The 144,179-nt window shown below is 40.1% G+C and overlaps 6 protein-coding genes across 11 annotated transcripts in view; 5 read left to right on the top strand and 1 right to left on the bottom strand.

The window, feature by feature from the left end:
• Positions 1 to 18,836, top strand: part of plekhg5b (pleckstrin homology domain containing, family G (with RhoGef domain) member 5b) — a gene marked incomplete at its 3' end in the record, with an annotated part of 81,168 nt that extends 62,332 nt beyond the window's left edge. For 3 of the 4 annotated variants that reach the window (XM_082519074.1, XM_082519075.1, XM_082519076.1), the window contains 13 exons: positions 10,344 to 10,535; positions 11,768 to 11,938; positions 13,027 to 13,122; positions 13,379 to 13,579; positions 14,031 to 14,141; positions 14,258 to 14,407; positions 14,536 to 14,673; positions 14,760 to 14,879; positions 15,055 to 15,187; positions 15,352 to 15,467; positions 15,631 to 15,785; positions 15,969 to 17,018; positions 17,246 to 18,836. In XM_082519074.1, the coding sequence (XP_082375200.1) occupies positions 10,344 to 10,535; positions 11,768 to 11,938; positions 13,027 to 13,122; positions 13,379 to 13,579; positions 14,031 to 14,141; positions 14,258 to 14,407; positions 14,536 to 14,673; positions 14,760 to 14,879; positions 15,055 to 15,187; positions 15,352 to 15,467; positions 15,631 to 15,785; positions 15,969 to 17,018; positions 17,246 to 17,255 (2,643 nt within the window). Of the gene's footprint in view, positions 1 to 10,343; positions 10,536 to 11,767; positions 11,939 to 13,026; positions 13,123 to 13,378; positions 13,580 to 14,030; positions 14,142 to 14,257; positions 14,408 to 14,535; positions 14,674 to 14,759; positions 14,880 to 15,054; positions 15,188 to 15,351; positions 15,468 to 15,630; positions 15,786 to 15,968; positions 17,023 to 17,245 lie in introns of those variants that run through there. The other variant, XM_082519077.1, reaches the window with a different exon arrangement.
• A 12,326-nt stretch (positions 18,837 to 31,162) lies between these two features.
• LOC309698024 (uncharacterized protein) lies at positions 31,163 to 55,579 on the top strand. The gene is made up of 14 exons (XM_082520297.1): positions 31,163 to 31,545; positions 35,305 to 35,366; positions 37,919 to 38,143; positions 38,808 to 38,930; positions 44,398 to 44,454; positions 44,799 to 44,900; positions 46,444 to 46,455; positions 46,623 to 46,741; positions 47,678 to 47,702; positions 49,649 to 49,735; positions 50,370 to 50,405; positions 50,988 to 51,060; positions 51,307 to 51,402; positions 53,546 to 55,579. The coding sequence occupies exons 1-14, from the start codon at positions 31,413 to 31,415 to the stop codon at positions 53,716 to 53,718; spliced, it is 1,323 nt and encodes a 440-aa protein (XP_082376423.1). The 5' UTR covers positions 31,163 to 31,412; the 3' UTR covers positions 53,719 to 55,579.
• A 5,200-nt stretch (positions 55,580 to 60,779) lies between these two features.
• irx7 (iroquois homeobox 7) lies at positions 60,780 to 62,586 on the top strand. Its single transcript, XM_082519851.1, has 2 exons — positions 60,780 to 61,075; positions 61,261 to 62,586. Exons 1-2 carry the CDS (start codon positions 60,854 to 60,856, stop codon positions 62,008 to 62,010), a joined length of 972 nt encoding a protein of 323 aa, XP_082375977.1. The 5' UTR covers positions 60,780 to 60,853; the 3' UTR covers positions 62,011 to 62,586.
• A 955-nt stretch (positions 62,587 to 63,541) lies between these two features.
• Positions 63,542 to 70,388, bottom strand: cd40 (CD40 molecule, TNF receptor superfamily member 5). Of its 2 annotated transcripts, none has more exons than XM_082519079.1 (9): positions 70,015 to 70,388; positions 69,413 to 69,494; positions 68,191 to 68,310; positions 67,921 to 68,067; positions 67,729 to 67,822; positions 66,334 to 66,392; positions 65,812 to 65,898; positions 65,692 to 65,717; positions 63,542 to 64,686 (listed from the first exon to the last, which is right to left on the bottom strand). In XM_082519079.1, exons 1-9 carry the CDS (start codon positions 70,060 to 70,062, stop codon positions 64,426 to 64,428), a joined length of 924 nt encoding a protein of 307 aa, XP_082375205.1. In that variant the 5' UTR covers positions 70,063 to 70,388; the 3' UTR covers positions 63,542 to 64,425. The 2 variants fall into 2 exon arrangements, with proteins under 2 accessions (XP_082375205.1, XP_082375206.1); XM_082519080.1 differs by having other exon boundaries at positions 65,692 to 65,714; positions 70,015 to 70,387.
• A 3,373-nt stretch (positions 70,389 to 73,761) lies between these two features.
• Positions 73,762 to 126,223, top strand: LOC309697282 (uncharacterized protein). Its single transcript, XM_082519078.1, has 17 exons — positions 73,762 to 75,273; positions 75,935 to 76,051; positions 77,186 to 77,257; positions 77,877 to 78,050; positions 78,262 to 78,419; positions 79,646 to 79,819; positions 80,201 to 80,783; positions 81,080 to 81,242; positions 88,419 to 88,530; positions 91,173 to 91,263; positions 98,443 to 98,529; positions 104,584 to 104,736; positions 108,817 to 108,946; positions 109,066 to 109,098; positions 109,498 to 109,595; positions 113,105 to 113,188; positions 123,347 to 126,223. The coding sequence occupies exons 1-17, from the start codon at positions 75,202 to 75,204 to the stop codon at positions 123,446 to 123,448; spliced, it is 2,403 nt and encodes an 800-aa protein (XP_082375204.1). The 5' UTR covers positions 73,762 to 75,201; the 3' UTR covers positions 123,449 to 126,223.
• Positions 126,224 to 136,181: 9,958 nt separating this feature from the next.
• Positions 136,182 to 141,894, top strand: cbln4 (cerebellin 4 precursor). Of its 2 annotated transcripts, XM_082520255.1 has the most exons (4): positions 136,182 to 136,258; positions 136,834 to 137,229; positions 138,508 to 138,624; positions 141,653 to 141,894. In XM_082520255.1, the coding sequence occupies exons 2-4, from the start codon at positions 136,963 to 136,965 to the stop codon at positions 141,848 to 141,850; spliced, it is 582 nt and encodes a 193-aa protein (XP_082376381.1). In that variant the 5' UTR covers positions 136,182 to 136,258; positions 136,834 to 136,962; the 3' UTR covers positions 141,851 to 141,894. The 2 variants fall into 2 exon arrangements, with proteins under 2 accessions (XP_082376381.1, XP_082376380.1); XM_082520254.1 differs by lacking the exon at positions 136,182 to 136,258 and having other exon boundaries at positions 136,290 to 137,229.
• Positions 141,895 to 144,179: the final 2,285 nt, after the last annotated feature.

Genomic DNA, 144,179 nt, shown 5'->3' with positions numbered 1-144,179 from the left:
TTTGCTTTGTCAGATGTCATTTAAGTTGCGTCAAACATTGGTTGCTAATCATCCCAGAGGCAAGTCGGCACGTCGAGTTTGATTGTGTGTGTTCGTATACGCGCTGTGAGCAGATGTCATTGTTGCCTTGGGCAGCAGAACGGGTAGAGGCTTGGTTAAAGCGTTTTATGGGTAATCTGTGAAGGTAAGTCATGAAGACGAGTCATCAAGCTGTGAAATAAACACTGGAGGTTGCTCAGGAACCCAGTTTTAGTCATACAGTCTGACCTGTTGCACAGTGGAATATTTTGCGTTCTTTACAGGACTCTTACTACTGAGCTTCAGTACCCACAGTGCTGGCTCATGCTCGTCGGCCTTATTTACGCTGAATTTGAAAGAGTAATGAGAGTGACAACCCCAGTGCAGTCCTCATGGTGGCAGTAAAGTGCATAGCTCTACCAGAAGACACAGTAGTTTATCTCAAAATGTTAAGACACTCCTCTTGAGTAGTGGAAAAAGTGTTTAGAAACTTTAGAAAAAGTTTGTTTTTTTTAATCGGCATGACTATATGGGAATTTCTTTATTTATATTTTATAATAGGTACCAAAAGGAAAACCTTTCACATGAGGGACAAAAATGAAAACTGACCCTGAATGACTCTGACCTTCAGCCCCTTGGGCAGAACTTTCAAATTAAAAACAGACCTGAGTCTGTAATGGAAATCCCTGAATGGCGTCAGAAGCACATCTGAAAAGCATTGTCAGTGAACACAAATTCTTGGTGTACCTAGAGTTCACAGTTCAGACTTCACTATGCAGAGAAAAAAAGTGTATAAACAAGATCATCTTATCTGGGTCCAAGCTGGTGTAAAATAGACCGAGGTTTTTAGAAATCACGGGCGCCACGACCTGTGGGCTAAAGAGCAAAGGTGGTGAAGGTGGATGGCCATCTAGTTGTGTTGATATGGGGGTTTATCACTGTATCACCTGCACACGTGTAACAGTAACACTGATGCTGAAAATTGTAATATATACAGTTCTGAGAAAAATGTTGTTCAGACATTTTTAGACCTGGCAAAACCACAATGATGCCATTCGATGCATTATCAAAGGAACAATATGGCGAAGCTGACGCCAGCCTGCTGAGAAACTGAAATCTTATATTTAGCAGGAATGCTGAGAAATCAGTTTCAGATTTGCATGAACTGGTTTCCTCATTTCCCAAATGCTAAAACACAATGATGCAACAGAGTGGTCAGCATTTCCTCATCTTTCCTAACAGTTCTGACACGGCATCACGGGTTCTATTTTCTGGAAATGGGAAGCCAGTTTAATGATTTAGAAGAAAGGGAAGAAACCCTGTGATTCACTTTGGTTAGTGGCCCGTATTTTATGTCAGCTGTAGCTTGGAACTTTGTTTGAGCACTGAGGAGCGTCTTTGTGTCTCTGTGATAGCAGTTTTGGCACTAACTGTTCAACGCACGCATATCTGAGTGTGGAACGACATCAGCTTGTGGCCAAACCCTGTCCCTTCTCGACAGAATTAACCCTTTTGTCTAAATGAGGCGTTTCATGTTTATTATCACATGGTTCCTATATTATGGTTCCTGGCACTTTTATGATAGGCTAGAAATAGCTTTCGTGATCGAGAATGATTGTTTTATGATGCTGATTATGAAAGATGCAATCCAGCCCTGCTGATAGTTTCCATATAGCCCTGTATGCAACCTCTGCGATGCACTTAATTGCACCATTTGCCAGTTATTTCTCCCTTTGTACCTTTTGCACCACATCCCCTTTGATTAAGGGTGCCTTCTGACCTGCAGAAGACCTGAGGTCCAGCTAATTCATTTGTGTTTATAAGGGTTGTTTGTTTGTTTATTTGTTGATCAACTGTAGTTACATAATTTTATTAAGTTCAAATCTCTGGAAGCTGAGACCCTTCCCCATTTATTTGGTAAGGTGACCTTATTAATCCCAAGGGTTAGTGCCCAGATTGATATCAAAATTGAGCAAAAAGAAAACTTAAAAGATGTTTAAATGTTTCTCTCACTGTTAAACAGAAGCTTCGAGATGCAAAGTCAGAGTCACAAGCTTGTTTTCCCTTTTCCCTACAACAGAACCTGAGATCTTTCACTTTTACAGCTCTCATAAAGATAAGGCAGCCATGTTCCAGGACCTTGTCACTGTCAGAAAAACATGATTGATGATGATAACTCTGATTAGTGTTCTCACCGTTGTAATATAAAGTCCATTTGTTGCCATAGAACTGTAAATACAACACAGAAGCGGCTGACCTCTGGTAGTTTGCCTTGCTCCTCTGACTGGGTGTGATTCAGGCTGAATAAAAGAATTCAAAAATCTTTCAACTTTAAACACTATTCTTTTATCAAGAGGTCGCAAATCCAGTGTCGGGGTTCGGTTTACAGTTTGCAGTTGGATTGTGTTAGCTTTCAAAGGGAGCTGGTGTTGGGTAATGGATCCTCCATATGTGTTTTAGGGCTCTGGCCTCCCATAATGCACTCTGCCCTCACGTTAGGAAAAACATTTGGTAATCCTTTTGTGACACAGAAGAAAAAGCTGGAGAAAAAGCTGGCACTGAGCTTCTGGTGAAATTTATGTACCAGTCCCACATCCGAGCACTTTTCATTTAAGATTTGACACGTTTAGCTTCTCTTTGTAAATATTTTTGGTGAAACTTGATGTTTTGAAACCTGTTATGCTCATGACCAGCTATGTGTTTTTGTTACCAGCTTCTATTAGAGTAGTTTTACACGATTCACAGATCAAAATAATCCTGATTTATTGTGTAGTGCGCTTTGGTGCAGCTCAGTTTATTCACTGTCTTAAGTCGATTTATCTCCTCTCCCTTTAAGGCAATGCGTCCTTTAACTCGCTCCTGAGTGGCTGAGCTCCATAAACATAATATTTGAACAGCTGATGTGTCGGGCTTCTGTGCTTGCAGCCACAGCTGCAATTATCATAGTCTGCAAGGCTGACACTATTGGAAAAAAACTGTGTAAAGCAACGTTTTTAGAGCTTTATAATTCTTTGTATAATTCTTTAACACATCACAGCCTGATGACTAATTATTAAGAAAAGAAAATGATTGATGCAGCGATCCAAAATATAAACCAGCATCCTAGTTTGGATTTCAAAGATATCCTTTGTGCATCCATTATGGCATACAAAAATTGCATTTCTACCATAGTTTTGCAGAAAAAAAATGTAATTAACACATTGAAATACTTTATTTTATTAATATTAATACTAATACTTGTATGTGCTGGACACACGTTGTCTCATACTACATTTCTGTTCTCAGTTTTTAATCATCAGAGGCTTTGAGTTTCGAGAAAGCAGCTCTCTTATTCACAAGGGCTCGCCCTTGTGAATAAGAGAGTAGTTTAAAAGAGTAGTTTAACTTGTCAGATTCTTGGTTTGTAGGGATTTGCGTCTCCTCCTGGGATCAAACCAGGGGCTTGTTAGGCGAATGTGTAAACCACTACACTGCCTCATGTTGCGTTTGCTGACTTTAGATATTGTGACAGTTTTATATTGAGTGTGTGGAGACTCTGTAGGCAAACTGGTGTGGATCCAGGCTGCGGGGCAGGGCTGCTGTGATGTGTCTGCGGACCAGCTTCTCAAAGCATTTCATTACCACTGGGGTGAGTGCCACCGGTCTGTAGTCATTCAGGCCGGTGATGTGGGGCTTCTTAGGCAAGGGGACTATGGTGGAGGACTTCAGGCAGAGTGGGACAGTCGCCTGTGCGAGGGATTTGTTGAAAATCCTGGTGAAGATCCCAGCCAGCTGTCCTGCACAATCCCTCAATATTCGACCTGGCACACCATCAGGACCCCGCCGCCTTCCTCGGGTTAACAGCCTGCAGCATGCGCCTCACCTCGTGCTCTTCCAGGGTGAGGGTGGTGCTGCTATGGGTGGCGTGTTGCTGCTGTGGCTCCAATACCTCCGGTACCCTGGTCTCAAAGCGGGCAAAGAAGATATTCAGCTCCTCTGCCAGCTCCAGGTCACCGTCCGCAGCTCCGAGATTGATCTTATAGTTGGTTAGGTGCTGGATGCCTTGCCACACCTGCCGGCTGGTATTACTCTTCAAATGGTCCTCGATCCTCCTCCTATAGTCCCCCTTTGCCTCTCTGATGCCTCTCTTCAGGTTGGATCGGGCTGTGGTGTAGTAATCCCTGTTGCCAGACCTGAACGCAATGTTCCTCTCCTTCAGCAGCTGCCTGACCTCCCGGGCTTTTGGTTGGGATAAGCCCGGATCCGTTTGACTGCTGTAACAGTGTCTATGCAGTGTTTTATATAGCAGAGGACACAGTCTGTGAACATTTCCAAGTCCTGATGTTCAAAGATATCCCAGTTAGTCCTGTCAAAACAGTCCTGCAGCTGCTGAGAGGCACCCTCTGGCCATATGGTAATATTCTTTGTGATGGTAAGAGCAGTTTTCTTGAGGGGGGCATATGCAGGGATTAGAAACAGTGACAAGTGGTCAGACTGACCCAGATGTGGCAAAGGTCTGGCCCTGTAGCCCATTTTGATGTTGGAATAAACTTTGTCCAGAATCTTGTCACCCCTAGTGGCACACTTGACGTGCTGGTGGAATTTGGGGATTGTAAGAGTAACAGTCTGGTATTCGCCATGCCGCCACAGTTGATAATGTTGTTTCATAACAGACGGGTTGCTGGGAAAATACTCTGGAATTGCTGTAGCTAACAAAAGGCCAAAAAAAGCCTTCAGGACTTGAGAAACTTGATAATGTAGACAGACTAATTGTCAGCTGATGACACAGAGTTGGGAGTAATGTTATGTCTCCTTTTATTTTTACGCATTTTAGTCACCTTTAGAGTGTTTTTTGTTACTGTATTCGTGTTGCAGGAATCGACTCATACAGTGCCCTCAGTGTGCTTTCGTTTGTTTTGAAATGCAAGAGAAACTGACAGGAGCAATTGTCTTTATTTCCTTTTAAATCAGGTTATACAGTGTGTTTCAGTCCCCGTGTTACACAGCTGTGGATGTTAATGTGGTGCTCTTGTGTTTCAGACTATCACATCAAGGACTCGTCTTTCACTGTCTGACCTGTAAGATAGTTTGCAAACTGGGCAGCTTTGATCTAACAAAGAAATCATTCTGAATGACAATGCTTCAGTCAGCAGCGGTCACGCAGGGTCATTACTGCTGGATTGATCTTAAGAACTGAACAGAAACATGAGTGCTTTGTTTGAAAAAATAGGGTGAGAAGTGCCTCTGATTGACCTGATAAGTATGAATGTTAGACTTTGATCTCTTGCGTGCACACGGTGCCATTTCATTCGTGACATCAGCTCTAGCTAATAGATCACTAATCACTATATATCCTTTATATCTTATTAAAAAACAGACATCTTACTGTAGATTTGAGTTGTAATTCCTCTCTGGATAATGAATTATTTGATTAATTCTAGTAAAATTATTTTTCCTGGCAGATCAGCCAAATATATTAAAATTTAAGTTCCTTTAATCTGAGGATTTTTCAATGGCTTTGCCTTTTGACCTATTAGTGCGCAATAAGGACGCTGATATTTTGTTAAGTGAATAATCAAGGAAGCGATTGATAGATTCACTGATAAAAAAAATAATCGTTGGTTATTTTAGCTATCAGTACGTTTCAGACTAATCGTTAGCATTTGTGGCTTCTTAAGATTATTTGTAAAAAGTCCCAGTAATGGTGTATCTGGACCTATTAGATCTATTAGCTGCTGAAACTAGCTCATTTTTCTGTGTGAATACTTTAGATGATTCATGTCTACAGTAATTATGTTAGCTGTTAAGAGTCCATTATGAATTCCCCATATAGTGTGGGAGGTGCCAAAACCTGAGAAGGGTGAGGAGGCGTGTTCGTGTGCTGGAAAGACAAAGGACTTCCCCTAATGCCTGGAGGAGGAGATTTCTGCAGAGCAGACACACACACACACACACACCTTTATGATTGTGATTGTGTGACCTTTGGTCTTCAGTACACAGTACCTGAAGGCTTAGGCAGACAGAGTGAAACTTATGCAAGAGAAGAAAGTGTGATGCTTCTCTCCGCTTGCACTGTTGTCAGGACTGTGCTTTCCTGGAAGTGCCTCTGCTTTTCTGATTACTCTGGACCCTTTTTTCCCCCAAATCGGGGGTCTTATTTATTTAATTAAATTTTTTTTCCTGTGGAAAATGGTTCGTTTTGTCCGTCTTACATCCTGGCGCAGCTGGGACCTACTGAATGTGGACACGGAGATTCCTGAACCACCGACACCAACATTAACTGAGAGTCAGGTGAGAGGCCTGTTGATTGGTCAAAGTGCAGTGGAAGATATGAGTATTTTTACTGCTTTTCTTTGTCTAAAAAAATTATGTTTTTGTTTTTTAGCTGCAGTGAACAAATAATCGAGTCATTTTTTTAATCAAATGATTGCTTTTTTAAAAAATGGCAAATATTTGGCACATGTGTGTTGACTAACGTGGAGTTTCTCTCAGCTTTAATTTCCTGGTTAAGCACACGTTATGTGTGTTTTACTGCTTAAGCTGGTGTGTATTCAAGCTTTGAGGAAGGTCAGTGTGCACACTTTTTCCCATCGTTAATCAACTTTCCTGATCAAGGGAAGTTGTTATCAGTTGCATAAAGGTAGTTGCAGGGGCACAGTGAGTAATGGGGGGGGGGGGCACTACTTTTCTCTTTGTCACCACTTACTTCAATACAATCCCTTCCCATTTTATGATTGTTCTTCTTTACAGGCCAAGGTTGATGCTACAAACTACAGTGATAAGATAAGGCTGTGTGGGCAAGCTCGGTGCTTGATATCATTAACCTGACTGGCCCCAACTAGACCTGCTGAACAAGTCTGTTCCCAAATTGTGTTGCTTTATAACAGAGACCGCTCAGGTCAGGTTTACACAGTAGGCCCGAGGAAAAGCTTGTAAACATAATTAGTTGGGCAGAAATGAGTTGAGCGGCTTAATGTTTGCCACCAGATCCTCATTATGCCACCAAAACATAGGATCATAGAATATGTCTGTGTTGTCTGGTACCAGGATGGTGCTATTGGATCCTTTGAGTCCTATTAGTAGCAGGTTATGGCTGGGGTCTGTAGAGTTTGGGAACCAAACCAGCACCAGGTTTTGCAGTATGGCAGGGTGTGTAGCTGTGCTTGTTGGGGAGTGTCATCAAACCATTGTGTGTGCCAGGATTCAAAGTAATCCAGAAAAAACATTGTGTTGCAGGCGTTGTAACAAGAAGACCTATGTTAGTTGGTTTTATTATTGTGACTCATCTATATTTGGTCTGACTGAAGAACTAATGGGCAGTGTAATTACTAAGATAAATATAATTTCTTTGACTGTAATGTTTAGAGTTGTTACCAACTGTTGTATAGTTCTTGTAGTCAAGATCTATTGTTATGCTAATTATAATAATCTGATTAGATTTATTCAGTATGCCAAAGTGCCAATTACAACTTTTGTTTGATCTTCAGCCCAAAACCCAAATATCCTGAGATACTGACAAAAAAATAGCTAATGTAAACTCACACAACCCCAACAATCTCTGGACTTAATTCTCTCGTAATCTACTTTATCTAGAAAGTTCTGAGCCTTTTCTTTTTGAGAAGCTGTGCGCCCGCTCGAGCTTATCTGCTTGGCATAAGCAGCATTTTGAATGTGCTAAAACAAGCAAGTAAACAAAGGGGATTTCCCTTTTTGTCATTATTGGGGAATTTCTTTCCTTGTTTTGACTCCGTTGCCTGGCATTGTTTAAGGATCTCTAAAGCAAAACAGCGATTAAAGATGGCAAAGAATAATGGCTTTGCGTCCAAATAAGAGTAAAAAAAGAAGTATCCAAACTGCAATCTGCTTGCACTACAAGCAGGGCTAATCGGGGGGTGAATCCTTTGGGGGAGGGAAGAAAACCAAAGTGTGCCTGATTCACAAGCAGGGAGTTGATAGTTTATTTGTACTTCAGAGCAGCCTGTTGAGACTAAAGACCATTTGGCATCACCACAAGTACCAGGATGCTTGTTCAAACCAGGGAGCTCCCTGAAAGCTGCCGCAAAAGCTCCACCTCCTAATATTCAGATCAGCCTCCTCTGGTGCCTCCTCTTTCCTGCCCAACACAATGAGGCAGGATCCTCCTGGTTGCTATGACTTCTGGCCAGTGCGTGTGTGAAATGCAAGCAGGCTGGGCGCCTCAGTGAGTAGGTTCACCGCTGACTGTCGGAACAGCAGGGCAGGACACAGATACGTCCCGGCTCAAAGAGAAGCTGCGATCGGACTCTGCAGGACGCGGCGGGTAACCCGGATCCTGTCAGCTGGAATAGGCGTTTGCAGACTTATTGAAGTTCAAGTTCTGATGATGAAATAACGTGGGAGTGTTGTAGCTGTCATTCGACTTCTTTGACTGACTTTGCATCGGCTGAACTGAACAACGAGGACGACGTGGATGTGTGTTTCACAGTGGAAGTGGAAAGAGAGGAGGCGAGAGGTTGACAGAGAGCAGCAGCTGGCTCCAGAATGGGCTGCGATCCATGAATCCAATTGAAGGATTAGGATGGTTTTTGTTACTTTTGACATGCCGCTGGCTTCAATGGTGAGCACTGTTAATATGGTGGGAAACTGCTGATGGCATTTATCCCTTGGTGGTTATAATTACAACTTCCTGGCCTTGAGGCTGAAAGTGGTTTCCTCAAAAACAGGTTTTTAAACTGTTCACGGTGTTCATTTCTGATCCAAAGTTTCCTTCATGTATGCCATCTGATATGTAGAAATACTTTAGTTGCTTTTCTTTGCCATTATTACAGCCTCCTTTAAATGTATAAAACCCTGTTCTTTGATTGCCTCGTACAGCAAAGTCAGACAAATGAATCAGGTTTCAGTTTGACCAGTCGTGCGCTCTCAGTAGCACAGGGTTCAGATTTTCCCTGTTTGACCATGGGGACTCGGCACTTCCTACCACCTGTGTCCTTGACCAGTTGGACCAACAAAAAGTCCCTAAATGGCTCCATGCTCGTTTCCCTTTCAACTAAAGCGCCTCCAAATTTGTCCCTTTCCCCTCTTTCACTTTAGTTTTTGTTTTAAAGCCAAGATGTCACTCTGCAGTTAGGTCACTGCTCTCTTTGGTAATAACTCCTGAAAGATGAAAGGACTAAAAATTTAGATTTACTTACTCATTATGCAACCCTGTATAGGACACTTATGCACCTTCATTGTAGTTAAGTGGTACCATTAAGGCCCTCCTGAAATGAGTCTTCACAATGCAACATTTCAGCCAGAGTTTTTCATTTTTTAGCTTCAGTTTACATTCCATTGTGTAACATATACATGCTAGAAACGTTTATGGTGACAGGCAGTTATCATTACTTTATCTTGAAAACCGTTTACATTTTACAAGTAATCAAGGCTTTTTATCTAGTCTTCTTGTTCCTGCAGTTTCCCCTAAAGTAAAAGTCAAGTGCAGTCTTAGTTTGCTTTAATCTGTGGTACATTTTATAATTTGATAGTCCTCAAATTATATGTCAGTTATTTGTAATAGTAAACTTTAGGCTGTGATGAATTAAAACTGGCTGTTTACTATTTTGTGAAATTTCACGAGTCAGACAGTTTTGGACCAGAAGACTTGGAAAGTGCATCTGTGATATCCATCAGTGCAGCAGCTTGGTGTTTTTACCACATTGTGTTTGTGTAGGCTTGTTTGTGTTTCTGGGGGGGTGATGAGTAAAAGAATTTCACTGGAATGGACGGCGAGTTTCAGAAATGGTGTCAGTGTCCAGGAATGTGAGTTCCTTTTGCTGTGTTTGAAGTGTGGCAGGGTGTCGATGTCCTGCCTCTTGCTGACTCCTGACCAGCAGATTCTTCAGCATTGACACTCCGACGACAAAAACAACTGCTTCCTCAGATACTGAGGTGGCCCCTGTTTGTTTGCTTTGCTGCTGCTCGTAAAGTGTACAGAGATTGCATGAGCGAGGGCGCACGCCAGGGCCTGCTGACAGGGTAACAATGGACAGGGAACAATGGCCAGACTCGGCCGTCTGTTCTTTTGGAACAACCTCCCGCCTGCTCCTTGTGATGCAGTGAACATACACAGCGAGGAAGTGGCAGTCCTTCCCTCTCCTGTTTGTGTCCAGGCATTTGGATAGTTTTAACGGTCCTGTTGATGTCATCCCTGGCTCAGAATTCCCCTTTCAGATTTCCTGTTTGTCCTATCATTTCGTCATTGTCTCTTTCGATGCGTCTGGCTGGAAACAGTTATAATTCCCCTCATTCACTCATTGGATCTTTTTTTTCCCTCCTATTACGGTCTATCATGTAACTGATTTTTGTCTGTTCTCTCTGTCTCGCAGGGTCAGGCCCGACGGAGGAAGAACATAACAGAGTTTCTGGGTGAGGCGAATATCCCAACCCCAGATGCTCTGGGACAGATCGGTGGCTCTCTACCTGCTGTAGGGGCTGGGCCCGACAGCTGGAAGAACCGTGCTGCCAGCCGCTTCAGTGGCTTCTTCAGTTCCAACGCTGGAGCGGGGTCTTTTGGCAAGGTAATGCCGACAGGGTTGCGATCACATGATCACAGAAGCGAGTGCAATCTCGTTCCAAGTGAAAGTGCTGCACTTTCTTTTGGCTATAAAGGGCTGTAGGAGGCAGGCTTGTTGCCCAGACGATGTCTGAGATTAAGAAAACATTAAAAAAACAAACAGAACAGTAGCAAGCAGCAGTGGGAGGGGGTCAGAAGGCCATATCCCCCTTGAGCCCTGGTGAAGTCATTTCCTTTCAAAGTTCTCCTGACTTGTTGGCTCACATACTTTCCACCCAGCAGCTCTGGAAATGAGTAGGTAGAGTAAAAGCCTTCTGTTAGCACTCAGTTTTATCCACTCTTATCTTGATTTTTAAAACACTATCCTTTCTGGAAATTTCCTACTTTTAACTTTTTATCACATGGCTGATAAACAAGTTTATCATAAGGAATGGAAAATAGGGAAGGCGTAAACCTGGCTCTGTTTAAAAGGAACGCCGTCTGCCTTTCAGCTCTCGTTAAAGATCGCAAGGTTAACCTAAGCAAAGGCTTTCTCTTTCTGGATCAGAGGTTTTTGAAAATGATAATCAACTTTGATTCTAATGAAGGACAGGCACGCGCCCACACACAAACATGCCTTCCATTGTATTTCATCCCCTGAGGTCACATCCTTAACAGTGGCAGATGTCAAATGGAGACAGTTTCTGTCAGTCACCTGTCATTGCTGGGCCCATCCCTTTTCAATTTATTTGGTCCCCTTAAATCCCCTCAGGGCCAGAGATCCTGCACCTGGGTCTGGACCTTTGGCATCCTCCATATTGTAGGGTTAAACAACATTGAGCTGCTTTCACACCAAACTTTAGCGAGAAGTCCTAACTTTGGATCTTTTTCCCCCCCATACATTTCTGACTTTTTGTTGACTGTTTTCAAGAAGCACAATCCTCCCGCTCCGTTTCTTTCCACTGTTTTGTAGCACTCACCCCACTCCCCGTCTCCTATTGTTAAGATGGTCTCAATGCACGGAGCTCATTTTCATAACTACATAAGGCCTGCCAGCTTGAACAAAGACCTGAATAGCGGCCTAGGCGCCAGCAAGGACGGGATTGTGTATGCTTATAATACACAGACCCCTCTCTACTTACAGTTTGAATGTAACAATAAACAGTCACACAAATGGACAGTTACTTTTGCGTCTCTTCATGTTCCTGTTCAAAATAGTCACATCTGTTTTTGAAATTGTTTTTTATCTGATCGCAGGAGGTGGATCGACTGGAGCAGCTCCAGAGCAAACTCCAGACCTACTCATTGTTTGGATTGCCAAAGGTGCCACGACAGCTCTCCTTCCACCAGGACTCCTGGGAGGAGGAGGAGGAGGAGATCGACCTATCCCTAGAGGACAGCTGGCAAACGCTACTGGACAACTCAGAGGTACAGTGCAGATAAGCAAACCACACAAACACACCCACTTTTGTCTTGTCGTGTATGCGCAGACATAATGGAAAAAAATCAGTTTCCTACTAGAATCAATGCAGATATTTGTAACTTCCAGTGGTGTAATGCTGAACCACGAATGGTTTGGCATTACAATTTCCTCATTCATGACATTACTTGCATGCATGCTGGTTTCTGGTGTGTGCACAATTCTTACTTCCTTATATCTATCTTTCTCATTCTTACACTCAACCTGATGCCTCTTTTCCTGAAATACTGGTTATAATGCACTTCGCTGTTATGTTACCACAAGGAACTGAATTTCTGTGCCGCACATCTCATGCCATCGCCGAGTTGTTGCACATGGTAACGAGTTAACGAGTCCACGATCAATCAGCAGGGCTAGCGGTTATTGCTCAACACATACTGTCTTTCATACTGTAAATGTACTTCTGATGGTTAGTTACACCGAACACATTACTGTCTTGATTGCTGAAACACAATAATGTTGGTGATGTGAGTTACGGTAAAAAAATATGAGAACATCACAAGGAAACAACTGTTGTTTTTGTTGCGTTGGGTGACAGATTTCCTGTGGAACTTTTAAGACAATAAGCAACCGTCGCGACTGACGTATGGATACAATTTACATTATAGCATGAAATCATAAGGAAGTATGCAGAAATAATAAAGATGTGTTTAATTAAAGAGTAAAGCGGAAAAATGGTTTGTTAGGCTCACACCATGTTGTACCACTTATCCTTATTCTAAGCAATCAGTAACTTGATTTGTTTTGAAAGTGAACATTTAGTTAATTGTTCATTTATTAATAACTAAAAGTTCTTGGAACTGTCCTTTCATTTCTTACTTTTTTGTATATGTAAACAGTTTCTGAGGAAATATTGTTGGGGAGTTTTAGTATTTAGCTTAAATGTCTGATGTAATCGTTGTACTCCAAACTCTGACATGGGAATGAGGTGCGATTAAAATGTCTAATCTAAAGGAAGTTTACGCTAATATTGTAACAGTTGAGAGGAACGTATAAATATTGTGTATGTTTATGAATAAAATCTGTGTGTGCGCAGACACTGACAAGACGCCAGTTCCACCAGCAGGAAGCAATATGGGAGCTGCTGCACACAGAGGCTACCTACATAAAGAAACTCCGAGTCATCACTGATGTAAGTGCAAAGAATGCTTTTGTTGTCTGTTCACGCATATATAAATTGCATACTGTGTAAGATGAAGAGGGTTGTGTAGTGTAAAAGATAAGACATACAATGAAGCTCTTTTTCATTAGACATTGACAAAGTGTGGGGCCTATATCGCTGTCTAATAAACAAGGAGTTTAAGTTTAGACGTAACTGCAGTGCCTTACATCAGATTACTGTTGTAATATTCAGGGCTTACGCTCTTTTTATGTCTCCCTTCTTGCAGTTGTTCCTGTGTGGGCTGCTGAACCTGCAGGAGAGCGGCCTGCTGACGGAGGTGGAACCCGCCAAGTTGTTCAGCAATATTCAGGAGATCGTCCGCCTCCACACCTCCCTTTGGACCCAGGTCATGCTGCCTGCCCTGAAGAAGGCTAGGCAAGCCCGGGCTCTGCTCGACCCCACTGACCTTCACCATGGTTTCAGAACGGTTAGTTTCAGACTCCACAGATGCAACAAAAGAGAATCCAAACCCTGCATGCACCCCCAGACAACAAAAAAGAAAGACATCTAGTTAATTTAAATAGTGTAGAAACTTTATCTTGGTTTAAAGCATTGAGTGCATCTTTCCAAAGTCAAAAAATCCAGGGTTTTATATTTAATAAATAATGTAATTACCATGTAACTACATGTTCAATATAAAAGTGTGACTGATTATGTAACTATGACTCATATAAAGGTTTAGGTGTTTTATCAATTCATCTGATTAGTTGGGTTAAAAGGTACACTGCACTGGATGCCAGTAAACATAAAATCTTGCTGTTTCACAATTTTTAAGCATAAATAGGATAAGAAACGTGAATTAGCAGCTAGTACGTCTTTGTTTTCCTGATGACAGAAGTAAATATGACGCATGTCTTTGTTTCTGTGTGTGGGTTCAGTTTGGCACCATGTTCAAGCCCTACATCCGTTATTGCATGGAGGAGGAGGGTTGCATGGAGTACATGCGCACGCTTCTCAGGGACAATGAGCTCTTCAGGACCTACGTCACGGTAAGGTTTCTCTTACCATTACGATAATCCCAGATGCTCTCTGCCCAAAAACTCATCCTTGGCTTTTCTCCTCATTTCTGATGCCTGACTTCCTGCTTTTGTCTGACTCAATTCAGTGGGCAGAGACCAATAAGCAGTGTAACCGTCTGAAGCTGGCCGACATGTTGGCAAAGCCTCACCAGAGACTGACCAAATACCCGCTCCTACTGAAGATTCTTCTCAAGAAGACAGATGAACCAGCAACCCGTGACATTGTCAGCAGCATGGTAAGAACTTGGAAAGCATTTAGAAAGTGCTGTTTTTCTCATTTACACTAAAGTATATGCTTTGACTGCTTGTCACCCTGCCTGAGGTCTGAATGCAAATGTATGTTTGTCATTGTTTTCCAATTAAGGTTGCCACAGTAGAGGGCTTTATCAACAGCGTAGACTCCCAGATGCGACAGCGTCAAGAACAACAGAAGCTCGCCACCATCTCTGCCCGTATAGACTGCTATGAGGCTGTAGAGGGGAGCAGTGAAGAAGTGGAGAAGGTAAGAAACACTTTACAATACCCCAGTGCCCTAAAATTAGACTTCATGTCAAACTCTGCTTCATGCCTTTATCTTTCCCCCCTCAGATCCTCAAGGAGTACAACCACTTTGACCTCATGGCTCCCATGAGAGATGTATCTCCGGAAGAGACTCGACAGCTGCATCTCGAGGGCGCGCTGAGGATGAAGGAGGGCAAAGACAGTAGGGTAAGATTGACTCGCATGACTGCTTGGAAACACACGATGAGCTCTTATCTTTATATTCAGATTACACGTGGATTCTCATGTTTCCTTTGCGGTTACGTAAAATCTCACAAAAACTGCAGATGTGTAAAACATTACAAGAGTTACCATAACTGAAATGAGTTTACTGTCCCCACAGATGGAGGTCTATTGTTTTCTGTTCACCGACCTGCTGCTAATTACTAAGCCGGTGAAAAGAGTGGAGAAAGTCAAAATTATCCGTCAGCCTCTCCTTATTCACAACGTCATCTGTAAGGAACTCAAAGACCCAGGTGAGTGCTCAAATACTGACTTTAACTCCTGAATAATATATATTTTTTGTTTTAATAAAGCAGAAAATCCAGGAAATTCTCACCTTTTGAGAAGCTATTTAATTATATAGGTGACTTTTCAATCCACAGAGTACTAAATTTTTCACGTTTTATGTCTCCTACAGGCTCTTTCATCCTCATCTACCTCAATGAATTCAAGAGTGCAGTGGCAGCGTACACTTTCCAAGCCAACAGCGCCACCCAGGGGCGAAGTTGGATAGATGCAATCTGCAATGTCCAGGTAGGATAGCAATGTTTTATTATAGAAAAAATATCGGACAGCATCCAGATATGAGATTTTTATGTGTGGTTTTTTTTTTTTTTTTTTTTTTAATTTTTACTTTAGAAGCACAAATTTTTACAGTCATTTACATATTTAATGTAAATGGTGCTTTTCAATTTAGAACCAGCTCCAAAGGCTTCGCACTGAGGAGTTCCTCCGCCAGCAGGACAGTCAGAAGAGATGTATGGGGGATGGAGAAGAGGAGGAGGAAGATGAGAGCAGCAACTCCACTACAAGTTCCCCTTTGCTGAGTCACAAGGATCAGCAAAACTCAAGGTACTGAAGTGTAAAGAATAAAATCTGCTGCACTTTTGTAACATGAATAGAACTCTACACAAATTGTTTTCTTAAAATCTCAAACTATTCCTTAAAGTGATCCATTATTGTCTCTGATGTTTTCCTTACACGCTTTCTGGTGAGCTTTTTAAGTCTAACGTTCAACCAAAATTCTCCTTTCAGTCAATCAGACGGTTCCACTGAGACCCTATCAGTGATGGATGTCGATGAGCCCAGCGAGCACTCAGAAATTCCTGCTTCCAACATAAACCTCCAGGAAAGCGCTAATAAAGACTTGGATAGCGCTGTGGGTTCCCTTTCTGACAGGTCTGTGGGTCAGAAGTCGTCAAGTCCACTCAGAGTCCACTCCGCCATCTACACTGAGCACAATCAGGGCACGGGACCAGACACTGAGGACCTGGACCCCCAGTGCCGCTCTCTTTCCATGGACAGCGCCTACGGTACCCTCTCCCCTGAATCCCTCCTAAGAGAACTGCAGCCACAGCCTGGCCAAAGTGAAGGCGAGGAGACTGAGGAGGAAGAGGGAGACAGGGAGAGTCAGGAGCCAGAGCACGAAGAGACAGAATTAGAAGAAGTGGATGAAGAAGAGGAAGAAGAGGAGGATGCTTCATTAGGGTCTCAGGTGTCAGTTGTCCAGTCCTCTAAACCTCGTCGGCGGCCTCATGTACACCCCCGACTCCATTGCCTCCTGGGGTTGTCCTCTCTGGCTCTATCCCGCTCCGAAGACAACCTCCTGCAACACTTTCATGGTAGCCACCCCATCTCCCACACACACTCCCTCAGCTCTGAGACGCAGGACCAATTGCTGTGCGGAGACATGGACACGTCAAAGCTGTCGCACAGTAAGAGCATGTCCGAGCTGGACCAGAACTCGTCAGTGGAAAACAAGGAGTTATTTTCCACTGACCTCGACCAGTCTGACGATTGCTTGAGCATTAGCTTGCCCTCTGACAAACTCAGTGCCACCCTGAGGAGGGCGGAAGCCAGGCATGGCCACGGGGCGCCCGACGGACAATGCGAGGATAACGATTCTCAGAGCGACAGCTCAGATGGGGAAGTGACTCCTTCTGCCTGCTTAGATAAGAAAGCCAAGTCAGCAGCGGAGGCATCGCCCAAAAAGAGAAAATCTCCAGGCCAACACAAGAAGCTGACGCTGGCTCAGCTGTACAGGATACGCACCACTCTTGTCCTGAACTCCACACTGACAGCATCGTAAGTCATTACTTCTATTATATAAGAAATAATCTGATAGTTTGAGAAGAAACTTAGTCTCACAGAGCCAGGCTCCTTGTGCCCTTCTGTTTTCAGCTGCATATTTATTATACATACAGGAGTGTTTTTGATCTCAAAGAAGGAAGTGAGGAAATGCTCCTAAATTTTGTTTTAGGTACTTTTCCTGAAAGGTATGTGTGTATTAATGTTATCCTTTCTCCCCCCAGGGAGGTATAACAGCTCTTCCAAATGCTGACTGGTGGCATATGGACATTACAAGGAAGAATCCCTATTTTATGAGGATGGACTGAACACACAAATGCACTCGCTCTCTTCCTGCCCTCTCCCTTCCTGTTGCTTTTTGGACAATGACTGTCCCTTTTTTTTAACATCACAACAATAGCAATCCATTTGTGTTTTTGATTTTGCTGTTGCGTTGGTTTCCAAATTACTCAAATGGGAGGGAGGGGCAGAGAGATATTAACTGCTTGCACTTTGCAACGGAAGTAGCATTAATGGGGGCTGGAACCTTAAGTTGGACTTTGGGCGGAGTACGTAAGGAGCCCCTACAGACAGGAGGCATCCCGGCGGAGGCCTTAAGACCTCATTACTGCACTCCACACCAGAGAAAAGGTGGAGCTGAGTCCTGCACTTCTCCCTTCTTCTGAGGTGAAAAGAGGGAAAACTAAATCTTGAAAATCTTCTCTACACGTGGCTGAACAAGAAAACGGCGCCTAAGACGAGCTCTTGATACTTGTACTAGTCCTGGTTTGCTTCAGAAAAGTAAAAAAAAAAATTGCACAGTTATCTTTGTTAAGTAGAAAGGTCACTAATGAGTGAATTTACATTTACAGTCACAATGAATTTTTATTTGTACGTGTTTGCTGTAAAGACATCTGTGTGTGACTGTGAATGAATGTCTACATTTGACTTATGAGTCCAATCCTGACTGAACCAAAATTGCCCCTGTTCTATTACAAACACAAAGATGGAAGACTTGTAGAGCTGGTAGATTCCCAGCAAAAAAATTATTAAATAAATAAAAGTGCAAAAAGGCAAAGCAAGTCCAAAGCAGCCAATCGCATATCAGCTCATAAAGACTTGATTCTTCTTTATTTGATTGTAGGTTGAACTAGTGAGAAGATATTCCTAAAAAATAGACAGAACATGTGTGACTAAAGCTGTTTTGTGGAATTTTCTGCACTATATAAAGGCTTGGATGGCTTACAAGCACACACAGGAACTGATTTATAGGAAAAACAAAAGGAGTGCACACGTGATTGTGTTTCTTGCTAGAAAGAGGAGGCTAAATAAAAAGTTTGGGGTGGTGACTCTCATTTTAGATGAATGGTGTTCTCTGGGAGATTTAAGGGGAAGAAAAAAACAGTAAACGTAACATTCACACTGATGTTTGGCTTTTCAGATCAGTAATTACGGACTTTACTCAAAATGTTGCCCAAACCAAATAAGTTAAGTGTTTAGTTTTTTGTGTGTTTATGTAATATTTATTATGACTCATTTGTTTTATATATAAGATATTGTTTATATTGTTTGCTTCTGTGTTTTGTGATTTCTTTTTTTTGGGTCAATTTAGTCTTAATTTTTTTTTTTCCTTGCCAGGCATTAATGTGCTATGAACCAAAATAATGTGTTTCCTTTTTCAGTAATGACTATAAAGTGTCTTACAAAATAATAATTCAACACAGGCTCAAATACAGATACAATCCCTCTTTTTAATGGTTTAATCCAATGTAATGGAGTGATTTGAGGAGAGAGGCTGAATCTGAACGGCATGGCATTAAAACAACATGAACTGGTCAGACTGTTCCCGTCTCTTGTGTTCTTAACCGTGCACAGACAGCAGGTGGCGAAAGAACGTTGAGGGGCAAATTACACCAGACCGACCTGACCATGTGTGGCAGCAATTCATTAGATCAACTTATTTGATATAAGATCAGCAGAGCAGTGGCAGACGATGTATTGGCATATTTAGATTAAGTAAGAACTTAAATATATACAGTGCAGTGCGTGAATTACTTTTCTCTGAAGTTTGTGTAAGCGTTACCTTTTCACCTGTAACTTCAGCTTTGGTTTAGTACCATAAATATAATGGCAAAGCACAAATATTGAACTAGTTTTGAATGTAAAATGTTAACATTTATTGTAATTATAAGTATTAGCATGCAGTGTTGAAATGTGCTTTGAGCAAATAGACAAAGTAGAATTACAATGCTGCTTCAAACCACTTATATTCTACTTAGTTTGGGTTTAATTTGGATTCAAAGAGCATTTATATTTTCCAGTCATTTGGATCACACAGTCAGTACAGCTGTCTGTCTGGGCCGACCGTCTGCTTCAAATTCCCAGAAAGTTCAGATGAGGTGAAATCCGACCCGTCTCAACAGTAAACGGTCCGACGAACATGTGGAGCATTAGACCAGAGCCTAATGGCCGAGAGTAACGTCCCGGCCAAGGTGTATTTACAGGTGATTATATCAGCTAATCGGTGGATTACAGCATGTTGAATCCACACAAGCCCCTAAGCTGCAGGAAAAAGACAGTGCGGCCCTGTGGGATTTTCTGTTTAATCTGGTCCCAGAATGCAGCGGCCCCTCCCATTCTCACATCTGGCCCATTGGGATTTACTGTTGTAATCCTTGATTTTAAAACAATTTTATTATGCTTTACTGCTGATGCGCTGAACTTTAATTAAATAAAATGCAGCTTTCTATTTTAGCTCTGAAGTAATTACACATCCCCGTTCTATTAGCCTCTGCTAAGTAAGTAAAGAGGTTGTGCCATGATGGCTGCAATCTGGCTAAAACCTATAGAGTATATGCAAGTACATTATGACACACTATAAAATATGAACAAGTTATAAGGTAAAAAAGGGATGCTGCAACACACCCGCGTTAGGCTTTTTTAACAACAACTGCTGAATAAAGATGCTATGAAGAAACATTTCTGTACCATCTCTTAAAGTACAGAACAGAACAGAAATGTGCATGAACACTAAACGGTGTAACTTTACTTACTTCTCCCTTTTTGCTTTTCTCTGCATGAAGTCTGGTGCAAATGTGCTGCGTACAGCTGGGGCAGCAGAGGGTTAACACCACTTGCTGTGGCAGATGTCAAAAACCATGCTGTAAAAAATGACGATTAACACAAAGGGGCACTTTGGCAAATCCTGATTATAGGAGCACTTTCATTTATTAAACTCTGCCAATCCTCTATACTCTTTCTGAGCGGGGATTAAAACCAGGTAGACACTATTGTCTATCTAAACAATCCCTCTTTAAGCTCTAGCCGTTTCCCAGTGGTCTGACCAGGCCTGGCTGGCTGGCTGCTTGCCTGCCTGTAATCTCAATAGGGGCTTATAGGTCACTACTACCACTACACATTTCCATTCATCAACATCATCCCCTCTAAAGGGACTAGGTGATTGGATTTAGGACATGTTTTACAGGGTCAGAAAAAAGAGAACAGCAAACTGAAGCGTGTTTACAAGCGCTGTGCTGTGAAAAGGCCAGTGGACGAGTGGCAGCCATATGGAATGGATAACCCTGGGAACATCTGCCCTCGATCACAACCAACGCCACTAGACTGATGCTGGTGACCTTCAGATGGTGCAAAGGAACATCTGGTCCTTTTCTGCTCTCACGGAGCCCTGGAAACCGCATTAAGTAGACAAATAGCAACAAGCATGTCCATATGTTATTTGTAAAACTCCTTGCTATAAAACAGGGGCTGCATGAGGTCCACTCTGTGGAACAATGATCTAACAAACTAACTTTATAAATGCTTAAAAATCACAATTAATTAAACAATTCAACTATTGTTTAATAGTTTTTTAAAGAATTTATCCACCATAAAATACTTTCCTCCACTAGTTTGTCAACAGTGCGAGCACAACCAAGCTCATGAAGGGGAAACAATCGGTTGGGGGTGAGAGAAGGAAGACAGGACAAAAGCTGCACTGTGGAAGAGAGCCAGAGATTAATAATAACAAGATGCTATATAAACACACAAAAACAGAAAAGAGGTCAGTGAGGAAGAAACAGAGCATCATGGGAAGACCACAGCAGCCTAGGTGTATTGCAGTGTAACTACAGGAGGGTTCAGGGTCACCTGATCCTGCCCCAATTATACGTTTTATTTAAAAGGAAAGTTTTAAACTTAAAAAAAAAAATTTAAACAGAAAAGGCGACTCTCCAATCTAAACTGGAATCTGGTTCCACAGAAGAGAGGCCTGAAAGCTGAAGGGTCGACCTGCTATTGTACTTTCAAATATCCAAAGAGCCACAAGTGAACCAGCAGTCTCAGCGCAAAGTGCTCTCGTGAGATCTTGAGGACCTTATAGTACCTGAAATTTGTAGCATGATTATTCAAGATCTTGTATGTGAGAAGGATTTTAAATTGGATTCATTCTGGATTTAACAGGGAGCCATTTAAGAGAGGCCAATATTGAAAAAAATATGGTTTCTCTTTGTTATGTCAGGTTTCTCCTGACAGTGCTCTGGCTTACTCCCCTCTCTATGTGTCCCAGTGGCACATCATATTACACTGTAAAAAAAATCTTTAGAAAAACTTCACGACTATTCTGTAAATGGTAAAATGGAAAATTCTGTAGATTTTACAGTATATTTTCACTACCTTTAATAACAAATGTCTGTTAATAGAAAAATGGAAAATTCTGTTTATATTACCATTTACAGACACTTCTTTTCACTGTAACTCATTTAAAATACTTCTTTATATCCTTAACCACACATTTCTATATAATTAAAACATGATTTACTTGAAAATTCTTGAATTTAAAATTAAATTAATCTGAGATAACAGTGCTGCTACATTACAGTTAAATATCCTTTTGTGGAGGTATGTAACAACGACAGGAGAGGTCTCAGTGTCTCACTCCAACCACTTTATTAACTGACAGAACTTCACATATAGTCAGTGCCAAAATCTCCACCCCCACACTTCCCTTCAACTTGTGTGTGAGTGGAGCCACCTGGTGGTCCGCCACACATACCCCCCCTAGAACACACAGTCAGGTCTCCATTCAGTCCAGGACCCTGGGTCTAAGCAAACGACCCGCACGACTGAACCTGGGAGGGAGAGAACAGGCAGAGGAAGGTCCATCCTGTGAACGAGGCTGGTGAAGGCGAGCAGGAAAGGCAAGAGGAGGCTCAAACGTTGGTGGTCCGGGGGTAGTCCTGGGGGGAAAACCAGAGACTGTCAACCCCAGCGCAGGAGGTTGGCCACGGCGAGGGGCCTGGGCCGGCACTACATCACTGTCCGGAAGAACATGTGCTGGTTTAAGTCTGTCAACACACACAGTCTCCCTTCGACCCCCAAAATCCAAAACAAAATGTTTCTGGCCCGGTTCAATAACCCTGAACGGGCCGTCATACAGCGGCCGCAGCGGTGTCCTGTGGGCATCGTGCCTGACAAAAACAAACTTAGCAGTCTCTAAAGTCTTTGGAACAAAGGTGTCAGGCACGCAATGGTGCACCGGACCAGGAACCCGAAGCGAGTGCAAAAGCGGGGTGAGAGAGCACCGATGGATCGAAGCAGGGAGGAGGATTTTCAGGCAAGAATTCTCCAGGCACGCGGAGGGGCTGACCAAACACTAGCTCAGCTGGGGAAGCGCCGAGATCCTTCTTAACCGCAGAGCGCAGCCCAAGCAAAACCCACGGGAGGCGGTCAACCCAATTGCCATCCTTTAAGGAGGCGCGAAAGGCAGCCTTCAGCGACCGGTGGAACCGTTCACACATCCCATTAGCCTGCGGGTTGTATGCGGTTGTGCGGTGGACTTTAGCCCCCAGTCCATCAGCCATGGCCGACCAAAGCTCGGAAATGAACTGGGGGCCTCTGTCTGACGTAATGTCCGCGGGTGGGCCGAAACGCGAGACCCAGGTCGACAAAAACGCCTTGGCCACCACTGCTGCGGTAGTGGACGCCAGGGGGACCGCCTCCGGCCACCTGGTGGTCCGGTCAACAACAGTCAAAAGGTGCGTAAAACCTTGTGACTGCGGCAAGGGACCCACCAGATCGACATGCACATGATTGAAACGTTTGCCGGGTATGAAGAACGGCTCCAGGGGCGCCTTGGTGTGTTTATGAACCTTCGCGCGCTGGCAGGGAATGCACGCCGACGCCCATTCCTTAACAGATTTGCGAAGGCCTGGCCAAACAAATTTAGAGCTGACCAGTTTAACAGAGGCCCGGACCCCTGGATGAGAGAGAGCATGTACCGAGTCAAAAACTTGACGACGCCAGGAAGCGGGAACCACAGGGCGAGGGCGGCCGGTGGAAACGTCACAGACGAGGAGGGGACCACCGTCCTGCACGGGTCTGTTGTAACAGCAGTCTGGCGAGGAAGGAGCGGCTAGCCGGTCCAGCGGGCATGTGGTGTGGAGGTTAGCCGGATAACACGGAACCAGTCGGTTAAATCCAATAACAGACCTTTATTCGCCGTCAGCAACATTACACTTTATAAGCCAGGTCTCCTCGGCTGTACTCGTCCGAACCTACATGCGCGGGGATTGGTACCACCAGCGCCAGCTTGTCACAACAGTAAGTAAGGTGCTTTCTTGGAGCATGGAACATGAGCAGCATGAAATGGCTGCCGCTAACAACTCACACACCCACTAGGAGACCCCCACAGCTACTACAATAGTTGGGCAACCCCCCCCTAGTGGTGCTATAACCCAAAAGGTTTGTTACACTGTCCTCCAGTATGAGGCCCGTCTGGGTGGATTTAACAATGTCAGGGTCACCGCTCTGATCGGCAGCCATGGCGGAGTAGTCTATGCCGAGAAAGACGGGAGAAACCAGCGCACGGGACAAACAGTCAGCCACATGATTGGATTTACCAGCCACGTGCCGAATGTCCGTGGTAAACTCAGAAATGGCTGCCAACTGGCGCTGCTGGCGTGCACTCCATGGATCGGAAACCTTGGACATGGCAAACGTCAAGGGTTTGTGGTCCACGTATGCGGTAAAGTGACGACCCTCGAGAAAAAACCGGAAATGACGAGACGCCAGGTGGAGCGCCAGTAGCTCCCTGTCAAAAATGCTGTAATTGCGTTCGCTGTCACGTAGCGTACGGCTGAAAAAGGCGAGCGGTTGCCAGACACCCGAGATTCGCTGTTCCAGCACCGCACCCACCGCTATGTCCGACGCATCAGTGGTCAACGCAATCGGCGCTGAGGGGGATGGGTGGGCCAGAAGGGCAGCATTAGCTAACGCTGACTTAGCATCAGAAAACGCTTGGATGCTGTCCGGAAACCAGTCAACGGGGTCATTAGCTTTTTTACCCTTTAACGCCCCATAAAGGGGCTTCAGCAGATGTGCCGCTCTGGGGAGAAAACGGTTGTAAAAATTCACCATCCCCAAAAATTCCTGCAGTGCCTTAACAGTCGTGGGACGCGGAAATTCCGAAACAGCTCGGACTTTGTCAGGCAACGGAACCGCGCCCTCGGCGGAAACACGATGCCCAAGGAAATCGAGAACGGGCAACCCAAACTGGCATTTAGACGGATTAATAATCAGTCCATGCTCCGCCAAACGCTGAAAAACCTGACGCAGATGGAACATGTGCTGCTCCTTCGAGCTGCTGGCCACCAGTAAACGCTGGTGGGTCCTGAATAACTGTCTGGACGCCGAAAGTCCTGGTAGCCAGGAGGATGCGATCCGCCTCTTCCGCAAGGGAGCGGTAATCCTTCGTGGCCAATAGCGGGGAGTTGGCAAGGCCAGCGCGCACTGGAGCCGGCAGCTGTCGAAGAAAGAGGTGGGTGAAGAGAAATCCTCCGTCCTCCGCGCCCAGCAAGGACAGCATGCTCTCCATGAGCTCGAGGGCGGTGCCGTCGCCCAGGCCCGCGATGGAAAGGAGTTTCTCGGCCCGCTCAGCATCAGAGAGGGAGTAACACCGCAGCAGCAGCCCCTTGAGGGCGGCGTACTTGCCCTGGGCTGGGGGATCCCGGAGGAGAGTCATCACACGGCGGGTTGACAGCGGGTCAAGTGAGGCCACCACATGGTGGTATTTAGTGTCGTCGGCTGAAACTCCACGAAGAGCAAACTGAGCTTCTACGTGCATGAACCATGAAGGAGGATCGTGAAGCCAAAAATCCGGCAATTTAAGCGCCACAGCAAACGCAGCCATCGGCGGAGGTGAAGGTCCGGCGGCCGCCGATGCTTCCAGGCCAGAGCTGGCTTCGTCGTCGAGCCTTAGCATGTTCACTACAGGGGTCACCAATGTGGAGGTATGTAACAACGACAGGAGAGGTCTCAGTGTCTCACTCCAACCACTTTATTAACTGACAGAACTTCACATATATGTCGTGTCCAAATTCATGGGCTGCATTCTCCTGAGGCCGCATTTGTAGACCGATTACGTCACAGCGACGCGCCGAAGGCTGTCCAAATTCGTAGACCCCTCCGAATGCAGCCGACAAATGCGTGCTCCTTTTTCCGAATTTGAAGGATGGGTCGGGTGTGTCCTTCGTGGCCCACCATATCCCAGAATTCATAGCGCGGCCCAGCCAAGCTCCAGTTTCCGGCTAATGGCGGCCGCTACTAAGTTTTAAAATTACTCTTATTAATCTTTCTGGGTCACAAAATAAACTTTTAACATATTTTCAGGTGAGAAAGTAGCTGTGTAAACATCAAATATCTGCTCGGTTTATCAAGATATCGCATCTTTGCTAAAGTGCTTCGACGTTTTCGGAGACGTCTGCTACCCACCAGCTCGATAGCTAGCCGGGAGCTCGAGGGTTACTGATGCGGCCGAGAATGGCACAACTCCCGGCACATCATTTTCAGATCACCGCGGACTTTCGCTGCTCGGGTTAAACGTTGTCAGCCGGTGATCAGCTGTGATCAGCTGATCACGGGGCCGGGGTTAAAAGAGAGACGCCAGACATCATTCTCTTCGTGTCAGGAGCTCCGAAACTCTGCCGACGTCAGTCTCCGCCTGATTCAGCAACCGTGAGTGATTATCCCTTCAATCCTTTTTCTCTTCCCGGCTCCGCTCGCTCTCTGTCGGTAACGACCGTTCCGAAGCCACGCTTCGTGCACTGATCGTTACTAGAATAACTGCGTGCCTGCTCCAAACCCACCGCTAGCCTTCGCCGCGCTTGGGTCTAGCCAACACGCCACACGGGCATGCCGAATTACTGTGTGTAACCCGCCCGGCCGTGACAAACGTAATATATAAGTCACTTAGACAACCTAAAAATGTTATTGTTGGGCTTTTTTTCAGTGTTTTGTTTGTTCGTGAGTAAATCGGTTTGGCTGAGATTAAAGTTATTAGATTAGATAAAATAAAACTTTATTAATCCCCCGGGTGGGTTCCTCCTTGGTTTTTACACAGCTGACTAAACGTCAAACAGAAAACTGATTAAACAGAAGTGTGAGATGGCCGAGAGTTTACTCCAGTGTCCTGTTATATTTTAGACAGCAAGGAGCAGACGGCTGAGTTTATTAAACTCCACCGAGACAGCGGTGACGCTAATCAGAAGGCTAGACCGTCCAATTTCACGGCCGTTTACTTCCGGCCTACCCGATCTTCTGAGGACCCGGCCCACGTAGACCGCGAAGGCCGGGTCCTCGGGAGAATGTAGCCCATGAATTTGGACACGACCATTGTCAGCGCCAAAATCTCCACCCCCACACTTCCCTTCAACTTGTGTGTGAGTGGAGCCACCTGGTGGTCCGCCACACTTTTACTCTCATCACCTCAAAAACTATACTTAAATATAATGACACAATCCATCTCATCATAAAATGATCAAACAGCCAATATATGAACAAAGTAACTTGCAATCTTTAAAATCTTAGCATTTTTATCTTCCTTGAAATCAGTTTCAAATATGTTCATAAACATGCATTCAAGTGGCTCCAAAGTGTTTTCTTCAAACAGGATACCTGGCAAAGACTGACAGAAAATGTAACAATAATTAACAATATTTGCATATTTAACAATATCCTGAGTACATTTAAGCTATGATCACTGCCTTGTTGTTGTTTTGTCTCAGCCAAACAGTTAAGTTGTGGTTTGCATCCTTGTTTGTTCAACCATGACAGAGTATACATATATAGTCAACTCACCTTTGATTACCAAATTGCATTTACTTCATCAGTGAATCCAAGTGAACATTTGAGCTAGATTAACACTGTAGGGTCTTTATCCTACCATATAAAGTGACTTCAACAAGATTTATTTACTGTTAAGTAATGTTATATGAATAAGATCTAAAGAAGGTATCCCTGAAATTTGGGTTTATTGGAGCAAAACAGATGGATGACCACAGCCCTCAGCACAAGGCTGGCAAGACTTTCTCCCATATAATAAATAAATAAAACACAGAATAAAACATTCAAATAAAAATAGATCAAGACAGATTACTATACCAAACTTAAAGATTTACTGGATCTGTTCTGTCTTCTCTTGCTTTTAAAGAAAATGAGGAGCAAAGTATAATTAGAAGTGTTTGTCCTGATGACAACTTTAAACTGTAAACAGCAGCTAAGTGAAGAGGAGAAGAAAAGTTTGACATATTTCACGACCGTTAAATATTAGAGAAGCCTTTGAAAAAGAGGCCACAGTTACTTTTCAAGCAAAAACTTCTGCTTGTGCTCACAGACTCTACATTTCAAAATTTTCAACAAATAAGACGATAATAAGGCAAAACTAAGTGACACAAGAGGCTAGGGCAGAGCTTCCCAAAGTGTGGGGCCCGCCTGGGGGGGGGGGCGCAGAGCCATTTGTGTGTGCGTGCGTGTGTGTGTGTGTGTGTGTGTGTGTGTGCGCGAACATTTTTCTTGTAAAACAAAGGGGGGCCTAGCAAAAAAGGTTTGGGAACCACTGGGCTAGGGGAAGAGCAAGCATGAAGAGACATGCTGTGTGTGCACACACGTGTTCTCAGTGCCTCTCTCCATGTACCAGCATGACAAAGTCCACAATGCAGTCAGAATGTTCAGGCCATCAAGTTCCATCTGAGCTTTAAAGAAAACAAATTCAGCTTTTCCTTGAATTTAGAGTTGTTCAGTTCCTACAGGAACTTCAACAGTAGGGGTTAACGTGTTGCTGTTTTGTAAAGAACTTATTAGAGTCCCAGAATGATTTCTTCCTGTCTATACCTTGAAGCATGAACCATGAAGTTTTCACTTTTCCCAGTTATCTATATCGCTGACTTTAGCTCATTAGCTAGCTAACAGTCACAGCTGTGTAAAACCCAGAGAGAAGGAGACAATGTTACTATAATATTTATGAATACTGGTCTTTATCCAGCGCTGGATAAAAGTTGCATGTTTGTATACATTATTATTCAGACATTATAAATACACTGTTTAATTCAGACTAGTTCAGCACATGCAACCACAAAGGGAAGGGTGACAGTTATTCAGGTGATGATCGTGATCATCATCCTCCACAAGGCCTGTAACCCACACAAGGTCACTGATAAAAAGGCTGGCTGTTGGCAGAATGCTGAATCAAAGCATTTCAATAGAAAGGAAAAATCTGATAGGAAAAGGTGCAGAAAGAATAGGGCTGACAGCAGCATTCTTTTGAAAAATTGTTTGAAGAACTTGGGAGAGCATTATTAAAAACATTACCTTTTTTTAAGTCATATTCTACTGTTCTCATAATTAAAACAAAAAACAAAAAAGTCTCGCTCCTTTTTTTCAATGCCTGGAGGTAATCTTTTTATACTAATGTCACCATGAACTTCTTTATGATAACCCACCTGACTCTGGACGTCCTGGAATTGTTGCAGGAGGTTAAATAATAAATGATCTATGAGGAATGAGTCAGTTAATAATTTTCTGCCACTATAAACGCTCAGTGTTAGATTACAGGAGAACACATGAGTTTATTTGAAAGACAAGCATAATAAAAAAAAAAGCCATATAGTAAGTTTTGTTGTAACTGCTTGTTACAACAAAGCTATGCAGAGGATGCCCAGCAGAAGACCATACGAGCCACTGCAGTCAGCTAAGAATGCAAACTGAGGCTACATTTCACACAAGCTCATCAAAATGTACGTTTGGGGAAAAGAACATAGGAAAATGTTGCCTTATGTTGCCTTATGTGATGATTTTACATTTATGCTGCGACAATGATCGGGTGGTGGTTGATCAGAAGTGGTTCAGACTGGTGCTGGTGGTGTGATGATGTGGAGGATATTTTCCTTGCACTTTGGGCTCCTTTCTATAAACTAGTTATTGGTTAATGCTACAGCCTACTGGAGTTTTGTTGCTAACCGTGTCCATCCCTTCATGACCAAACCGCACCCATCTTCCGCTGTCTGCTTCCAGTAGGATGAAGCATCATGTCATAAACCTCAGATCATCTCACACTGGTTTCTTGAACTTGACTGTAGCTTAAAAAGACTCCACAGTCAAGAGAACTCAGTCCATGTATATTCTACTGAAGTACTTCAGAACAACTTCAAGGTAATTTCATTTTACTTGAGTATATTTGCATATTGTTTAAAGTATTTAATCTCTCATTTCTGCTTTAAAATCTAAGGAATATGATCAACTTCAGCACTTTTACTCCAATGTTTGATTCACCCCACTGTTCATTAAAAGAGTCTAGGTTGAAAACATTTGCAGGTGGGTAAATAAATTGCCAACATCTAGGGCTTGACCTTTTTTTACGAGCTTTTATATGTCAGAAGCCCTAACTTATATTCAGGTGTCAACACCACATTTACCACAGAGGAGCTAAATAAAAACCAATCTGCTTTTAAAACTAACAGTTGTCATTGGTTAAAGTACCAAATCTGCATGATGGGTTGCATTTGGGTCAGAAGTAAATAGTGACTCCCATCCTCCCCCCCTCACACCACTGACAAAGATGGGACACCAGTCAGTTCAGGTATTAAACACAGAACACATTGTCAGATTAATTGTGTGATTGTGCTGTAAATATTAAATGTACCGGACTTACATTTTAATCCCTCTGTCCTCTAGTATTGCTTTGCTTTGAACGGGTTTCCATTCAATTTAGAAATGAGTGATTTGTATTTCATGTTTTAGGCTGCTGCCCTAAGAAGACAATATTGTAATTACAATAAGCTTCTTATACGCTGATACAATTATTGAGGTGAGGAGTTTATTCTGTTGCGTGAAAGTGGGACCTTATGCTCTTTCAATTTAGAAAACAACACAAGTTTGATGAGGATAAAGAAATTTGATCCCAGAGCATATGCCACGTCTTTGGGGAATTATTTTATGCCAACAGAGAACAGCTGGCGATACATTTATCACCTTGCTACTGTCTGGGATTATGTGGTCAACATAGCAGTAGTGTAAGAAGTACACAAATCCTTCACGTGCGTAAAGTACTACAAATGCAAAATGCACAGTTTCAAGTAAAAGTCCTGCACTGGAGATAGTATGAGTATGGCCCTTTTGACTTATATCTTCATGCTTTTCATTATTAGATAGCAAATGAAGTATATTACTTCTTTTATTGTGAGATTATTAATGACGAAACAAAGAAAAAATAAATTCTGCAGCACAAACAATCTCTTTAAAACGTCTCTTATCCCAGCATTCTTGAACATATCATGGATTTCCAACTTTTTGGACCTTGTGAGCTAGTTAAATGAAACATCCCGGATAGTTTCTACTACTAAACACTCACAAACAACTGAAAAGCATTAAGGGTCCTGAAGCAGACACTTATTGTGAAAGGTCACAATCTATTTTTGAGGATGTGTTATAAGATTGTTACCTTACACTACACATATGAGACTTTAAATCAACATATTGTTGATTCAGTGTACAGATTTGACTGTTTTTTTTTAAAGCATCGCGATAATTCTTTCTTTCTCTCCAATCTGCACGTCATGGAAATAATCGTTGCAGTCCTCACAGGCAGTCCTGCATGTCGTGCAGATGCAGCAGGGAGTCACTGCTTAAACATATCTGCATCAGTAACGGCACTCTAAAGTTACCATAACAGTGGAAAGGGACTATTTTTGCATTAAATACTTTAACTTTTAAAACGTCTATCCGCCTAATTACAGTCCCATACACTGGCTTTTCAGCACAGTAATTGTACTAGTCATGAAGTATCTTAGAGCCCAGTATTAGTTATTTCACTCCAACAGTGGGAGCTGAATGTTTCCTTTTCACCGCTGGCACAGAAAACGCGGAGGACGAAAATGAAGACGTGTGTCTTTAAAGGGTTAACGGGGGGAGGAGGCGCAGCAGCGGTCAGCTCGCCTGGGTGGAGTGAACTTTAGATATGTAGTACAACAAATTAGCCAGGAGGAGAGCGGCGTGGCAGAGTGAAAACCCCCTAAAAGACTAGATTACTCGCTTAAGAAAAAACCCATCCTGGCCGGTAAGAGACGCTCCAAACACTGAGCTGAGATGAGTGATGTGAGCGAAGAGTCGCTGCTGGATTATTTCTACTCGGCCGGGGGCGACTCAGGCAGAGTCAAAAATGCAGATATACTGAGGACATTTAAGCCTTTTATTGGGCACAGTGACTTGCAGTTACGTGGTAAGTAACCAGAGGTTGTATCGTGGATTTAACTCCGTGGAAATATTAGGCGGAAAAAAACCGGGCAGATGAAATGAGATGAGGTCGTGCTGCATCATTAGAGCGGGATGGCAAAATACCAACTGACCTCGTGTTAGTATGACAGTCCTCATAGTAAGACTAACATTTATCTTTTGGTTTGTTTGTGTTTTAAACACGCAACATCCCCTTTGTCTGCTTTAACAAACGGCTTTGGGGTCGTTTTCATTGTTTTCAGTTGGAAAGGAGACATCTGGTTTACATTAAAAAGCCCCTCCAATGAGTTTCAGCAGGAATTGTGTCATTTCCTCCCTCGGGCACGTTTCTAACTCAAACAGAGGACCCGAGCCACCCCATCAACAAAACATGTCACTATGCAGTGTCACAAGAAGGCCCCGTGGCTCCTCCTCAGAAATGAAAACGACCAGTGGTTATAACTAATTATTACTTGGCTTTTATGCACCATTTGAGCCCAGGATCAGTGTATTTGCCATAGAGACTTTTTCTCCTGTTCTTCTCCACCCACCCACCTACTACAGATGCTTATGCAATCATGTCCTGAGTCACTGCTGACACCACGATTCTTCTGTTATTGGGTTTCTGCAGAAAAAAAAGTGTTTGGGAGTAAAGTTGTGTAACTCTATGTATTCATAGATATTCTTAGCTAAAACAACATTCTAACATTCTGACAAATAACCTCACTTTCATAGAAGATATCGGAACTATAGAGAGAAAGGGTAACATTTTAGCTACAAATTATTTGAAAAAGTTACACCTTTAAGCATTAAAATATACCGTATGCCTTTGGCAGACAGAAGGTTTGCTTTGACTGCCTTATTTGGTCTGGTGATAGCCTATATATAAAGATGGACATAACCAGCATGAAGTCATCCACTGTGTAGTGCAATCGTGTTATGAAGCCTCAAACCCTTTATTATACTTATTTTTTCCATGTCCTTAAGTGCACTTGCTGCCAGATGAGCCACCTCCTACTGACCATTAAAAATCTGTTTCTGCATTGGCTTCCCTTTGTAGACCCTGTATCCATATCCATGTTTTGTAGACTGTGGGTTATGACTATAATCGGTCCATAATTTAATTGGTATATTTATTGACTGGATGAACTAACTATTTTTATCAGCCATGGGTTACCTTCAACCAATGACATCAATGACCCATAGAGAATGAAGACGTAGTTGGAGCAGTTTTGAAAGGGTTGACTACACTCAGCATAGCTACATAGGTAATTATCACTACGTAAAAACAATTTTACATAGAAGCACATTCATAAGCAGTCACTTTCAAAACCTTACAGGTTTTAAGCTTCGTGTTCGTTGACACGCCCAAAATACCCATAGCTTTGAACTTATTGGCCAGCAGTTCCTTACAATGGCTTGATTAACATGCTGCCATAGACTGTGTGGTAGCACTGGGCAGAGACAGATAATTAACAGTCAACTCTAGCAGAAGGAAAAGAAAATGGAAAGATGGATTTTCATTCTTTTCTTCAGATTTCTTATTGTTAGAATCATATGGCTGCATTATAGAAGATTTCACTCCCTGTACAGTGGAGTCCTTGGGTCCTGCACAACTCTGTTGCTTGTGAAGCTCGCACACAAGAATTTCACTCACATGTGCTGTACCAATGTACCTGCACATGTGATGTGACAATAAAAGTGATTTGATTTGATCATGAAGAGGAAAATTAGCTATAAATAACAATACCACTTTTGTTCAAGACTGTAAACATGTTTATTTCAGCAGTAAATTGTGGCATTTTAACATATGGGTCTCTGGAGAATGGCTTGCTAAAGCGGCCTCTGGAAGATCTCTTGGCAAATATGATTGGCTTAATTATTTTTAGACTGCACACAAAAGTCACAGACAAAAGAAACAGAACTCTATGTAGGTGTGACTAACTGAAATACATACCAGCAGGTATTTAAAGCAGAAGCAACATCTCATACTGTTTTTGTGTATTGTGCAAACAGATAAAGCAAAGATTTAACAGCTCAGGGAGTTATGAACTAAACAATAACAGGCGTCTGTGTCATAGAGTGGCAGCACCCGAACTAAACGTGCACATCAAACTGGTTTGGTGACAGAAACACAGTTAAAGGTGTCACTTGAAACCACTTGAAGTTAGTGGTTATATCAGACCACATGAAGCTGCAGCACGGTGTATCAACTTAATAGCACGTTAAGGTTTATGAATACATTTTCTCTTTTCTCTAACAGGAGGATTATTTGTTTTTATTTTATCTTTTCAAAAGCTGTGCAGCACATCTCTTTTGTGTAGGTGTGCCTGCTAAACTAACAGCTGCGAGTAAGAGCACGTCTCACGAAGGCAAACAATGAGCTTGTAATGCTGTATCTAGTCCCTGTTCAGCAGTGATTTTACTTTTGTGACTGCCTGGAAATGCAAACATATTTTAACCTTCTCAAATGATTATCCAGAGTGACCTTGTATTGCAGTTGCCAGCATGCACTGTCCAGATGCTGCATCAGCACTGCAGTTGTTGACAGAGGTTTAGAGAGCTGCTTTGATGCTCTGCCATCTGACATCGCTGTCCAATTAGAAAAGTGCTTCCCACACATTTAAAGTCTGTCGTGGCATGCGGTTGCAGCTTTTCCTCGTGTAATTGTGGCGATAGTGTTTTAATCATAATTAAGTCCACATGCATGACTGGATGTAGACCTCTAATGGGGGCGTTTTTGTGCGTTTTTTTTTAAATCAGACAACAAATCTGGGGCAGCTGGTAAAAGTGTAGCAGTGTTTGAGGGGAGGGGGGTACATGAAAGTGAGTTTGTGCGTGGGTTGCTTGTTTTTTTGCAGACCTCTGGCTAACAAGTAACTAGCACATACACGATATTACCCACTGTGCCATGCAAGGAATTCTTTTGTTTAGGCAGATGTAAGTGGCCACTTCCTTTGGATTTCCTGTTGTTGCGAATGCGAACTTTGCAACTGTCTCCCTACAAATGTTCTTTCCGTCCACATGAGGAAAAGGAAACGCTCCAATTGTCCCGAGCCGCATACTCACATAAACACCTTGGCGTGAATGGAATACCTACGTCTGGAAAGGTTTATGTTTGCGAAGCCGTCCTGGCTGCCTGATGATTAGTGTTAGCTTTTAATCACACTTTCTGCACAAGCCTGATATCTGCTCACTGGTGTAAACAAAGGGCAGGAAGCTTTATCTGATCAGCTCGTCACTTTGTTTGGTTCTCACAGGAAAGATTCACTGTAGGTTTTCAAGTGACTCGAGTTTTTAGCCTAAGGGATAAGTTAAATTCTGTTTACATATTTGGCTGGAGGGGAACGTATTTTCTCTTTCTTTAAACTGAAGATTGTAAAACATCTGCTCTGCCAGTAGTGTTCTCATCCAAACCTCATTTGTCTTGTTACTTCAGATAAAGTAACAGAACCCAACAGCTTTACCGGCAGACTCACAAACAACACATCTAGTATAAACACTAGAAATATATTCAGCTCCGTTATTGTGCTGTTTAATAAATATTATCTATTGTGCATCCTTGGGTATCTTAAGGTCTATGTACGCAAAACGCATTCTTCTTATTGTCTTAGTCCAGCATCCACATCACTATAACAGTGTTTTGTGTCCTTTTTTCCAGCCTTATTTGACTTTTTGAGTATTGGAAGCACTCATGTTTTAAAAAAAACATTAGAAACTATATTTAGTTTCCTGTTTTTGAACTCAAATATTTTTTCTTTTGCAGCCAAATACCGAGAGGAATTCAAGCTAATCATTGACCGAATCGCTGTGGTGAAGTCTGAGAATGTAAGTAAACTACTCAAATATTTTTACCTTTTCTGGGAAAAGTTATTCTCTCATTGATTTTCCAGTCATACGTCTTACACAGAGGCCATGCTGTGAAAGGCTCAGCGGAACCATCGTGACTGAACAAGGGGTTGTCCAATCTGTTCAATCTTTGTGTTTTGTAGAACCGTTTGTACCCACTGGTTTCCCCCAGGGGACACAGCTGCAGTTTGTGTTTCTAGACACTATTTCCATGAAGCGTTCTCATATGTAGACTAAAAATTCCTGCAAGAATAAACAGAGTAAACTCATCTGAGTTATAGATTTGATGTTTCTTTCTTGAAGAAACAGTTTGAAATGAACAGCACGCTTATCTGTGTGATAAATGTGAGGATACAGAGGGAGGTCTGGAGACTTAGCTCGCTGATCACTCTTTAAAAAGAAACACCTATCAGCAGCTTTAAAGTTCAGTAAATGACAAAATATCAAACCTGTGTAAATGTGCAAAAGAAGACGTTTAAAAACAAATTTTGGTGCTCTAACAGTTTCTTTTGGCAAATGCAGATACAAAATGCTAATCCCTGTAAACCAGCAATGTGTCGTTTTTACATTTATGTTTATCAGATTTAAACAGACTAGATGTAAAAGGTTATTTAATGGCTTACTGTGGAGTTTCATGCCTTTTGATGGAGCACGGTTGTAATTTTTTGTAAAGAAACTAATTTAGTCCTGGGTTTAACTTTGTACTTAAAGCTGCACTAGATCTAATCTAGATGAGCCCTCCTCCTGCAGCTCCCCCAGTCTGTTCTAAACTACACAAATATTTATAGTACAGTACTGACCGGATCTGTTCTGAAAAAACAAAAAACAACAATCCAAAAAACGGTTTGACCAAAATCTTCACAACAGTTAAACTTTATAAATCCTGAAAATTGGAAGAAGTGCTGGCATGTTACATCCTCTCAGATCACTTGAATCACAGCATGCTAAGAGACAGGCATGTGTCTCATAACTCCTGGTCCTATACATAACAGCCTCTGTGGGCCCCCTTCTTTTCTTGATCCATATTTCTCACACGTCTTCTGATATATTTTTTTAAACAAAGAATAAGCCAACAACTGTGCACAACAATGTGTAGTGGTCCTAAAGATAGCCAGTAATCAAATGTTTGTTTATTTATTTAAAATTTTTTATAATATGTCTATAAATCTATATCATTCAGTCCTCATTTCTCACTGTAGTATAAAATCACTAATTGTTAAATGAGTTTTGCTTTGAGAGGTCAAAAGGTGACCACCTAGGCCACCGTGATTGTAAATAATGTGCATATATATATTTTTTTTTCATATTTTGGATGGACAGAAACATTATGTGCATATTTTGATAATATCTTTAGAATTTAAAGTAATGAAGGAATGAATGAACTGTAAAGCACAAATTGCAGTACCTTGATAAAGTATTAATAATAATAGTAGGTTGAAATGCAAAGTTAGGTGTATGATTTCCTGTTTGTGCTCCTTTTATGTTAATTAAGTACCCAGCAAATATTTTTTAATTAATTCAGAAGCATTGTCATCGTGACATTTTAAAATCCTGTTTCATCAGCCTGGCTGGTTTCCTCAGGCCTTCTTTACCTCACAGCACAGCTGTTAAAAACAATGGGTCCAACACACGATAAAGGCTAATGCTGCCTTATGTTAGCACTGCTAAGCTTTCTGTTGCTATTGCTAATTGCTATCGATATATGAGTAACTTTTAGTTGCCACTGAACAAGCATATTTTGTGTCAACATCATTTGTTGATGGACTTGTTGCTCTTTCTGAAATTAAGTGCCATGCATTTCATGATGGTAATTTGTGCTGGTGATTTTACCACTACAATGGCCTGCTAAGAAATTATTATGGACTTTTCGTCTAATGATGCCAGCTGTAGATAGATGTGAGAGTACTATTGATTTTCCCATCAGAATCTTGGCATCATATACTTTACTAACCTACATAATATATGATCCAATCTGCAGACTTTACAGTGCTTAGATTCATGTAACCTGGACAAAGTTTTTTTAGTTGATGCTACAAAAAATTCTTTAATATTCCAACAAGATTTATTTAAATAGTAAGGCTGTAGCTAAGGATTGTTGTAAATTAATCTGCTTCAGCAGTAAACGGTGTCTGGGGTTAGTATCTTTAAGTGTTTATCTTCTAGCTGCCTAACTGTCCAAAATCCAATGATTTTCAATACTGACAGAGAACAGCAGCAAATCCTCACACTGAGGAATTAGATTAGATCAGTTAATCAAGCAGCTGAATGATCACCTCAGCTGTAATTCAAAGAAGCTAACTCAGCTTTTGAGGTTTAATAATTGGGTTCAAAGGGCATTAAAGATGTGAGGTCCAGCAAAATGATTAAAGACGTACTGATGAGTGTGATTAACGCACAAATTACTTTAATGTATCTAATGGTTCTTAGTTAGAAGCTACAGCAAGTGCTTCTAAAATTCACCTGACTGTGTGGTAGTACTGTTTCCTGCTTTATTTAACATGGATGTTGTACCGTTTCAATGTCTTTTACAGGGTGAGAAATATCTTATCCTCAAGAAGAAATACAGGAACTTGGTGCAAGAGCGAGAGGCCAAGCATCTTAGGCCAGATGGAGACCGACAGAGACATCTGAGTCCAGCGAGAACAACAACAACCTCAGTGCAGTGGGAAGTGACAGATGCCCCGACATCTACTCATCATGAGAAGGAGGAACAAGATGTGCCAATGTCATGTGGAGAGGCTGACGCCACAGCAGAGGTGAATTTGAAATCAGCTCACTATTCTTTACTCATTGTGAAAGCCAGAAAAACTGTGGGACAGACAGGGTGTGGTTAAGCTACAACACTGGGTGCTAAAGTGTAAATCGCCAAATTTATTTCTCGCCTCAGTACTCTGTGGCTACTCTTTATGTTAGTGACACACTTTTCTAAACAAGGGCGTTGCTGTTCGAATGCTTCGGGTTTTTTCGCCCCTCTAATCTTAGCAAGTGTCAGCATTTACTGACAGAGCCGCTGTGTGAGAGAATAAAAAGCTGTTTTGTTTTGGCAAATCTAAGAATAAGCAATGTCCAAGGCCTTCTGTCTTTGCATAAAGGGCATCGTTGTTTAATACATACAACCAACTGTCAACAAACATTATACTCCGTAACCTCATAGTCATCATCCAACCATATTGTTCATGCAATAAAATTACATTTATGCTATGCTGCTTTTAGTATTTTCACACATGATTAGTCTGAGCAGGTACTGAAGTAAACATTATCTGCCCACACCAGATGGTGAAGGACGCTAAAAAGCAAGCAAAATGCTAATTCTGGCTGTTAACCAACACTCGACACAGCTGAATGTTTGGCCTGTAAACACTCAGCTCACAAATTAGGATCACACAAAGTTTATCAGACACTGTATCTGTGCTCCTGTAGGACCAGCGAAAAGGTGCAGACCCTGTGCACCACTCTCCACGGCCACCTCCTGCCATCCAGATCCATGAAGCCCCAGAGCAAAGCAACGCAGAGGATGAGCTGGACAGAGATTCTGGGTCAAAGGTGACAGTTTGTTTAACTTAGAGGCAGTGTTTATTCTGGTATTTCCTGGCACAGAATAGTACCATCGGTGCCTTTCACACACCTGCAAAATGCAAACCCACTCACTAGCAGAGAAGTGTGTGCTGGACGGTCACGTTTGCAGGAAAACTGAGATGCAGTGTAAAAAGAAAATAAAAATAAATGCCAGAAACTCATTTTAAAAAGCTGGGCATGTTTACAAGTCTGCATTTCTTTTAAAAAAACACCTTGTATGATCGCTTCAGTTGTAATATCAAAAAGTTGCCCGTTTATGGTTAATATTGAACCTGTGCTATGTAAACAACACATGCATGAATCCAGCCTGTAAGAGAATTGCTGGCAGTGAAGAATTCAAAATAGAAAATGAAAAGATTCTTTTGTGATCATTTGAATTTTATAACAAGAATTTTAATCCAGGTAGAAACCAGAGTCTTTAATTCTGTGAAAAAGAGTTTAGACTGGCACTAATACTGCTGGAGAGGCTTATGTCTGTGCATTAGTTGTTTTAGACAGTTTTAGGTATCTGGTTAATTGGAAACCCTTTGTATCTGAAGATCTTAAAATAAATGTAACGTCCTTTTGATAAAAGCTGCAGGCCTTTCAGAAGGACATTCACTGCAGGTTCATTCTCAACATTTAGCTTCTTCCACTGTACTTTGTCAGAGGAGGGGAAAGACTACAGGGGAAATGGGGAACACTGACTCCTTTCACCCACCAGGTGGTGCCAAGTAAATTAACTAGATTTGTAACCACATGTTAAATGTGAGAGGGAGGAGAACCAGTCGGGGGAGAATCTGCATTTAAACTAAGCCCTCTTATCATGGTAAGCAGCAACATGTTGAAGATCATTAGACATGGGGATTCATCCCAGGGACTTTCCTCGATGACCTGCACGACACGTAGATGAAATGTGTTGATGTGCGAGTGTGTTAATGTAGGACTTGAAGCAGATTAGGTGTGTTTATTTAAGGTGTCTTGATGCATGCTCAATCATCCAGGTAATCCAGGTAAGGAAATCCTAGAAAGTTGATGCTGGACGCTCCGTCTAGACAAACAGAATGAGCCTTATGGTGTTTATTTATGGTGGTAGCCACTACAACCTTTGATATAAGTACACCTTTTAAAGTGTTGACAGTTGTTTCATGTTACAGAGACCATCTGCCAACTGTGATATTTGGTTCTTGGATTAGAAAAGAAAAAGATATTTAGATTATCACAGTTCCCAGAAGTATTTGGGAGGAAACCATCATCACTTTGTTGTCTTATCCACTAAAAGAATTAACAACATGGTGTTGCGCCACAAAGTTGCTGGGTGTAAAGTTGATGTCCAATCTGATTTTCTTCCCACAGACATTGCCCAAATGTCTGTGCTGCCTTATAATCTTCTCAGACCTGTCGAAATTTGGCCCGCTTCTCGAGAAGCGCTAAGGCAGGAGTGGCTCCACATCAAGAGGTTTTAGTGTGTCATGTGGTTCTCCATAGGGCAGATCTGCTAAACTCATGTTGGTCACAACGGATTACAACTAGAGCACAACTGAAAAAGGTGATTTATCAGTGCTGGCATGTGCGTTGGAGAGTTAAATAAAAATAAATTGATAAAGTTATTTAGAAATGGTACTTTCCATTAGTTTATTCTTCAGAGAGTGGCGAAAATGTTAGTCACACTATGAATGGTATGGTCATTGTACGACAATGATCCAGACTGACATACCTGTAAACTCATATTCACAAATTGCACTGCAGCCCTGAGCTTTTCTAGATGCCACCTGACTGAGGTATGCAAATGTTGAAGCAGTCACATTTGATATTAGCTTCTCTTTAACCCATCAGATCTCCGGTACAAAATCTGTGAGATGCCAAGTTGCTGGTAATAATGTGTCAATGCACCTCCCTCATCTAAACTTAAAGGAGTATTTTTTAGTAGTGCAAATGTGTGTGAAGACATTCCCTGCTGTGTGGTTCATGTGAGAAAGAACAGCTGTGGAAAATGTTGATTCTCCAGAAATAGTCAAAATTGAATGTGAAACAGCTTACATCTATCAGAACAATTGGCACAAACGTTTGGATAGAAATTAATAAAATATAATTTCTAAAAAGAAATATACATTTTTAGATTTAGACATGAATGTAGTCTTGAAATCATTCTCGATTCTTATGTTCAGCACTGTAAACCTGAACAAATTAGAACTTGTATAGTTGTAAGTCTTTTTAAGTTTATGAACTTAAAAGTTGAAGCTTATCAGAACATTATGAGAACAACAATATTTTGACTACATTTGATATGCATATTCTGACAAAAGTTTAAAAAAAGTCATAATAATTAAATTCAGAAATATTTAGTAAGTAGAACTTAATCAGTGATCAATTTGCTTTGATCAATGGGCCTTGATCAGTAGTTGTTGATCAATGGTCATGAGAATTTGCATATTAATGATGAAGGAACTGACTCACAGCCCATTGTTTCTTTCAATGGTGCTAGGTGCTAGTTTCAGTCAAGTTTTAGTTTTTGTGTAATGTGCTGTTTATAAGATTGGGGAAACCTGCAGTCAGCTGAGACTGAAGAAGTCATTTTGATGAGTGACGAAATGTTTCTCACACCAAAAACGCTACGTCCAGATAAACAGAATCAACCTTTTGGGAACTAGAACTTAAAGTTTTCATTTATGTCTCCCATGTGAATAAGTTGACAAAACTTAAAAGGAAGCACAACAGAGTCACTTTTTAGGTTTACCAAAACTCTGTTTGAACTCCTTTGAAGGTTGGACCTCTGAGTACACATGCATTGGGGGGGGGGGGGGGGGAGTGCAATACAGGAGAACTACTTAGTTTAAAATTAATTGAACTATGAAGAAGTGATAGTTGTGGCTCTTCTCCATACAGTGCTATTTGTTCAAGTTCCTCCATACTAGTGTAAGAGATACCTGTATGGAGGTATCTTGGAGTATCCAAGAGATGCCCCAAATTTTGCCTGCCAGCATGTATGCTGCAGTGAGAACACATTTAGTGGTGTGGCTAGCATATTTAGTTTGTAGAAATATTAGACATTGTTGAAAAAGAAAAAAAAACAATAATTCTCACTTTCAAAAGGCTGAGGTTCAGCAACATCTTCCTCTCAAAAAGCTCAGCCATTTCCACATGGTCATATCGCTAAAGGTTAATTTGTCTTTTTTTTTTTTTTAAACAGCTCACATCACTTACCTAACAAATACTCCTGCCCTTTTTTATCAGTTCTGAAATCTTTATGAGCTTCATCCCCTTAAATTTGAAAGACTTTGTCGTAATGTCTGTATACAATAGCAGTTTGTCTCAGCTGCCGTAGCAAACTCAGTCAGCTAAATTAGTGAAGTGGCTAGGTTAGCTTATTAGCTGTTAGCTAGCTGCCACTACAAAGAATAGATTTGCTGACATTTCACTAAAATGCTTTAGAAAAGAGAGAAATCTAAAGAAAATTCAAGTACGTACTGTGATACAAACAATGCTGTTAAAGGTCAACAGTGACTAATACAGAGCCACTTACAGCCAGTGTTCCTTGCTTTTCAATGAGTCTTCCAATCAAACAACTGCAGACAAGTGGATGGACCCCTATACTTGACAGGAAATGACCTCACTAGTGAAGTCTATTTTAGAAAATAAAAATCTAAGTAAAAAGGTCTGTTGACTGTTTTTAAAGCTTGCAGATAAATGCCTCAATAAATTCATTATTTTTAAGTCAAATTGTTTTTGTTTTTTTTACATATTATAAAATTTCTATGAAATATTTAAAGAAAGAAATAAAAGCAAAAAAAAGATAAATATTGTTAAACTTTGTGTATAATGTTAGTGCAACAACCTGTGAGCAACCGATAAAAGGACATTCTAAATCAATCTCAATCAACCCAGCTGATATACCGACTAAACATGTATGTTTGGGATCAAATTAACCCCAGGAGTAAGATGTCTGCCATATAATTTAAATAATTTAGTAAAATTAAATTATATTTAGGTATCTAATATCCAAAATAGTTGAAGTTGATTCAAAATAATAAGTTGAATTAACTCAAATAAAAGAAAGTGTTAGATGAATTAAGCTTTTTTGAGGTACTCGAACTAATGTAAAAATATGTTTACATTACTTAGTTTATTTAAGTACTTTCAACGTTTGGGTTTACAGTGAGATTATAAAAGTTGATGAGTTTTAAAAGCCTTGCAAGCCTGTTCATCCATCCATCCATTCATCTGGCTGGTGTAGTAGCTTTGCCATGATTGGTTCCTCACCCTGTTTTTAAGCGAAAGCCCGGACACTCTTCGAAGGAAGCTCATTTTTTCTGCTTGCATATTATTTGGGTCACTACCCTCAGCTTGTGGCAATAGGTGAGGGTAAGAATGCAGACTGGCTGGTAAATTAGCAGCTTTGCTTTCACACTCCAGCTAATTTTGCTAATCAGTTGGCTTTTTCCTCTTACTCCCATGATGAGGTTAACATTTGTGGAGGCACATTTGTTTTAAGTGAAATATCTTTACTCAACTATGTGAAGATATTTATGTAACAATAACTTCAGGAATTCTTTGAAGAATACTGATATGCTAAGATGGAGAACTAACAATTACCTGCTAAACATCCCACTGTAACCATGTAATAATGGGAAGTTTTAGCTCAAAGCATTTCTGTCTTTAAGTACATCCTCAGTGTCTGTTGACTCAGTGGCCTGTTTAACTGTGGCACTTCAATAAATATTTAGATTTTGGACAAATGGTCACTTTTAGGACCGCTTGAGAATAATTTTAAAGGTGAGATGAAAATTCAAGATTCTTTCATCCTCTTCTGTCTTTCCCTTGAATACATACCCAACAATGGTATTTTGTTTTCTCTGTCTGTTATTACTGGTCGCCAGCAAAAATAGCTAAAAACGCATGTGTGCCAGAGTGGAGTAGGCTGGATAAATATCATCCCTCCACTTTTCGTGTTCGGCAGAGTGACATGTGCAGTTTGTGCCACAGACATGAAAGGGCCGAGTGTTCTAACATGATGTCTCTGTGTGAGCTGAGAACAATTTGCAATTCTCTCACACATAAATCAACCACTATGACACTTTTATACACCGCTTTCATTATTTAAGAAGTTCTCTTCTTGACCTCTTTACACTAATATGGTGACAAAAACATATGGCCTGACTGCAGGCGAGTTGTTTTTTGGGTTAATTGTTAATTGGATTGTTATTCATTACCCCTTATGTGTGAATGCGTCACCTCTGTCTCGCTGTCTCATTACCTATCTATCTGTCTCACACCCTTTGGTCACATCTCGCCGGCTGGAAAACATCACAGCAGTGTGACCAGTGTGTGAAAAAGTGTGTGTCCTGTGATCTCAAATCATGTTGTGGGAGTGTTATGACTGAAACAGTAGTTAACTTTTATCAGAGCTCAGCTTTTTGTCACCTCTGAGTAACACTCTTCTGACTTTGTGTTTCAGTCTGAGTCGGAGCAAGACGAGGAGGGTACAGGCAGTGTGGGCTCTGCTTCTGTCGCTGTAAGTGCTTCTAGCTCTTTTTTCTATTGCTTTATTATTGATGAAGAGATATAAGTGAACCATTTCAGGAGTAGAGCCGCTGAAGTTTCCTTTTTGTCTCATTAACATGTGTCAATCATGGATTTGGCCTTGTAAATACACATTCACTCTCCCTGTGGTTTCACTAAACAAACAGCAGACGTTAAAATCCAAACCGTTGAAACCAGCTTCATCATGGGCGTCTCCCACAATGTGTCAGCTGGCTGTGACTAGTAGCATGTAGGAAATGGATTAGAGGTTTGTGGCCTCAGCACTATCAAAAGAGCCCATAACAGGATGTGTGTGTTTGTGTGTGTGTGTCCTAGCTGGATCCTTTAGAGAAGGAGTGGATCTATTCTGCTGCCGGTGCTCGAGTCCCTGACCTCTCTCAGCTGCTCAGACAGGACCGCGCACTGGCAAACAAGAAGGTAGTGCTGCCCTCTGCCTCAGTGCTTAAAGGATAAATCCAGTTTAGTACAAATTGGACATTTTACTATTATCACTGGATTTGATGGGGCAAAAAACACAAACAGCCAAACAATCAGAAAGTTTCACTTTAAACACATAACTCCTTTTCCAGACTTATTTAGAAAAGGAAAAAATGGTAAAACTATTATTGAAAACTGTTTTGGAATTGGGTAACGCTGGCGAAGGACAGATATAATATAACAAAGTGGGCACAAGGTAAATTTTAATGAGGCCTCGCTAGACTGTCAACTTGTTAAGAAGGTATTCCATGAAGAAACCCATGAAAAAAAGGTCTCTGATAAGTTAAGAATACTTCTTACAATCAAAAGTATAAACAAAGATACAAATGTTAATTAACCTGCTAAATTACGACAGGTGAAGTAATAAAATGTATCTTCTCACAATGCAACATGGAAAGAAGATCAGTTTTACATGGAAATCTTGGAATATGGTGGTAATTGCCAAACAACTAACCATTGATACAAACCAAGTGCACCACGAAGGTATGATGCATCCCATCACACCCTAAAAACGTGACAGATTATGGTAGAAATTCTGTATTATGTAATCTTTTACATATATATTTAGTGTCGACATTTGTCAAAAAGGGTACAAGAGATGTAATAAACTTAAATGATTTGTTCTTACTGAAGCAGATAACACCGATTACTCATTATTAAACTATAATTAAAATAAATATTAGGCTTAGCGGTGGGTCAGTGAACACCCGTTGATCTGAAAAAATTTATATTTCATTACAGTTTTGCTGAGGTTGCTGGCTGTTGCTAGGTAAAATCAGTTGCAAAGAGGTATGCGGTGCTGCAAAGTTGTGCTTTTGAAAAAGTGCAGCAGGGCAGAATTTCTACTCTGAAGGGACAATTCAGTTGGTAGTTGTTGGGCTTATGCAAAGAAGACAGACTTTAGTGGTACTTAAAGAGTCTCCTGACATAGCAACACAATCCACACCCTGACGACCTGATTCATGTTCCAACTAACGGTTGGTCATCACAGTGCAAGAGCTTTAGAGGAAATTTGTCTCCCCTTTGGTACTTACACAGTAACTTGTAACTTACTTTACACAGTCTATTTATTTATTTATTATGTTTACTGAAACAATTAGTCACACAGCATTAATACAGACAACAGCATCAGGGGTTTTTAAAAAGCTATTCTTGGTCTCGTCTTTTTAATCTTCACAGTCCACACCTGCTGGAAAATGACAGCAGTGAGCAAAAGGGGCTTTAAAACGCTGCTGGTTCTGTAGTTCCAGGAAGTACTTGAGTAAGGATAAAATCTGATTGCTTCCTTGCTTGTGTTTCTGTCCATGTCAGAATTCAATGGTTATTCTAGTATTAAAGACATAAATAAATGATGACTGAAAAAAAGATGAGTAAACAAAAAGAAAACATATCTAACCGTTTCAAATGGCTGGAATAATAATTAATATTTGTTTTCACTAATACTTGTGTTCTTGTTCTATTTTTGGTGGGGTGGTGATACCAGGATTTCACTTCAGTGAGTATTTGACACCCTATACGTAGCATGTTGCAGTATTATATCTACTTTGTGTTCATTGTTGTTTATCGTTCAATGACTATTTCTGACCTGTTGCTTCTCGCGTTCTCTTTTTGACACACGATGGCCCCTGGCTGTGACCGTGCCCACCTTTTCCAGGGTGTAAGTTTCACACATCATACTTCCATCTGCATCCTGTAGAAATTCGAAGTTCATTTCCAATGCCCTTTGGGAAAATTCTCAATGCATCTGCAATGACTTGTACTCAGATTTGTCTTTCGCTTTCGTAACGTTTACAAGCTCATCCTGCTGCAATTTTTTCCCCTTAATAGTATTCTGAGAACTCTGTGTTAAAACATCCAGATCACGCATTTCAAAGGTCCACTATCAAAAGGATTATGAAAGATAGCTTTTTAGCTCCTGTGCCCCCCTGACAACCCAAATCCTTTTATTTGTCTCCCTGTGCGCTTAAGAGATTTTGAGCTCCTGTTTGTTGTCCCTCCCCTGTGTCACAGTTCTCACACCGTCCTGTGGCCATGGCAGACCACCTTCTAAGAGTAGCCTTAAGCCTTTGCCATCTCTACCCGGACAAGATAGCACGGCCGCCATTGAAGTTTAGGGAGATGGGGAGGGAGGGGGGGATTAAGGAGAGTCTTAATGCCCCACAAAGAGTTCACCCACTTAAAGATAATCTGAAAGTAATAGAGGAGGCTGGGATTAATTGTAGAACAATGCTGGTTGTGTCCCTGGGAAGGTGCTAATTCCCCCTCAGGCCTCTTTGATGTTCCTCTTTAGCCTTCAGCCTTTCCCTGCTCTGCAGTGGTAGAAGCATTTCCAGAGATAATGCACAGTGATACCGACAATCAAAAAGTCACACGACTGCTGGCGTCTTTAACACTGGGAATTATATTTGATCTTTTGCTGGCTTGATTTTACTTAACAGAGGTTTAGCCGAGTGTACCACATAGCAAGCTGCAAATCACACGTTTGAGCAGCACTGAAGGGATTACCCTTCAGTGTTGGGAGGACTTAAGTGTTTCCTGTTCTGACAAAATGTTTGTGAGGATAAGGTGGATTTATAGATATGCTCTTCAAACAGTGACCTAAAAGTGAAGGCTTAACACAGGTCATCTCACCTGAATGCAGCACTTCTCACCCCAGAGTCTAATGGCCTTTCTCTCTTCCTGTTCTCCTCATTACGTGGGCCTCCGTTTCTGCCGTGATGGACTTCCCCTGCCACACAGTTTGTAAGTACATCATTAGCCCATCACTCCTCTCTATCTTCCTCCACATCCAGGGAAGTGTCAGGCACACAAGGCCTTTGTGTCCCCTGTCGATGTCCTCTTTAGCCACCACTTCCCTCACTGGAGAGCACGTGGTGGGGACAGAGCCATCCCTGAGTGAGCAGACAGGTGGGGGGTTACCTCAGTGTGCAGGAACAGAAACGAGAGGTGCAGGAGGGAAAGACGCAGCATCCTGTTCAGCCTCGTCCATCACTCCTGCCCACTGAGAAACCCGCTGAGCCGCCTGTCAAAGAGCCCCTTGGCCAATCTGTCTTAAGCTGTGACAGGGGACAGACAAAAGAGATGGAGATACTCCAGCCAGACAGCATCTATCACAATCTGTCTCGCAGACGAGCGACGCAGAGAGATGGAGCTACATATGGCTTCCTCTTTGCCTTCAGTGGATAAGATAGATTTTTCTGTTGCCAGCTGTTGAACCAACTTGTTTTGCTATGAGCATTAGGAGTTCTGGACAAAATTTTAAGCACTGGTAGTGTCAGTTTCTCTTGATATTTAAGTCACAGGTTGACCATCCAATCCTCTGAGAAACTTTATCTGGTCCCAACATTTCTAAACATCTACTACATTAAAAAAAGGTGTTGACAGCATTAATAAGACCGTTTTTTACTAGTCTCGTGGGTACAGAAGATTCTGTTTCCCATACAGATTGGTGGAAATGACACAAGTTACACAATACGCATATTAATGCTGACAAATTTGACTGATATAAAATTTTTGAAATATTTAGTGTGAAAATGAACATAATGAGGATTTATTACTAATGGGGTATGACAGAAAAAAGGACAAAATGCTAATATATCCACTTAATTTGTCCAAAAGATTGAATTTTTATACATATTACACATAAAGGTATATATATTATACACATTTTTAAACAGCTGCAAGTTTTTTAAAGATCTGAGGCATTCAAAGACTGTCAAGTATTTATTTTAAAGAAAACAGAGATATTTAGCTTTGTAACGGAAGTGTACTGGTAGTTGTAATGGTAATTTATATAATGCAGTGTGCTTCTAATTTGAGAGAAAGAAAAAAATCATTGCTGATTTTTCACAGCCACACGTTTTTATCAAATAACGTCAGTATTTTTTATGTTATGTTGTAGCAGTGAATAGTAGTAGTGAGATCGTTCGACCAGTTAAACTCATAAAATCATCACGATAAAAGAGTTTTTTTCATTTTATTTGATCCCCTGTGAAGCTGTTCAGTTAACCGAAGTAAAGAGGTTACAGGGTTTTCATCTGTCCGCAGTTAACATGTAATTCTGAAATGGTTACTGTTTGATTTGCTCTGTTAAGGGTCAAACTGCTGAAGGGATGGATGTGGTTACTTAGCTGACATCTGCACCTACGCTGCTCTCACCTGTTGATAGCCCATAATTATGCAGCTTAAAGTGTAGGAAAAACAGAGGAGATCACAGTTCTAGTCAGACAGGTGGATGTGATTTGCATGTGCTGCGTGTACACATGCGTATTATTTTCACACCTATGAACATATTTTTGCTTGAGGACCTCTCCGTGTATCTCTCAGACTTCTATCATGGGAGCTCTTGTTTTCCTCCTTGACGTGTGCTGACAGTAGTGCGGTGATGTCTGGGTGGGTCTCCCCTCTGCGGGTCACACTAACATCATCAATCTTCCCCCTGGTGACAGGCGGCTGGGCCCCCCAACTGTGGGCACAGGGCTGTGTTGTTTTGTAATTAGGCTTCGTTAGATGGCAGGAAACCATCCCTCCATCTTACCATCTCTCCACAGCCCTCCCCCGTGCACAGCTGGCCCTCTGAACTCAGATAGCCAATAAGAAGCCCAGCTCACTGTGGACCACTTGTAATAATGCCAAATATTATCTGATCATATTTTTAGGACTAACAAATGTTTCCCTATTCCAAACAGACAGCTCTGCACTGGGCTGCCAAACATGGCAATGAGGAAATGGCCACACTCGTGGTTAATGCCAGTGGCGATGTCAACATTAAATCAGTGAGTGCATTTTTTTTCCCCTTAACTTTAGACAATAAGTTTAAAAGGGCACTCTTAACGATTTCATGCTTCACATTATGTATTTAAGTTCTAAAAAATGTATCCAAATAAAAAGAATCCCTACATATTCTAACATTCACTTCCCAGTATCCATGTCTTATACTATCCACTAATGTAGAAGTCCTATTTATATTTAACATTATCCAAGTCACAGTTGGAGCACTCGTATGCACAGAAAAGCATGAAACCCTGTCATTTGATTCATCGGTCCAAAACATTTAAGTACTATATTAGTATATACATACTTCTTTGATGATAATGTAAAAGGTAGAAGACGTATTATGGGAGACTAATGCAGATCTACAAGTATAAATGCAAGCAACAATATTGCCCAGAGAACTATAAATTGCACTTTAATGAATGGCTGTTTGGCTAGTTTAGCCTGAATGCTTAAAAGTTCAGGCTCTAGGCTTACCACCAGAGACAAAGAATAAATTACAGCTGTTTTTATAAGCAGTGTCTCCATCGTGGGTGTACTGAAACCACAGCAGTGCCCTTGTAAATTTTATTTCAGTTATGCTTTAGTGTAAAATCGCAGTCATTGTTTTCTTCATGGCGTTCTTCTTTCTTGCAGCACGTGAGTAACCAGGCTTTTCCCGGGCACGGATGGGTAATGTACAGTAAATGATTTGTCTTGAAAGAACAACCGCCTCGCTGCTGGCCTCTTCTGCTGTGATGTAATGCTCCTAAAAGATCTCTGTGAAGATCCAGCTGTACAAATGTATTACAGGAGCACGTGTTGCGGGGCTGCTGCGGGTCTACTCCGCTAATAAATCATGTCATGTCATTTTAATTGTTTCCCAAAACAGTGCGTCAATGTGCCAGCATGCACAACTCTACAACTATGCAATTTTCAGAGAATTACATGCAATTATGTTTTTATCATTATCTGGTGTTTCCATAACCTTTGCTAATTTGTATATTCTTTTCCATGCTGTTTTCATTGGCTGTCCTTGGGCCTGGGAAACTCTAGGGGGTAGGTACTTTCAGCAACCTTCCAGCACTTTGCCAAAGTTATTCCCCTCAACTCCACACAAAGTCAAAATGTAAACTCGAAACTCTTTTTATGTGTTGGTTGAGTGACTGTTTTTGGCGTGTTTGCATACCAAGCGGCCTCACCAAGAAATTACCTTCAGAATACACATGTACTTGCATGTTTTCATTTTGTTTTACACTTATTTTTGCTCTGCAGGGATACACACCTTTACACATCGCAGCGTTACATGGACATCGGCACATTCTTGACCTGCTCGTAGGGACATACGGTAAAAAGTGGTTTTGTTTAACCTACTGGTGCCACAAAAAATGCTTTGCAAGTTTTCGCCACTGAAAAAGAATCTTGCAAGTAATTTAAAGAGTAACAGCTGGTTACCTCATGTAGGTAGATTTGTTTACCTTTAGATTATGTGTCATTCCTTAAAGCTTTTGGTGTAAGATGTCAGTGAAGTATCTGCTTAGGCTTATCTGCTGCTTAGTCTCTGCTTTCAGTCATTTATTTTTTGTCTTACCAGGGGCTAAAGAAAACTTGCGGGACTACAGTGGTCATCTTGCCTGCCATTATCTTAACATCAAAGAAGCAGAAGGTCCAGATGAAGACTGTGAGCTACGTGAGTGAATGATTCTTCTAGTTTTGCTGCTAAAACTATTTGATGACCTTCCCTGCTGTGGTTTTGTATTTTGTTTAAATTCTTTATTTGGAATTAGCTCCTTTGAAAATAGGATTAATACACTTCAGGCTCATCCACACAAATGTGCATGGGGTGAAAAAGATATAGGGGAATATGTGCGTTATTCTCAGTCTTATGTTTTTCTTTTCAGACACTGGTGATCAAGTAAAACGGAACAATACAAACAGTGTAACGCATGAGAATTAAATCCCCCGTCCACTCGGTGCTATTTTGCCAACTGTGTCATCTAACTTCAACATTTTAATATAAAATCAACAATATCAGCTGCACAAAATAGAATCAATAATAATAAATAGATATTCAGCTTCATTACATTCCTACATATCAGACTTGCCTGAGATATGTAGTCTGCTTAGATGTTTTCTGCTTTGTGCAGAGCAACAACTGCAGTGCGTCGGCCCTCTAATACCCACATCTGTAAACAGGGAATGCCAGTCAGGTTGGGGTTGATCGTTTCACACAGCAGTGTGTGTCTGTATCAGCCCATCACAGCAGCTTTACCATTACAAACAGTGATCATAATTTCTTCAGAGACACCCTGCATAGCAAGAGTTTGCCGCTGCAGGATGCTGCAGGATGCATGTTAAAAATCAAGGTGGGGGATGAATTCTTTAAAATATCCTTTTAAAGAAACTTTCCTGTTCACAATAGGAGTGTTTCAAAAAAATATTTACATCCAGAAGAAAACACAAAAAGCAACAGGTGGTGATATAACTCTAGAAGTATAGAAGTGTCGGCCAATCAGCAGCCTAGGAGGGATAGTTATTAGACAAACAAACACGGCACATGGCAGTACAAAGGAAAATCTGAAAATACAGCCGTATATGCTGACGTCCATGTTCTTTTCTTACAGCAATACACACTGAACGCATGAAGTAAAACAAATTAGTTCACACATTTGACACTTAACTCCTCGTCCACACATAAGCAGTTTTTTAAACATTTGGTTTTGAAAAGGAATCCTTGGTTTATCACAAGTCACTGGGACTGTGTTTGATTTAAGCAGCTCTAACCACACTTTAAGTTGAAATAAATAAATAAATAATAAATAAGTAAAAATATTTTTTTAGGAATAGCTCAACATTTTGGAAAACATAGAAATTATGTAAGCCTGCCTATCTAAATACTTGCATATCACTTTTCTTTAATAATATTTATATATTTTTACTATATTCGAATTTATTCTACTAACTGTAGTAACACAACCGGTTTCATTTCTTTTAAATAACAATTGATGTAACTGCATATTTATGGACACTGACACTAATAGAAACTATGAATCCCCTGTCACTCCTCTGTGACATTCAGTAACCCCATCCTGAGTCATTTTCCTTTTGCCAAAAGGAAAAACAACACTTGCTCCTCATCCAGGCTTGTAGTGCAGCTACACTGAAGACAGTATTCAATACAGAGGAAGTGATCAGGTTTTATTGATTAGTAAATCTGTGATGTTTTGGACTCAAAAACGTACCTAACCGTCTAACCCCCTGCAAGCAATGTGCACTGAAGGATGAAGGATTAAATAAGGAATTTCTGGACAGCGGAACTTAAACTTGGACCCAAATTCAAATTTGAAAAGGCTGTTGGAAGACATCCATAGAAATATGCAGATTTACTTTATCCGCTTCTGTTTTTGAACAGAGGAATGTCACTCTGTCTGCACACCAACTGTGAAGTAGACAGTTACTGTAGTTTTGCATAACTATCTGGTGTAGGAGGGAACAGCAGTGTTCTGTGTTTATGATAAGCTAAGCTACACCACATTGGTGTTTATTTCCTGATCTAAACTCGACAAGACAGAGGAGAGGACTGTTTTCCCAAATGTTGAAGTTTTTTTTTTATGCCATGTCCCGTCCTGAAACACCTCTCTACAGTTTGTGCCCATTAATGGCAATAAAAAAAAAGGATTTGATTGACTCAGAAATCATCAAACCTTGGTTTCACTACAAAGTTTCACCTGCATTGTTACTATGTATCAGCTACTATTAGTGTAACATCGGACACTGTATAGAACACTGTGGTTCTTTCACTCATTAATGAATTTTGTTTCTTATGCTTTCAGAGTTTCAAGTAACTCAGGCCAGGGAGCGGAACAAGAACAGGAAGTTGGCATCGTTGTTTCACTCCAAGAAGAAGTGGGGGTCAGCAGAGGAGCTGGCTCCGATAGAGGAGGAGAGGACAGCGTCACATCAGCTCGCACTTCCTGCTTTTAGACCCAGAAAATTCTCCCGCTGAGGGAAAACAAACTCCAGGGTCAACCCTGTTCTGACGCTGTTCCCACACTCACTCTGTCACTCACTTTGCCCTTTCAGGCATTCATATTTACACACATGTACCAAGTATTAATGTGTATATTTATTATATGCACACACACACACACACACACACACAGGATTCACACCTGTGCTTACAGATCCAATCAAATGTTTGCCACCTAAACAAAATTAGAGAAACCAGGTATACTTGTTCATGCATATAATCCATATTTTTCCTCACAGCTTGTTTAAATATTTTTTTGAATTTTTAATTTTGTTGATCAATGTTCTTCAGTGTTACTTAAAGTGACACATGCCTTACAAGTTTTCCTTAAGCTGATGGTCAAGCTAGTGATTTTCTCTATTTTTCTTGTTTTATTGTTTACAAATTCAATGAAAAGACCAAAAATGATAACGTCTTAGTCTCCCTCTCTATACTTGTTCAGCCTTTCAGTGGTTTTCAGATCTCTAACTTTTAAAAAATTGCTCAAGAATGCACATTTTTAAGAGTGACCACCGAATCAAAACTTTGTATTATTGGAGAGTATTTTTAGTCGTACATCGGCTGGCTTAGTAAGAATTTAGGGATTAAAATAAACTACAGTTTTAACGATAAATAATACACCACACTGATCTGTAGTTGGTAGGTTTTTAAGCAACGGCTGAGCATTCTGGCACAGAAAAAAAAAGTCTGACTTTAAGTTGAGCGATAATACTTCTCATTTCCATATATACAAATAAAAGTTACCAGACTTGGCCCTTAAAAGGATCATTTAATGTCTTTTGTATGTTTCGGTCCTTTAAATGCACCATAACTTAAGCTGAACATTGCAGTTAAACTGATTTCCTTCAGTCCTTGACAGCAGCTAACGTTAATTATGTGGTAAAAGTATTATTTAAAACTTAACACTCTTAAGGGAATGTACAGAACAGTGCCTCACTGCAAATATAATTCACAAAAACACTAAATTTAGCATTTAACCATTTCATTTCACTCTGCTTCTTTAAAAAAAAACTTTGCTCATTGCCCTCCTTTCAACAAAAATAAAATACTAAACCTTCCCTCTTTTTCTCGCGCTCCTCCTCCTCCACCAGCTCACACTCAAATACAGAGTCTATAACACGACTTTATAAATGAGCAGCTGGAAAATTCACCCAGTAATGAGATAATGCAATCAAAACAAGGATAAATATTTGTTGTGTCTAAGCTGTCTAAAGCAGGTTTCTTACAAATGACTTTTCAGACAGCACTGAAGATTAGTTTCTTGAGTAAATGAATAAGCATTTGCCTGTTTGCATAATATTTGGCAGCTGTGCTTCTAATTTGTAGTAACTGGGCTAAACATACAAAACTATTATTTTTTTCTTTTTAGATCTTGAGATTTAGTGCAAAGCAGTATTAGCATTTTTGCAAGCCTATATCTCTGCTGTGCCCCTGCTGGTTACTCTCAGGTTAGAATAACTGTGTATCTGATGTGAGGCAGTTTTTCTTAGTTTGGTGGTAAAATAACTCTGAGCACAGATGAAGTGACTCTGTTACTCGATGAAGGATTGTTAGGGAAACAAAAAGTGGTGTTTGCTGATTGTACTTGATTTGCTCACCAGCTGTTTATCAAAATGCCTGGTAACTTTTTTTTTTAAATGCGTTGTTACATTGTGTTCTAAAGATTTTGCCAGCTGCTTTTAATGCTTTAAAAGTGACATATTCATTACTTTTATGTTGTTGGCAAAGATTCTCATTTTGTGTCATTTATTTTTAATCTAATTCTAGCCTCAGTTACATTTTTGCACATTATTTATATAATGAAGATATTTTGTAATTAAACTGCCTTTTATATGAAGGTGCGTGTCTTTGAATTTTCTTCCATCAACATTGTTGAGCGTCTACTTATTTGCGACATTGAAATCGACTTGGCCGTTCACACCGCGGCTTCCCTGGCTTGTAATATTGCTTTTTCTCTTTCTATACAATAACCCCGGTTTTTCTTTAAGCTGCCTTTGATCTTACTTCAACTTACATGACTTGGTGGGCTACAGATGGAGTAAATATGGGCCCTGCTAACTCGCCATACGGCTTTAGACCTTAATACCTGATTAGCTGAAAAGGGCAGCACTTGCTTTTGGTTCTTGGATATCAGACAACACAGAGGGGAACAGAGGCAAGTGTTTTTGTGCTTCATTTTTGAAGCGGGGATGTTGCGGGGGGGATAAGAGGGAGTTTCTGTAATAGATACTTATCTTACTGCCCTCAAGCCCCTCAAACAAAGTCCCCCTCTGAAGAGATTATAACCCAGGGAGGGCACATTAACTTTAATCCGATGCTTTGAGGCCTCGCACCCCCATACCTCCCTCTGCCCCACTTATTTCAACCCTCCTGTTGTCGGGGGGCTACCTTGTATCTGGTGCATGTATGAGTAAGGCCTGTGGCTACACACGAGGGTTGTGTTTGTGCGCATGTATGTGTGTGAGTCAGGGGGTGGAGCGACTGTTTCAATAGCACGCTGACTCTAATGAAAAGCATTGAGGGGTGCATACTGCTGTGTAACTGATTCCTCTCTCTGAAGAGATTAGGCGCTACATTGTTGGTTCGGTTGCTCATTTCCATGAGAGCGCAGACTCCCACCAGCGGCTGCTTGGCTTTGTTATTTTGAGTTGAAAAACACAGAGCCCAATGTCTTTGGCTTCCTTGTTACCATTGTTTCACAAATAGGCCAAAATGTAGATGTCACGTCACAGATGCCCAATAACCTCATTAGCTGCTCTCTGTTTGACCATAGAAAGAAAATAATAGATGTGTGAACTTCAGTTTGCTCAACTGGAGAGAATTTCTGCATAGCTCTGAGGTAACAATACTGTTGAAACTTTTGTTACGCAGTAAATAAAGGAGAACACATTGTGTGCATGCAGTCCATCTTGGCCACTGTTGCACTGATGCTGCCTATAATATAACTTTGAGATGTCATCCTTATTGTTTAACTCTACATATCTACAGGGAAACTGGAGGATGATGTGAGATAACAAATATTAGTAATTACAAAGGTAAAAAGACAAGATTGTACTTTAAATCCCAGTATTTAGCATTCATAATCAGTATATAAACTACTTTAAGATACACACCCAGAGAAAAGTGCTTACTCAAGTATTTTAACATGATACAGTAAAGCCGCTAAATAAATGCTCTTTTTGTTAACCGTTACATTGTGTCAGAATCCATTTATCAGTTGTTTATTCTGCTTATAAAAATGCAAAATAGGGACTGTTTTTAACAATATGCATGTTTGTAAATTTCTCATCTTCTCACCCTTCATCTAACTTTGATGTCACCGTCCTGTTTTTTTTCTGTTGCACATGTGTGGAAGAAATTTTCAGCTGTGGTGAAGAAAAAGTCTGCAGCCAGCTAACAAGCTGATCTGCAACAACAAGCACACCGGGGAACTGATCTGACTGAGCTCACGGCAAACTGGCCAGGCCTCTAGCTGAGGGATCCTGGGGGTCCAGCACCCACCTACCGGGGCCCGATGCATGGAGATACCAGCAGCAGCGCCAGCTGTCACACTGGCCGTCACTGTCTAACCAACGCCGCCTGTCACTCACCCAGTGGAGAGCCGTCAATCAGACAACACCCAGGAGGGAGCTGGGAGGCGGGCCACTGCCCGGCCCTAAACAAAGACATACTTACATTTGCAAGCGGTTTCAGCGCCACTACCATTTTGAAAGAATGATAGAGTGGTCCTGATAAGAGCAATGACAAAGGACAAAGAATGTAAGGGGGTCTGGGAAGAGGGGGTCAGATAGCAAAGAGGTGGGAGAGCTTGATAACATTCACATTTTACTTACATCTCTCCATTTGTGTTGGTGCCCCAGGAAAATCCCATTAAGGAGTTCTGCCTGGGAAGCATTAAATAATTATTGCCAATTGACCGTCAGAGATTTTTTTTTAATCCACCCTTGGATTTGCTGGGATTTTTTTCGTGTGTGAAATTATACAAAAGAAATCGCAAACTTTGTCGTTTCATTTTGCCTCTTTTATACAAATACCTTTCAATATCTTACACGGTAAACTTGAAACAAAACTGCCATCTTCTGGTTCTACAAATCTCTGTAAACTTTCTCCTTTTTCCGTATCGAGTGCAGCAAAAATAAACTAACAAGCAAAAGGTGTTAAAGCTGCTAAAGCTTTTATTTAAGCTTTTGTTGTCTTCTTCGCACCCACATATGAGCTATTCTACTTGCATGTTTAGTCCCTTTGTCAGCTTGAGGGTATGGGATGGCCTGTAATTGAGGTCACACCTACACCTATTGTCTTGACCTGATCATTAGACCACTTGCACTGTCATTCAGCATTTTACGCTCCCAAAATAAGAAAATAAAGGGGTCTTATTAAACTTCACATCGTGTTTAGTGAGCTATAATATGAAATATGCAGAGGATTTGTTAATAGCAGGAGGATATAGAGCATTGTTTCAGCACAGAGCACGGGCTCAGATGTTATCACAGATGAAGATGGGTTCATCCTCTCTGCTATCTTGCATTATCTCTCAGGGTACTGAGGACAATCGTCTTCCATTTGGTCACTTTTCTCTCCTGTAAATCACTGACATCCTAACAGCAAACAGTGCAAGCCAAACCTGTCAGAGCAGGACCAACACCTGTATTGTGGCAGAGTTGCCAAAAGAGGAAGAGAATGAAAAGACGTTCTTCAGGAGGGACAAAGGCTGCTGCCCTGAGCTGTTTGTGTTGTGAGATGTAGACTACTGAAGACATAAGCCTTCTTCTCCTTGCTCCCTAGTCAACCCATTGTTACTCTTGTACAAATTTGCTTTAGGCTATGTGGACCGCACCCAAATAAATTCCCCTCCCTCCCCCACCTTTCCTACGTTTTTTTTTTCCCCTCTAATGCTACCCCCAAGAGTTCCCACTCTCTTTACATCTGGACCTCTGTTTACATACTTACCCTGTTTAGCAAAATCTTACAAATACCTCTAAGATAATACAGAGTTTACCAAAAATAATAAAAGTAAGAGAGAAAGAACAGAAACATTTTAATTAAGGTTTTGTTTTTTAAATTAATAATAACTAACTTCTTTCCTGCATCACTTTTCTCTTACTTATTGCTTGAGAACTACCAAAAGTTGCAATGCACTTATTTTTTTCTGGCTCGTAGTATCAGCATACTCAGCAGCAGAAACCCTCATAAGATCTCTTACACTGTATTTAGCATACACAATAGTATTTACACTCAGAGAAATGCCGTTGCTATTCGCTTTTGTCCATCTTCTGTTTTTATTGTAAACTTCCAACTGTGATGAAACAAGTAGGTCTTTTACACTGCAAGAATAAATACAGAAAGCTTTCAAATAAGTGCAGTGGAGTAAAAAGTTTTAAATTTCTCTTTAATCTGTAAAAATATGCAGCATGTTTGCATATGTAGCCTAGATTAATGTGAAAGATAAAGGAAATAAATACTAGACAGTGCAAAAAGTGAGATAATTGCTAGAGGTTATTCAGATTTAGAAGAACATTGTGCTGCTACAGAAATGCATCATAAAAAACAAATTAAAACAAAAATAGCTAAATCAAAGCTGACTGAAAGTACTGTAAAAAAAAAACTAACAAAAAAACAACCCAAGAAGCCAAATGAAAACCAAAGAACAACAACAAAAATAGCAACTTGCAGGTGAAAATTAAAGGTCGTCAATTTAAAATGAGAAGACTGAATTTAATCTTTTCTAAAGTGTCAGCTCTGCTTGTTTCAACACTTCTTTTACCACTTAATACAAGCACTCCTGCTATCACAACCAACACTACACCTCTAATGCTGTTAATAAGATAGTCAAATTTATGCCAGATAACAGAGCTGCGCTCCTTTGAACACAAACACTCAGCTTTACTTCGACTCTTTTGAAGGGCATGAAGGAGGACAGCAGAATAAGAGGTGTAATCTTCACCTCTTATCTCTAACAACCCCCTTACTTACACACACACACACACACACACACACACACACACACACACACACTAGCATCTGTTATCTTATAATTATCATATACATTAGTCAACACCTGTTTCACTTAGCCTCGTTTAATTAGAGCCATTGAAACGTTGCCCTGCGCTCAAAACAATGCCATCCGACATGAAGGGCAGTGTCTTATGGTTCAGTCAGTAAATTAACAAATAAAAAGACGTTGCTCCGGGGCTTGAGAGGTTAACGGACAACTATATTTTATGTTTTCTTCATTCATTTTTAATTATTTTGTGAAAGACCTTCAAGAAATCTCTCGTAGTGACACTTTTACTCGTGCGTAAACGTCTCCTTTTGGCTTATTAGCGTAATTTATTGCTGGTGAGATGGTTAATTCAATTCACAAAACGACAGATCCGAAGGCGGTGAAGTGTCCGAAGCGGCAATAAGAGACTGGCAGGATGCTGTTAACTGTTAACTGAATTCAGGTAAAAACAAAACAAAAAAACCCCTCTCGGTTGATTAGTGCCAGACATGACAAGTGTTAAACTTGTCATAAAAATATATCACATGGAAGAAAAACTAAAATAATGCAAACTACGGATTGAGAGGGTAAGCATTACAACTTAAACAGACAATATTTTTATTTTATTTAGTTTTTAGTTTTATTATTATTTTTAGTTTTGCCTTTTTGGAGGCTGTAAAATATAAATAAAAATGACGAGTCACATCGACGAATGAACAAAAATAAACTTTGCTGGACACTTTGATGTAAAATAAAGTATAAATAACAGATCTTTGCTTGTCATGTAGAGACGAGCGTCTTTAGTCACCTCTCCAAAGGGTCGCATTTGAATTGAAACGTAGGTTCTCTCCAGAAATCACAGCGTTGCGATAAGCAGCACACATTTAGCCTCTCCTCGAAAACGCTAAAAGGAACAGCGGAGGGCTTCTTTGATGGGATTTGTTGCCAGTGAAAGCTGTAGGTCTTTTGAACGTAGCTGTCAGTCAATGGGCTGTCAGTGGGATACCCCCCCGTCTCCCCCCTCCCCTCCCCTCTCGCCCTCCTCCGCTGGCAGCTGGGTGTAGCCTATATAAACAGACCTAGGAGGTTGCATCAAACTCAGACCTCAACAGCTTGGACGCAGAAAAGATGCCCGCATCGCAAACTGGATTTGGCAACTTCTTCTTGGAGAGGAACATCACTATGCCGACTGGATATCAGATCCCGGTGCTGGGCTGTCCACCGGGTGTACAGCAGCAGCAGCAGGCTCAGCATCTGGCTGCGATGGCAGCTGGGATTCCCATACCATACTCAGGACTACAGGGATATAACTTTATACCCTATCCACACCACAGGCACATTGCACACATGGTGAGTTGATAATTTAGAGATTAACACTCTCACTCTGATCTCGAGTAACTAAAACGGATTTGTTTTAAATTGCATCTTTGTGATGCGTAAAGTCAAACAAATTCTGGGTGTGATGCTTGCGACACTGAGTTAAAAGTGTCGAATCTCTTCTTTAGTTCTTACCGTTCTTTTATTCTACTTTTCAGAGCAGCGGGTTTGACTTGAAAGCAGCCTCTCCCTACCATCACGCTCTCTTGGCTCGCAGCGGGGCTTTCTACCCTCCATACCGTCCGGGAGCAGCCGATGATCCCAGTAGGGTGGCCAAGGTGGCCACCCGAGAGAGTACCGGTGCGCTCAAGGCCTGGCTGAACGAACACCTGAAGAATCCGTATCCCACAAAGGGGGAAAAAATCATGCTCGCCATCATCACTAAAATGAGCCTCACGCAGGTCTCTACCTGGTTCGCCAACGCAAGGAGGCGCCTCAAGAAGGAAAACAGGGTCAGCTGGGCGTCAAAGGGCAAATCTGATGAGGAGGATGAGGAGCAAGAAGGGGAGAGCGATGAAGACGAGCAGAAGTGTCATTTGGATGAGCATGACGAGGCAGAGCCTCAAGCAGAGCGCACAGATACAGACGAGCAGGTCGAGAGCGCGTTGGATAGCGCGGGACCTTTGGATGCGCGTTTGGAGATACCGCGTCAGGAAGACAAAGAGCTCGGACTTGTCAAGAAGACAGAAAAGCGTGACTCTGACCGCACGCCATCAGTTTTGGAAAGTAAAGAAAACATCGCCAGTCCAAAACCCAAAATCTGGTCTTTGGCAGAGACCGCCACCTCAGAGACTGTGAAGAAACCTGTCGACAGTTTTTACCACCCTGCCGGAAAACTGTGGGAAGACTGGGCTTCAAGAAACGGACTGCTCGTTCCCTCCTGCTATACGACTCGCGAACTCGTCTAAGCCGGTGTTTGTGCACGAATAAAAAGGACACTTTCCCACAGCTTTTGCACTTTAAACTTTCAGACCTCAGGGATTTCCTGAAGTTTGCATTGAAACGAAAATGTGTCGTGAAACCAAAGAATGAACATGTTTGTGTTACTGTAAATAATGTAGATGTATTTTTCCACCAACAAACTGTAAATTATGTTTCCTTTGTCTAATCATGAAGAAATATTTTTTTGCTTAAATAAACTTCGACTTATGGCGAAATTCTGCAGTTTTACTGGTCTGTATCCCTACTTCTTGATATACTTTGCATACAGCTTTGAGCTTTTCCGATCACACTGATGACAGCCCACATTAACAGTCTGATAACAGGACCACATTAATCTATCACTTAGAGACTATGACATTAGACTAAGAATTCAAAGAGATTCAGGGAAAATTTACACATCAAAAACACGTCTATTGTGTCTTTCTCTATAAGTTTTTTGATAGAATATTGCAAGTTAATTCAATTAAACTTGATTTTTTTAAAAGAAAACAAACAAACTATCCCCTTCCTAAATATGGCACTTCCATTTCCTAAAACTTAACAGCAGCGGGGCTTAGGGTCTTCTAGAGGTTCTTAGTATCAATCACACCAGTTTCCATGTACATTCAAAAGGGACCTACCTCCATTAATCCACACATAATGAAAAAAGCTCCTGGGAGGAACTGGTCCGAAATGCCTTGTCTTCTGGCCTCAACTCTCTATGCAAATCCCTATAAACAGTAACGCACAGAGGCCAGATTAGCTCCAACCTGACTCCCGGATTTCTCATACAAGCGACACGAAATAAAATTGATATCATGTCATGAACCTTAAAATATTCGATACCGATAAATGTATGTCTGCTTTGGATATTTACAAAAGTTTTTTGCCTCATATTTCTAGTGTCGCACTAAAAAGTTACCGTTTGAACTTAAAAACTGAATTTTCAAAGTAGAGTAATCATCTGGCGCCTCTCTGTGGAAATCAAGAGCAATTACAGCACAGTTTAGTCTACTAACCTGCAGGGTTTTAACATAAAGTCATCACTGAGAAGAGAGCAGAGGTGAAAAGGACAAATGTACTCAGACACAGGTAAGAGGCAATTAAGGCTCTTTAAACTGTCAGCGATAAAACGCAATTCATGTTAGGACTAATTGCAAAGGCACAGCACAAACATTTTTAAATTAATTGTGACTTACACTTTCAAAGGAGAACGTAGGCTACCACGTCCATAAACCAATGCAGGAAACGGAAACAAGACGCTCCTTTCATCTCCGGAACTCGGTTGAAGACATCACGTTTTAATATTTTTATCAGCATCGTCACCATGAGTACATAGACCATGAAAGCCCACGGTTCAGCAACAAACAGTAACAACTAAGAACTAATTTGGCTACACGTAATACTACCCAGTTGTCAAAATGGCATGGTATAGCCCGCTGAACATTATACTTCCGGATCCCACAAAAGCATTATGGGAATTGTGGGAGGCTATGGTAACCAAGAGCAGGAAACAATGAACAAACTCATCTTATTAAATGTCACAAATTTTAATGCAGAAACGGTGAACAATATGCCATTTTCATGCTAAACGGCACAATTTTAGTACATGCAAATACTAACAAAGCATCTGTACAGAACAAATGAGATCACAACATCATATACAAGCTAACTGTAGGATGTAAGCATGCTCAGCATGGTGGTGTCCACTGTGGGGTGGTCTTCGCTGTTGTTTTGATCTTGATGGGAGTGGGATTGTGCTTACATAAACAACCCCACGGATTGTTATTTCCACATGTTGCATGTTTTCAAATTAAAAAACAAACAAACAAAATGTACACGGTAACAGTAGCTAGTGGTCCATAGGAGCAGGACACCTGTCAATACTGTCTTGGACCCCCCCCCCACACACACGCACACACACACACACACACACGCACACACAAACAAAAACAAAACAAAAAATAAACAATTCATAACTTAAAAATTGCAACCAACCTCAAAACTAATGCAGGTAAATCACACACTCTCTTTACACTTTATAATACATCTTACTTTACATTTTATTGTTAACATTTAGACTTATAGCTAGCTACTTTCGGCTGTTCACTTGCCACTAGGGGTCGCACTGGGCGCTTCATTTGGTGGAGTTTTAAATCGCATGTCCTTCCTAGCTGGAAACAAACCAGGGATGTTTTGTTTGCCGGATGATAACGTCTACACCACGTATATATAGTGTGTGTGTGTGTTTAGGTTTTTACAATTTAGTGCAAATGAAATGATTGTAACTTCATGTAAACATTCAAAATGAATTAGTAAGGAGACTAATTCATTGATTCTTATTCAGATCAGGTAATTATTTTTTAACTTTGTGCAGCACTTTGGACAATCTGTGTCGTTTTTTAAACTTGCTTGTAAAATTGATCCATTGACTGACTATCTTCTTGAGACTCAAACTGAGACTCCAGCTGAGACTCCTGACGAGACACGATTTCTTCTTTGCCTCTCTCTTGCATCACCTGGTTCCCTTTATCTGTGAATCCTTCTGAGGAGAGCTCATGGCTTAGTTCATCCTCATTTTCCTCTGGTGTCATTTGATTATTATACGTTGTTTCTTTATGGGCTGTTATGTCTTCTTCACACATCTGTGGTTCATAATACTTCTGTCAGAGTTAAAGAAATAACAAACATTATAATAACGATAAAATCATTTTGATCAAGTCAACAGTTCTGGTGCTTTGCACATTTTTTCCTCTCACAGCAAAGCATGTACAACTTTATGCTATAGTTCCTGTGTTGAATTATGCAGTGCATTTCTCTGAAACAGTGTCTAAAGGTGTGAAACAGGATTTAAGGTACATCAGAAATACAGACATGTCACACAATCAGCAGGATGTGTATATAAATCCACTGCAAACCTATTAAAAGGGACCGCACAAAATGACCCAAGCTGATTAAACTTGAGGACAAACCTCAGCACTCATTTAAAAGAACAGGCTTTCATTTTGTGCAACTGTTTCATTTCTTTCTTGCTCAAAGTTAAAATCCACATATCGCTTTCACGTGTGTACATAAAAAAAACAAAAAAAAAAACGTGTTGATTGCTGTTATATTTTTCTGGTCAGCATTAAAGATTAGCAACAAGCAGTCTTACATTGTGAAAAGCCTAAAAAAAACAAACAAACAAACAAATATTTATAGTTTAATTCTTTAATGTATGAAATTATTAAATTTTTAACAGATCCTTGTAGGTGCACCTCTTATGACTGGATTCATTAGCTGTTGCTTAGCTTAGCATAAAGCCTAGCTGTTTCTAGGCCTTATGCTAAACTAAGCTAATCTTTCAGAATCTAAGATATCATCTTTAGTTTACAGATGTACACTGGAGTGCTAAAGTAACATATCTGAAATAGTTTTAGAAATTGATTACCTGGTGAAAAGACACTAATTGATTCTAAATTCCATAATTTCAAATATATACAAACACACACACACACACACAATATTGAACTGTTCGATACAGCGCTTTCGGTTCAGTACACATATGTATCGAACAATACAAAATTTACATGTGTGTGTATATATATATATATATGGGTATCTTTTTACTGTCATTAAAAAGCGTCTATGAAACAACAAATAAATACATTTTAAAAAGTCATATTTACCTTTGTCCTTTGTTTTATGCATTCTGCTTTACCGATTCATAAAAAAGAAGAAACACAGAATATAAGTACATAGGAAGATTATTATTATTTATTTGTTTAGAGCTTTAGAGCACAGCTTACCTCGATATACTAAAACCAGGATTACAACAATGACCATTAAAACTGCAAATGAAATAATGCCGATTATGTGACCCCGCTGTGTCCCTGCTGGGAGAGAAAAAGAAATAAAAACACAGTTAAACATACATCGAGTTCTCTGATACTGTCTAGAACATGGGTATTTGTGCAGACAAAATGTAAAACAAAAGAGACTTTCATGTCAAACACGTAGTCACATTAAATAGAGGAAGCATAAATTCAGAAGCGTTGTGGAAAACTGAAAATAAATCATTAATTCAGTTGTAATTCTAACATTAGCAGTAAATTAGGAGACTGTGGAGTCTACACGTCGATACATAGTAAGTGAAAGCTGACAAAGCCACACTGAAAACCACAGACCAACTAAGATTTATGAGACAAACCTTCTCACAGTTGACATAGTTTCGTTTTGAACAATGCACCGCATCCAACCACACAGCTGCACACGGCAGCAGCGAGAAAGGTGAGAAACCTTTGCAATTCATCTTCCTACATACAACTTACCACATGTGTTGTCGGTGGTGTGCGTTCCCTTTTCTTTAACTTGATATCCCTTTTCACATCTGCAATGAATTTCACAGTATTAGAGCAGAATTCCTGCCTCAGTGTTGCATTTGTTTTTCAATAATTCGTTATTGGTTTGTATTTCCACTTTGAATACCACTATTTTCATTTGATTTGTTGCCCCTACACAAAGATTAAAGCTTATGTAAGTTACTGTATTTGGGCCCAATGAAAGGTAAGTACGCCAGAGGTCATATTTTGGTTTAACCAACTGGTTGTGTCATGAAACACAGTAAAAAAATCCCATCAGCTAGAAACACCCTTTTCTTCATTTACAGAATCTCCTTTTCAGTCAGACTCACACCTTTAATATATCACTGCTAAAGTTACACAAACTTAAGAAGCAAGTCAATACAATGCCTCAGATTCGCTTTATTTTTTCATGTTGACAGATTTAGACAAACACAGCTCTACAAGGTCTTCCTACATCAATAGTGAATAAACAATGGTCTCCGGGTGTCAATTACAAGCAGCATTTTCTATCATTGTCAGGAAAAATATAATCTATGGCACGGCTCTTCAGAAGAACTGAAACAACCACCTGATCCCTGTTTTTGAGAAGAAATTCCTGTACAAAATTCCAGATTTTGTGGCCAAACAGCTCACATCAGCTTTTTAAATTCATGATAAAAAATTAAGGTGTATAAATTGTTGTTAGTACAGTAACTTTGCGGAAGGAGCATATAACCCCAGATTTAGCCTGGTTCCCTGTTCCATACAGGATCCAATTTAAACTCTTACTTTTTTTTTTAAGTCACTTAACGGCTGAGCCCCTTCTTTTCTGTCTGAGCTCCTATTTATGCTCCAGAAAGAACCGTGAGGTCCAGGTCGAAACTAACCGTAACTATTCCACAGACTCAGTCTCGTGGCGACAGCCTTCTCTGTGGAATAGTCTGACTCTTAATATTAGATCAGCACAAACACAATCGTTACTAAAGACACATTTTTCATGGTCTGGCTTTTAACACACTTTGACCTAAACATTTTGGTTTTAACAGCCTTAGTTGTTTTTATTGACTTATCTCATCTACTTATTTGTTTTTTCTATATTTTACTGCATCGTTATTGATTTGCATTTTATTTGTTTTAGTGGTATTCTACATTGTTAAGCACTTTGTGCAGCATTGACTGTTTGGAAATGTGCTATATAAATAAACTTGACCTTGACCTATGGTGGATATTCTGCGGGACTATTTGTTGGCATAGTCACAGGAAGAAGGAAAAATATTCTTGAAACACATAACTAAATTCAGAAGGTGAACAAAGGCCCTTTTTCAAGTTTTTTTTAATAAAGATCATCTCTAAGTTCACATGTTAATGTAAATGTGTACTTACTCTGTCCATTTGTGGCACTGAGCATACCACGACGCATTATTGTTAAATGTCCCGTCTGGACATTTTTCACACTCAGTGTCCTGTGAGTTGTTGCCTGAATATCAAAAATCATTTTCAAAAAATGAGACTCATTCGCACAATAAAAAACTTAAACCGAATTAAACAAATGTTCAGTCACGAGGATGTTGGTACCTATGACTTTAGCTCTATATCCTGGTTGACAGACTGTGTGTTCCACACAGGTAATACATTCTTCACTGGAGCAGTGGAATCCCACTTTACACTTGCAGATGGATCGCTCTGTCTTGCTTTTTGGGACTTGAGCCTCAAAGTTTTTATCTAAATGACAAAAAAGGTTTACGCTGTAAGGCGAGCAACATTAAAGAGAAGCCTCTCTCTGTCCCAGTATACACAGACACACTATATCGGAACAGTTTGAGGTAATTTGTCACAATTTCTTACTTCTATCACAGTAAGGCTGCTGCAGACACTTGTTTTTCGTTGTGTATTTATCCTGGTAGTGATTATCCAGACAAGGTTGACATTGAGGATTCTTACAATCTTCTGTAGACATGCTAGTCCCTGCAAAACAAGATATGCAGAGTTAGAATCAAGTATATTATTTGCAAGTATTTTATTTATCCTGAGTAATTAGTAAATTGGGATTTCTGAGTTTAGGTAATCAATGGACCTTTTAGGGAAATATGACAAAGTCAAGTCAACTAGGTGATGGTTGGCTTATCTGGTTCTAACAAACCCTAACACCTTTTAATCAACACGTTATATTTGGTTTGTTTACATGCTTCACATTGTCTTTGGGATTACAAGGGCCCCTTTTCCCAGTAGCAATTACTAGGTTGTTTTTTCTATAAGCTACTCTATTCTGAGATGTTAAAATAGCAGGATCGCAACTTCTCAGTGTCTCTGCTGTCATCTTAAAATGTCTTTTGTGTTCCACCAAAAGTCCATAAAGCTGGAAGACACTCACACTGATAATAAATTAAAGAAGAGTAATTACTGTCGTTTGGAAATCTCAACCTAAAGTAATTCTCCTCAAAAAATGAATGAAAGGGTCTTTTGTCAAAATGTCTGCCTCCAGTGTAAGAAATCAACTGTTTCAGTTTCGCCTTCTTTTTATACGGACACATAGCACAAGACAGGAAAGATGAATTCTCACTTGGTGCAAATATTCAGTTTGTTTTAGGTGAGGGTGCTGCTAGTACAGACCATGAGTGAGGCATGACTAAAGGCAACAACTAGCTTGTTGGAAATGCACATTTGGCTATAATATGTATATCTTTTGAAATGTTTGATGTGCATGTTAGCCTTTTGACACACAGGTCCTGAGGAACATTTTCAGAGCTGAAATGCTTGTGTAAAAGCAGCCAAAATGAAAGCAAAAGCAAAGCTTTAGTAACAGTGATCATGCTGTCTGAAAAAGACAGTTGTCGACCTCATGCTTCCTGCTGCTAGGTTTTTTCTTATACATGCTACTTTAAATGTTTATTACTTGAAAAAAAGAAAGATTGGATGCTATTAGTGCAGTTATGCCTTCGATATGGCTCTTAATCTTGTATTTGTTGTTTATGTATCTGTCAAGTTCAATTTGGTGACAATATGTTATAAATAACAAGAAAGCAGATGTTTTATTTTAATTTCCTTCATAGGAAAAGTGTTTTCGTACCTGGCTTACACATGAGACAGCACTGACCGTCCTTTTCATACTGTGTTTCTGGGTCACAGCTGGCCTGAGCAACAGTCATTCCCTGCAAAAGAAAAGCATTACATTTAAATAAGAGGTAGTTAGCCCTTGTGTGATCTCGAGTATCGGTTGAGTTTCTCTATGTTGATAATGTTAGATTCACTTCCTCAGGGTAGACTGCGAGGGGCGTGGTGGAAAGCCCCAAAGATTCAGCCAACTGTTAACTGCTTTAAATGCACGCAGCCAGGTGCACCGCTGTTCGTAACGTTACTAACAAATATTCGCAAATCGGGATTCACACAAGGTCACGTCTTTGTCCAAACCCTCCACTGCCGGGAAATCGAAAGTGAAAGCACCTCATGAAACGTAACTGTAGCATTAGGTTTTGACTTTACAGGGGAAAAGCAGGATTTTGACAATAATATAACACAGTAAAGTAACAGATGGATACGATAATTAGCACACATTATAGCGTATAATAACACGTTAAGAAGAAATAATCTGAAATCGTGCTACTTTAAGTTGTCGCAGGTCAAAACCGATCCCTGTAAAAACAAAAACATAGCATTAATCGGTTTACTCACCATGAAAGACCCGATCAGTATAAGCAGCGCTATAAACTTAAAATCCATTTTGAATAGCGTCGAGTACAACAGCGCACACCTCTGTAAGTGTTCACAGTCTGTCTGTGAACTTATTTAGGCGACGTGTTCTGTTTATACGGTGTGGGAGGAGCTACGCGCGGTGCTTTTCCTTGACCGTTTCCTGTAAAAGCACGTGAAGCTTGTACTCCTCTTCAGCTATTTTCTAAAATACCCAGAAGTAGTACTAAATCCTCTTTAAATAGAATTCCTCTGCGACAAAGCGTTGTTTCACACAACAGGAAGCACGCTTGACTGGCACATTGTTTGCACAAATAAAGAGTGGGTCTTTTTCTGATGGAGTAAGAAGAGCTACTCTGCTGCTTTACTCCAGTAGTAGTATTAAGTATGTCTGAGGACGAACTAAGGCAGTTCTGAAAGTAAAAGTAGGTCCGACCCAGTGAAATCATAGCACCCATTTGAAGATCACGCCTCACCAAACCCCTTAGAAATAACGGAAAGAAATTAAAAAGCACAGTGTATTGGAAAGTCACCCATCTTTGCATGTAGAGGTTTGTAGCAATCTTTATTTTTTTAAAAGCTTGCTACTTCTGGCATTTAAACATTGTTCACAGCTGTGTGCTAATCCCCACCAAGAACAGCAGTGCATTTTATGATATTTGGATTTTTGGTGATGCTGCTTTAGACTCAGATTGCCATGTGACTTCTGAGCATTTCTTCTCCAGTTATGTATTTATATACCAATACTGCTTTGAATTTTGTCTTCTCTCTCCCACACTTTGCATCTGTTCTCTCTGTCTTTCCCTTCACCCGTTGCAGCACATGGCAGTCCCTGCTTGAGCCAGATTTGGTTTTGTTTTGGGGGGATTTTTTTTCCCTGTTAAAATGATGTTTTTCCTGTTAAAAGGGATCATCTAATTGTTGGGGGTTTCTCTGTAGGGTCTTTACCTTTGCCTGTCTATATATCATATATAGACTGTAACAAATTTCCCTTTTAAATTACAACAAAGTGGCTGCAACTTTATTTCCAGTTTTTGATTTCTTTTTTACAGCCTAACTGTTAGAAGTACTGTTTCTTATTCTTGAGGCTCATTAGGCAGAAAGTACTGTTCTATTATGCAGCAGCTGGCTGTTTTTGGCATCAGCTTTTCTGTGTATGTACAGCCATTTGTAACAGGATCTGTACAACCCCCAAAAACTCATGTCTAGGATTCATGTGGCTGGGATCTATTCACAGACGTACAGGTGTTACCATTACCTTTTCATTTGTGTATTACCTGTGTATAACTCTCCTTAAAATCAGTGCTAATAGACAAATGATGCACCAGTCAAGCTCAGTCATATTGCAATCACTGAGTCATTTGCAGGGGGTGATACATTTTGGGTTAAAGCAGTTGCTTTTAGTTTGTTTTGGTCTGCATTTTATAGCTTTGAATCTTCCAGCATTTAGGGTGGGTTGCATTCCTGCCCTGGCTCTCAGTGCGGTGCCAAGGTTTGGTCAATCAGAAGTGGTAGATGACACACTCGTCTGCTTTTACTACCCTCTGCAGATCATTCCAGGTTTCTGCTCTACAACCACTGTGATGATGGCTACTAATTATCAGTTGTTGCAGGGAGGTGGTCCTGTTTGAGAATTCCCAGGAAGAAGAGTTTCTGCTCGGCCTTTTTTTTTACCTAATGGGAGATGTTTTTTGATGAGGTGATATCAGAGGTGTGATGCGAGAAACATGTTGCACTTAAATCTCTCAATTTGCCCACCATGTTTACAGATAGCAGACACACCTTGATATTTTGAAGTGAATTATCATCTTTTTTTTCTTTCTTTTTTTGAGATGTTAAGGTCCAGGTTGTTATAGGAACACCACTCCACCAGTCTTTATTAAAGCTTTATTTTAGGTAGCACAAAGTGGAAAAAAAAACATGTACATTTTTATTGAAAGATCTGTATTCTATAAATCTTTCAAAAATGCAATAATTAAAAAAAAAAGTATTGATGTCTCATATATGACTTCCTGTCCTGATGTTGGCATGTGCAGTGTCCTTACAACTGTTTCACACAACGTAATAACAGTACTTTCAGATGAGCACCTCAGATTTTCGGTGATTTCCAGGACACTTTCCACTCCAGGTGAATACAAAAACAGACTTCTATCACATTCTGAATATTAATAATCGGCACGTTGAAGCTCAAACACTCTTTATATGTTATACATATGATGCATGTGTTATGTTATATATACATATAAGCCACATGTATGGTACTGTTTTACTCATAGTAGTCATGCAGTATTTTGAAATGATGAGATTATTATTGTAAGGAAATAATAATTATTATTAATGGACTTTAAGCACTTTATATTTATCTAACAAAAGTGGAAAGTACAATGACTTTTGTTGTTTTGTTCGTTTTTGACCACACCTACTCTGTGATAGTTTCTTAAACCCACCACACCACCACCAGGGATTTCCCTATAAGAGTTTCGTGAGCGGGCTTTCCCCAATGCAGCTGCTGTTGAACATTGTTTGTCTTAAAAGGCTGCTTTTCTCTTATATATAGATGTAAAATATTTATATGTAACGTTTTTAAAATATCTATGACCAACGCGAGCTGCTTCTTCGCCAAATCGAATGAAACAGCAGCAGGTGTTACATTCTGTTGCGCTATACTCTTGCAATTACGGTACAGGTACCGTAAGCAGCCAAAAATCATTGCGACGTCACCACGTCACAGCACTGCGGTTTTTGGAAATTCCAGTACAGATCCCCTTTCAGTGTCCTGCTTTGTTCCCATTTTAAAAATGTCACCACTGTCCTGTAAATTTCTGAGGAATATGAACAGATTAACATTAACAAAACTAAATCTGGAATTTTTTGAAAGGTACTTTTTTTTTCTTCTTCTTCTTTTTTTTTTTTTTACCCCATTTAGCTAACTCGTTTCACAGATTTCAGATTTACTAATCACAGAATATCTATCCATAGCAAAAAAGTACTTCTCATGAATTATACTTTAAGATACTATAACATGAAGGCGTTGCCCCCTTTTTTCCTATTTAAATGCACGGGGATTTGTGTGCCTAGAAAAAATCCCTGTACTTGCGCAAACTAATCATGTTCTGTATTCTAAATAGCCTGTTTCACTGGTGAAGTGATGAAGGTCTAGATACTGTCTTATCTATTTTGCCATTTATCCATTTATCTGTTTGAAGCTTTTTTCCTCTCCTAAACTGACTATAATGGATTTTCTTCATAAAACTTTGTTGTAGATAAAGTCGATGAGATGAACTTCATTACTTACAGTTTTTTTTTAGTGTGAGTATACTTTCAGCTATCAATTAAAAAAGTAAATATGCAGTAAAATAACTCTATTGTACACTAGCTCTCAGATAAGTAATTTGTACACAATACATACAATACAATAACTTTATTACATTATTTCTGATCATTTCATGGTCAGAAAAAAAGGTGCATGCATGAAGTTAGGCTTATGGTCTCAGGGTATGAATGTGAGATAGCTGTCTAACTCTGTATGTTTATCCTGTGACAGATTGGTGACCTCTCCAGGGTGCTGTTACGCCCCAGTCTAGGGGTACAGGAACGTAACATAAGAGTTGAAAAGATTGACCCCGCCCTGGTCCCCAAAACCATACACAGAGGAGAAACGATTTCTTAGTGAACAGTGGTTTATTGTTTAAACTGAAGCGTGACTCCGGGGTGAACAAAGGCCAACATAACAAACAAAACCAGCTTAATCAGTAAAGGAGGTGCTACCTAAACCCTACGTGATGAAAAGAACAAACAAAAGACAAATGCCACACCTAACTCCCTAACTGAATAAACAGGAGGAAACAATACAGAAAACAACAAGGCAGCTCACCCCTTCGGCTTCAGTGACTATTTACAAGAGAAGGCTGATTTACACACTATATACAAGCTCGATAGGTCATGAGAATCACAAATATCACAGAGTTTTGAGGCCAGGGTCAGGTCTGCTGCTGTCAGTTGCTGCCCTGGGACAACTGCTGTTGAGGGATTTTGAAAGCAACCACATGAATAGGGGACCAATTAGCAGCCATCAGCTAATCCAATCAGGGACCTGCAGAGACTTAAAGACACAGAACAAGAAACAGCCACCAAGACACATTATGGCCAGGGCCATGACAAGTGCACCTGCCTTTCACCCTGTGATAGCTGAGACCGACTCCAGTCCCCTCCCTGTGACCCTGAACTGGATAAAAGGAGGAAACTGGATGAACAATGGATGAAAAAAACGACACCAAAAAAGCATAGCAATAGATTTATGAAGATTAAAACAATAAAAAAAGGAACTTCTCAGATGCAATCTCTATGAAAAGGAACTACAAAAAGAAAATGGTACAAAATGACATAAAATTGATGTACACAGCAAATAAACAGTACTCAAAGTTAGCTTTTAAAACTACAGTATAATGTATGCAGTGCAAAAAACACAATAATCATGTACTCAATGAACATGTGTACATAAAGACATGTGTACATAAAGACATGTGTACATAAAGACATGTGTACAAACCTATGCAGGAAAAACACCTCACACTATGAATCCCAACCAGATGTTTACAGTCTTTGCACTGTGTGATTTGGAACTGTAAAGTTTTAAATCCTGTACATCTCATAATATTTTAACTTTTAAATTAATGAATACATATTTTCAAACCTATGCTATAATAATTCAAACAAAGTAATTCTTTCTTTGAAAAAAGGAGATACATTTTTAGTACTTTTATTGCATTTCATATGAACACTCAAAATTATGGGTTCCCTCGCACTCTCCAATGAATAGAAAAAACAACAGAAGAGGTAAAACCATGTCCTGCCAGTTAAGACATGTAACCTGCCTGGAAATGTATGCTATTTGGAGATAAAGTCTTTGCGCTGGCTGCTGTAGGTGTGGCTAAACAACCTAAGCAGGAACAAATTTAGCCTGTGTTGAAAGTGGGCGGTGGTAGAAGGAATCCTACAAATCATAGCACATTTCTTTTTTTCCCGCAGTCGTCAAGTATACCTCTGTTTAGGCTGCATGACAAACAAAACAAGACACAATACTGTGAATCTATATTTGCAGTAAAGGAGAAACGTCTTGCTGAAGTGAGAAACTGTGTAGCATTTTGTAGATAATCTAAACCAGCTAGGATGCCAACTTTAGGATCAAAGAGAAAAGACAACCCACCCAGGATGGAGAAGTACACTGGGGGCATGCCACAGGTAAGAATCAGCTTATGAATTAAGGAAGTGCCAAGCTCTTTCTGCAGATGAGTCATTAAATAACAACAGCTTTACTGTAATAGTGATTCTACAGAATAGCTGCCTTGCTTTCACTAACGTCACATGTGCAGGTCCACAGCAAGAGCAGACAATTCTCTGTTTTAGCACACCAGTGTCTCTTTAGCATTTTACTTCCTCAATTTTACTTGACTTCCTTTTTGATAGAAATTTCCCAAAGATAGGAGCAGACATTACTCAGAAGTGTGAAAGTATGTTCCTGGAATAGACCTTTTAAATGGTTTCTGATAATGTTACAACACAATGGCTTATCAGTGTGGTTAGACAGACAGATGTTGGCATTGCTCATACTGCGATGCTGAGAAATCAGTGCCATCTTTATGAAAATCTAAAGGAAAACTTAAGCAGTGCACCTGTGGATAGTGCTTATGGTGAGAGCGTGACAGCTCTTTGCTGTGATATTAAATAATTTATTTTTCTGTGGTTTTTCAATATTGTCACTTTTTTAAAATATGAAGAAATAAATCACACACAGAATGCTTGTTTTGAGATTGGGATGACCTTTGAAATGAGGGTGAAAAAGGAAAGAAAATCAACCAGACAAAGATAAAGTCTTCATCTATTTACATTTTTATGTTTTCAGTTGAGCAATGAGATGCAACTAGACATCCTGAACAAGGTGAAGAGTGGACAGTTATCAATCGATGACGCTCTGCAGCAGGCAAGGATGGACAGAGAACAGAAGATGACAGATGACAAGGTAACCCTCATTTTTCCTAAGCAGGTACACGATTTTCATGGTGACTTCAGTTTGAGTGTGACATGGGTGTGGTTTCAATGTTGAAAACTCAAAAAATTAAAAAGAAAGAAGAAAAAAAAGGGATCTTGTGGATAGAATTTGCATTGTTTTGTATTATGAGTCATGTGAAACAAGCTTTGACCATAATGCAGTAGCATAACACAACACAAGATACCGTAAACAGGATCTGGGGTTCCCCATGTGTCCAGACCACCAGTATGTGACGAGATGGAGAGTGAAACCTGCAGGTTTTCAGTTTTCCCTGAAAGTGTTTAAATATTCACTATACGTAGATGTGTAGTTTTATTTCATGTGCTCAACACTAAACAGTTCCAGATGAGTGGGGGATTAAGTGGAGTGTGTCGTAGTTAAAGCTAAAGAAAAATGACAGTCAGTTGGGAATTTAAAGTAAACTTTCCAGGTTGTTGCTCCGTTTATATTAAGTGTATAATTTCATAAGTGGTTTTTTTAATAGCACAGATAAAGCTTAAATTCTCACAAATATTACAAGAAGTAAACGATCCATTCAAGACAGCCAGATATGGTTTAAAAGCAAACCCAAAATGGACTGTCTAATGTCTAATTCACCCTCTAATGTCTCTTCTTCCTGGATAATACCGTATGAGTGGACAACAGAACGAACAATATTCCATGTAAGAATCAAATTATAAACACCAGCCCTTAAGCTACTGATCTAACTAACTAACTAAACTGTTATAGTCGACATGTCCCTGCAAATAACCAACATGCGACAGACACAGGTAAAGGAATGTAATTTATATGTAGATATACCACCAGAAACTTTGCAGATGGCTTTAAAAGTCTGATGCTGGAGTTAACCTGACTTTAAAAAATATAGTACTGCATCTTCTTCTGCTATTTATAAACGTTGTTTTGCTAATAAGCTGCAAAGCCTGCTGGATCAGTTCAAACACAATTTTGTGGAAGGTAGTCCAAGGGTTTAGGAAGAAACAATAATGCAGTGTCCTTGTGTAATCCAGTATAGTGTAATCTAGTGGTTCTACATTGTCCTTAAGTGGTGATTTCCCTCTAAGTATTCATATATGTAATGTTGTTTATTGGTTGTTTTTGCAGGAACTAGAATCTCAGTACAACTTTAGCGTTTACAAGCATGGCCGCTACAGGTGGCAGAAACGGGTTTTACAGGTGAGTTCAAAACAAAAGCAAAAAACTCGCTGTAGGCATCCAATTGCATAACAAATGAAACAGGAATGTAGACCATGACCTCAGGCTTCAGGCTGCTCTTAGCTCTCTGAGGTGACAGAGCAACCCTTAACATGGTCAGCTGCGTGCTCTGGCTGTACTCCACCCACCTGTTGTTGCGAGGCACCAGAGAAGGAATCTTTAAGGGGGGGCTTAAGGAGAACAGGGGCTGAAGAAGGTACAGGTACAAGATGAAGAAGGATTATTTTACTCTTTCAAACATGCAAAGCTCCTCTGGCAGAGTGCAGTAGTAAAAAATTTAACAGGCAATCCATATAAATGTAGAGGCCGAGGATTCTGCAAGTTCCAGATTCTCTCTTTCACACACAAAAATGTTAGCATTGCTAACTAGCACTAAAGATAAAGTCAGGCTGGGCTGATGGGAATTGTACTTGTCGATTTGTGTAATCTAATGTAATGACCAAATTAGATTTTTTACATCACGATGGTACATTACTGAAAGCAGATTAATCACCAAAGCGAGGCAGTAATAAATGTTTTAATGCCACACAGTGCACACTTCAGACATGCTCATTTAATCACTCACATTGTGAACATCCAGATTGATTTCAGGACCAAAATGGTGTGCAGCATAGAGAAAGGAATCGTTAAGCGGCAACTTCCCTTCTCTATTGTCAAGAGTTGTGATGATGGAGAGGGTTCCAGGTACTCTATTTCCTTTAAAGGACATCATGATTATGAATTGGAGGCCACGTCGCTGGAGGATAAACATAAGGTGACAATAAGATTGTTTCACCGAGGCAATTTCTGCTGAGATTTACTGAGATGTGATTATTACTCTTTGAATTTAGACTCTTGATTGCAAACACTTAAGCTATAAAAATAAATGCAAAACAGCCTTGCTTTTACTTTTATACCATTTCATATCATTCATTGATGGTTTCACAGTGACTCTTTTCATTCTCGTGATTCTCTCTTTCGAGCAGATGATGGAGCTTGTCAATAAGATAATTTATAATAACATATACAATGATCATGGAGAAGAAAATGCAGAATCCCAAGAGCAATCTCAGGCACCACAGAGCATTCGAGAAGGGATGTTGTTGCTGCACAGAGGAGGCTTGGCATCATTTAAATGGATGAAGTATGTATGTCCGCTTATTATTGAAGCATTGCTCTCACAAAACAGCCACAGGACAGTTTTGACAGTTTTGTTAGTCATGAGAAGTTATTTGTCAGTAATATTTGACGGCTACTAGTGTAGAAGCCTCAGTTGATGGTGCCTGAAGCATCTCAAGTGGAAACCCAGCGTTTAACGATGTTCATGGGCTCCAATTGACTCCAAAGAATTTTCATTCAAGTATTTAAAAAATCCTCATAATAATAATTATGTGAGTTTGGACAAGTACCTTTGAGCCTTCAAAAGAGGGGGACTTTGTATAAGTACACTATGTGTCATTGTCAAAGTTATGGACATAACTGTATATGTGTGGCGAGGCGTGATTGCAGATGCCGCTCAGGTGCGTCCACCTCCCCTACAGCGGCACCACAGGCCACGCCCCACCACTTTATTTTATGGAATAAAATCAATGTACTGCATAATTGATCCCTTTTAATAAACTTTGAATCCTTGTAGCTCATGCTACAAGCTAATTCTAGGATAGTTTTGAGTTTCTTAAGTTTACTTGAGTTTTATTTCAGTTTTACAGTCATACAAAATGATTACAGTATTTCTGAACCCCGAAATGTTTATCCAACCAATTCTAGTCCACAATCCTCCATTCCCCATTGCCCAAGAACGTTGGATCACTGCATATGTAAATAAAGTTTAATCAAAATCATATTTGCAATTGCCTTCTTCTGCCCTACAGCAGAGGAATGAAAAACGAATCCTTTTGTGCCAGAGTCAGCGCATTCAATTAATCTAGGAATAAGGAGAACATATTCATTACCAGAGAGCAGTTTTAAGTACATTCCTGAAAAATGCTTTCATTTTGATTGCTGATGGAAAATTGATACAATCTTTGAGCCAGGTGTTACATTAACTTGCTTCTTTTCTCGAAAGCCTCTTATCTGTTATCTTCAGTTAGAAAAGTTCCTCTAACTGAACCTTTCCTGGATTTGAGCCTACAACTGGCTCCTCCTCTATGTTTCTTCATACTTGACCCATTACTAGAAGGTATTAGCAGTGAAGTAGTAGGCAGATGAGCTTATCTTAGAATACATCCAGGCTGGGTATTTTATATTTCTAGCTGCTGTTTTATATTTTTTACATTTCTATTTCTTCCAAAACAGTAGACACCGGTAAATTGCATACATTATGATATATCTAAAGCTTACACTAAACATGACTCCTCCATTTTATTCCAGATACGAGGCCCGGCTCCATCCAGGACAACTAACGCTGGTTCCGTTGAGGGATGGGGAGATGACACTCTCGGTGCCTGTTTCCACTGTGATTCACCTGTCAGACGGTGACACCAGAGTGCAGAAATGTAACGACTCTGACACTTTCAGTCTAATCACCCACAAAAATGAGTACCAGTGAGTGAGTTTTATTAAGATGTGGAAATATAACAAAAGCAAGCAGCTAATGAACTCTGTCACACCAGCTGTATTTGTTTGTGGGGCGACTGTGGCGCTGGGGGTTGGGAAGCGCATCGGTAACCGGAAGGTTGCCGGTTCGATCCCGATGGCACGATATGGCAGCCTCACTTCTGTCAGTCTGCCCCAGAGCAGCTGTGGTTACAACTGTAGCTGCCTCCACCAGTATGTGAGAGTGAATGAATAATGGAATTGTAAAGCGCTTTGTTAATTAATTAAAAGGATAAGCGGAAGCGAATGGATGGAGTCTGGGACTGTTAATTACCACACTTTTGTCATCTAAATAAGAAATGCTAGTTAGGTTTTGCTTATTTATTGCAGGTTCAAGGTGCCAGATGAAACAGTTGCCCTGGGGACTGTGCAACAGGAACGGGATGCATGGGTCAAAGCTATTGACAAACTGTGTTCAGAGTGGAAAAGGAAGTCCAAGATGTTCATGGAACAAAAGTCCTTTCGACAAGTGAGCATAACCGAAGACACAGAGGACAACGATACAGATCTCGAGTCCAGTGGTGAATTCGGTGCTGGCAGCATCACTTATCCTCCAGCTGATAATAAAAATGTAGATCCACCCCTGAGTGATGGAGATAATTTATCAGCTCAGCAAACCCATCCACCAGCTGATCACACAAAGCCTATTCCTAAACCTCGCAGGAGGAATTCTCCCCAAATAATCCCACCTCAGGACTCATCACTGCCCTCTCCCAGTTCGACATCTCCCACCTCCCCTCCATACAGTCTCCGTGCTATCCTTCAGCCCCCTCCCGCAGTCCCAGAGTCTCCTGCCCAAGAGGCAGGGCCTCCCCCCCGAAGCATCCCAGCTCCTCCACCTTTACCCCTCAACCTAAATTCAAAAAAAGCATGCACCAAGGTTTTCCACTGGGATCTTATTGGCCCAGACAAGGTAAAACTGTCTCCATTCATTACAAGTCATTGAATTATCATATTTTCAGAGCCAAGTATAGCACTTACAAAGGCTCCCATTAGTGTGAGTCTTTCATATTTAAATGACATGTTTTATTGTTTCGGCAAAAACAGAAAGGTCAGTTTCAGCTTGTTTTTTTCTTCATTATTGCTGCGAATTGTTCTTTGTTTTGTCTGTCAGTTATTTCTTTCAAGTGCTGTTCTTTTGTAATATTAACATTGATTTCCTCATAAAATTAAATTGTTGCAGTACTGAATTCATTTGTTTGTTGGCAGATTGCAAAATCGTTCTGGATACAGGAACGCATGGGGAGGATTGAAATCGACACATCACTCTTACACAAGCAATTTGCTGTTAAAGATCTTCGGACATTTGGTGTCGTTGAGCCAAATAATACCCAGCATATTATGCTGAACCAGAAGATTGCACACAACTTCAGTGAGTACAATAAATATGTCTATGACTTTTGACGTGAAGCTGCTCATAAATATTGCCAACAGAAACATATAATTTTCAGCATTTTAAGAAGAAGATTCGATTTCCTCTGCAAAATAATAAGTATAATTTCCAAGCTGTAATGAAAAGCCATTCTTCCGGATTAAGTCAAATAAAGGAGCTTATTTCTCCAGTGAATTAGAAATGAGAACATGTGTTTACACAACCACCAGAGGGAAGCACTACACAGAGAGAGCAGCTTCTCTGCAGAAACAGCATTATTGTCAGGAGGTCCTTTGAATTTTTAATAAATTCGATTTTTATGCCCAGTTAAGAGAAAGCTGACCTGACAACTTTCTTTCAGGGTTAAAAATGCTGCCAGTATTCTCTCTTCAAACAATAGTTGAGACACATTTTGTGCAAAGCACATATATGATTTGTATTTGTGTCTGCAGGGGGCAGTATGTCACCAATCCAGCAGTGACATGACTGTCCATGGACTCTGCAGAGTGATTGTGGACTGGAACATATTCTATTTCTCATCTAATGGCCTTTCACTTTTGATTAACTGAGTGTATGTGGCTTGTATATTTCAAGAGCCATGCCAGGGGAGAACATTTCAGAAGCTTCCTCTCACAGGTCCTCCGAGTAGCACAGTTACCGTGAACCGATACAGATGTGGTGGTGGGCTGCTAAATGGAATCAGCATGAATGTGCAGACTGGCAACATAATTAGAGTTCACATATTCATAAAATATGGATAGGGGATCTGAGCGACAACGGCAGTGATTTCCTGCCTTGATACAGAATACTGTATCAAGGGCTCCTCCCTGACCTGGAAACTTTGATTCTGTCAGGCGCAGGAGCTGAGAGATGAGAGCCCGAAGGCAACTCAAGGCCATGCATCTTTTTGCTGCTAGCTTTAAAAACATTTGAAGAACAAGGAAAAGCATCTTCCTTTCAGTTCCTATTTATTTGGTCCTATTAATACCACTATTGAAAGTGTCATTTTTAATACAAAAAATTAAAAAGTTCAAAATGTCACTTAAGTGAAAGGCGATAAGTATATTCCCAGGAAAGAAAAGTGGTTGTGCATGTGTGTTTTAGTTTTCTGTTACTGGATTATAGTTATTAATACAACTATGTATAAGTGTAGAATCTATATGAAAGACTGCTGTAGCCTTCATGATGTTGCATATTGGTTTGTGAAGCCTTGATTTGAAACTGTCACCAGAAGTGAGCACATATGGAGAGGAGAGTGAAATGCTAACTATAGCAAGCTTGTCTGTAAGATAGACACAGATACCTGCTAATTAGTGCTAATCAGTTTTGGTCAAGCTACTTTGAAAAAGTAATTAGTTATAGTTGCCTGTTACTTCTTCCAAAAAGTAACTTGTTACAAATGAGTTACAATATTATAAAAGTAACTAATTACCAGGAAAAGTAACTTGAAAAAAAGTTTAAATATGGAAAATAATTTTGATCCCATCTTAAGTAAAATACTAAAATATAAATTAGTAAATATACTTGAAAATACTAAAGTGCATATTCAATTGTTTATTATAAAACTGAATATATAATTAAATAAATGGGCCCTTTAGTCGAAGGAACTAACAGCAAACACTAAACACTAAAGTACTGGGTATCTACGTATTTGGAAAAAGTCTTTCTGCTTGGTGGGCCTACCCCTCCTTGGCTGGTATCTTGGCAATAAGAGACTTAAAGAAATTTGACTAGACTGTTGACAAAGGCAGCATCAGTCTTTTTAACTCAGTCTGTGCTACAGATGTTTGCGGAGAAGAGAAACCAAGCTTAGACTGTTAGATGGCGTCGCTCCATTTCTGTTATTTGCTGAGCTCACGATAGCCTCACCTGGGTTTGGTCTGCGCCTGCTAGCATCAACACCGTCGTTATTGGTGACCAGCTTTGTTGCAGCTTTGACATTGAGAGGTGCAACAAAAGTAGTCGAATTGCTTACAGCTGATGTGGAAAAGCATTTTGTTCCAGGACATAAATCCCATTTCACATAGAGATTCTTGACGTTTCTCTCTTTGAGAGAAAAATAATGTCTGGACTTCCACTTAAAAAAATGCTAAATTTGAATTAACTGGGATCTCCATGACTGTGCCTCTGTCTGTATATGTTTGTATGTGAACACTCGCCCAAGTCTACCTCTGGTTGGTTTACCATGACTACTTCACTTCATCAGCAGCACTCATGCAATTGTTCTCCCCCCCCCCCAGCTCCCAGTAGGAGGAAGACAGCTTCAACCCATTGTGTGCTAAAAAATAGTCATGTGTAAAGATAACGGCATTGTAATAATAGAAAAAGTAATTAGTTAGATTACCCATTACTGAAAAATGTAGTTGCTGTTGCTGATTGTGCAAAATTTTAACCTTTATAAAATTCTAAAGGGTGACTTAAAAAAAAATCACCAATTTTTATTTGGTAAATGAAATGTAAGAATAAACGTGTTTATGTAACTGCAAAACATCATTTTTTGTGCTGTAACTTTGGTTTCAGTTTTATGACTTGGCTTTGGCTTCATCTCACAACACTGGATGTTGTGGCTCATCTGTAAATAGTATTTTATGGTCGCAGTGGGCCACGGTGGAGCCAAATTTGACACTTTGGATCTATATCAATGCATTTAAATTATTGTATTGTGTAAGCCTAACATCTGAACTGCAGTGATATATGAGTAACATAAAATGCTAATACCGAAGAAAGAGCATCTTGAGAAGTAATGGTTAATTACCTTTGCTGCACTGCTGCATTTTGTATCTGACTTTGAGGCAAATTTTAAACACTGAGTTTTGTTTTTGTAATTTAGAACAGACTTAGTCCAGAGGTGATTTCTGCCTGTTTAAAAACACATGATCTCCACCCAGATACATAAAACGGAATAATTTGGGAATCAGACTCCTCTTTCCTTCTGTCCCTCTCTATCCCATAGCACCCGTCCCTGCCGCCCCCGACACACATGCACACATAAGCGACATGCCCCTCCCGCTCTTGTTTGCATGCTTATCACCTGCCTAAATTCATGCTGTTTATTCGTCTCATATCTCATTTTTCGCCACACTATTTATTCATCTGATCCCATTAAACTGGGAGCCAGTGTGCATGCAAAGTCTCACTTTCTTTTTACAAAGCCAGGAACACCTCACCTCAGTAGACAGTGAGACTCCACCTCAATATAATAACATCACAGATATGTGATCAATAATTAATTAACAAACCCAGAAGTGATAATTAGCATCAGACATACATTGGCTCCCTTACTGTATCCACAGTGTCTTTAAAAACAGTGCAGTTACGCACTGAGGCAGATGGAACTAGACAGCTTGAGCAGTTGTGTTACTATTGTTTTGTGTTTTTGAGGGGTTTAATATGGTAATCAGCATGATCCTTATGGGCAAGCCGGAACATCAGCTGCATCAAGCGTGCATAGAACAATGCTGCATTGATCTGTGTACTTGTGCACTGCATTTAAGTACTCTACAGAAATTCAGTAGACCCTTCACAGCAAGATTGCAGCTCATATTGATTTTTTTTGCATTCTTTTGAAAACTATCTTTAGAGCACATGAAGGACGCTGATACAAGGAATTTCTAAACGCTAATAGCCGTGACTCCTCTCTGGATGCCAGCACAATGTTTAAATAAATTATAAAAGATTCTGAATGTTATCATACAGAATGGTTTATTCCCAGGTCAAGTGTTGTTTTTGATGTGAAAGATGGACCCACAGCTTTCCTTAGGTAAATGTATCAGTACTCTTTGTAGTGTGTTGCCCAGTTGCTCCTAGTCTAAGCACTGATTTGGGCTGAATCAGGAGCCTTCAGCTTTCAGGCCTCTGCTCTGTGGAACCAGCTCCCAGTTTGGTTTTGGGAGACAGACACCCTCTCTAGCCTTAAAGCTTTCAGGTCTAGATCAGGTGACTCAGAGTCCTCCCTTATTCTTGCTGCAATGTGTTTGTGTACCACTCTGCATTCAATTGTTAGTTGTTAGTAAATGGCTCTCTTCCACAGTGTGTCTGTGTGTCTTGCGGCAAGTGACCACCTCCTTCCTGTTAAGAAGGAGTTCTTCCTTCCCACTATCTCTTGCTCACAAGGAGTTGCCACTGTATTATAGCAGGTTATTTTCCTTACACTATAAACCCCCTTGAGGTGACTATTGTTGTGATTTGGTACTATATAAATAAAGCTGAACTGAACTGAATCCATTGACTTGAGGGATTGTTGGCTGAATGGTGAAAATAATGTGAAACTGCTTTGTTATGCGCACATTTTGCTTCAAGTGAATATTTGTTAAAAAATAATATTAACTATAAACAATAAAGCTACCAGATACCTGGTCAGATAACAGAAGAGGAGTAAAAAGTGCCATATGAAATGGCGTAGAAGCAGAAAGTAGCATTAAATGGAGATACTCAAAGTACCTCAAAATTGTACTGAATTAATGTGATAGAGCTATACAGTTCCATAATTAGATGAGATCCATTGCGGATTTGTATGATCAAAGTGCAGTTCTGTTTAGATTGTGTGTCTGACTCATATGGTTATTTACCTTGAGAGCCCCACTGCATGCTGCCTATTTAATGACTGAAAATGTCGCACTCCTAATTAAAAGTACACCTGTGGCTTCATGCACCCGATGGGAAACACTCTCCATCTCCATACTCTAATTTGCCAGGGCATTGCCCAGTTTGTCTGAGTGCCAGCCAACAAAGGGCTTAATTTGCACTTGTGTGTGTGTGTGTGTGTGTGTGTGTGTTTCAGGCTAGATGAGACAGCCTAACCCTTACTCACGAGGAGACTAGTAGTTCTTCAAAATTGTTTTGGATGTTTGATGTTATGATTTGTCCTCTGTTGGTCCTGGTAAGGGAATTACTGTCTCAAGTCTTTAATGTCAAGGATTTAGAGACGTGATGATTACAGCTTTGTACCTCAGTGCTCCTCATTTAACACGATGAGCCCATTTTTAATCAGTTTGATGGTTTGGATTCAGCAGTTCAACTACTACTTCGGACTGCAAATGTTGAAAGTCACCCTTTTTATGGACAGTTGTTTAGAGTTACATAAGATTGACACTAGTTGCATCGTATGCCTGCAAGCAGCGGTCTAGCTTATCCTACGACTGGCTACATGCTGGAGGCAGTTGAAGAGCTAGCCTAGCTCTCTACAAGCATAACAAGGGAGGCTTTTCAACTTTTCAATTATTGCTTTAATTTGTTATTTTTTAAACATTGTTTTGTGGACTTGGAGAGGGCATTCGACCATGTCCCTCGGGGGGTCCTGTGGGGGGTGCTCCGGGAGTATGGGGTGTCTGGCCCATTGCTACGGGCCATTAAATCCTTATACAACCGTTGCAAGAGCTTGGTCCGCATAGCCGGCAATAAGTCGGACTCGTTCCTGGTGGGTCATGGGCTCCGCCAGGGCTGCCCTTTGTCACCGATTCTGTTCCTAATTTTATGGACAGAATTTCTAGGTGTAGCCAAGTGGTGGAAGACTTTCACTTGGATGGTCTCAGAATCTCATTTCTGCTTTTCATGAATGATGTGGTTTTGTTAGCTTCATTGGGTGATGGCCTCCAGCTCGCCTTGAAACGGTTCACAGCTGAGTGAAGCTGTGGGAATGAGAATCAGCGCCTCCAAATCTGAGGCAATGGTCCTCAGCCAGAAAAGAGTGGAGTGCCCACTCCGGGTCAGGGACGAGTTCTTGCCCTGATTGGAAGAGTTTAAGTATCTCGGGGTCGTGTTCATTAGTGACAGAAGAAGGGAGAGGGAGATCGACAGACGGATTGGTGCAGCGGCCACAGTGATGCGGACGCTGTACCGGTGTGTTGTGGTGAAGAGAGAGCTGAGTGTAAAAGCAAAGCTCTCAATTTACTGGTCAATCTACGTCCCTAGGTGAGGGACCTATGGTCACGAGCTGTGGGTAGCGACCGAAACAACAAGATCGCAGATACAAGTGGCGGAAATGAGCTTCCTCCAAAGGGTGGTTGGCGTCTCCCTTAGAGATATGCTGCTCCTTCACATCAAAAGGAGCCAGTTGAGGGGGTTCGCGCATCTGACAAGGATGCCTCTTGGGTGCCTCCTGGATGAGGTGTTCCGGGCATGTCCCATCAGAAGGAGGCCCTGGGGCAGACCCAGGACATGCTGGAGAGATTATATCTCTCGGCTGGCCTGGGAACGCCTTGGTGTTCCCCTGGACAAGCTGGATGAGGTGGCTGGGGAGAGGAAGGTCTGGGCTTCTCTGTTTAGGCTGCTGCCCCCACGAACCGGCCCCAGATAAGCGGAAGAAGATAGATGGATAGACATATTAAAAGAACAAAATACAATCCACTATTAAGTGAATGTTAGAGGTAGACGTGTGTGCACATTTTAGAACAAGTCATTATTCTAAAGATAAACTGCTGTTGCAGTTTCATATACCAGCAGCCAAACATGAGAGTGGTATCAATCTTTTTTTTTTTTTTTTTTGCCTGTCCCGTTTGGCTCTTTTGCCATCAGAATTATTGTCTAAAGGCAAAGAAAGATGCCCAACGGATTTACTTTACCAAACTGACCCCAGTAGGCACCCCCATTCTCTGCGACCCGCCAGGGAAAGGGGGCCCAGGCCCATCCAGACCGGGGCCCAGTGCAGCAGCACCGCCCGGCCCCACAGAGCCCGGGACAGTCCACCCGATCTTTTCTACCGTTGAGAGCAAATGTGTGAACAGACGATCAAACTATTCAGTCAACATGTCTTAAACAACATGATCAGCATTCAGAGTTGAGGATTTCTGTTACTTAGCCTCATAACATATTAAATTAAAATTGCCAAATCAGAGCCCGTGTGTCAGACTGGCTTAAGTGAGTGTATTTTATAGAATTCACTGTTCATATTACATACATGTCTAAACGCTGATGCTCATAATGAAGTCTTCTCACAGCTACTGAATTATGCAGAGGCATTTCCTATAAAAAAAAAAATCACATCAGCTTTGACTTGATAGAATGCAAATTTGTTCATTTCCCTTAGGCATTTGGAAGAAAGTAATTAAGCAAAGGACCCTTTGTCTTCAGAGTGCTTTTTGAGTCATTTCATCGCAGGATAAGAGGACTATCTGTCAAGAGAAAAGCTTTCATGTACCATTGAGTGTGTTGACTTTTTCTAATCTATTGTTCTCCTAGACATTTTTCTCAAAAGTTTTCCGGTGCAACCGGGAGAGCTGAAGGACAAACTGTTCATCATTAATGAGAAAGATGGAGGCCTGTCTGATGAGCACATCACCTCTCTGAGGAGGTATGACTTGGTGCCAAAAAAACGCTGATTTGTATTCACTCCTTATAGTGTCACAACTGAAGCTGAGAGGTGAACATCTTTTTGTGCCCAAGTCCGTGGGCGGTTGATGTGTGTTTTCATTGGCAGAGGTAAAGCCTTTGGAAACTAGATGCTAAACAAATCATCAACGGGGATGTGGGTCCATGTTACTGCCAGGACAATGTGAAACAGGGGAAACCGCTGCCAATTCATGTGAGGAAGAAACACAGCAGTATTCACTGTGTTTTAATACTAAAGAGCAGATGCCAGAACCTTTTACTAGAGCAGCTCACTAATAAAAGTTTTATCTCGGGTTATTTGCAGAGATGGAAACTATTGACATGCCCTCAGGAATAAAACACAGCAAGTGGGTAAAATGCTTCCTGATTCTTACCTGCAGTTTACTTAGTGACTCTGTGTGCTGACCTCCTGGAAGGCAAAACTGATCTAATGTACTGTGGGGACGGTTTTATATATTCTGTGAAAACATAATATATATTTTAATGCGTGGTGGCGTCGTCCTGAGGAATACAATCTTGAAAGAACCACTCCCAACAGGTGCTGCAATATTGATGACCGGTGCTACTCCGGTGGCACATAGGCTGACTCGTGAAAAGACGAATGTCTATGGTTTGAGGTCACAACTCACAGGAATGACAGAAGTAGGAAGCCCAGTTTAAGACGAGAGAGAGGTTCAAATTCAGTGCAAGTGAATAAATGGCTCTTCCCATCAACGTCTCGCTGCTTTATAGAAGCTCACGAGGACCATCAGCGTTACTTGGCTTTTAATCACTCGCCTTTCCCTTGGCTACTAGAAGTCAGTCTAATGGCATCGCTTCATGGGGCCAAGCAAGAAAACATGTGATGACATACCTGAACAAAGATCAAAAGGGAGAAGTACATATGACAAAAAAAGGAAATGTAACATAAAATTTTAAAGTCAGTCTAAAGGTCTAAATGTATGCGTCTTTTTCTGATGCTTAAACAACGACTGATATTAGAGATAGCTGCACTTGATGTGTTTTTACCTTTTTGACATGGCGACACGTCATATTCAACTCTTTACTCTTTTTTAAAGATTAATAAGTTGAAATAATTCTCAGGTTCATACAGTACTACTATTCTTAGTCAAATGTCGCTCTAAATTTCACACACGGGCCATACTAACAAATATCTCTATCAAAATAAAAACAAAAGACTGTAAATATGTATAGCTGACACAGTGTTGTTAACCAGTAGAAAATAAATTCATAGCTCCACATACAGCATACTGTTTGAGGATGGGCGCTTTTCCCCCTTGGCAATAAAATATTCACCGTGGCACAGAAAAAGATATCAGTTCTGGAATGAAAATTTCTGCTTTTGATTGTTGCCAAGGTTTTCTTCATTCTTGATTTTAAGTTGTTTTTTTTCCATGTTCTATGATTTTTTTTTTTCATTTTTAATTAGAAAACTATAAACTCTGTTATTTGTGTGATGTACTGTCACCACTCTTACCTAATGCTTGCACTGGGAACTATATATGCATCAGGTGGACATATTGTAGCTCCACGTGTGGAAGATATTAGGGTGTATTTGTTGACAGCACCATATCAACTTAGAAAAAAAATCTGCCTTTGTTCAGTTTATATATAATTGCTGATTGCTGTCGGTGGCCAGAAAAGTCCATTTCTGAACATTTATTGACCTTGGACAATGACAAATTACTAAATAAATTGACTTAATCTTCATTAATTACACTTGCCTGTCAGATTTAACCACATAGCTTATCTTTTATCTTCAGCCCCTGAACACATTATGACTAAAAGACAAAAGGCACATAAAAAGCAAACAAATCAAACATCAAATTTTGTAAAGGAATGTACGTGATATGAATGTAGGTGAGAAAAATGTGTAAAATTGATTAAAACTGAGAGGCATAAAAGCCTAACAAGACTAACCGTCCCAGATGACACACACATACAGGCAAATATGAAAAAAAAGGGAAATGAACATAGACATCTCATATGACATATGGCATATAAGCCCAGAGGCAAAAAAGAAATCAGACATCACGTTGGCACTGTTGTTTTTCCAGCAGCAGCAGATTTCTACAGGATGTTGAAGCAAGTCTCCCAAATCAGCTGGAACTTATTTTCCAACCACGTAGGAAAGAAAAGACTGATTGGCAAATTCACATAAAATTGAAGGACCCAGACTATTACAGCCCTCTAAACGGGCTCCGTATTTATCCACCAGATGAATATTAATGACTAAATAAGCATCGAGTTTTACGAATATATTTAGGTATTACTGATTACAAATTAAACTCAAAAGACTCGGATAATCTGAAGTGTCAGGACTATGTGAGTGTGGTTTGATTAGACCGGACAGACAGAGAGCAGACAAGTGATTGATTAAAGCTCAAAAGAGTATGAAATCACCTTTTCAGAACTAAGCCTCAGAGGAGAAAGGGGGGAAATAGCAGGACAATGATATACTCAAAAAATGTTTAAAACTGTTGTTTGGCAAGAAATGTTCATTGTGAAACCATCTGATTGGTTATTTTAACAGGTAAATAGCATCTGTATGTAAAAAGAACAGCAAACATTTTCTTCTTATTTATTTATTGTTTTATGTTTAAGGTATGTCCCCACCATGGAAGATGTGGAAAGGTACAAATCCTACAAAGGACCTGTAGCTGAACTGCATATTGTGGACCAGTACATGATGGAGGTACAATTTTTAGTTACATGTATCATCTTCATATGCAATTAAAAATTAGGTATACACGCTCATAACATACAAGCTCGCTAACATAAAACAATAGGAATGGTTACAATAAGATGCAGGCCTAAAACATCAGTGTTCAATAAAATAAACTTCTAACTTGTAGCTGATCAATACACACACTGCATTTTAAATTGTACAAATGTTACCACTAAATTCATTACAAACCAGTTTTTTGACATCCTGCATTGACACTAAGCGTGACATTGTGGCTGCACCAAATGCACTCTTATTTTATAAGTTGCACTTAAAATTTAATGAGAAACATGGGCTTGTGCTTCATTGATGGCCTTCTTCATTCTCGGTGGCAGGGGAGACTGCAGTCATCAAACTGCTTTTGAGGCGCAGCCTGTTTCATTGCTTTGTAGAAATCCTCACACACACACACTCGCACATGTGGATCATTTCTTTCTCTGTTTTCTGCTCTAATGCTGCAACGTTTCAACCACACATTTCGGATTTCTTGATTTTCTTTTGCCTTTGGTTAAATGGCTAAAACTGAATTTCCACTCACAGGGAATGGAAATAGATAACAAACAACTGCATCAAAAACAGGAATACAGTTGAAAATAGAATATAGTTTATAACAGTTTATTTTTTTCAAGTTTCCACTTCATTGAGCTAATTATAATTTATTACTTTAGGAATTGGGAACCAATAATTGGTCATTTAGAAACATGATATTCCAATATAGTGGCATGATGGTTAGCACTATTGCCTCACAGCAAGAAGGTCCTGAGTTCAGGTCTGCTCGTGTTTGTTTCCTCTAACAATCCAAAACACATGTAGTTAGTGGGGTTAGGTTAACTGGTAACTCTGGTTACCAGAATGGTTTTCTGTCTATGTCTGTTAGCCCTGCGAAAGACTGGCAACCTGTCCAGGGCGTACCCTGCCTCTCGCCCTAAGATAGCTGGAATATGCTCCAGCCTACTTACGACCCTGACAAGGAGAAGAGGATGAATGGATATTCCAATATATTAACAAATGAGACATAAAAAGATTTTTCTCACATTTGCTATCTGAAGGATGTTTCTCTCATCTTTACTTTACTTTTAAAAATTTATTAGTCTTTGTGGCTAATACTAATAGATCACAAAATAGCCAATATGCCAATTAACCAATACCTTATGCTTTACTCGCTAGGTGTACCAGCACCACTTTTTGTTACCATCCTGTCCACTTCTCAAGTAGTACAAGGTTGGGAAATAGTAAAGCAAGTACCTGATCAGTGACCACATCAGTACCAACGTTCAGAAGTATCACTGAAAAAACTGTAGTGTTTTTCTGTGCATGCAATCCCTCCAAGTAGGGAATGCTATTGCACACACACACAGAAACATGCTGTGGAGCACACTGAAATTGAGCATTAAAGTTGAAGGTGGGAGTGTCATTTCTCACTGAGCCTTCTCCCCTTTCCTCTTAACTTTACCTTAATGTGACCCCGCCATGCTGGGAGACATGCTCTTGGTACCCTGTACCTTAGCAGTGCTCTTGTCAACCGTGACAGGCAGCACCTGATGACTCTGTTCTTTATATTCTGTGTAGGAATACCAGCCATACTACAGTTACAAAAAGAAGGATTGGTTATGCTGTTTTTTTTTTTAAACTTACTGCAGTTTGTCTTTTCACTTCCCAAAGAAATGCAAAGAAAAACACGACTTTTGTTTAACCCAGTTTGAACTAGGATAGTCTAAAGCACTGATTTAGAGAATGATACAGGAGGCTGTTGGCTATCCCAGCTGGTTACTGGGTAACCAGTTCATCACAGACCAAATCAGACAGAAAGAAAACCATTCACACTCAGATTTACACCTACAGCGATTTTAAAATCACCGCAAAACCAGTGAATGTCTTTATACTGCGCCCACGCGGGCGGAAGAACGTGCAAACTGTAAACAAAAAAGGGCAGCAGGATGAAAACCAGAACATTCCTGCATAACATAACAGTTAACTAACCACTGCACGAATTCTACCCTACCAGAATTACAATTACAAGAATTTAAATAGCAAATTTCAGATCTCACGATTAAAGCAGCATCCTTTGCTCACGAGAACTTGTTGAGTCACCTGCCTTCTCAGTCACACACCACGGCTGTCATGGCAGGCATCATCTGGTTATCACTTTCCAGCAAGGTTGGCAGTGATATGGTGGCTCGAGGTTGCAGCAGGGTTAGCAGATGAACAGCCAGAGCAGCCCACACTGCCACACAGGAATATTTGACAGTGTGTTTTTTTTAAAATGGGATTTCGTATGCAAGCCTGGGTTGAGTGGCAACACCTTCGTAAGCCTCATGTACTTCTGAAGGCTCTGAAGGCTCAAACCTCCATGCAGACAGGCTGGATTCTACTAAATAAACAACAAAATCAGTTTTATTTATTATTGTCAACTAACAGGTATTCAAACTAAAATACCATTAACTAATGTTCTGCGGGGTTTATTCATTCCAGACATCCACCCCATAAATCCATCGATCCATCCATCCAATCTCTTACGCTTATCCAATACAGAGTCATGGGGAAGGTGGAGCTTATCCCACAGGGGCACAGGGTACACTCTGGATAGGCCAAAAGACTGTGGCAGGGTTCACACAGAGAGAAAAGCTACCATTCGCTCTTGCATTCACACCTTTAGCCAATTCAGAATCACAGGTGAACCTAACCTAAGGCCAGAGTACCCATAGAGAACCCACCCAGACACAGGGAGAACATGCAAACGCCACACAGAAAGGCCCCAGCACCTTCTTTCTGTGAGCCAAACCAATCTAAAGTACCGTGCCATCCTAACACAATTTGAATATGTTTTCTATGCAAGACATGTGATAGTCAGTATTTATGCTTTTGCACCACACCTTGTACACACATTACAACATGTGTGGTCTTCTGGTGCTTTATTGTATTTTGAAACTGAACATTATGTTGGAACCTTCAAGCAACTGTTTAATTATTCTCTGTTTACGGAGTATCAATAAAACTACTTATTGGATACAGCTGGAAGCAACAGTTTGGGAACCCCTGAGCTAATTTGCTCAATTTGTTGATTTCTGAAGTGAAAAGAAAACTCAAGCCCTGCAGCAAGCAGACATTAAAATGGAATACTCTTTGCACTGCTGTTATTTTATCTGAGAAACTTCAGATCAGTAATTTTGGTGCATAAAACAGGCACCTTTTGAAGCCAGTCCTTCTGTACTGAATTAGGAATTCCTCTTACCTTTCTTGAATAGCTCAACAGTATGTTGGATTTTGAAGTATGCAGTGTCTTGAATGACTGCAGGACAACTGCATTCAGAATGCACTGGTATTTAGTGAAATCCATTATTTTCTTTATCCCTGCATTACTTCGTGTGCTACAGGCTGCTTGAAGCAGAATTTTCTACCCAGTGTTTAACAGCTGACATTTCTCCCCATCAGAAACTGTTTAGTTTCATTTTTCTACAAACATAACGATTGTGGCCAATCCCCCCAAAAAACAAAAAAGCAACCCAATACAAACCCCCCAGTAACTAACTCAATTCTAACATCACTTTTTCTTCAGGCATTGACTTTTGTGATTAGTGTGTGTGTAAGATTTCCCACTGAAAACTCTTTCATACACAAGCAGTTTGTTCATCAGTGCTGCGCTGTGAAAAGAGGGCATTAGCACTATTGTGCCAGCATGACTCTTCCACAGCTCCTTTGCAGTCATTGTTCCCAAACATGTATTGACCTCTGTCGTTTCCCTTAACTGACATTTCCTAATGGTGCTTTAAACAGCAGAAATAGGCTGCCGCAGAGATGACGTATTTTTGTACAGTAACCTGGAAGTTGGAATCACCTTGATAAAATGATAAATTAGATTATTTTTTTTAATAAATAACAAATGAGCTCTTGTGTTAACGGCAAAATAAAAAGTTCCGTGGGAGAAAAACTGTTTTTGATGAAACTTTATCAAATGTAAATAAGGTACTTTTGGTTGCTTCCTTATTTATTAAGTTGTTGCCACAGTGGATGGATCTGCAGTTTGAGTTTATACCCTTCTTGATACTATCTTCACATTTATTCCGCTTTGGGACTGGCACAAGAAGTAAGCCAGCTTATGAAGCTGAGCTTGTTTCTCTTTCCAATCTCAAACCCTTGATGCGTTAACCACTACACCATTAAAACATTAATATTAGGGGTATGTCACGGTTTGCGGGGCAGACTGTGTGGGGTGTGTGTGGAGGACCTGGGTGCGGACACAGATGAGAAGACACACTAAACTTAAACAAAAGGCGAGCCATTTATTTTGGCTGATAAAACATGAATACAAAATAAAGCAAAGGCAACAGGGCGTAAACTAACCTAAAAACTATCCTGGGAAAATTAAACTATGATAATCGTGACTGAACTGTGATAACTATGGTGATACACATGAACATGATTCAACCCAGGAATGTGCGAAAAAACTATGAACAACAAGTACATGAAACATGAACACAACCTGAGCAGAACCATGACATACATGGAACTTGAGGTAACGTGGTGGGAGGAAACAGACAATTCAACACAGACTGAATGAAACAGAGAGACTAAAGACCCACGTGGATGATTAGGGAAGTGGAAACACATGAGGGGAAACAGCTGACGCACATGAACCTAATGAGGGGACGGGAAGTGAAACTAAATACATTACCAGACTCTTTCAAAATAAAACAGGAAACATGAAGGACGGAGACATAATACTAACTTGACAACATGAACCAACAAGGGGGACTGGAACATAAGGGGTGACGACGCGAAAGGATCTAGGTAAACAAAACAAACACTGAGCAACTATGAGCTTTAGGAATAACTAGATGAACTTAACATAAAGTAATATCAAAATACAAGAAGACTAAAATCCAAACTAATAACAGCAACAACAAGAACTAAATACATGTTTAATAATAATAATAATATAACTCAACAAATACCAAAATGAAGATAAAATGCTGGGTCACAGATCCAGCCCGTGACAGAATATAAACAAACTACACTGTGGTCACATGACTTCAGCATCTCTTAACCTGGTAAGACCCAACCCATCAAAAAATAGCCAGAAAATTCAGATGTTTTGGAACTGACATGTTTATTAACCCTTACAACAAAATCCTTTTTTTTGCTATATCATGTTCTGTATCATATATTTAAAAAAAGAGTTTTGTCCGTAGCATTTTGAAATTATGGCAAGCATTGATCATGTTGATGAGATAGAGGTCTCACAAACTCATGTATCAAATATGATACAAAGGGCATTAGACGGTTAAGCTTCTGTGTTGGATATGATGACAAACGTGCCTAGAAACTTGTGCAGTTTCATTTAACAAAACTGCTTTTTTCCAACACCCAACATCTGGTAGAACAACAGAGCCAAGAAGCACAACATCTTTTACAATCCTTACACCTTTTCTAGGATTCAGTTAGTTTACACCTTCTATCCACTGTTTAGATGTACCCACAGCAAACATTATGAAAGTCTCAATTGTCATCCTACTAAGTAAAATGAGGCCAGAAACAACATCAGAGAGACAGGGAACCTAAAATCTATGGAGAATTTGGAAACAGCAAAGATGGAGGTAGAAAAACATTAATGGGGAAAAAAATGCCTTTTAAAATCTTATTTTGGGGCAAAGACATCAAAGCTTTGAAGTCTTTTTTTATCAGATTTGGATTTTGTGACATTTTTATATTTAATTGACCATTTAAATTAAAGGTCATTTAAATATATCTTCAAATAATTGTACAGATGGCTCCCAATGGCTTCTTCTAGTACATCTAGTGAATTAATAAAGTTGTACAATCAGTCTTCTTTTAGTCCCTATATATACAGTAGTTAGATGGCAAACAGTGCCTTGTCCACTCTCTTTTTCTTGTAAATGTTTTATGTCACTCTCATTTTATGTTAATGAGAGTGTGGGGAGTGAGTTGGAGGGTGGGGTGGGCTGTTTTTAACTATGTAAAGCACTTTGTGCTACATTGTTTTTTGTATGAAAAGTGCTTTATAAATAAAGATTGATTGATTGATTAAATATAGAGTAGGTGCACTGTATAATAAAGTGAATTAAAAGTCTGTTTACAGTGTATAGTATACAGTTTAAGTGCCCAGCAAACATTTCCGTGCTGTAAATACAGCTTTACAGAGCAGCTTGCAAATCAGCAGAGTCTTGTCTTTGCTGTTGACAGTTGGAAATGGTCTGGTTATCTGCCTTACAGCTCTGAGTAATCACTTCCCTCTCAGGATGCTTGTGGACATAAGAGTGGCATCCTCGAAGCATATTTTCCATTGAGGTAAAATATATTAGGGATGAAGCGTAGGTATTTTTCTTAAAATAAATCAAATCCTACTCATGCTGTCTGTGTTGTCATACTCTTGTATATAGCAGTCTGTCTCGCGCTACAATGTATAGGAGGTTTTATCCGGTGTATGTATGAAAGCTGGCTATTTTTCACAAAGCGAAAGTGTGCTGTCTCGCAGTAGAAAAGTTGCAATGTTTTCGTTTTTATAATCAGATTTGGTGAAGATGAAAATTTCATCTTGTGCGTTATAGAAAATGTTGTCAAAATACCTGAAAATCTGACAGTGACAAAGAAGCAAACACTTTTAGTTTTTAGCCCAGGGTGATGTCCTTTTAGCGGTATTAGACCGACACAGAAGGATGTGTCATCCTCCACAACAGGGGAAATTATTACATGGTATAGATTTCTAACACTAATCCTGATACCTATCCGTAACTGTCCATCAGACTAGGTGCCCTTTGCCTTTTGGGAGATGGTACCTGAGCATCAGCGAGCCAGTCTGACAATGAAGAATGATTTATTAGAGGTTAGCACAGACACAAAGGTCGACTAGGCAGCTCAGCCAATCGTTTCAAAGTGTCAAGCCTTCAGTTTCTCAGTTAAATCAGCCTGTCGACAGGCCTGCAGCTCTCTGCTTTTGCCTGCGGTAATCTTGAATCTGAGAACAAGCCTCAGCCATCCGATGACTGTATCTCCCCCCAGCATCTCCCAGCAGCTCTGCTTTTTAGATAATTCTGAATAATCACATGGAAATAGGCTGTGTGATGATGTGATAATTGCGCTCTCTTCTGTATATCCACAGCTCATTACCGTTACATCTTTTCTCTGCTACAGATGTGCAACATCGCCTACCTGAGCACACAACTCGACCTGTTGTTGACTCTGAGAGAGCTTCCGATCAGCATGAACGACCTGCAGCCCGTGAGTTCACTCGATCACCAGCAGAGTCAAATCAAAGGTCGAATTAGATGTTGAGCTGTGTTTAAAGTCTGCCCCATTTCTACAGGCTGAAAAAGGGTAAAACCACGAGACTGCACAGCACATAATCAAACACCTCTATGCAAATTTATTCTCTAATGCAAATGCTAATGCCCAGATACATCGTAGCTTTAGACATAAATGAAAAGAACATCTGTGCACAAAATACTATTAATACATGAAAGCTTTTCCCCCCTCTTCAGTTTGACTTTTAGGTTTTATGTGGCGGGTGAAGTAGTTTCTATTCTATTTGCTGGAATGTTAAGAGTCTTGAAAACACAAAAGCATGAGAAGCACTTTAAGACACTTTTCTTCATTTGACGGAGAAGAAAAGATGGCTCTTAATCAAATCAAGTTTAATTTTTCTGCAGGTGGTTTAAAACCACCAAAGTTTAAAAGAAAATCCTTATCAAAAAACCCAATGAAAACTCACTTTGGAGTTATCACAAAGGAAGAGATGTGGAAAGATTTATGACTTTTTCTTCTTTCTGCAAACTTCTAGACCCACTTCAAAGACAGACACTTTTAAATTAATACAGGTAAAATCAAATGAAAAAAACACACACTCACACAAAGTTCCAACTCAAATATATATATATATATCTATATCTATATTAATTTTAGTATCTTCTTAACCCTTACACGAACACCTGAAATGCTTTTGGTTTGTGTAGTTCGAGTATCCAGAGATTCCTGTTCATCATTAGTCAGACTGATCGTTAACACTCTTATCGCGCATTGTTGTTTATTGGCACTGGGGACTGCAGGGTGTAAAGATATTGCAGGCAGACAAGAATGCCCCCCAGCACCTCAGCCATTTTTTTATGTGATTCTCTCAAGCTTCTGTTTCTTTCAGCATCAGTGCTTCAACCCTAATCTCTTGTCTGCTGACTGTCTGAGAATGAAGAGAAACAATGGATAAGAATGATGGCACTGTAATCCATTGACTGTGACAGTAATTTTTCTTTGTCTAACACACAGGGACAAACATATTGTGTGCCGGCAAGATGACTCGACAAGAAAGATTAGCAATTTCATTAAGTTTCAATTTACTCTTGGCTTTTTGCTTCTGATATTGTTTTCTTTCTACTGTGTTATTAAAAAGGTCATTCAATCAAAAGCTTTGGTATTTGCGTACAGGTACACTGTGACAAAAAGGTAAGGTGCACTTCAGATTTAGGTCCTTCCTAGTACAGTGTGTTCAAACATTAGGGTCCTCGTAGTCGCAACATAGTTGCAAATCCTTGGATTCTCCAACACGACAGGCTTCTTAAGGCACTAACATTAAGAAGGATTTACCTGCCACCTGACAGACAGGACTTGAGGAGGGAAAATGGCAAAGTCACCACTGTGGGAATGCTTCTCACCTGTGATGTGCTTGTTGGTGTTTCACTGCAAGGATGACAGCTTTTACTCTGCATTGTGGCCCTAGCTTTTTCTTTAAACATTTGCTGTGCTCTGTGTGCAGCTATTTCAAATATACATATAAGAAATGCAAAGTCACAGAGCCAGAGCCATTGATGCAGTAGACAGGGAGGCATCACCTGAAGCTGTGATGTACAGAATGATAAAACCAAATGTAGTATTTTCAGTAGATATATAAATGGTGAACTATTCTAAAACAAGACACAATACAATCTTGTGTAATTTGACAGAAAGCCTTGCTGTAGTAAAAAAACACAAAAATAAAGAAAGCCTTGCAGACTTCATCTGAATGCACAAAACATCAAATATGAATATGAAACTTTAGCAACTTTAGCATTAAAGAAATATACAAATGTTTACCAGATTCACTTTATCCGTTAAAGGGAACTTATTATTCTAATTTTAACTCCATGTTTTTATTGTTGGATTCTACTAGACTTTAAATGATTGACAACTAAAAATAATCCTTATTATCTTATACCAAAGCTCTTCAGACCACTCTAGTTCCCACTTTAAGGCTACTGTCCCTTTAAGCCAGGTTTCTTTAGTAGGTGGGCGGGGCTTCTGTGCCTGCCATAGCCATATTTGGCATACCCCTTTTTAACAGCATACATCTCCTGGAGCATTGGTTCAAAGGGATTAGTTGTAAATACATTGATCCAATTATATGAAACTCAGGTTTAACGTGGACATTCACCATTGTAACAATGGTGAATAAAAAAGCACAGAAAAGTATAATAAGTCATCTTTTCTCCTCAGAAAACAGAGACAATCTGGGAGGCTCGGCTCTGTTTTTCTTCTTTGAGTTCAGGTTGGGCTAATTGTCTTCTCTTTGTAACTGCGGTTTTCAATTACCAGTGGGTGTTCTTGGCCTCCTTGCTTTTGGAGCCAGCAGTGAGCCTATTATAGCTTGCAGCATCCAAATGAAATAAAGAACATATATTAGAAAACGTATCTGGACAAGCCGCACACAGTTAGGTCTATAAAGTTTTGGACATTTACATAGTTTCTGTAGTTTTTCTTCTGTGCACCAATACAGTGCATTTTAAATCAAACAATCAAGATGTGACTGAAGTGCAGGCTTGCAGCTTTAATTCAAGGGGTTTAACAAAAGCACTGCATTAACTGTTTAGGAATTAAAGCCATTTTTATACAAAGTCTAACATTTTCATAACCTCAGGTTTATATTGTTAAATGGTGATTAAGAAGCAGTGTGTTTCAGATATTACAGAGTAACATGAAAGCAATGTAACAAGAAATATAACAAATTACCTTTTGCAGGAGAAATTAAGTTATGTACTGCTTTACTTTTAAGGGAAGTGTTCAGGTAATATGTGTAATAATAACTTTTGAGTAGCATCTCCAACAGTGATAACAGCAAAAAGGGGAAATACCTGAACAAACACGCACAAACATTTGACCCACAGCGTGCAATTAATCTGCATGAATGTAATTTCTTTATTGCTGCTTAGCGATGGTGGTGACTCTCGATGAGAACCCAATGACAATCGATAAGAGATTTTAAATTGGTAATCGAATCGATAAGTGATATCGATAATGGAATCGGAATGGCTAAATTCTTATCAGTTTCCATCCCTACTCAAGAACAGAAAGGCCAGATTAGACAGAAAACATGTTAAAGAGCCTGCTTGGTTGGGGAAAAAAGTCTTTGGAAAAGTGAAACAAGATTAATAAATTGTATCAGTATGATAAGAAGAAAGAAACAGATGATGATATGAAGTACATCACATTATCTGTCAAACATGGAAGAGGCAATGTTAACAGCATGGGTATGTAAGACTATGAGGGAAACCAGGCTACTAGTGTTTAATGATGGTGAGACTGCTGCTAGAAGTAACAGGATGTACTGGGCTGTAATAAGAGTGGATAGCACTTCACAATGCAAATGGATAATGACCCAAACCGTGCTACAAAAGCAACTCAAGAGTTGCTCAAGGAAAAGAAAGGGAATATTCTTGGATGACTAAGTTATTCACCTGATCTTAACCCAATAGAGCATGCTTTACAATTATTAAATACAAAACTGAAAGTAGAGAGACCCACAAGCAAGCAGCAACTTAAGGTAGCTGGAGTGAGTATCTCAAGAGACACTGCTTTTGGTAATGTCACTTCAGGCAGTGATTAACTGCAAAGGATTTTAATCAATTTATTTGAAAAAAAAAAAAAAAAAAAAAAAAAAATATATATATATATATATATATATATATATATATATATTTATATATATATATATATATATATATATATATATATATATATATATTTAAAATTACTTTCATTTGTCTAATTATCTTTGAGCCACTGAAAATAGGAGACTATGAATAAAAAGGGTTGTGATTCAATGTGAAGTGATGCAATGTTTTTGTTATACTTCTCGAATTAAAGTTGAAAGTCTGCACTTTGCACATCACATCTCGATTGCTTGATTTAAAATCCCTTGTGGTGATGTACAGGGTTAAAAAAGTGTAAATGTCTAGCAACTTATGAGGATACTGTAAATGTGAGACTTATGCTGTAGTAATTTTATTTTCAAACTGTATTTTCTGGTTTTACATTACTTTTCAAGGATGAGAAGTTGTTGATTTGGAAAATGCACTTGAAGTTAACTTCCCCACCTCCAATAGATAACAGCACACAGCTGCTTCCCTTAGCTTTTCAATGGGAAGCATCCACCTCCCACACAATGAAGGAGACAGTATGCAGCGGGGCTAGCCTCCACTCACTGCTGTTTGCTACATTATTTGATCAAAAATTGTAGAGAAAGAAGAAAACAATACATGAGAAAACAATAGTTTTTTTCCTTTGGAAAAGTAAACAACTCTTATGTCAGCTTTCATGAACACTTCTGTCAGTGATATCATGGCTATGTTTTTTAAAAAATATATTTTTTTCTGGCTTTAAAGTGATTAGAACATCAAACTGCTCAAAAAAATTAAAGTAACACATTGAAAACACATCAAATCTCAATGGAAAAAATACCATACTGGATATCTAGTATGGTATGAACTGGGTAATGTGTTAGAAAAGGATGGGCAGGCTTGTCCGTTTTGCTGAAATTTCTTTGCAGCAGCTCACAATAATATTCAGTATTTTGTACGGCCCTCACGCTTGTCTGACAACATTCAGACATACTTCTAATGAGACGATGGATGATGTCCTGGGGCATCTCCTCTTAGACCTTGACCGGGGCATCACTCTGATCAGAAACCTGGCGGCTTAAGTTGAACCGTCCGTGTGTCCCTCTGTAGATATGCCTTCCCTGACCATCACCAACCCACCACCAAACCAGACTTGCTGAATGATATTACAAGCAGCATAGCATTCTCCACAGCTTCTCCGCACCCTTTCATGTCTGCCACATTGTGCCAGATGTGGACCTGTCAATTCTACAATTCTGAAATTCTATGGCAAAAGGCATCTGGCCTCTACAGATCCGGGCATTGAGCACAGGGCTCACAAGAAGACGCTGGGCTCTCAGGCCACCCCCATGAAGCCTGTTTCTGATTGTTTGGTCAGAGACAACACCGGCCTTCTGGAGGTCATTTTGTAAGGCTCTGGCAGTGCTCAACCTGTTCCTCCTTGCACAAAGGGGCATATACAGGTCCTTCTGATGGGTTAAGGGCCTTCTACAACCTTTTTCCAGCTCCTTAATGTTCTTGACACTGTGCTAGGAGATACAGCAAAGCTTGTCCCATTTGAATGGATTGATGTACCCTCTGCTACGTAACCAACCAGATCAATATCTCAGATCTTTAACTGACGTTAATAATATAGTAAATATAAATAGTGTATATCAAATCAGAGAATCTTCTTAAAACAGGTTACAGTGCACTATGAGTTGGTCTTTATGCCATGGAGCTACAATAGTTTTCCATGTTACAGATGGTCCTGTGCAAAGAAGGTTTATATAATGTGTTCTGTATCTGGATATCTGGATATCTGGGTATCTGCTTTCTGCGTTCTTTTCTCTTGTAACTGAGGTTGTCCCACTGGTAGATTTTGGGAAGTTATTTTTAAAACAGGAGCATATGGTGGGGGATGTTGTTGGCTGGCACGGGCTTATTTAGAGAAGCTAACTCTTTGTCAAGGACTATAATTCCCAAAGCATCAGCTCCTTTTTTCCCTCTAATACATCACTGGCAAAACCTTAAATTCCACTTTAATTTTTTCTCAATATGAATGCATATGCATATTCAACGGGATCTGTTTAGAGATAGTTAGACACAGAAATTGTGTGATATTCTAGGGGGATATTTGTACTTGACACAATTGCATACAAAATAATAATCTTGCCAAACAACCAGGTCCTGATTATTCATTTTATGAGGTCAAATGAGGTGTAGTGAGATGGCTGTTTATGTTTAGAATATAAAATTGTAAAGCCTGGAGTTGTTTTTTTCGACTCTTTGTCAGTACAGAGAGCCTCTAAACAAGCTTCGGCCTTATTCCACTTTGCATTATTGTTGTGTGGCAAAATGAATGTGAGAGCCTGTATATGGGTGGATTTCAGAACAAATGACTTTGCTCTGTGCCCTTGTGTTTGTCTTCCAGCTGATTAACCAGAAGATCAGAATGTGCATGCAGCTGTACTACTGCAGGTCATTTGTTTCCGTGCTGGAGTACCTCCTCGCCATTGGCAATTACCTCAATGAGAATGCCGGGAAGGAAAAGGCCAAGGGATTCCGTCTCTCCTCCTTAACTAAAGTACGAGTCCACCACTGTTGCCTGACCTTTGATTGAGTTGCAGCACAGAGCTAATAAGACTACTCATTGACATACACAGCAGGGCTTCTGTGCATCTTTCAGTTTTTCTCTCAGTCGCTCTGGATTACTCAGGTCTTTGAACATATTCACTCTAACAGTTGTGTGACTGTGTCGATGAATGGCTTCGCAGGAGGAATGAAACTTTGCACAAAATATCGCCTTTAGTGGCTCAGTGTCTTAGAAATGAAAAGAAGTGGAGCAGGATGAAAAGGCTTGAAAAAAATGTAGAGACTCAAATGAGAATATCAAAACTACAATTTACTGGATATCACATGTATCTGGTAAATAGATGGCAGGAGCTGGTTAGCTCAGGCCTCAGTCACACAGGCCTAAACTGTCACTGGCCGGTGACAATCCGGTAACCGCTGATCATTGGGGGAAACTGTGTACAGTATTCCTTGACTATTTGGTAGGTGGTTGCTGAAGATTGTTGGGAGTTCCTAGTGTGAAATTGATTGCAAAGAAGTGTATGGCACTGCATCAAAATTCAATTCACTTCAATTTTATTTATATAGCGCCAAATCACAACAACAGTCACAACGACAACAAGGCGCTTTATATTGTAAGGTAGACCCTACAATAATACATACAGAGAAAAAAAACCCCCCAACAATCACATGACCCCCTATGAGCAAGCACTTTGGCGACAGTGGGAAGGAAAAACTCCCTTTTAACAGGAAGAAACCTTCAGCAGAACCAGGCTCAGGGAGGGGCGGCCATCTGCTGGGACCAGTGAGGGTGAGAGAAAGAAGACAGGATGAAGGACATGCTGTAGAAGAGAGCCAGAGATTAATATCAAGTGTGATTCAGCAGAGAGGTCTATTTACACATGAAAAATATATCAAAAATATCCTAATGAACCGTTTAGTCACTAGGAGATTGCTGTGGACCCCAGCAGTGGGCACTGAAGGTGATGGCTTGTATGCAAACACTCTCCAACTATTTGCCAACCAGCTGGGGAATACTTTTCCCCAGCAACTAAAAATTGCCAGGGGGGTTGCTGACCAGTGTCTAGACCTGCGTGACCGAGGCCTTATCAAATGGTAGAAACAGCCTTACTAGCTTTGCCCAAACCTGCCTCCAAAACGTAATTATTTACTTGATGGTTAGAAATATGATTCATCATGTCAGACTAGTGTACCAGCTGTCGGCTGGTAGTGGACAGTATATAAAAGGCAAATGGTAAGTATGTTCTGTTTTAAGCCTGTTTATCACTTTTCATTTTTAGCATCCCACTTCCATGGGATCACAGTGAATACATTTGCAAACCATGCTTTTGAGCACTAGCATAGGCTAATCACCTGACACTATCTTCAAAAAGAGTTACATTTGGTTCATAAAAACTAAAGTGACAACAACCAAAATGCAGCACTCAAGGCTTTAAAGCAATACTTTCCAAGCCAGCATGTGCCATGTTGGTTCCTGTACCCTATATGCACTGTCTGTGGCTTTAAACTATAAACAGACGGATTAGCGAAAGGCATCAATCTTTTCATCTAACACGGGAAAGACAGCAAATAAGTTTGTTTTCCAAAATGATTCCTCTAAGGTTGATTAAACTGATCAATGCACAGCTTTTGTCTAGGGTTTGCGACACTGTCTTTGTGTTTTTTTTAATTTAGTTTGAATCACTCTTTTGTGTTTATGTCTCTCTGCTGGGAATGTTTAAGGGGCAATGCTCTTGGCACAGAAGTAAAACGTCCTCTGCTCCATTTAATGAAGCCGAGGCCTTGTGTTGCCTCAGAGGTGTTTCCAGGTCTAATTGAGACAGACTCTCTTCAAATTAATGGCTGACTGCCTCCAAGAAAAATGCATCGAGGTTATCGCAGATCTTTTTTTGGTTCTTTTTTCTTTTACTTGTGAGCATCAATACTTTGTGCATGTCTTGTATACGCAGTCCTCAAAGGCTGGCCTTGGCCTTAAATTGGTAAACAACATAACCTAAATAGAAAAAAAATCATTGGGAGCTGCTTTCACAGGATAAGAGAGGTCGTTCTTGAATTTTAATTATGCGGCACCATCAAATGTAGCGTAGCTTAAATCCGAGAGTCATCATTACCATTTCATACCAACAGCACAATTTCAAAGTAGTCACAGATAGCTAGTAAGCCTCATTCATACTACTACTATTAAACTCCATTCAAAATAATTCCCATAAACAGAAGTGACAACCTGTTAAAACAAGTATTTCATAACAGAGTTTGAAATGGCATCGTTACACCAGGGTAAAAGATTTTATATAATTAATTCAGGCATCTGAGTACATATGTTCTATTACAAATCCCTATATCCTAGAGAATGCACAACTTTGACTTACAATGGAGATGTGCCTGGAAAAAAAAAGTGAAGCTACAGTTTGGCAAAGACCTGCAATCGGATGAATAAACACAAACAGGAATAAAGGAATAATATTTTGTGAAAATATGGACACCACACGGATATTTTAGCCACACAATTTTTGGGGGGAGCAAGACTGATATCGTGAAGTGAAAATAAGAAATAAGGTTGACAGGCAGAATTAAACTTTGTAGTTGTAGTTTTCTCTTTACAGATACACAGCCTGCCACTGTAACCACAAAGTAGCCAACTTTAACCAGCTGTGTTCCAAATTTTATTAGGGCTTGCAATATTAATTTGAATGTTGGTGCTATAAATAGCTCTGCTTGATTGTCACATGCAAGAAATGCTGCTCTGGTGTTGCTGGTGTGTTACTGTTGCTCCAAGCTTATAAAGATGTTAGTCGTATTTCCAAGACCTGCAAACATATTTCCTTCCTTCCTTTTCACATTTGCTCTAAATCCTTTGTTTACTTTACAACATTCTAAAAATGGGTGTTTTTATATCCAATGGATGACGTAGTGTCTACATATATCCATGGTTAAAGTGTAAAATAGGCTTGTCTGCATGCTTGCTATTATTGAATTTGCACGGCTTTATAAATCAGACAGAGATATTGTAATATACATGTGTCTGCCTTTGTGCTACTTTTTAACCCTGAATCAACACAGTGTTTTATACATCTGGCCCTGGGCCTTTTGGAATAATGTGATCTGGACAGACAAATAAAAGATAGGATTGCAGACATGCTTTGGGCAGAATAAACACAGGTTCTCACAGAAATATCACACCAAGTGTGAGTGATGGTGGTGGAAACACTACGTACTGGGGTTATTTCACTGTGTCCGTGACTGGGCAGCTTGCAGTTATTGATACAACTCTGCATCATATCAAAGGATAATCTGAGGCCATCTGTCCAAGAGTCAAAGTGGAGCTTTTAACAAGAATTTAAGAGATCAAAAACACACTAATAAATCCACCTAGGAATGGTTCAAAAAGAAGAAACTGAGGGTTGTGTAATTGCTTAGAAAAAAAAGCCCAGATCTGAAATCCACTGAAAAGTTGTGGGGGAATTTGAAACACCCAGTACATGCAAGATAAAACATCTCAAACATCATGCAACAGAATAAAGTCAGCATGGAGGAGTCGTCAGAAATTTCAGAATTAGATAACAAAGGCTGGTGAACAAACCTGCAAATTGCTCACAAGAAGTTATTTCTGTTAATGCTCTCCTTCTGAGGCCAAAGGGGCACCTACTTTTCCACAGAAGAATATTACATGTATTGACATTTTTGTTGAACAAATGGCTGAAAAAGCTTTTTATTTATTTATTTTTGTTCCTTGCAGTCGTGTATTATTATAACCTTGAAACAGTTTCAGATAAAAGTGGATCAAATGTATGTATAGAGACATGTTAAAACAGCCAGAAGTGTCCTTGGGAAATGACTGTAAATTCACACACACACACAAACCTCCCATGGGTGTAAACACACTTTATGCATTATCCTCCAATTCTTCATTGGACCTAGAGTAACAAAGCTGCGTGTTTGCATCAGCACACACAGGCATGGATATAAAGAACATACGTACATGTTGTCCTTTATGTTGGAATCAGTATGTTGCATGGCAAGGGGACACAGCTCTGTTCTTCCCTTTCTCAATTTGTGTTTTCTCCTTCCCTAGCTCGTCCAGCTCCGTGGGACAGACAAGAAGTTCACCTTGCTTCATGCCCTTGTGGAGCAGATTATGTTGCATGAACCGTGCTTGGCCACTTTTCCCCAGGAGTTGGCAGAATTTGAAACTATCCCTGGAGGTATTTGCTAGACAAGATTTGATCAAACCTGAAAGAAATCTGCGTGGCACTTTTTAGTTGAGGTCTGTTAAATGAAACGTGTATTTTCTCTGTGTTTCGCTGCCCCCTTTCTTGGATAGCTTCCATCAAAGGCTTGACCGCAGAAGTAGATGGTGAGTAGATCACATTTTACTACTGTGTCACATTTTACTACTGTGTCCAAAGACTGTTAAATTTGCTGAGATTGCTGTAATACTGACCCTCCTTTTTTGTGCCAACAAAGTTATTTGTGAGGAAGTGTGATCGTAACATTTACTCCATCTTCTGTGATTGTAGCTTCAGTATACTTTGTTGAAACGCCATGATCTCATTGTCTAGGGAGTGTAAGGTCTCAATCCAATATATTGTCTATATGATGACTTACAAAAACTTGCCACAAGCCACAAATACTGCACTCCACGAGATCACACAGGAGACAGCACCTGATTTAAAGCAGCTATTTACTTCGGTGCTCAAATATCATGGACGGTAACCAAGACGTGTGTGTGTGTGTGTGTGTTTCTTTTCTTCAGTCCTGAAGAATGAACTAAAGAAAATCACTCAGTATAGAAAAATGTCCAAGAAGAAAAATATAGCAGCTCAGAATCCAAACTTCTTCAAAGACCTGAAGGTAAAGTAGAAAACATTTTGCATACATAAAGATTAAATAATCATTTAAAATATGGCTGTCAGTCATTTAAAGTTTTAGGCCACATATCGTCCAAACAAAACTAAAAAAAATAAACTTTCTGTTACTGTAAAGAAGCAGAGTTCAATTCTGCAAAGAAAACAAAGTACTCAAGTTTGCTGGCTTATTATCTTACGTTTTGTGGTTTTGCAGGGCATGGATATTGCTTTTAGCAGTAAGAAATCTGTGAATCAGATGTAAGGCTTGGGTGAAATTGATCATTTTGGACGATATGATCTATTGTTGACTTGCAATCCAAGGCTATCTGCTGCACAATATAGTCAAAAGTAAAAATTATTATGCTCCTCCTGTTTTGTTTCTTAATCTTGCAAAGCCATCCTGTAGCCCAGCTCAGATTCTTTCACGGGCTGGTTCCTACAGGTCATGTGTGTAAATGCCTCGCATGTCCCATTATCATGGCAAACTGCTTATACGTGAAATTTCAGACATAAATTGTTCTTGTCCTTCAAAATTTAGTAAACATTTAGAAAATATTTAGTAAGCCGACTGCAAACTGTTTGCAGTAACACAAACTTTGGCAACATCATAATTATTCAGCTTACCGGGGTATTTACCAAGGCTAAGGACGTAACTAAAACCACCCAATGAGGATTTTTCATATCAGGCAAACAATGCAGCTCAAAAGAAAGTCTTTTTACTTATTTAGCTTTGCTGCTGAGGTTGGAGCAGTGATGGAAGAGAAGACGCCTGCACAAATGTGTGTGTTCATCCTACAAGAAGAATGCTTTATGTGAGAAAATAATTCATTTGCATAATGTCATCAGAATGGGTTGAGAAAAGTGTGGAAGATGTTTAGGAAATCTTTTCAACAGTTCTGACTGAATCATTTCTGCAAATGGATAAAAAAAATATCTAAGTATTGCTGGGTGCTTCAATCATGTCGCAGTGGACTTGACCTTCTGTCAAACATTATAAGTTAGAAAAATGCACAGAAAGACCCTGACGAAAACCGAGTTGTAAACTTTTGCAAACAATAACATTGTCATGATCCTGGGTCTTTTGACCCAGCGTTTTAAGTTTGAGTTTATTTTGTTCATTAGGTTATCTAAGTTCATTTGGTTATTAGACTCCTTGTGTTTTCTTCCCCTGTATTTAAGTTTCCCCTCAACCTTCGTGTTTCATGCTGCGTGTCTTATGTTATCAAGTTTGTATTATCATGTCTGTCTCATGTTTCCTGTTTTATTTTGAAGGAGTCGTGTGTTCTTTGTTCATTGTATTTAGTTTCACTTCCCTTGTCCTGTCATTAGGCTCATGTCAGTCAGCTGTTCCTCCATGTGTTCCCACTTCCCCTAATCACCTGCTGTGTATTTAAGTCCTCTATTTTCAGTGTGTGATTGTCAGGTCGTCTGTTGTTCATGCCATGCTTCCAAGTTTCTTGTCTAGGTTTTTCTTATTGTTTGTTTAGATTCCCCAGTTTAGGTTTGTGTTAATTTTGCTTCAGTTTGCCTTGCCCTTTGTTTGTACCTTTTCTACCAGCCATATTAAACGGCTCGCCTTTTGTTAACATTTCAAGTTCTGTTCCCTGTTCCTTGGAGTCTGCGTTTTGGGTCCTTTTCTCAATTCATACAGTCTGCTCTCGCCAGACTGTGACAAACATGTTGTTAAATTTCTGTTCACTGCTCTGCTAAAGCAATGTTATTATGAATCTTTTCATTTCAATTTTCTCCCTCAGTCAATGTTTCTGGTAAAAATTACTGTTTTTTTCCTCAGGTTAAATTTATCATTAAATTAAATCAGGTAGTAACATTGTATATACATTTTAACTCCACCGTTTCCTTACAAATGTGGTTCTTCAGAAAATAAACAAAATTAAAAGATTGACCATATTTAAAAGCATTTTTAAAATCAATATAATTATTGCAATCGAAGTTATAAAGACTACGAAGACAGCAGTTTCAACTCCAGGTTGGAAACTCAAACGTGCATGGAGTGACTAGATCCTCACAAAGGAAAGCTGTTTTTCACATGAACAAATGAAACCAGTCCTTTCTCACATGTAGACCACAGCAGGAGACAGTTTGCACCAGCCATGTTCTCCCTGCTATAAATGCTCTGTTTGTTTAGAAGAGGGTGCTGCCTGAGTAAAGCGCACAAGAGGCAGTACACGGGACACTCATTCACCAGCTCTGAATCCACTTAACTAATATCTGTGCTGTTCTCACATCAGCACATGCAGAAATCACACAGGCTTTGAAGCAGAGAACTGGCAGCTTAAAGCCCCATCTGTCCATGTGGGATATTTGCACTGACATGTGCACCACATTTGGCCAGTGTCTAAAGGTTCAGGGCTGTAGTGCATTTGTGGAAATGGATTAAATATGTTTGTGTGGGACAATACAGGACACATCACTAATGCAGAGATGCAGTAAAATAAAGACCATTATGCAGTTTACAATTTTGGCCTTTAGGACTTGAAGAACATGTTTTTATTTGAATGTCACTTTCTCAGCAAACCTGGATAGTCCTCTTAAATTCGTCTGTCTCATTCTTTTTCTGTTCCACTAACTGTCAAAACTGTTGACAGTTACTAGACAGAACCGGAGCTATTTCAGCTCCGGTTCTGTCTAATCTAATCTTTGAGTTTAAGAGGGGATGGATCCATATACGTGCACATCTCATTTTGAGCCACCTGGATTTTGACCTGTAAGTCACATTCTTCCGCCATGCAAAAGTTATAAACAACTCTGGCAAAAAAAGGAAAACATATCTCTGTAAATTGCCTTCTGCACTTACCAAAGTATTTTCCCAGATTTTATTTTGCTGCATTCCTTATTTGTGGTAGTTCCCATCACATTCCACTGAAATCTGTATAACATGTTACCTTATTGAGACTTAATGTTGACAGCGAAAGGATGTGGCAGGTTAAGCTGCACTTGACCCATAATAACAGCATACTTTCTTCACAGCCAGTGAATAGAAAACAGACTTTTGTATCTTGCCATGTGCTGGAGTGCAGTCGCACATAAAGTGGGACACCTGGACACCCTAAATGTGTCTCTTTAAAGCCAGCCTCTTATGCTTTTTCTAATGCTCTGTCATTCATGCACACATATATACGCGCTGTTACAATGGTAGAGCCAGTTTTTCTGTTCTCGACTTGGCTGTGACTACAGAAGTCTCACTCGTCTGCTCTTCAAATTAAGGGGCTACACTGAGGATTATCATGACATAAAGATAAATTTTTTAACTCTGACTGTAGTGAGTTCCATGAATAAAGACAAGAAAATCCACCTTTAATGAATCAACTCATCTATTTTTATATATTATGTACCTATATGCCATTGATTAACAGTACAATTATCCTTTAAAAAAAATCCAGGTAGCAGATCTTTAGTTTCCTCCTTTTATAAGCAGAATATTTCTAATTAAATGGTTAGCGTGAAGACTGACAAACTTACCAGGAGGTTCTTGTGCTTTTCCTTATATCCTAGATGGCGATTGAGAAATATAACGCAGATCTTTCGGCCCTGACGAAGACATGCGAGGAGATGAAGAAACTCTACTCTGACATACTGGTAATCCTTGAATTATTATTTCAATATCTCAGCGTCAAAGACAGATGGTTGATTATAATAAAGGTCAATCAAATGGACCAATATGGCAAGGCCATGATGATCCACTTGGTAAAATAAATCCGCTTGGCATCTTTCTTGGCCTTAAGACAACAATTCTGATGGCTAAAGATCCAAACGGGACACAAAAAGAAAAAAAGAAAAAAGACAGATGGTCCCCTGTCCCAGTAATGTCTAGATGGCCCTCTTCAGTTATTTGTCATCTCATCTTCCCCATGCTACACTGGGAGAGTACATTATTTCAAGAATCCACAAGGTTACTTTGTTTGCACCGCGTGTCCTTGAGGGCTTCCACAAGCGCATATAATGTATGTGATTTATACCTTATAACAATGATCTCAACGTCGTTTAAAACCCACCACAGCTGATTTGCTGTTTTGGAGTGTGATAGGTTTGTAGCATAAACCTATTCGCTGGAACGTTAAGGACAATCTGCTACACAGCAAAAAGCAAGACTCAAGGCACCAAAGTTCTCTGGTTTACTCATGCATGAGGGAGACCTGGCTGGAGCCAAGTGTCGTTCCACCACTTGACCACCATCAGACTCTCAGCCAGGTTTCCCCACAGCACTCCTTTTATTGTGGTTACATGAATATGCATAGGGTCATTAACATATAGCATCTTACATAGGTATACATGTAAACAAAGAATACTGTGTGTGTGTGTGTGTGTGTGTGTGTGTGTGTGTGTGTGTGTGTGTGTGTGTGTGTGTGTGTGTGTGTGTGTGTGTGGTCAAAAGGGCCATATAACATAAAAGCACAAAGGCAAACATCCTTGGTCAGGAAGAGGGTAGACTAGACCCCCCCAGTAAGGAAGTCCAGCAGTTCATCTAAACAGAAAAGCACTTAGACTAGAACAGACGTAGCTACGTTAATCCTACCATAAAACAATTAAGACAAGATGCGACCTCTTCCCGTGCTCCCAGGATGTAGGTGTGCATTCTAGTGTGGAATACACACCAAGCCTCTGTAGCCTGTTAAAGGTCACACAACTTATCACTACACAATTGATTATACACCTCTAAGCATATATGGTTAAATGTTTCCTAATACAAATGACAATAATAAACTCTAAACCCAACAGAGTGTTATACCTCCTTCATTGGATAATTTTAGGAGGATTAGTGAACATTGGTTTCCTGCAGGCAGAAAGTGTGAAAGACAAGTTCATCCCGACCCTTAATGTGCAATGTCACGTTGATTTAGGATGCTCTACAAATGATGAAAAATGACGAGATGTTGGAGCACCCCTGGTGGGATTGTCATGTAGTTTTTTTTTGAGTCATTTGTTAGACCTTAAGGGGCGTACCATAAATTTAACATAGTTTTTGAGCTTCATACTGCTTTGTGACTCTTTGTATTTTGATGACATCTCATTTATACGTATATCTGAATGTACAATACATCCATTTGTACGTGAACCTTTTATGATTTAAGGGCTCTTTTGTGTGGACTGGACTCTGGAAACGGTGATGTTCTTTAATGAGAAATGCACCTGCCTTAAAAGCTCTGGTCGCATGGTGAGATCGACCATAAAGCGAACACCTCTGTCACACATATCATCAGATTTAGTGGAAGCACTGGTCCCTGTGTATTCTTTCATCACATTGTCCATAAAAGAGAACCTTTTCTTTGCTTACTAGCCTGGTTAAATTAGGTTTTCAGAGCTCAATCCCACTTTTGACATCTTAACAGGGGCTATGTCTTTTTTTAAGGAGTCACCCACCAAAAACAATCAATACAAAAGCAGTGCCTATTTTCTCACCTTTCTCATATCTCTATGGACAATCCATCATCATAGAGTCCACTTACCCTTCCTGCTGTATTTGAGAGCTGAGATATGACAGCATGAGCTGTGAGCTTTAGGCCCGGTAGGAAATTTTGTTATACTAGAGAAACAATTAGATTCCTGTGCACTCAAAATATTTGTTCACAAGTAAACAAAGGTGCCATTCAGCATTTCTCTAAATCCTTTAAAAGAATCATCTGCATCGATTCCTTTGTGTTTGGTGTAGATTTTATAAGAAATGGAAACAAGGGATCATTTAGTGTGTTTTACATGTAATTTCTTTTAAAAGCAAAGGAGTGGTTTAACATGTTGCTGCGTCAGAGCAAGATGAGAAGACTAATACCACGTTCATGTTGTTGTATGGTAAATATGAAGCAACAGACAGCAATTTGTTGATGTAGCTTAGCACAAAGTTTGGAAACAAACAACTCGTCTGGCTGAAGCCGTTGAGTCTGGCTGATTTTGTCTGGCACAGACTCTTTGAAGCTCCAGCCAGGCAGATATTGTTTCTCCTTCATTTTCCTTCTGAGTCCTCACATTTGTCAAACAGCCGTTATGCTGTGATCACTAACACAGTGTCTGAACAGGCTGGACAGTGAAAGCAGCACCTTTGTTGTGCAGGTTTTGAAGATACTTACAACATAAAACACCGCAATAATCCAGTATTTATAACAATGGATTGCATTTATATAGCACTTTTCTAGGCAACCAAAGCGCTTTACAATTCCACTACTCGTTCACTCTCACATTCACACACTGGTGCAGGCAAACCACAGTTGTAGCCACAGCTGCCCTGGGACAGAATGACAGCCAGTAGGGTAAAGTGTCTTGCCCAAGGACACAACAACCAGGACAGAGAGAGCTGGGGATCAAACCGGCAACCTTCCGGTTACAGATGAGCTTCTCAACCCCCTGAACCACGGTCACCCCAGTATCACCAGATCAGAGAAAATAAGTAGATGGATCTATACTTTTTCAGTTCTATGTTGTATTGTGTGAATAGTTAGCAGCAGAAGGAGAGGTAGCAAATCATTTGCAGTAGTCTGACTGCAAACAGTGGTCAGTGAGTAGGCAAATATTGAAAGGCACTTGGCTTTGCCAATTGGCTGCTCCCTGTCTTTCATTATATTACATCAGGGTTAACACCTGGCAGGAATTTCTTTTTGTAATTACTGTAATAAGTTGCTGTCAACTTGATTAATATCATGTCATGTCTTTTGTATGCTCCGCTCCGTGTGTGTGAGGATGCAAATACTATCACACTTTTATATAAGAGCAAAGCGCAGTGAAGACCCTGCAGGGCAGCAGTTAGCTTAACATTACAGGGAAATCTTTTACAACCTGATACAAATACCACAATTGACACAAATGCTCTTTTTTGAGTGCCCTTTTAAAAAATCTCAATTAAAAATTCAAGATCGTAGCAATTTCCAGGGCAGCCTTCAACTCTGGTAAGAAAATATAATTTTTTCAATATTTTTTCAATATAATATTCAATATAATATAATATTCAAGTAGACTTGACTTCAAGTCTACTTGTTTCGAATTATGTATGCTCAAAGAGAGGTCACCTTTTGGAGCCTAAAGCTGTGTCCAAATTCAAAGGCTGCATCCTTCGGAGGCCCGTTTGTAGGCCGATTACGTCACAGCGACGCAACGAAGGCTGTCCAAATTCAAAGAATCCTCCACACACGGCTGACAAATGCTTCCTCCTTTACCCCAGATTTAAAGGATGGGTCGGGTGTATCCTTCGTGGCCCACCATATCCCAGAATTCATAGCGCGGCCCAGCCAATTCCAGTTTCTAACAATGGCGGCAGCTACTTAGTTTTAATATTACTCTTATTACTCTTTCTGGGTCACAAAATAAACTTACGCCAAAGTCCTGTTATATTTTAGATAGCAAGGAGCAAACAACTGAGTTTATTAAAGTCCACCAAGACAGCTGGTGACACAAACCTGAAGGCTAGACCCCCCAATTTCACAGCCTCACACTTCCAGCCTTCTCGGTCTTCGGAGGACCCGGCCGTTGTGGTCTACGTGGGCCGGGTCCTCCGAAGACCGAAAAGGCTGGAAGTACGAGGTGGCCAAAGAATTTGGACACAGTTTAAGATTACTAAGAAGTTGCTATGTGTTCTGCTCAGTTCAGGGCTGTAGTAGTAGTAAGTCAGTTCTTCTTGTCCAAATCTCACCCATGGCTACAAGAAGCTGGCTATTCAAGATGGCCCAACATGTAAAGTAGGTAATTTACCTTTTTGAAGGTCAGTGGCCTAAAATAGTAGTTACCTGAACTGGAATTGATGAAAACACAATTTAAAAATTTAAATTCTATCTACTTTGTACCAAATTAACAACTCCAGGTGGACAAACATACTGAATTGGGGGGAAGGAATAGCGGAGTAGCACGAATACATTATTTATTGATGATTTTTTAAAATGTTTATTTGTTCCATTTTGTTTCATCACGTTTGGAAACCAATGGTTTCAAGTTAAGCATGCTGCTGCTTTGCTTCAATGTCATCACAGTGAGGAATTCAGCTTTTGAATTTAACAATGGGAAAGAATGAGCCAATATCCACAGATCAGGTTACATAAAACCTGTAAAATGTTTTGATTTGATTGTGCTTATGTGGAGGAAAAAAACTGTTTCAATCAATCCAGCTGTCTAAACAAGCCATGTATCTTTTTTGTAAGCTGCACGAACATGGATGACTGAAAAATCAATCTCCGGTGTGTCTCTGCCTTAAGAGAGCTAACTGTTGATGCTCACACCAGCTGCAGTTGATTTGCTCTCACAGCCTCTAGTTTGTAAAGGCTCTGGTCATGACCACTTAATCAATGTGATAAAGGTCCAATGGATTTTTCCAGTTAATGTAATTCCACAACGAAGTTTAAAAACCAATAAGCCAGTTTTTCCACAGAGGCGTGCCGCTTCCTGTCAGGGAGGTTAGCGTGTAATTTGGGCAGGTAAGCAGGTCAATGGAAGGCAAGACTTCATGTGGTAGATATGCTTTCAGTGGAGCAGACAGTGTAGCTCGATCAAAAGTGCAAAAAGTTGACTAAACTTGTGAAGAATGCAAAATGCATATCATGCATTTCTAATTTATACATAAGCTCATGTAGAAATTGAGAAACACCTCTTACATACTGATGTAACCCCAGCTGCAGCTTGTCATTTAATGTGCAGATATTAGAATCATATCAGTATCATCTAAACCTCAGCAAGAAAGCAAATAAGCATATTTTTCTAAATGAGGAACATTTTAAATGAACATCCTTGAACAATAAATCCTAATTTACCTCAATATTATCCTAATCCAATATTATACCTTATTCTTAACATAAATCACTCTTCCACTATTATTAAAAATGTTCTGGTGGTGAATCGGCTATGGCCTTTTTAAAGTTTAACTAGCTGACCTTTAACTGCATTGTCCCCTTCAGGCAGGGAGTTATATTTTAATCATCAGGCAGTGCTGCTTAAATGTAGCATCATCTCTAAATGTTTGATCAAAGTTTTGGAAGCTTGTTGTTAAGAATAAGCTACATCTGTCAATCCATTTATCCACCTGTCCGTCCAACTCTCCAATTTAGGGTGAGAGGTGAAGTACACCCTCAAAAGCTTGCTACTTTATTGCAGATAAATAAACTCTTCCTCATATGCTGTCGTTTTCCCTGGACTTTCAAAATTCAATTCAATTTAGTTATATTTATACAGCGCCAAATCACAACATCAGTCGCCTCAAGACAGCAATCATATAACCCCCTATGAGCAAGCAATATGGCAACAGTGGGAAGGAAAAGCTCCCTTTTAACAGGAAAAAACCTTCAGCAGAACCAGGCTCAGGGAGGGGCGGCCATCTCCTGCCATTGGTCGGGGTGAGAGAAAGAAGACAGGATAAAAGACAAATGACTTGTCAAACTATGGCTTCTACAAGATCTTGCAATGCAACTTGTGGTATCAGGAACAAAGATGTTATGAAAGACTGTGATCTGCAAAAAATATGGCATTTGGGAAACTATCTTCCACATGAATGCAACGATTCCCAGCAGAACACTCCCAGAGTGTCACACTGCCTCTGCTGATGTGCCCTCTTACCATAGGTGCTTTCTCTAGTGGACAGGGATCAGCATGGGAACTTTCAATCAGCCTGTGGCATTGGAAGCCCATACAAAGCAGGCTGTGATAGACTGTACGCTGTAACATCTTTCAATCATTGGCAGAATTAGAATTTTCAGAAATTTGTGCCACAACAGCTGCTTTGTGGTGGACCAGTGGTGGACTGGACCAGCCTTTTAGCTCTCTGGTCCTTTATTAGTACCTAATTTTCTTATAAGGGAAGGGGAGGAGATAGCTCAGTAGGTAGGATTAATAAAGTATACAAAAAAATTATATTTCACATGTGTTGGCAGTTGAATAGGTGAACAAAACTGGCAGGAGGCAGGAAAAAGATAAATTCATGAAAAAAAAGAAACAACAAAATACAGAGAACAGGGGAAAACTTGTACTAGTGCTAAGCACTAAAGCACTAAGATTTTCTGACAATAGGAAATAGTGGATGAACTGGGGTGATAGATGATGAAGGTGTGCCAAAAAAAACTGAGCAAAAGAAAGATGTGAAACTGACAGAAGGATAAAGAGACCAAGAAACACAAAAAACAAGAAATCTAAGAAATAATTTCACTTACTAAAGTCACTTAGATCATTATGCAAACCCATTTCTCTTTCTTCCACCTTTAATAACTGACTGGTCACTTTCTACATAATACATATATATGTATATCCCAACCTGTGACAGGTGCTATTGTTACAAGATCGTTAATATTATTCACTTTACCTCTCAGTGGTTTTTAAATGGTGGTGCTTTTCATATACCTTATATTTGAAATGTTTTTTGTTGAACCATTCTCAGGCTATTCTCGTAGTCTTCTTTAAATACAAGACCACAGAGCAATCAAGCATCCTTTTTCTTAAAAAAACAAAAAGAAAAGACCAATGTCATTTGAGGATTAACACAGGACAGTCTGTAGACACTTGCCCCACTTGTGTCCCATCCATTTTACTGAGTACTAAGACTGTGCCTCTGAAACTTCCTAAAAGTACAATAAACCCCTTCAGGAGCGCTGGAAAAATGATTAAGACTGACTGGGCTGTGGTGTAGTGCAAGGGAGCAGCAGGTTGGGGAAAAGGTGTCATATTTAGTCACATCTTGTCAAGGGGGCGGAAGGAGGGAATTCACAATGATGCCCTGAAATAGCCAACATGCAAATGTATTAAACATAGAAGCAGCTCATAAAATTTTGGGGCAGTTGATTTGCGGATGTCCCCAGACACTGGAAGCATGTTTTTAAAACCACTTCAAGTACTAAATAAAAGGAGACATTTTATATAATACGCTATAAAACATGCGCTCCAATTTTTCTAATACATAAAAGCAAAAATAAAAACATGAAGACTAGACTCTATCAGCTGTGTCACATTACCAGCCTTTTTTCATACAATGCACATGTTTAATGCACCATGTCAGTGAGACATGACATAAGAAAATCAATTCCACCTCAGGTTCTGCAGATAAAAAGTTTTAATATTGCTTCTTCGAGCACAGCTCAGACCTACAGGTTAAACATTATCCAAGACCCGCCTGTCGGGTGTGTAATGAACATTCCTGGGTCTGGTTTTGTAACTTCATTTGTATTAATAAAATCAACAGCAGGCATACTTTAGGTATGTTGATATTTTTATATAAGGATAGTTCAGTAGTATACAATTTACAATGGGGCGATCGTGGCTCAAGAGTTGGGAGGTCGCCTTGTAATCGGAAGGTTGCCCGTTCGAGCCCCAGCTCGGACAGTCTTGGTAGTTGTGTCCTTGGGCAAGACACTTCACCCGTTGCCTACTGGTGGTGGTCAGAGGGCCCAGTGGCGCCAGTGTCCGGCAGCCTCTGTCAGTGCGCCCCAGGGTGGCTGTGGCTACAATGTAGCTTGCCATTACCTGTGTGTGAATGGGTGGATGACATATTTATCCATATGGGTTAGTAAATTGATTTTATTGGGCCCAGCATGTGTTTGTGAAAATACTCATAAATGTTCAGCGTGCATAAAAGACAAGGAAGCGAATCAGCTAAAACACTGTTGAGAGGATTAAACTTCTACACTTTACCAAGTAAAAGAAAGTCTTTTGCTCCAGTTATACATAATTTTGAGCATCCCTGGCAGACAGTGAAAAATGTGAGGATAAAAGTATGCAAATAGACTAATCTGCACATCTGAGTATAATATTTCATGGTGAGAACAGTGTTAACCATTAGCTAACATCTTCCTTTTGCTGCTGGGGACTTTGCTGAATCTTACACCTGTGTAACTGTTTCTACGAACTGAAAGCACACAGTAATACAAATGCACTGACTGTCAGCTGTTACGCTTTAAGTATTTGGAAGAGCAAGGCTTGTGTTACAGCGCCAATGTCCTCCTTCATTTTTATTCTGAAACAGCAGCCACTACAAATACTCTTTGTCTTTAAATGTAGATCTTTGGATATATTTGCCATGGGAATTTTCTTATTTTAGTCCGAGGTCCTCCTTCATGAAGCTCTCAACTAATCTTAGCAGCAACAAGGTTTCTGCTGGGAAACCTAATTCCCCATCTACATAAATACAAACATGAACATTACATTTTTACATTGTCATTAAATCTACAGTACCAACAAAATAGCAGATACTATAAGCAACTAAAGATGGGATGCTACAGGGAGCTACAAAAACAAGGGCTGGCGTTAGTGCATTAGCAGAGCTAAAGTCATTAGTGTCAGCTCTAATATACATGTTGTACATCTGGGTGAATATTAATGACTGAGTCGGCTGATAGCCACACAGCTGTGAATAAGTGTGAAGCATAAAATGATGCCAATCACACTGTGAAAGCGTGAGCTAGCTAACTGTGGCAAATTGTATGATATTCCAACTGCAGTAAATAAGTGATAACAACGGCAAGCTCACTTTTTATTAGGCTGACTGCGATTTTTTTCATGCAGAGATATGCAGCTTTGCTTCAGCAGCTTGAAATGTGATATCTTTGGAAGTATATTTATTTAGTTTTTTGCTGACATGAGGTATAGCAATAGAATCAACAGCCAGGTTAGGTCTCATATACACAGTCTTAGTGAATGGTCAGCGACCCAGTGGCAACCTCTAAGTATGGCAGTACACAGTCACAAGGAAAGCGCTGAAACAAACACTAGTAGTATTTGCCGTTAAAGTAAAAGAAAAGGTTTCAAAAGGTGCGACTTTTACTTTGAAGACAAACTTGGATACACAGTTTCAATACTGCTCGGCGAATAGTATTTGTCTTCCATGCAAATGCAAGGAAACTGTGGCAATCGGGTATTAATTGAAGGGGGTTCTGTGTAGCATGATATACCTCATTGCCACCAGTTTTACCTACTGATTGCAAGTGGCCAGTTCTGCCAAGTGTTCAGGGAACACGCAATTTTCCCTTGGGACCAGTGGTTGCTAGGGGATCGCTGGCCAGTCTCTAAGACGCTTTAGTCATTTCTGACAGCTTAGCACAAAAACTGAAAAGACTTGATCATTAGAAAAGGTAAGAAACTCGCCTTCCAGCGCAGCATGTCTAACACGTAATAATTTGTAATGTCTTTACAAGAGCAAGATGTAAAGGAACAAATTCAATTAAGATGAAGCCCAAATGTGCTGAAGGCTGTTTCATATTATTAGTGAGCACATCCTGTGTGTGTTCAAGTCAGCTGTTTGGTGTGCGTTATAAGATTTATAGTACATAATATTTGCTTGTAAGTAAGCTTATGGTTAATTTCATTAGAGAAATTACACATTTGTAAAACATAACAAAAATAATACCAGGAAAGAGTAACAGCATATGGCTTCAGTCTGAACTTTAACCTGCACAGTCAACAGCATGCAGTCAGCAAATTAGTACGTTTAACCACTGTGACCCTTTGTAATAAACTTTGGCTTCAGAATGACTAACATTAGTATGCCAGTGACCCTTTTAACCACCTAGGTCTACCTATTAATTTGGCAGTACATGTCTGCATCATTGTATAAGGGCACTCAAGGATTGGGATGCATGCTGAGGCAGCATATGAGCTAATTAAATCAAAAGACTATTGTTAAGAAGAACATGCGCGGGCCAGGCACCACTTCACAAATGAAAGTGATTGCAGTTGTTAATTGTAAAACAATTTTTTTTACAAGCCCTGTGGTCATGGAAGATGTAACTGCTGCCACATTATTTTCATTTTATTTATAAATCAGTAAACCTTTTTTTCTCTTCTGCATAGGTGAAATTTGGAGAACCGGCGGATCAAGACTCTCAGGAGCTCTTTGGCTTGCTTTGTCAGTTTGTGCATGACTTCAAAAGGGCACATGCTGAAGCTGTATGAGTTATAGAGTTATTGCACAGAGTACTTACATTAGTGAGGGCAGAGACTGCAGTGTTGCTTACTAAATGAAACTGATCCATCTTTGTTGTGACAATTATAGAAGTTTGAGGTACAGAACTATATGACACAGTGTAACTTAATTAGTTTTTTCAAACTGATGGTTTGATTTAGTTTTTTTTTTTTTTTTAATATATATATATTTCCTGAGTTGTACAGATATTTTATTAGATAATGGACAATGCATTCATTGTAGCAAATCCTATCCCTGGACAGCCTGACAGACTGACTATGTCACGGAAATCAATTTTGTGAATACAAACTGATTTATGTCACATCGTATCATATCATAGATTGGTTTGATTTGTGTTTACTGACATTTATTTTGAGACAAATCAGTAATGAAGGATGTAAAAGCCCTTGGTTGGAGCCAACACCCAGATGCTGAAGTGTGCTGTGAAAACTCACAGCTCTCTTTGCTGGCAGAAGCACAAACCCCCACCCCCTAAAAACAACTCATCAGAGGCCAGCGGAGGTGGGCATTCTTTGGGTGTGTGATTATTTTGAACATTCGGTTGTTCTTTGGTCGGGGACATTGCCTGTTTTGGTTCTCTGTTAGAAACTCCAAGGCTGGCTGTGATTCACATCTGCTATGTGGAAAAAAAACCCTAAAAACATGATCAGCAACATACATTTCGCTTTCAAACAGAAGAAAGGTCTTCTTATTGCCAGTTGGAACTGATTGATGTGCCTTTGTCTGTTTGACATTTTAATCAGTTAACAGAAAAAAACACTGTTTATACCCATAACTGTGAACGGTGGTGGCATAATGAAGAAGACCCCTCGCTGAGATGGAAAAGTTGCATATTTTTCCGTTCTAAAAGGAGAAACCAATTATTTTAATTAAAACTGTATCTGTAGAAACGGGTGATTCATTAGCAGGAAACATACAAAACGGCTTTATAAAATATTTAGTTCATGCAGCTTTTGTTTCATACAGAATTGTAACTGGCTTTTGTGTTTTTGTGCTCTTCACTTCATGCTCTTGTATTGCATTTGAAATTGAAAACTGATAAATCTCATAACATTTAGCATATAGAAAAAAAAATCAATACTAAAAGTTATTTCAGATTATGTGGCCTTCTATTTTATTGCTCTGAATTAGTTTTAGTTCTAAAAACTAAAAGATAAATATATTAACTATATTTTTTTCTACCCTTGTTATAACCTTGTGTTTCTGCAGCTTTCATTCATTTAACAGACATTTAACCTGAGTTCGGGTTGTGGGATTTAAAAGGCTGTGCAAAAAAAATCCTAACTGCAATGTAAATGATTGGACATTTTTTCCCAACTATTATTCCCTTCAGCCATGTGACATCTAAGATACAGTAATGTGCAAAAATCTTGAGCCACCTATGTTTTCTTCATATTTTGCTTCCAAGGAAACAGATTTTCTTGGATCTTTTTAAAAGTAGTATTGAGCAATAGCTCTCCAGGCTTTCTAAAGGTCATTCAAAGTTTTACTTTGGACAGTGGCTGCTTTTTTGGTGCATTCCTTGTATCTGACAATTTTCAGAGGAATCCTTTTTTTGTTTGTTTGTTAAGCCACTTAACACCGATCTACGAATCATTCAAGCATAAAAAAGACACCCAAGTCAAAGGATGAATGAGTGTTATGTCTACAAAATAAACAACTTAGCAAAGAACTCATTTAACACACTGTTTCTTCCCATTTCTTTAGTTGAATTATATTTCATGTGGTGTACCTCGTGTTTAAAGAAATGAAGGAATCTGGACAAGGGAAGGACAAAAGTAGTAGTAGTAGTCAGACCTAAAATAACTGTCTATGGAAAATAATGTTTTTAAGAAACATGAAAAATCTGACAATCTGTCTAATGAAGCCTCATCAGAAACTGTGTCAGTGGAAGGGTGGCTTTCAAGAAGCCATTTTTAAAGAAGGGAAACAGGGAGAAAAGGCCGAGGGAAGTGACACAATAGCTTAATTTTTCAGCATAACAATGATCTTAAACGTCTGTTTGTTAGGATGCCTGGGTCGTTGACCCAGGGTTTTTGAGTTTATTATATTATTTATACTTTCTAGTCTTTGGTTTCTTTGAGTTCTGTCTTATGGTTTATGTCTCTGTCTTCTTTAGTTGCTCTGTCTCCCCTATCACCTGTATCCCCTTGTCTAGTTCGCGTCTCTGTGTATCCTTAGTTCCTATATCCCCGTGTTCAGTCAGTGTTTGTGTCTGCCCTGGTCCCACGTCTCTGTTCCCTCTGTAGTGCCTGCATGTGAGTCTGTGTTATGTGTTTCCTGTTTTACTTTGAAGGTCTCTGTCTTATCTCAGTGTGTTCAGTTTACGCTTCCTTTTGTCTCGTCAGTTCTGATTTGCCCCAGCTGTGTTTCCCTCCTGTTATTCATTCCCTGATTGCTCCTTCTGTGTATTTAAGCCCTGTGTTTCTCTGTGTCCGTGTCGCGATCTACCGTTTATTTTGCTGTGTGTTTTGTCAATCTGCTGGTGTTAGTTTATTTTTGACCTTTTTCCAGTTATGTTATGTTTGAGTTCAGCATTAAAGCTGTTTTGGTTTAAGTTCTGTCTCCGGAGTCTGCACCTTGGGTCCTATTCCTGTTTGCACACAGAAGATCGCGACCAGAACATGGACCCTGCAGACTCCTTTTTCTCAGAGTTCAACGGCGAGATGGAGCGGCTGGTGAGCCTGCTCGACCGCATCGCCCAGTCCCCGGATTTAAGGACCATGGCAGTGGGGCTGAGCGCGGTGGAGGCCATCATTCGGCATAATCCCCAGCTTAGCCAGTTTGCTAAGGACACTGAGTTGGGGAACACCATAACTGCCTGGAGAAAGCAAGTCAGGGCTAGTGACCTTGCTCTCTCCCTCACTACATTTTCCCCACTGCTGCCGCAGGGCAACGCACACTCTGCCTCATCGCCACTGCAGGCTTCCTCCCCTTCCTCACGCCAGCCGGGACCTTGTTCGCCTGTCCGTTCGCCTGCCTTTTTTCTGGCGGCTGTGTGGTCGGAGGATGAGGAGGAGGTCTCTGTTTCTCCACCGGTTCCTGTTCCCTCGTCTAAAAGGAAGCGACGCCACCGTCACTCCTCTCCTCGGTCATCCGTTCAGCCTCACGCCTCGTCAGCTGGAAGGCCCGAGGAGCCCGTTCAGCCTCACGCCACGTCAGCTGGAGGGCCCGAGGAGCCCGTTCAGCCTCACGCCACGTCAGCTGGAGGGCCCGGGGAGCCCGTTCAGCTTCCTGTCTCCGCTGGAGGGTCCGAGGGGCCCGTTCAGCCTCCTGTCTCCGCTGGAGGGTCCGAGGAATCGCTTCAGCCACCTGTCTCCGCTGGAGGGTCCGAGGAATCGCTTCAGCCGTCTCTTCCTGCTGGAGGATCCGAGGGGCCCGTTCAGCCTCTTGCCTCGTCAGCTGGGGGTCCGGGAGGACCCAGCCAGCACATCCCAGTGTCTGCTGATGGTTCTGGCGAGGCCGTTCAGCCACCACCGGCTCCACCGCCTGGTCCGGCCCCCGAGTCTGCAGCTCCGCCTGGTCCGGCCTCCGAGTGTTCAGCTTCGTCTGCTCCTGAGGTCTCCATGCTGTCTGTTCCTGCACTTCCTGCACGTCCTGTCCGGCCTGCACGTCCTGCACATCTTGTCCGGCCTGCACGTCCTGCACATCTTGTCCGGCCTGCACGTTCTGTCCGGCCTGCTCGTCCTGCACGTCCTGTCCGGCCGATGACTGGACGTCATGGACGGCCCCCTGAACTACGTCGCCGTCGGTGCCTCCCGCCCGGCCGGCCTCCTGATCTGCTCCGTCGCCGTCGGTGCCTCCCGCCTGGCCGGCCTCCTGACCTGTTTTCTGGGCTCTTGGACCATCAGCCTCCGGGCCGCCCCCCTGACCTGCCCGGGTTTGGACTGTTGTGCCGTTAGCCTCCGGGCCGGCCCCCTGAACTTTTTTGAGACTATTGCCTGGGCCTCTGCGCCTTTCGTGAGCTCTTTTGTTTGTTTGCTTTTGGACTATGCCTGGGCCTTGGTGCTGTTGTTTTGGACTTTGTTCCTGTGTTTTGTTCTGTTGCTTTCCGGGCTCCATTGTTTGTTCGTGTGGTTTTTTTTTTTTTTTTTTTTCCTCTGGCTCCTTGTTTGGTTTTGTTTCGAGCCCTCCATCCTGTTTCCCCCGCCGCCCACCCTGGTTGGGTTGGTGGTTTTTTTTTTTTTTTTTTTTTTGGTGTTTTGTTTTGGGCTGTCTGGAAGCCAGCCCTTAAGGGGGGGGGGGGTACTGTTAGGATGCCTGGGTCGTTGACCCAGGGTTTTTGAGTTTATTATATTATTTATACTTTCTAGTCTTTGGTTTCTTTGAGTTCTGTCTTATGGTTTATGTCTCTGTCTTCTTTAGTTGCTCTGTCTCCCCTATCACCTGTATCCCCTTGTCTAGTTCGCGTCTCTGTGTGTCCTTAGTTCCTATATCCCCGTGTTCAGTCAGTGTTTGTGTCTGCCCTGGTCCCACGTCTCTGTTCCCTCTGTAGTGCCTGCATGTGAGTCTGTTATGTGTTTCCTGTTTTACTTTGAAGGTCTCTGTCTTATCTCAGTGTGTTCAGTTTACGCTTCCTTTTGTCTCGTCAGTTCTGATTTGCCCCAGCTGTGTTTCCCTCCTGTTATTCATTCCCTGATTGCTCCTTCTGTGTATTTAAGCCCTGTGTTTCTCTGTGTCCGTGTCGCGATCTACCGTTTATTTTGCTGTGTGTTTTGTCAATCTGCTGGTGTTAGTTTATTTTTGACCTTTTTCCAGTTACGTTATGTTTGAGTTCAGCATTAAAGCTGTTTTGGTTTAAGTTCTGTCTCCGGAGTCTGCACCTTGGGTCCTATTCCTGTTTGCACACAGCCGGTACCTAACACTGTTAAGGTTCTCAGTCATCCAGATTTAAGTGTCCCCCCCCACAGGGCTGTGATTGGGTAGAGGATCATTAGGGGGTCCATTGTCCCTCTTGGGGGGACACTCCCACAGGGCTTAAATCAAATACAATACAGTGAAAACATACATGGACAGAAAAGCTTACACACTATCAGTCATGTATTGACCTCCCCAGAGACCTGTGGGATCATCTTGACAGAAAACAAAACAAAAGCAGCCAACACCCAAATAAGAGCTTTGAATAACTATTCCTTAAGACTAAAAGAATGCTTGTTTAAAGGAGTTCAGGCTATGTTGAAGAATAAATGTCGTCATACCAAATATTGACTTTCAATCAATCTGTTTTTACCTTACACACTATATTTACACAGATGATTGCGCATGGGCCTATTTCCCATTTTCTTAGCAAAGTATAAAGAAATGGGGTGGCTCAAGACTTTTGCACAGCGCTGTAGAACTAAATTCTGTTTACAATATATAAATCTTAAATCCTGGTTTAAGCGAGGCACTCTTTACCTATGAACTCCTGTGGAGAAAGTTCATTAACAGGCGCCCGTGTGAAGGTGTTCATTATTCATTTTGTTGTTGCTGCTGCAACAACAAACAATTTGGCAACAGTTTTCTTTCAGAAAACAAAGCTTCACATTTGTTTGAGAGTCTGTAGTTTGTACTGCTTGAATCCCTCAGACCTACTTTCTCTCCTCTGACTGTTTCCACAGGAGGAGGCATTGTTACAGAGGTTTGTCCACTGGATCACGGTGACTTCCTCCGTGTTTGTGCACTGCGGTGACATGGTGTAAATCCATTTAAAATGTTAGCAGAGGCACATGCTGTGAAAATTTGTTTTGTGGTGCCATGTTGGACCGCAGTTCTATTTTGGGAAAGTTGAGTCTGAGTACGCCGCCTGTTTAATTGGCAGCAGAGGGAATAAAACAAATTCGCATTGGACCAAAAGTAAACTTGTTCAGGGTCACATCTCGGCGGCTTCTGTGTACCTGCCTAAAACTTTAAAGCTGCATTAATCAATACTTTATGTTAATACTGGATCAAATGACTTTCTAATGTGAAACGTGTCACTTATATCAGAAACCTTCTGAGAATTATCTCCAGAGGTTTTAAGGGCTTACATTGCGAGGAAAATGAGATGTGTGAGATCAGAGTAACAAGGGAGAGTACAGGTGTGTTTTAGATCAGGGTGGAAGCTATGATTATGTGCAAGCCTTTCTTATCAAGAGATTAAAAACTGTCTGCTGGCATACTAATCTGATAACCCATCCCCTTTTGCCCGACAACTTAGCCCCTGGGGACTGTGGCCAATGTTTGGGCTTCCAGTGCTGCCAGTGGATAGATTAAGACTTCCTGTTCTGAGTCATGGTTTATGAAAGCACAAACATTTATTTATTTAGTTATTTTTTTAAAAACTCATAGAAAAGGTGGTTCTAAGAAACTGAGAGGCTCTGTGTTGGCATATGGTAGACACTCCAACACGTTCTCACTATCAAAGCATAAAATTTTATGCTAGGTGACAAATCGTCGATATATTACGCTTCCGGGGACCCAACACGTCCCTATATTACGAGATCAGAAAAATGAGGAAACATGCAAACACTATCTAACGTCATTAAAGTGCTGGTTAAGGTTAGGGATCAGGTTAGGGTTAGGGCTGGAATACACGTGAATTACCATGGGAGCGTCATTCTACTGGATTTCATCCATAACCCGACGCGTAGAATAAGAAAGCGGCCGCGTCCACCTTTTGTGTTCCTCAGAAACGCCGCGGGACTTGACAAATCGTCATTATTTTACACCTCTGGACACTCTGAGCTGAACACTCACAAAGTATACCTAAAGTTTAGCCTGAATTATTGTCGGTCTTTCAGCAATGAAATCTTGTTGACTTCAATAAGACTTCAAAACAGTGATTGACAACGTGAACCTATTAGAGAAGCCTTACTGTTGTCACAAAGTGAGAAGCAGGGTCATTTTGTCATAGATTTCTATCATGCAATGTCATTTAGTTTGTTTCTTGGGTTATTTACTTGTTTTCTTATTACACTCAAACCCTTTAAGCATTTACTCTGTAAGTCATAACACACACACATCCAACATGATGGGGCTTTAACAGCTAAGTGCAATATAGTTTTTTAAAGAATTTCCGCTACCTAAATACACTTGAAAGAAAGGTGAACATTAAAAAAAACACAGAAACTAGCTCTGTGCAAATGGTAATAACAATAATTTCACTGTGGTGTTAAAAGGTTCTTGTTCTGCACCAAGAGGGACAAAAACTACGATTATAGGGTTGGGTTTTTATAATGATTAAGCAGCAGGCATCGCTGCTAATCAAAGTTATTTTTACACAAAAATTGTTGTATCCAATGAAAGCACATGAGGCAGGCACTCTTGAGTCACACGGCCTAAACAAATGCCTGCTAATGATCGAGAGATACATGCTTTGCATTTAATCACACTTTGATAAAAAAATAAGCGGTTTGAAAGTTGTTGTTTTTTTCTGCATGTTAAAAAAAAAAACCCACACACCTGAAAATCCAGGTTGATAATAGCATCCCACTTCTCCACGAAGGAGCAACCTGAAGACATTTCGCTTTAAGTTTACAAGGTTCAAGACTCAAAAGAGCACTGAATAGTGTGTCTGGCTGATATTGATTTGGAGACATATACTCCTAAATTGTTGATACAACCCCAGAAAAATATCCTTAGACAAATGTTAAAAGATTGCTGACAGATCCAGGCGGCCTCTGTTAGTGACTGACAGCTCAGATCCCTGATCGCCTCTGGCCTGCTCTCTGTTTTATTACTTTGAAAAGTGGCATATTTATGCTTAATTAGTTTTATATTATATGCAATGACAAATGAACATGAACTTTTCTGAAGAGTAACAAAGTGGTTCCTTGTGTGCGACAGGGCTGTTCAGAAGTGTCAATACAGTAGCTTAAATTCAGAGTACATTCACTCCTTTTAACGACTAATTAAGTTCCTTAGAGACATTTTTAAAGACCCACTGGTGGGACTTATTTTTTAAAATTTATTTTTCCATGTCTGATAATGTAACAATTTAAGTCCCCTATAGACAGCATTTGTTAAAAAGGAAACAATTGCTGTAGGGGACAGGTAAAATATTAATGTAATTTAACCCTATAATACCCTTTGTATCATATTTGCTACATTAGTTTCTGAGACCTCTATCTCATCAACAATATATATACTTGTAATAATTTCAAAATGTTATGGACAAAACTCTTCTTTGGCCTAAAATTAACAACGTTGTTAACAAAAAATTGCCAAAAACACCCAATGTATCAAATGCGATACAAAAAATGACGAAACGTTTCTCCCACTGAAAACGCTACATCCAGATGAACAGAATCAACCTTTTGGGATTTACTTACCTGGATGATTGAACATGCATAAAGACAAGGGTTAATAAACATCTCAGTTACAAAAATTTTCTGGCTATTTTTTGATGGCTGGGTCTTACAGGGTTAAGCATTTGTAGAGACATCTCATCTTTAGGGTGAGTTTAGTTGCACCGTGGTCTGCTGAAACTGATGAAAAGTGTTTTAGATTCGTCAGGTTTTTCTAACACTGAATTACTAAAGTTCATCTCTGCCTGACACTGATTTACAACATGACACGTTTGAGATAATGTTATATGTGTTCCATTGTGAAGGGCTTTTCACAGCAGGAGCACGGCCGTCACTACTGATGGGAACAGCAAGGTCAGACCCAGGTACTCTAATAGCTGCTGGTGATTCCCCCCCTCCAAACACGACTGAGTGAAAGACAAAGGCTGTATACAGTTATTTCCGAAAAATTGATTCTTTTTCCACAACATTTCCACATTCAAATGCTTCTTCAATCAAATTTACAATTATGTCCCAGCGAACAAAGAAGGGGCCTTGAGTCTCTTGACCTTGGAGGTCTTGGTTTTGTTCCGCTGGCAGAGACACTTGAAAAGATTTTTCGTGGATATCCAACAAAATATACAATAATTCATTTTCTCGAAAATAATTTAGAAATCATCGTGGCGAGAAAGTGAAAGAAGGATTATGAGAGCAATCATGAGTTCCACTTCTCATAAAAAGAAAAATTCTAATTCAAATAATTCACACTGGAGAGGTGACACAGACGTTTCGAACACAAATCTCTGAGAGAACATCCACACAGTCACTTGTGTGCACAGCCTGCGCAAAGATAGCTTCAGCTTTAAGCTCGGTGACTGGATGTTTACGTGAAGACTTTACCTTTGGCTTTGTATTTAAAGAAGTAGATATGTTCTGTGATCATTTAACCAGGAGACTTTTCATGCCGATCCAAACTATCGAAGTGATCCAACTGTGAGTCATGTGGCATTGCAAGAAAGACATATATTGAACATTTACTTCTAGATACAGGCCCACTCAAATTCATCCTCTGCTTTGCATCTCAGTGGCAAAGTTACCTGACAGCGTTAACCTATGTGGGAATGGAGAGTGCAAACTAGAGGAAGCTACTGTAACTCGTTAACTGTGTGTCACCGACATTTTTGTTTTATTCACAATGTGTAAACAGCTTCATAAACAGGGGGCGCTTTGAGGACACTTATGAGACAATAACACATCGGCTTATTTTTAATAAACTGTGTGAACTCGAAATTCCATTAACAAACAAGCTAACAGGTCTGCTTTAGTAAGCAGCCCACAAAATCATTAGCCCAGGGAGGTTTTCTTTTTTGTTTGTTTGCTTTTTTATGTCCTTTGCATAAATTCTTAATGGAATAAAAAGGAGGCGGATATGGATAGGATTTTATTGATGCCAATGCCATTATTCGTTTCAATTCTTTATTAAGAATTGAAAAGGGAGAGCATACAAGGCTTCCTGCAGAAACATCACTGCTGTTTCAGAACTATAGTCATTTATAAACACAGTTCCCAATTCTAGGTTCTAGTAAATGCAGTTTTTTTCTTCGCCGCAGCAGATCAGCTGACTCCATCTTACCTCATCCTCCTTTTGTCATACCAACCATCTGTGTGTCCTCCTGCACTACATCTTCTGTGTAATCTGCCTTTATCTAATCATCCTTTATCTAATATATGAACTGCCCATCTCAGCTATTCCTTTAACTTTGTTTCCAAACTGCTTAACCTGAGCTGACCCTCTGACATACTCATTTCCAATCCTGTTCGTCCATTGGTCATTCCCAATGAAAATCTTATGTTAACCCTTTAAAACTTGAACCATGGAATAACTGCCAGAAATCTTTAATTTTTTCATAATGAAGTGTTTGTTGAACCTTTAGACAAAATGTATAAAAAAATATATATCAAATTTTAATTTGCATGTATAAGTTTTAATTTGTATCACATTTGCTACATTAACCATATTTTTGCAATTTAGCTATTAAAAATCTGTCAAATTTATATCATTTTTTGATGATGCAGAAGTCTCAAAAACTCACAAAAACACGTATCAAATACGATATGCTTGGCTTTAAAGGGTTAATCCACTTGAATTAAAGATGAGAGTATGCACTTTCATCAAGTCTTTATTTTTTGACAACAAAATAGAGACCTATGACTTTAAATTAAAATTACATAAAGATTAAATTTAATTTAAAAAAATATGGCACCTAGGCAGCTGATCCGTCTCTGACAGTGTTATACATTCAGCATTTGTATTATTATTAATAATAGTTTGGGGAGAAAGTAGCATGAAATGGGATTTTTACAACATTCACATGCACAGATGTACTTTGAATATTTAGCTCACTGAAGCTTGACTATACACAGCACATTCTCTGACTTTATGCTGATCATTTGCATCTGCAGTTGCTTTTTTCATAATCTCTATAAAAAGATATACGAATATTTAGAACTGAGCAACAGAGTACAGAAAGTTTTCTGGTTTCTGTTTATACTCTGAGTTGACCAAACATGTTTAAGAAGGCTAATGAAGCTTTATTTTAATAAGTGCTTTTTTCATAATGTATCTACATTTGTTAACAGTGACTGTTGGTTAAAACACAAATCATTTGCCCAAATATCCTGCTGATAGACCGGAAGCCCTGAAATATTGGACAATGCCTCCAGAGACCAAACGATGTTTTCTTCATAATATGATGCACTGGAGTTGTATTTCACAGCTCTTTATTAAAATTTTCATCATGCTAAAGTAACCCGAAGCTCCTTTTAGTTCATAAATTCACTTCAGGTATTAATGGCTAAAGTTGGAGTCTCGGTCTGTCAACAGAAAATCCGCACAACTTTGCTGCCTAGTGAAAAATTTCAAAGGAAAGTGGTTCTTAGCACATTACACGCCATCCTCTCCCAGCTCTGCAAACTCCATTGCCATGGAAACATATTGACATGCACGACATTTGGCACGCAACCATTTGTCAGAGCTTGGTGATGACACAAATCTCACACAATGGCAGCTACTACTCAGGTTAGGGTAGTGATGTCCTCAGGTTGTCAAATGGACTGATGCCCCAAATGCCTGACAGGTAAAGACAGATTCATCTGCATTCACAGATCTACAGCTTTGAGTCCAGACAGCAAATATTTCAGTCCGTTTTCAGATTTAAAAAAAAAAACACGGTGTCACCATGCTCTTTTGTGTTGTAAAACTGTCCAAAACAAAACCAGATCATATTTTTTTTCCATTTGTTCCATTGGCAGAACAAATATTATGAATATCTGCTTTTTTCCATGTGCTTTGCACCTGAAATCTGTTAATGACAAGCTCTCAGCATGTTCTGTTTTTAAGCAGCATTATGTTAAACACTTGTCACCATATTGTCTATTAGAGCGGGCTGATTTGTGTCAGGGTTCAGCTCCATTTGGTTGTTGGATGCTTGCTTGATTTTACCATTTAATCATTTTTAACAGTGCAACCTTGTGATCTCTCGTTGTTCAGCCACAAAGATCAAAAAGCGGCTTTCATAAGCGAGGATTTAATGATAAAGCAAATGAAAGCCTAACACCAAATGTGCTTTTTAGAATTCAGGCTTATTTTCGTTTAATACACTGTCTACATCTTTCACTATCTAGCAATTGCACTGTGGTATATTGCAAGGCTACTGTCTGTAATGGTCTCAACTGATTCATTATCTGTATAGTACTTTATCCATGTAGCTAAATTAATCAGTTTGCAAAGCCTGACTTGACTTATGAACCCTCTCCTCAGAAAAATTTGAAACTAACTGAAACTCTAAGCGATTTATTGTTGACTTTTAAGGTGAAGCAAGCTCAATTAAAACTGAAAGAGACAGGCCATGTAACACTTTGTAAGTCAGAGGAAGGATGTTAAAATTGATCTGTTTTTTTATGGAGAGCATATAGTGACACAAGGACAGAGGTGACGTGCTCACATCTCTAATCTCTTGTCAATATTCTCTCAGGACACTTTGGGTGTCTTGTTGATTTAATGCAGCATACAAAGACAGACAAGTACAATTTTACATCAGATGATGCTGAGTGATAAATGTATGAAGCCTAAATCCTGTTATACCAAATCAAAACAGCCATTCAGCTCACAAGAGATGCAGGTAAAATTAGTGAAATTAAAGTAGAGGTCTGTAAGTAGGTGTGGAATGTTTTTGCCTTCCAGATCCAGAAATAAGTTGAATTTTTTTTATATATTTGTTTATTTTTTAATTTTAAAGCTGCAAGTAGTGAAGACAGTGCTGGATTCAAGAATGATAGCAACAACATAAAAGTCCCATCAATGACTTATGTGAAAGATCATAGTACCATGAGTCAAATTCAGCCCACCTGTGCAATGAGATTATGATGAGTCACCACATTACAGTGAAACCTGCAGCCGGAGTGGACAGGGAGATACCAGGGAAGTGAAACTCCTGCTTGGTGACAGATGCAGCGATGTACTTCCATCATAGAGTAATTTAAAACTGTGAAATCATCAGAAATATGTTTGGGGATAATTATTTAAGGAGTTTGTTTCTGGATCAGAGGAAAGGACCAGAGGAACTATCAATATATGTTCAGTGTCTGTTCAGTTTTCATCATTAATACGGTCATTTGTTGAATGTATACTTTGCTTTGTGGTTATTTAATGAGGAAATAGAGGAATGAAAGCTTTAGGGAATTTACGCAGCGACCGTTAATTATAACTTCTAGCACACGTGCGTGCGTAAAGTGGATGGCTGGGCGCGCACACAAGCAGCATATCACTGCGGAACAGATATTGTCAGACGCGTTATTTGGAGTGGGAGTGAAGGCTATGGACGATTTATCGACTGATCCCCTCACGCACTGGATGGTCTACTTTTTTCTGATCCACGAGCTTTTAATAAAGTCTACCTGAAAATGAGACGCATAGAAAACAATCGGTGATTTTCGTGTTTTTCAGGTTTTTTTTGTGGGGGGGTTTCTTCAAAAGAAGATTTAGACTTTAAAGGGATTCTGCTTTTTTGTTTGTGTTTCACTTGGATATGGCACATCTTTGGATCCAGTAAGCGAATTTTACAGCGTCAGACGCGTCTGCAGCGGGGGAGAGCAGTGGAGGGACACGGAAACTTGTGTGGTGCAGGAGACGGTCTCTGAATCTGCGCTGCCACAGTTGTCACAGACAGAGAAGAGCCATGGTTACTTCACTCCTACTGATGCTCAGCTGGACTGTGATCTCTGAGGTTGTGAGAGCTCAGAATGACACGGAACCGATCGTCCTGGAGGGCAAATGTCTCGTGGTCTGCGACTCTAATCCGGCAACGGACTGGAAGGCTTCATCCTCTCCGCTCGGCATCTCGGTGCGCGCCGCCAACTCCAAGGTGGCTTTCTCTGCAGTCCGGAGCAACAACCACGAACCGTCGGAAATGAGCAACAAAACAAGAATAATCTACTTCGATCAGGTTAGGACCGTTTTTTTTTTTTTTTCATGAACAACACTAATGACAAAAGTGGTTAAATATATATTAATAGCACTTTCAAAATCTTTCCTGTCTTTTCCATAAAATTTCCCTATGAACGAAGGTACTTGGGTCTATTGTTTTAGTACAAATATTTATCTTTAAGCCCAGTTTTGACTTTGACAGAACATGTTTGCAGCTTTAAGTATAGCTGCAGCTCAGTTTAGTTTGAAGCTGGTTTCTGGTGGCATCGGTTGGCATGTGGACACCGTTCAAGTGCACATAATCACACGCAAGCAGGCTTGAAAGTGACTGGATTATGTTTGAGGGCGGGCATCCTGCAGAGCCTGAACACGCACCCATCATTTTGCCTCAAGCTACCCCCGCCACGCACGCGCGCACTCGACTACGCGCGCCATCCACACATTCACCTACATAAATACACCCAAACAAATCAAGCAGCAGCGAAAACAACAAGAACTCGATTAGTCATGCATCGGTGGGCAGTGTAAGGTGTTTGTAACCATATCACACAACTGATCCTCTGCCCTCTCATTTACATGACATTACATAACGTGATCTTTTGGTGTCATACTGCACTACCAGAGATATGATTGGTGTGGATCATGCATGCTGTTGCCATGAAAGCAACCCATGTCAAAGGTCCTGGCTGAGTCTTAACAGGTGGAATTCAAGTGTATGACATTCTGCAGGAGCCTTTCATGCCTACAGCGATAACCCAGTCAAGTTCACATTCCATATTATTTTAAATATTCTATGTTTATATGACCGTAGGATGAAAATATCTCCTTCATATACCAGTGTGTTCATTTTGAATTGTTTTTAACATACAGAAGTAGCCAATGTTATTTCTACTGTTTGTATCTTAATAGAAATAGTTTCTCAGTCACTTTAAACCTGAACAAAAGAAATTCTCTTGTTTTTGTTGCTGCAAAGTGGAATTAATCTATAAAATCTGTTGTTGGGTTCCGGCTATCATCTAGTTTACGCATCACTTGTTTTTTTGTGGAGTTGGAAATTCACTTGCTAGGTTTAGGTCTCTCGAGAAGGAAGCCTGAATTAAATGTTTTTTGAAGTGTGTCACACTCACTTTGTGTCTGATCAGGAAAGCGACCTGGTAGCCACAACAGTGAAGTGTGCTTGGCTGATGTCCTATTTAAATATTTAATCCCAAAGCCCATTTGAAATTAAAACCTTTATTGAAGTGCTGAGTATATAAACACCTTTGTCGCATTCTTTGTTTCCTCCCTCCTTTCACAGGTTCTTGTGAATATAGGAAACTACTTCACATTTGAATCAGTATTTCTGTCCCCGAGGAAAGGAGTCTACAGTTTTAACTTCCACGTGATTAAAGTGTACCAGAGCCAAACCATACAGGTATCACTTTATGTTCATTTTACACATCTGTGCAGTTGACTCAATTGTAAAACCCCATTTCAGTGTCTGGCTGGGACAAAATATCTTTCTCTGGGACAATAAAGAAATTATTTGCGCAGGGAAGAACACCTTACTTCTGGAAAAGGGAAAACAATAAATTGCATTATTATTCCAATTTATTATTCGGACACTACCACTGACTCCAAATCCCATCACACAAAATCTCAATAGAAAAGCACTGGCACCAACTAATACTACGAACAACTACTAATGAAGGCAAGGTGGACCTAAAATTCATTTTAAGATAATTATTTCTATTTACTTATTTATTTAATAGATTTTTGCATGTAATCTGCAATAGAAAACATTCAGCGACATTTGAAAAAAAAAATGCTGTCTCACTATCAATTGATTGGATTAATTGTTTTATTCCATGAATCACCACCACCGCATTTCCACACCCACACACATTAAACAAAAAGCACAAACACCTCATACTGATATGACTTGAAAAAATGTGTTAGGTTAAAGGTTTGAATAAACCTGCTCGATGCCAAGGTTATATTTTCGGTGACTAACTAACGAGAATTTCATTTGAATTTAAAATGACCATGTTGAAATATAATGGCTTAAAATACAATTACCTCTGCAAATATTTAATTGTACAAATGCCAAAGTTCATCCGCCTTGATAAGAATATTAAGTAGCTAAAGTGGAAAAAAAAAATGAACTAGGAAGGTGATATGCATCATTGCTGCTCTTGGTTTTCTCAGATACACGTGCTACATTCCCATGTCAGTGCATTTGTTTCACTAGTATCATGAGCCTTTGTATTGCCTCAGTTTGAAGCTTCTTAATAAGTAATTTGCTGTCAAATTCTGATTTTAGGTTAATCTGGATCACACTATCTCACCTAGTGATTCCTCCATTAAAGTATTATGATGAAGATGATTTTAAGGGAGAGATTTTATCCCCATCAGCACACATGATTTTCTTTGGTGCGATAACAATTTTTTGGAGGATTCTGATAGGCAAAATTCATGTGTCTATGAGCACATCTGTAACCAATTTGCTTGATGTTCCTTTGCCCCCAGCGATGCTGCTTAGAACAGAAAACAGGAAACTAGTGCAGCATTTCTTCCCCCTTACAATTTTGGTTGTTTGAGAGTTAGTAACACCCGAGTTTGCATTACTGGCAAGCCAGCGTTCTTGTAAAAGCAAAAGAAAAATTAATGTTGCTAAAAGTTTTGTTTTTCTAATTTGAACATTTTTAATGTTTTACTCCTTTATTTCATTACTTTGAAGAGTAATTGTCTCTTTTTGAGTTTTGGTGGGGTATTTGATACCTTTTACTTTTTCAATAGAGCACTACAGAGAATTTTCCTTATATAAAGTGCTTTGCCAGTTGTCAGTGTATGGATGAGTAGTAACGTAACTTCTCTCAGAACCTGTAGACTGCTTTTATGTCAGAACAATATGATGTTAATTCTGGCTCTCTGATGCCTCATTTAATAAGTCTTCCACTCCAATAGAGTGACAACAGTGAGCAACAATAGCAAATGTTACCTTGGAAATGAAGTCTACTAATCATCAACTAGCGCAAAACAGACTCAACTAAATTGTAGCTAGCAGACTGTAGCGTCCTTGCTTATTGAAACTGTTGCTTGAAAACCTCCTCACGAAATAACGAACTAGCGTTTACATTTAAGTAGAAACGCTAGTTGGCTAGCTTCTAAAATGATCTCGTCACTTAACAAATTAGTATTTTAATCAGGTTCACTTATACATTATATCAAAGCTGTGCAATATTACGTTGACACAAAGTACAGATAAGCTATACAGATAAAAGTATTGGACCAGACCTCTTAATAGTGTTTTCACTGCCATTGTCACAAGTGTATACAATCAAACACATAGCCGTGCAGACTGCCTTTACAAACATTTGCCAAAGAATGAGTCGTTCTACAGAATTCACTGAATTTGAATACTGCGATAGGATGCCGCTGTGGAAAAAGGTAAGTTTGTGAAAAAATTTCCCTCCAAGATATTCCACAATCATCTTTAAGTGGCATTATTAAAAAGTGGAAGCATTTAGGAATCACAACAAACCATTTAAATGACTGAGTTATAATGGTGCCTAAAAGCCACCAACACACTGACTCAGTAACTGCAGAGTTTCAAACCTCGTCTGGCATTAAAATCTGCCGGGCATCCGTTGGGCATCTTTCTTCGCCTTTAGACAATAATTCTGATGGCAAAAGAGCCAAACGGGACAGCCAAAAGGGGGAAAAAAAAAAAATCTGCGGGGAGCTTTGTGGTATGGGTTTCCAGGGCTGAGCCGCTCCTGTAGGTGTAATGTGTAGGTAGCCCTCTAATCTCACTAATCAGCATATATCTGCCATAATTAGCATCTTCATATTTAAAGACGACTGACCACAGACAATCAATGACATTCAGTGGCATTGAGTGATAATTGGTGAAAGAACTGCTGTCAGTGCAAAGCAGACCAGTCCCAAGCTAAACTCTAGAAGAAAGTCAGCTTTTAAATAAAGTTAACTTTATTTAACTTTGCAACAGTTCCTTGATGGTTGCAGCAACTACCATTAACACAAAAATGATAGTGCTGATTGACACATGACGAGGTGCTAAAAACATTAGAGGATAAAGCGATCCAAAAGGCAAAGTGCTCCTAAAGTCAATTTTGCACTGTTTGTTAGCCACTGTAGCTACCTTATAAAACACATGCAGATATAATCTCATGTACATCTCAATGTTGCCTTTAAAAAATATTCACTGCTGCAAAAGGGGTTAAAAAAAAAAGGAGAAAAGACTTTATATTCCTCCCTCTTCCACTCTGTACACAGTAAGTGCACTTAAGTGTTTGTATAGTGGGTTTAACATTACCGTCTCCATGTAAGAGGTCAAGTGACATAATTACAAATAAGAAATAAACTATGCTGACCCACATCTTAGATTCCATTTTTCCTGCTGTACTCTTGCTAATTGTTACTTCTGTTGGATCATCCAGGTGAACTTGATGTTGAATGGGAAACCAGTCATCTCTGCCTTTGCGGGTGACAAAGATGTAACTCGCGAGGCAGCCACTAATGGAGTTCTGCTCTATCTTGAAAAAGAGGACAAAGTCTACCTAAAGCTGGAGAAAGGAAACCTAGTTGGTGGATGGCAATACTCAACATTTTCTGGCTTTCTTGTGTTTCCTCTGTAAAAAAGAAAAAAACAAAAGAAAAAAGAAAAAAAAAAAGAAAAGAAGATTGTAAGCTTACTGACTTCTTCATAATGTGTTGTCACAGTATAATCAAAACATTGCTGCTGCATCAGTTGGATCTTGCCAAAATGTTGAAAAATGATAGATGGAAATGGATCCCAACATAGAGAGGAAAATAAGACTTTGGAAATGGTTCACGTTCGCTGGAAGTGCTGTGTCCCCGTCCAGATGAAAGAGAGACTTGAAATGTTCCCTATCGCTACTGTATGTTCCTGTCACTCAAGCAGCCTCAGAGAGGAACACTAAAACATCTCAAAAGTACTTTTCAGACTTTCACTTGTCGGAATATGTTTAGCATACTGATGTTTTTTCCCATGACAGCGGTTGCATTCAAAGACATCTGCCTTTTGAGAGTAAACCGTATGCCTGTTACCTGTGTAGCTTGTCATCAACCAAGTATTTGTATTGCTAAGTAATGGGGAATGTCTTTTCTGGACCAAATTGTTCCAGGATACGTGAGGGATAGCAGTAATGTAGGTCACCGATTGCCTAAAACAATGCTATTGGAAATTCCTTAATCAAACAAAGTAATTTAAAATTGATTTAAAAATTGCTGAAGTGGCCACAAGCCACATCACCTCGCAGGCTTAACCTTCAGAATTTTACTAAACGAGGCCCACGAACACAGAAAATTACCACAAAGGGCTTTAAATTACCATGAAGAGAAAAAGATCAAATGATCCACAAAGACATGCAGCTAAACCACAGTAGCACAAAAAGATACAAAATGAGCACAAAACATACAAATAAACAAAAACAAACTGATTGAAAGGACACACAAAGAAAATGTGAGGAGTCTGCTTTCAGTCGGATCTCATTCCTGGCACATTGACGCTCAAGTTGTGAGACAAGTACAGGGTGTCCTTTGGTGTAGTGACTCATCAGGTCACAGGGGCTTGTTTAAAAGTGAAACCATGATGTTTTTCTATACCTAACTGAGTTTTGGTAGCTAAACTTAATCGATCAACAAGCGAAAACAGAATAAAACACATTTGTCAGGGAAATATGATTCATGCCAACTGTTTTAATAGGACACTTTCTTCTCCGTGTTCAGTTACGCCGGGCAGTCAGACTTATTTCAGGTAGGAATTTGGCTTTCAACCACAATGAAAGCAAGACAAATCTAATAAAACAATTCTTTTGCATTAATCTTTTTGCTGTGAAGCTCTCCTTTTGTTTGGTGGTATTTTGCTTTTGACCCTCTGTAGAAGCCAAAAGTTTCGTGCTGTTTATTTCAGCACAAGCTTAAATTAAGAAACGAGAGCTTTTAGTCAACAATAGGAAGAAGTAAAAGTCCTTAAAGGTTTCTTTAGGTGAGTCAGCAGAAGGACCATTAATGATTGCTTTCAGCTGCTTTTGTCTCCAAGGCTCTCTCAACCAATCTGCCTTCAGCAGTGTGCAGCCGAGGTGGCGGTTGATTGCTTCAGCTTTCCATCACTCTTCCTGTGATTACCGCGCAGATCTCAGAAGGCGCAGAAATCCTCTGCTGCCTGGGCCTTTTGTTGTGCCCTGTGTGTAACTTCTTATATCTTGTGATGGAAGCTTCTGGCCGGTTGCCTTTACAAGAAAGGCTTTATGGTCAAAAACACTCCCTATTCTGTCCTGTACGAGATCCTGGTATCCCGAACCAACTCTATGCCTTTATTTTTTGTCTTTTATTTGAATTTTAAATAAAGGACTATTTTTTTTTAAGTAAATGCATGATGTTTGTTAAGTTGACCATGCTAAATAGTCAAGATAACATAATAGCATAATCAAGCAGTACAGTTTTGCCTCATCCAATGCGTCAAGGCACCACTGCTAACCCAGAGTTAATGGAGAACCAAAGCAGAGCAAAAATCAAGAAAGATGGTAGACTTAAATATGTCAGGTGGCCAGAAGCATGACTTTAAATGAGGACTAGTGCTGCGCTCGATTTGCTTAATTGTTTAATTAACTGGCAACTGTGTGCCAAAAAGCTCACGAAATCAACTACGATGACGGCATAGGTCAGTGTTATGTTTACAGTGTGTTCGTTTTTCTGCCCAGAGGGCAAAAAAGAAAATAAGAAAAAAATAGAAAAAAAAAAGAAATTAGATACTGCAGTAAGGGAAAGATTATGGCTTTGGTCAAATGTGAATAAAGTAAATCGTGCTTCATGTCTCTGTTGCCTTTTTTCTATAGTGAACAAAGACCATAATCTCTCCCTGACCTTAACCAAATGCTGAGTGCCTCCACACAACCATGGAAAGTGTTAAGAATGAATCAGTGGCGACTGCAGATATTGTAC

This window comes from Aulonocara stuartgranti (assembly GCF_965226115.1).
Source record: "Aulonocara stuartgranti genome assembly, chromosome: 20".
Classification (NCBI taxonomy): Eukaryota; Metazoa; Chordata; class Actinopteri; order Cichliformes; family Cichlidae; genus Aulonocara; species Aulonocara stuartgranti.
This window is presented reverse-complemented; position numbering and strand designations above follow the sequence as displayed.

Coding starts and splice junctions, on each gene's coding strand:
- cbln4 (XM_082520255.1), top strand. CDS start 136,963: ATGGTTACTTCACTCCTACTGATGCTCAGCTGGACTGTGATCTCTGAG. Junction 137,230..138,507: donor GAATAATCTACTTCGATCAG/GTTAGGACCGTT, acceptor CTCCTTTCACAG/GTTCTTGTGAATATAGGAAA. Junction 138,625..141,652: donor ACCAGAGCCAAACCATACAG/GTATCACTTTAT, acceptor TGGATCATCCAG/GTGAACTTGATGTTGAATGG.
- irx7 (XM_082519851.1), top strand. CDS start 60,854: ATGCCCGCATCGCAAACTGGATTTGGCAACTTCTTCTTGGAGAGGAAC. Junction 61,076..61,260: donor ACAGGCACATTGCACACATG/GTGAGTTGATAA, acceptor TCTACTTTTCAG/AGCAGCGGGTTTGACTTGAA.
- cd40 (XM_082519079.1), bottom strand. CDS start 70,062: ATGGATTTTAAGTTTATAGCGCTGCTTATACTGATCGGGTCTTTCATG. Junction 67,823..67,920: donor ATATAGAGCTAAAGTCATAG/GTACCAACATCC, acceptor TTTGATATTCAG/GCAACAACTCACAGGACACT. Junction 66,393..67,728: donor CAGTGCCACAAATGGACAGA/GTAAGTACACAT, acceptor AATTCATTGCAG/ATGTGAAAAGGGATATCAAG.
- LOC309698024 (XM_082520297.1), top strand. CDS start 31,413: ATGAGTGATGTGAGCGAAGAGTCGCTGCTGGATTATTTCTACTCGGCC. Junction 38,931..44,397: donor ACAGAGATTCTGGGTCAAAG/GTGACAGTTTGT, acceptor TTTGTGTTTCAG/TCTGAGTCGGAGCAAGACGA. Junction 51,403..53,545: donor AGATGAAGACTGTGAGCTAC/GTGAGTGAATGA, acceptor TTATGCTTTCAG/AGTTTCAAGTAACTCAGGCC.
- LOC309697282 (XM_082519078.1), top strand. CDS start 75,202: ATGCCAACTTTAGGATCAAAGAGAAAAGACAACCCACCCAGGATGGAG. Junction 88,531..91,172: donor CACATCACCTCTCTGAGGAG/GTATGACTTGGT, acceptor TTTATGTTTAAG/GTATGTCCCCACCATGGAAG. Junction 98,530..104,583: donor GCATGAACGACCTGCAGCCC/GTGAGTTCACTC, acceptor TTTGTCTTCCAG/CTGATTAACCAGAAGATCAG.